Raw genomic sequence first — 144,179 nt, forward strand, 5'->3', positions numbered from 1 at the left:
CGCAGTGTGTCCACATTTTAACTCAAATTTTGCTGGTTTTCTCGGAATTTGTTATGGGACGGAATTCGACTCCGAACACAACCAACTGTGTGTTCAAAAATGGTTCAAATGGTTCTGAGCACTATGGGACGTAACATCTATGGTCATCAGTCCCCTAGCACTTAGAACTACTTAAACCTAAGTAACCTAAGGACATCACACAACACCCAGTCATCACGAGGCAGAGAAAATACCTGACCCCACCGGGAATCGAACCCGGGAACCCGGGCGCGGGAAGCGAGAACGCTACCGCACGGCCACGAGCTGCGGACCGACCTGTGTGTTCATCGAAATTATATAATTTCGGAAAGTATTCTACAATGGTTTTCGTAATACCACGAAAAGTAACAAATTTGTCTGTACTTCACCTTTTACCTCCAGTACATTTTTTATCAAACTAATCGAAAGGGGATACCTTACAAGAAATTTTCAGTAACAAAGTAGACAAAATAATACCACAACCTGTTTTCAAATCGCAATATCTCCCGTGCCTTTGCTTAAAGAACGGCGACATTAATCTGCAAGAAACAACAGCCTTAGATTTTATATGTAAACGAACATCGTTAATATTTGTCCTTAACCCCCCATAAACTCGCTCATTCTTCATGTTTGTCATCTCAGTAAGTTCAGCTTGAATTCAGGCATAAAATACTTTCAATGTTAGTTACTAAAAGACCACATGAATAGAAATATTTACTTAATGGATTTGTTGTGGAAAGGCAGAGGTGTTGCAGACGAGGTCGCATTTCTGAGAAAATGTTGATTGTCGTAAATACAGAACTCTCGTTTTAAGAAGCCTTATTCATTTAATATCTATATTAATGAACTGTGTCTTTAACATGAGAAACATTTTCTAAAGCTTTCGTTTCAGTGTCCCTAAAGTGGTCTGACTGCCATGCTGTGTACTTACAAACCAAGTAATAACACAACACCACTCAAAAAGTTCCCAGAACTTGTTGCCAGCGAGCAACAATAGAGTACAATGCCACTGTTCCTCGCGCAGAGGCTGACGGGTTGTGTAATGTGAATAAGTCCACTTTCTGGCACTGTTTATGACTGACTATGTAATTTATACGTATTATTATATGGCAAAGCGACGAACTCACGGATTTAATTATGTAACGCCAAAGATTTTACAACGCCTAATATGATGTGAATGCTTTTATGAACCCGATGATTGTCTATGATCGAAACCGGTTGTTAAATAAATTTTATCACTAGCTCATTGCGGCAATCATGACGATCTTCAGGACAAGTGAGTAGTTGACAGTATTCACACACTACTGGCCATTAAAATTGCTACACTACGAAGATGACGTGCTACAGACGCGAAATTTAACTGACAGGAAGAAGATGCTGTGATGTGCAAATGATTAGCTTCTCAGAGCATTCACACGAGGTTGGCGACACCTGCAACGTGCTGACATGAGGAAAGTTTCCAACCGATTTCTCATACACAAACAGCAGTGGACCAGCGTTGACTGGTGAAACGTTGTTGTGATACCTCGTGTAAGGAGGAGAAATGCGTACCATCATGTTTCCGACTTTGATAAAGGTCGGATTGTAGCCTATCGCGATTGCGGTTATATCGTATCGCGACATTGCTGCTCGAGTTGGTCGAGACCCAATGACTGTTAACAGAATATGGAATCGGGGGGTTCAGGAGGGTAATGCGGAACGCCGTGCTGGATCCTAACGGCCTCGTATCACCAGCAGTCGTGATGACAGGCATCTTATCCGCATGGCTGTAAGGGATCGTGCAGCCACGTCTCGATTCCTGAGTCAACAGATGGGGACGTTTGCAAGACAACAACCATCTGTACCAACAGTTCGACGACGTTTGCAGCAGCATGGACTATCAGCTCGGAGACCATGGCTGCGGTTACCCTTGACGCTGCATCACAGACCAAAATGTTTCAAATGGCTCTGAGCACTATGGGACTTAACTGCTGAGGTCATCACTCCCCTATAACTTAGAACTACTTAAACCTAACTAACCTAAGGACATCACACACATCCATGCCCGAGGCAGGATTCGAACCTGTGACCGTAGCAGTCGCGCGGTTCCAGACTGAGGCGCCTAGAACCGCTCGGTCACAACGGCCGGCAATCACAGACAGGGGTGCCTGCAATGGTGTACTCAACGACGAACCTGGGTGCACGAATGGCAAAACGTCATTTTTTCGGATGAATGCAGGTTCTGTTTACAGCATCATGATGGTCGCATCCGTGTTTGGCGACATCGCGGTGAACTCACATTGAAAGCGTGTATTCGTCATCGCCATACTTGCGTATCACCCGGCGTGATGGTATGGGGTGCCGTTGGTTACACGTTCCTGTCACCTCTTGTTCGCATTGACGGCACTTTGAACAGTGGACGTTACATTTCAAATGTGTTACGACCCGTGGCTCTACCTTTCATTCGATCCCTGCGAAAACCTACATTTCAGCAGAATAATGCACGAGTGCATGTTTCAGGTCCTGTACGGGCCTTTCTGGATACAGAAAATGTTCGACTGCTTCCCTGGCCAGCACATTCTCCAGATCTCTCACCAATTGAAAACACCTGGTCAATGGTGGTCGAGCAACGGGCTCGTCAAAATACGCCAGTCACTACTCTTGATGAACTGTGGTATCGTGTTGAAGCTGAATGGGCAGCTGTACCTGCACACGCCATCAGAGCTCTGTTTGACTCAATGCCCAGGCGTATCAACGCCGTTTTTACGGCCAGATGTGGTTGTTCTGGGTACTGATTTCTCGGGAGCTATGCACCCAAATTGCGTGAAAATTTAATGACATGCCAGTTCTAGCATAATATATTTGTTCAATGAATACCCGTTTATCATCTGCATTTCTTCTTGGTGTTGTAATTTTAATGTCCAGTTGTGTAATATGAATGAAACTCTCTGCTGCTGGGTTCTGGGACGTAATGGAATATATGGAAAGAAGCTAGCTGACTGACAAGCTATAGCAACATGCATAGAAGACAACGTGGCATAGTGTAGCTGACAGCTGTGACTCGGTTAAAGTCGATGATAATAATATCTCTTTGAAAGTAAAAACAAGCTGTGGTCGGTAAAGATGACTATTGGAATCTAGCATATATCGTTTGTAATATTCAAGAAGTAATGAAATAGTACACACATAGGACCTACGGTAACAACAGGAAAGTCTGTTAATTATTCTCAAACTAGCTAAGGACCCAGCGTTGCCCGGCGTTGCACGAGAGATATTCAGGAAGTAAGGTCCGATCGGTGAAAATCAAAAATGTTTTATTCGGAACAGTGTGTTACATCTTCCAGCTACTTCTCTACATAGTCACCGCTCCGACTTAGACATCTGTCCTGGCGTTGTTCCAACTTTCCAAAATCCGCATTATAAAAGGCAACCGCCTGTACTTTCCACGCCTTCTCTACCCAGGTCTGTAGTTCGTTGTCTGAGCCAGCGGGTCATGTGAGCAGAGACGAATATCAGACGGAGCCTAGTTCAGGCTGGATGGTGGTTGATCAAATATTTCTCATCGATAACGCTGAATGGGTATCCTTATTGCCCCTGCAGTGTGTGGCCGAGAATTTTCATGAATAAGGAAAAGCATGACTGGTACGCTATGTAAGGTTGCTTGAAATCAGGCGCAACCTCGCAGCAGACACCCGTGCTTGGCGGGGAACGCTATTTTCTAGGTCATCTTTACGTGCTCACTGTATGCTTGGAATTGACAAGAGCGACGTGAAGCCATCGGAAGACATACTAGAGACACTGTCCAACACATCTGCGCAGAGCTTCATCGGGTTTTCGTGACCTATCAGATATTACCCACCGAATAGTCCTTGTACTTATTATAATCTTCTAATAGTCTTTCTACTCCTTCCCGGTCTCTCTCCCTACCTCTTCCTCCCCCAGTCTCTGTCCATATCCTACTCTCCCCTCTCCCTTCTCTCCCCTCTCTTTGTCCATTCCCCCTTCCCCTTTCTCTGTCCATCTCTTCCACCTATCTGCACGCATCTCCCACTTCTCCCTCGTTATATCTCCATCTCCTCCTCTCCCTTCTCTCTACGCGTTATCACGCTAACTCCAATAGTTCAGTATTTCTTTCCACATTGGTACTAAAATGTGCTTCAAAGTTGGTTGAAATCGTTCAGGGAGTTTAGGATGAGTATTTTACCTGTGGCTTTGCCCACGTGCGCATATGTTAAATATATTTCGCATATATTTAACGTATGGCACACATTTTTGTACATGTCACCTAAATCTCTAGCGAAATTTGCCCTGCAGTTTCGTTTTGACACAGGTCAATTTTTATGAAGTCATGTTTCCTGAGCTGTGCGAGGGACAATAATATATTTTTGGAGATACATTCAATGATATATTTGGATTATGCATGTGTAACGTGTTGCGCGTGAGTGAGTGGCAGCGAAGTAATAAATTTCAACGTCTTGCCTGAGACGTTTCTCACACATCTTCTGAACTATGAGTCGCACAATGATACACTTTTTCTGGTAAATTCAGTGGTTTACGTGAATACTGTCGGCAAAATATGTCGCGAATCCATTTTGTGGTAAAGAAGTAATATATTAAAATGTCATGCTTCATGCGGCAGTCTCACTGCATGAAGAGCTAAAATGTAGCAAGATATAAACTTCCTCCTTTCATCATTTTGTGGGGGCCTTCAGCGAGAAAAAGTTTCGTAAAGGTTTGAAATTATGTATAAATTTGTTGCAAGTCTTCAAGTGCTTTCATTCTCAAACGCTGGATGACTAAAGGATGGATATTCGCGCATGGTGGGCTACAGTCCTTTTTCATCTCCAACCCTTTGATAGGTACGTGGTTCTTAAACCCACAGCAATGATTTCCAGGCAGTGAGTGACATGTGTACCAAGTCTGGTTGAAATCGGTCCATTGGTTTAGGAAGAGCCGTGGAACATACATACGCCAGCGGAAAAATGCTCCTACACTGTCTGCCATTATCACTGGCCCGCACCCACTTTCTCCTTCTCTTTATTCCTTCCCCCCTCCCCACCCCTCCTTTACTATTTTCCTACCACTATTCCGTCACTGTCAACTATTATATTCCACTGTCAATTTTCCGTCTCTTTGCCTCTGCCATTGTCTTTTTCTCTCTCATAAAAAAACCGAGAATATGCTCCCATGTCAAAATTTTTGGGAAAGCTTTTAGTGATGAGGCAGCTGGTACCCTACTTTTAAGTGGGGTACCGGCTTTAACTTTTAAATAAACACAGACATACTCGCATTTTTTCGTGCACTGTTAGGAGCAGTTTTTCGCTGGTTTCCTTCTATCCCCTGTTGCAGCAGGGTGTGTAACTCTTCCGGAAAGAATTACATTGGTCAGTAAAATTTAGACAGCTTACTTATTTGAAAGTGATATAACGCAGAACTAATTTTACATCTCACACCGGATTTTATGTGCAAAAAAAATTTTCATGTGCATCAGTACTACAACATGGGGTCCTCAGATGACATTTCACAGCATGTTTCTCCATCGTATGTCACTTTATGACTACGTTTTCGCCTCACGCTGGATTTTTTGTGCATATTTTATGTGTACAAGTAGGGTAGCTTTGAGCCTATGTATCTTGGAGACGGATAAATATATCAAGAAAACTTCCAAGGTTTCTCGAGATCTGTATCTTAGGAATATATCGTAAAAATGTCACCCATTTGCTGTATATAGCTGTTAGACTGGGCTTTGGTCCGCTGGTGACGGCGAAAACACAATATATAAATCTTTTTTGTGGGGTCTTCCGAGGGATCGCTCATGAACTGATGGCGCCTCTATAATTTACATCAAGTCCACCATAGACCACATCAAATGCAAAAAAGAACCAACCGGACTGCTCCATTCTCCTCAGCAGGAGGATGTGTGTGATGCTCGTACTTTGACACTGTACGGCAGGATAGTGACACTAAAACGATCGTTTGCTGGGGTATACAAATGGTCCCTATCGCAAGGGATATCCAGAACACTTGACCTACCTCTTTATCACCAATAGAACCCGAGGTATGAGCACTGGAAAGTCCCGTTTTTATGCACGGAACGTATTAGGTACGCATACTGCCACATGCTTACCGATTCATACATACATATGCAAGTATATATTTTGGTTACCAGGGAAATGTTAGGAATGAAGCACACTGACCCAATCGGTCGGATGGTAAAATTTCTAATTGGACATGGCCCTTACCCAAGGCGCTTACATCGTGTGCATCCCTGACTGAGAAAAGAACGCAGTTGCGTGGAAAATAGGTCCCCAAAACCCATAGTACTACACTGCACGTCATGTACACAGGCCAGACGGCTCCAAATGACGCAGACAACATCTATAACTCAAATACAGACCAAGAAGAATAGGAAGGGCTAAACAGAGTAGAGAACTTCATCTCAGAAACATTACAAGAACAGCAACCTAAAGAGAGACCTTACAGATCCACACACAGGCAAAACAGTAACTTCACAGTCCACAGGAGTAGCGGTAAAACCGACGAATAGACTGTAGACAGTGAAGAAAGGGATGAAACGATGCTCGAAGACCAGTGTATCGCGCCCGAGGTGTCTGAAAAAAAATTAACACCACTCATGAATCAGTTCTCAACATTTTGCATGACATTTTGAGCATGACAAAGGTCGCCGCTTGTTGCGTTCCGCAATTGCTCAAAAACGCCGTCGTACCAAGGCAGCAGCAGAAGTGTTGCAGGTGTGTCAGTCTAATAGACATGACTTTCTTGGTTGTCTAATCGCCATGGCAAAGAGCTTGGTGTATCATTATGACACTGAGGGACAGGAGCAAAGCATCATCAGGCAATGTGATGCTAAGTATTATTTTGGGATTTCGATGGTGTGGTGCTTACAAAGAGCAAATCGTCAGCGTCAGTTCAATTGTTTTACGTTGCAGGAAAACCAAGCCATTTAACTAGTGCTCTACTCCGTCCATGTTTTATGGCCCTCTCTAAGAGAAACGCGTATTGTTCCGAGCTCTTCTGCATATCTTCTGCGTAAGTTCAGTACCACTGCTGTTCTTTAGGATGTAGATTCATGGATTGGTTTTCTGCACTTTGGAAATAACTTTTCAAATTCTGTTTTGTGTTTTGAAACATATACTAACTCGCTTACATTAAATTTCTGTATGTGTGGCTCCACAATTTTCATGCGGTTGAATACTGTATCTAGGAGTCCATTACCGTAAACATCAATTGGTCTCATTTATACTGTATGATGTGTGGTTAGGTTTATTGTGCAACTGTTTGAAGGAAGATGTCTATCCATTTGTTTGACCACAAAGATTAAAGCCCATTCACATTTGAGCTTTCACTGTTCTGTTCAGACGTTTCACTATACTTGCCATCAGGTGGGTTAATGTCGAGTAGTGGTGTATTTCGTACCACTTCATCACAGTCTTGGAATATCTACTGCAAAACTCTCCACCATAATCTGCCTGAGGTTGTCAGTGTATCGATTTGTCCCCATCTGCAGCAATCGCTGAAACATTTGTGCAACATCTCCACCTGTTTTTGTTTTGCAGGTAATCCCCAGGTAAACATGTAGTATGTATCTTTGACTATTAAAATACATTTGAAACCATTACTCACAAAGGAACATTCCCTCATATCTACAAGATCCACTTGCCACAAGCTATCCAAACTGTTAATTATAACACGCCGATGAGGGTATGTTTTGTGTGCTGGTTGGAGTTCTCAAACTACTGTCTCCATGAAACTTCCTGGCAGATTAAAACTGTGTGCCCGACCGAGACTCGAACTCGGGACCTTTGCCTTTCGCGGGCAAGTGCTCTACCATCTGAGCTACCGAAGCACGACTCACGCCCGGTACTCACAGCTTTACTTCTGCCAGTACCTCGTCTCCTACCTTCCAAACTTTACAGAAGCTCTCCTGCGAACCTTGCAGAACTAGCACTCCTGAAAGAAAGGATATTGCGGAGACATGGCTTAGCCACAGCCTGGGGGATGTTTCCAGAATGAGATTTTCACTCTGCAGCGGAGTGTGCGCTGATATGAAACTTCCTGGCAGATTAAAACTGTGTGCCCGACCGAGACTCGAACTCGGGACCTTTGCCTTTCGCGGGCAAGTGCTCTACCATCTGAGCTACCGAAGCACGACTCACGCCCGGTACTCACAGCTTTACTTCTGCCAGTACCTCGTCTCCTACCTTCCAAACTTTACAGAAGCTCTCCTGCGAACCTTGCAGAACTAGCACTCCTGAAAGAAAGGATATTGCGGAGACATGGCTTAGCCACAGCCTGGGGGATGTTTCCAGAATGAGATTTTCACTCTGCAGCGGAGTGTGCGCTGATATGAAACTTCCTGGCAGATTAAAACTGTGTGCCCGACCGAGACTCGAACTCGGGACCTTTGCCTTTCGCGGGCAAGTGCTCTACCATCTGAGCTACCGAAGCACGACTCACGCCCGGTACTCACAGCTTTACTTCTGCCAGTACCTCGTCTTCTACCTTCCAAACTTTACAGAAGCTCTCCTGCGAACCTTGCAGAACTAGCACTCCTGAAAGAAAGGATATTGCGGAGACATAGCTTAGCCACAGCCTGGGGGATGTTTCCAGAATGAGATTTTCACTCTGCAGTGGAGTGTGCGCTGATATGAAACTTCCTGGCAGATTAAAACTGTGTGCCCGACCGAGACTCGAACTCGGGATCTTTGCCTTTCGCGGGCAAGTGCTCTACCATCTGAGCTACCGAAGCACTACTCACGCCCGGTACTCACAGCTTTACTTCTGCCAGTGCCTCGTCTCCTACCTTCCAAACTTTACAGAAGCTCTCCTGCGAACCTTGCAGAACTAGCACTCCTGTAAAGCTGTAAAGCTGTGAGTACCGGGCGTGAGTCGTGCTTCGGTAGCTCAGATGGTAGAGCACTTGCCCGCGAAAGGCAAAGGTCCCGAGTTCGAGTCTCGGTCGGGCACACAGTTTTAATCTGCCAGGAAGTTTCATATCAGCGCACACTCCGCTGCAGAGTGAAAATCTCATTCTGGATACTGTCTCCATGCTTATTCGACGATACCTCTCCAAACTCTGAAATTATTGAAACAACCTCATTTAAATGAACTGTATTTCTGGTGGCAGCTGATACTATACGCAGTTATAGTCAGTCTACTAACTCATTGGGATCGTAAAGTTGGGGATGTACAGAGGAAACTAGAGATATATTATTGGGCTCTTCTGAGAACGATCAACATGTTATATGCTAGGATTAATTTAATTAAAAATAAAGTAAACGATTTAATTGTATAGATTGAGGTAATTGAAACGAAGATGGACAAGAATGTACATGAGGTGTACCCTGCACAGAACTCTGGTTCGTATATAACAAGATACTGACGAAGCGTTAAGTCAATGAGGCACAGAAGACTGTTACAGACGAATTACGGCTGTTAAGGTTAGGAAATGTGGAGTGGGAGAAAAACTAAGGGAAACTTTCAAGTCAGTTACTGAATCTCTTCGGCAATTCTAGGCAAAATTACACAGTGGCGATGGTGCCATTGCCAATTTGTTTACCCATCACATCGATGCTAGGATAGACAGACTGTATGGCATCAGCATGGTAAAGCCACACATGCTGGGCATGTGCCCTGTAAGTTAACAGATGTCACAATACAGATCGGTGATACGGAATTTCAAACAACACCAGGTCCACTTAAACTTATTTTCCTAAGATTCTCAAGAACCATAACATCTAGAAATGTACAGTGAAATTACATTTGATGGAATTACGTAATAACACTAATGGGAGACGAAAAAGCCAAAGCAGTGCCAAATAAAAATCCGTTATAAAACCTAGAACCGCTCGGCCACTTCGGCCGGCACAACAGCGCTGATGGTGTTGATATTCAGCATAAAAGAATGAACAGTCACTCTCATTTCTACCTACATGGAACGGGAAGTTGGACATTAAGATCGAAAGCAATCATTCTACCAGCGCTCCGCACACAGCGATCGGGAAAAAACCCTTATCACTGGTACAATAGGAAGTACGGTGAGGCACATACTTTGCTTTGCGGAATACAGATGTAAGAGGGCGTACTGAGAAGTAACGTCTCCGAATTTTTCGTTCTGTTCTCAACATCAGTTGAGGTATGACATGTCATACATGTTACTCGGTCAACTTTCCCGCTTTGCTGACTCAAGTTGCAACCTTATGCTACTAGAGAGCTCCGAATTTTAGCGTGTAACTCGTCAGTGCGTAATGTAAGTGTGTGTTGGGTGAGAAACACCGTGCCGTAATTGAGTTTATAACTGCAGAGAGCTCCATGGACACTTGAAGTAGCGTCTCCTTCAACATAAGCGGTTCTAGGCGCTACAGTCTGGAACCGCGCGACTGCTACAGTCGCAAGTTCGAATCCTGCCTCGGGCATGGATGTGTGTGTGATGTCCTTAGGTTAGTTAAGTTTAAGTAGTTCTAAGTTTTAGGGGCCTTATGACCTCAGAAGTTAAGTCCCATAGTGCTCAGAGCCATTTTGAAACTTCTACATAACAATGCCAGACCACCTACGAGAGCTGCGAAAGCTGTAACAATCCGAGGCGTTGAGTTCACCGTCATCCTCGTACAGTCCCGACGTCCGTTCCCGGTAGCTGAGTGGTCAGCCCGAGATAAATTCAATCCTAAGGGCCCGGGTTCGATTCCCGGCGCAAGTCGCCGTAGAGGCGTCAAATCGGAAGAGTTTTATCCCGCGAACGGTCTACCCGTTGGGAGGCCGAAGTCACACATACAGTCCCGACCTGGGCTCATTCGATTTTCATGTGGTTCCAAAACTATCGAGAACTTCACTTTGACAGTGATGAAGCGGTGCAGGCGGAGGTGAGGTTGTGTCTCCGTCAACAAGGTCCAACATTCCATCGTGATGGCATCAACAATCTGGTCTCTCGATGGGAGAAGGTGACTATGTTGAGAAATAAATATGTAGGCATGATGAATAAAAATATAGAATCTTCATAAGATTGTTTTATTCGGAAATCCTTAAGAATTTTCAGATAAAATGTCTAGATCTTAGATGTAGAGATGGAGTCCTTTTGTAGACTACTCCAGTGTCCTGACCACTGAACATTGGCCGGAATGTTTTCCGAACGGTTTACCTTATTTAGGTGACTCCATGACTTCGAATGTGTTTCGGTGTTTTGCAGCAGGTAGGTGCCAGTGATACGAGCGAGACGTCGCGCCTGGAATATCCCGGCAGCACGGAGGCCGGCCGCGCGCCCACCGCAGTTCCGTCGCCGCGCGGACAAGAAATCTGAGTGCCGGCCGGCGGCGTCCCGGCGGTATTCCCAGGCCCGGGCGCGGCGCTGGCTCGCGCGGAATGCGGTCGCCCGCTCTCCGCGTAATGAAACGGTCGGGCGCCGGACTGTCCGCGTCACCTCAGATGTAATTAAGGCGGCCCGCGAAAATGTTGGCTTTATTTCCAGGACGCGGGCACTAAAAGAGGAGTGACGCGCGCCGCGGCGGTATCCCCGCGCGGTGGCTGCGGGGGTGGGGGCGGGGGTGGCTTCTGCCACGTCGCTGGCGCCTGCACCCCCTAAATTGTCTTCACGGGCCGCCGACGCTGGGGGCCGCGCAGGGAAAATCACCAGCTTTAGTTTCCTCGGTTCTGCTCTTCTCTCTCGGAAACACCTACCCCTCAAGAACTGTGTTTATTCCAGTTCTTGCAAATACCTCGTCGTCTGGCCTCCTAAATTCATCGTGATAAACGCGTTATTATCTTCGGATACACCTTATTCCAGATTATTATACCAGTTACAACATTCATAACAGCTGAGCGATGCAACCGTAAGAAATTAAACTACTGGCCATTAAAATTGCTACACCACGAAGATGATGTGCTACAGACGCGAAATGTAACCAACAGGAAGAAGATGCTGTGATATGCAAATAATTAGCTTTTTAGAGCATTCACACAACGTTGGCGCCGGTGGCGACACCTACAAAATGCTGACATGAGGAAAGTTTCCAACCGATTTCTCATACACAAACAGCAGTTGACCGGCGTTGCCTGGTGAAACGTTGCTGCGATGCCTCGTGTAAGGAGGAGAAATACGTACCATCACGTTTCCGACTTTGATAAGGGTCGGATTGTAGCCTATCGCGATTGCGGTTTATCGTATCGCAACATTACTGCTCGCGTTGGTCGAGATTCAATGACTTTTAGCAGAATATGAATCCGTGGGTTCAGGAGGGTAATACGGAACGCCGTGCTGGATCCCAACGGCCTCATATCACTAGCAGTCAAGATGACAGCATCTTATCCGCATGGCTGTAACGGATCGTGGAGCCACGTCTCCATCCCTGAGTCAACAGATAGGGACGTTTTCAAGACAACAACCATCTGCACGAACAGTTCGACGACGTTTAGAGCAGCATGGACTATCAGCTCGGAGACCATGGCTGCGGTTACCCTTGACGTTGCGTCACAGACAGGAGCGCCTGCGGTGGCGTACTCAACGACGAACCTGGGAGCACGAATGGCAAAACGTCATTTTCTCGGATGAATTCAGGTTCTGTTTGCAGCATCATGATGGTCGCATCCGTGTTTGGCGACATCGCGGTGAACTCATATTGGAAGCGTGTATTCGTCATCGCCATACTGGCGTATCAGCCGCCGTGATGGTGCCATTTGTTACTCGTCTCGGTCACCTCTTGTTTGCATTGACGGCACTTTGAACAGTGGACGTTACATTTCGGATGTGTTACGACCCGTGGCTCTGCCATTCATTCGATCCCTGCGAAAACCTACATTTCAGCAGGATAATGCACGACCGTATGTTGCAGGTCCTGTACGGGCCTTTCTGGATACAGAAAATGTTCGACTGCTGCCCTGGCCAGCACATTATCCAGATCCCTCACCAATTGAAAACATCTGGTCAATGGTGGCTGAGCAACTGGCTCGTCACGATACGCCAGTCACTACTCTTGATGAACTGTGGTGTCGTGTTGAAGCTGCGTGGGCAGCTGTACCTGTACACGCCATCCAAGCTCTGTTAAACTCAATGCCCAGTCGTATCAAGGCCGATATTACGGCCCGAGGTGGTTGTTCTGGGTACTGATTTCTCAGGATCTATGCACCCAAATTGCGTGAAAATGTAATCACATGTCAGTTCTAGTATAATATATTTGTCCAATGAATACCCGTTTATCATCTGCATTTCGTCTTGGTGCATCAATTGTAATGGCCAGTAGTGTATACCGGTTACAAAATTCATAACAGCTGCGCGATGCGGGCGTAAGAAATTATCTGAATTACAAAACGAGTAAGAATGATGTCCGGCGTATAACATTTAATTTTGACAGCACTAAAATAATTGAAGGTACTTTTGTACACAGTTTTTCAGGTTCGTGCGAACAACGTGCACTGCGCTTCTTCCTACGCAATGATATTGCCCACAACAATTCACAGTTCATAAAAACGTGTAACGAGATAGGTCGGCGCGAGCGAGCAAACCTGACTCTGACAGAACGATACCAAAATGCCTACAGATAGTCACAAATTCGTTATAAGCACAGCAATAAACAGTGTTTAGAGCAATTGGAGGTTCAAAACAGTGGCAGGCAGCCAGTTTCCAGTAACGTATCTCACGCATGACGTATACACTTTTCACTCGGCAAACGATGTCACTGAGGAGGTCCCGGGCATTGTTTGTAAACGCTTCTTCGCCTCAGGTTGTATGAAAATTGCATCCAACCAGAAATCTGTGAAATTTGCATCCAGTAATATTTGTAAGCTACGTGCTAGCTACGTCACAGCTTACCTGCACCATCGCTCAACAGCTATTATGGATTCACTTGGGTGCTGTGCTACCCTGTTCGCGCCGCGTCGACGTCATCGTGTGTATGGCTGACGTAAACAAAATAGCCTGCTGCCAGAAGAAGACCAAGAATGTCACCAATTCTGTAGATAAGCTTGTAAAATATTCCCCCTTACATAGGCATAAGGCACTGGGTCTACTTCTTTAACGTTTATATCATCCTTTTGCTTCATTTATGAAATATCGTTATGCATTGCAGACTTTGAGTTTGTCTCTCTTTTTTCTTTTCTTTTTTTTTTGTTACGTAAGATCATACATAATTTACGTAAGTTGTGATGAATACTCTGCTATTTTAAACTGTATCTTACTCAACACACAATTTTATAATACTCATGAATTTTCCACTTCGCAACAACGACAGTGATATGTAGAACTGTCCAGGAGTACTGGACCCACATAATTTTCACACCAATGCAAAGATGAGTGATGTGGATTTTAGTAGAAAACTGTTATCACGATGGAATACTCGAAACATCAAGCGAAACGTCAGATACCATGAAAGGCAAAGGTCTTTGCAGAATCTTATGCAAAGCAAGCAGGCTTACATAACACGACTGTTCCAAAATTCTTTTTGGACAGAGTTCTTTATAGCTCATAATATCTTAATGTTAAAATGGTTAATTAATTGGCACAAACCAAAACCATTTGGGTAGTTCTATAACATATATTTCTCTCCGAATGGACAAAATTTCTAACAAACAATTCACTTTAAGAAACCCCTTGTGTTGGACCAACTTCACTTTAAAATATCAGCATAGAGATCATAATTGTCCATTATAAACTACTCAGTTATTTGACATTGAGGCAATGTTCTGCTTTAAGCCGTTTTGTGATGACAGAAACAAAAGTGACGTTTTGTGATGACATGTTCGAGTGCCTACTAGGCACAAATTTTTATTTTAATAACAGTGTAGCTCACTGTATCGCCGTTGCTATCGACTCTTATATGGACCCTCAGATTGTAAGGGTTTTTGTTTGTTTTGGTTAATGGAGCTCAGTGTCGTTTAGACCGTTAGTAAGAGAGCACTTCGAATTCCTGCTGCTAATAAGTTAAGTACAGCATTCGTTTCTTGTATATTTTTACGAGCTTCAGACGGGAGCGACTGCAGTAATGGATAGGAACTGTGATTGCTGTGTACAGATGCGAGCTGAGTTGGCGACCCTTTGCTTACAGCTCCAGGCTGCGTTGGTTTCCGTCACACAGCTTGAGGCTGCTGCCTAGGGCAGTCACTGTGGGGGGTCGGACGCGGGGATGCGAGGGACGTCTCGAGCACGTCCCACGTGTCCCCTGTTCAGCCCACTTCTGTGGCCGCCCCAGGTACTGCCTGCACTGAGGTTGAGTCCTCACCCGTGGTCGAGTAGGAGATCATTCCAAAGTCTGGTAGGCAGCGAAAAACTTTTCGAGGGACCGAACGTACGGCCTCCCCGTTCGTTTGACGAACAGGTTTCGGGCGTTATCTGTGGCTGATGATGTCTCTGAGCCGTATGCAGCCGTCCACCCTGTTCCAGAGGAAGCTTCTTGGCCTGCAAGGTCTGCGCGTTCGCAGAGGATGGGTTTTCTGTTAGTTGGGAGCTCCAACGTTAGGCATGTAATAGGGCCCTTAGGAACATGGCTGCCAGGGGGGGGGAGGGGGGAGGGCGGAGGGAGAGGAAGCCAGTGTGAACTCCGTGTGCACACTGGGGGGAGTCATTCCGGATGTGGAAAGGCTGCTTCCGGATACCATGAAGAGTACAGGGTGCAGCCAACTGCAGGTGGTGGCTCATATCGGTACCAATGACGTATGTCGCTTTGGATCGGAGGTGATTCTCTCTGGTTTTGGGCGGCTAGCGGAAACGGTAAAGACTGCCTGTCTTGCTTGCGAGATTAAGGCGGAGCTCACCATCTGCATCGTCGATAGAACCGACTGTGGTCCTTTGGTGCAAAGCCGAGTTGGGGCGGGGGGGGGGGGGGGGGGGGGGGGTCTGGATCAGAGGCTCAGGTGCTTCTGTGACCGTGTAGGCTGCATATTCCTTTACTTGCGCCATCGGGTGGTGGGTTTCCGGGTTCCGCTTAATAGATCAGGAGTCCACTACACACAGGAAGCGGCCACACGGGTAGCGGGGGCTGTGTGGAAGGGACTGGGCGGTTTATTTAGGTTAGAGTGCCTCAGGGAATCACAGAAAGGGCGCCCGTCTAAAAGCGGGCAGGTAAAACACAGTAAGTTAGTTATAGAAACGATCGGCATCGTAGCTGTAAATTGTCGTAACTGTGTTGCGAAAGAACCAGAGCTTCAAGCCCTAATAGAAAGCACTGAAGCTCAAATAGTTGTAGGTACAGAGAGGTGGCTAAAGCCGGAAATAAGTTCAGCCGAAATTTTTTCTAACACTCTAACAGTGTTCAGAAAGGATAGATTAAACACAACTGGTGGTGGAGTATTTATTGCTGTCAAATGTAGTTTGCCTTGTAGTAAAATTGAAGTACGTAGTTCCTGCGAAATAGCATGGGTAGAGGTTATACTTGACAATCGCACTAAACTATTAATTGGGTCCTTTTACCGACCACCCGACTCAGAAGATATAGTTGCTGAACAGTTCAAAGAAAACTTGAGTCTCGTTTCAAATAGGTACCTCACTCATACAGTTATGGTCAGTGGTGACTTCCCGGCGGCTGGCATAAAACGTCATCAGAAATTGTACTGAATGCTTTCTCAGAAAATTATTTTGAACAATTAGTTCATGAGCCCATTCGAAGCGTAAATGGTTGCGAAAGCATACGTGACCTCTTAGCAACAAATAATCCTGGACAAATAGTGAGTATCGTGACGAATACAGAGATTAGTTGCTAGGCTGAATACCTTAACTCCTACAACCATAAAGAAGAAGCGCAAATTATATCTATTTAAAAAAGCTGATAAAAACGCTCTTAACGCCTTTTTAAGAGACAGTCTGCACTCATTCCGATCTGTAAGCGTAGAAAAGCTGTGGAATGATTTCAAAGAGATAGTATCGACAGCAATTGAGAGACATGTACCACATAAATTAATAAGTGATGGTACTGATCCCCCGTAGTACACAAAACGGGTCATATCACTGTTGCAGAAGCAGCGAAAAAAGCATGCCAAATTTAAAAGAACGCAAAATCCCTAAGATTGGCAAAGTTTTGCAGAAGTTCGAAATATAGCGCGTACTTCAATGAGAGATGCTTTCGGTAATTTCCACAACGAAACTCTGTCCCGAAATCTGGCAGAAAACAGAAAGAGATTCTGGTCGTACATAAAGCACGCCAGCGGTAAGACGCAATCAGTACCTTCACTGCGCGATAACAACGATGAAGTCACTGATGACAGTGCCACTAAAGCAGAGTTAGTAAACACGAGTTTCCGAAACTCCTTCACCAAAGAACACGAAGTAAATATTCCTGAATTCTAATCAAGAACAACTGCCAAGATGAGAAATATAGAAGTAAATACCCTCGGTGTCGCAAAGCAGCTTAAATTACTTAATAAAAGCAAGGCTTCCGGTCCAGATTGTATACCAGTCAGGTTCCTCTCAGATTATGCTGATACAAAAGCTCCATATTTAGCAATTATATACAACCGCTGGCTCACAGAAAGATCCGTACCTAAAGACTGGAAAATTACTCAGTTAACACCAATACCCAAAAAGGGAAGTAGGAGTAATCCTCTGAATTACAGGCCTACATCACTTACGTCCATTTGCAATGATGTCTTGGAACATATACTGTATTCGAACATTATGCAGTATCTCGAAGAAAACTATTTATTGACACGTTGTCAGCACGGATTCAAAAAATATCGTTTTTGATAAACACGACTAACTCTTTATACTCATGAAGTAATGAATGCTATCGACAGGGGATGTCAAATTGATCCCATATTTTTAGATTTCCAGAAAGCTTTCGACGCCGTTCCTCACAAGCGTCTTCCAACCAAACTGCGTGCCTATGGAACATCGCTTCAGTTGTGCGACTGGATTCGTGATTTAATGTCAGAAAGGTCACAGCTCGTAGTAATAGACGGAAAGTAATCGAGTAAAACAGAAATAATATCCGGCGTTCCCCAAGTAAGTGTTATAGGCCCTCTACTGCTCTTAATCTCTATTAACGACATAGGAGACAATCTGAGTAGCCGTCTTAGATTGTTTGCAGATGTTGCTGTCATTTACCGTCTTGTAAAGTCATCAGATGACCAAAACTAATTGCAAAATGATTTAGGTAAGATATGTGTATGGTGCGAAAAGTAGCAGTTGACCCTAAATAAATAAAAGTCTGAAGTTATTCACATGAATATTAAAAGAAATCCGTTAAATTTCGAATACGAGACAAGTCACACAAATCTGAAGGCTGTAAATTCAATTAAATACTTAGGTATTACAGATACCCTAAATTGGAACGATCACATAGATAATGTTGTGGGTACAGCCAACCAAAGACTGTTATTCATTGGCAGAACACTTAGAAGATGCCACAGGTCTAGTAAAGAGACTGATTACACCATGATTGTCCGGAGTATTGCTGTGCGGTGTGGGATCCGCATCAGATAGGACTGACGGATGACATCGAAAAAGTACAAAGAAGGGCAGCTCGTTTTGTGTTATCGCGAAGTAGGGAAGATAGTGCCACAGACATGATACGTAAATTGGAGTGGCAATAATTAAAACAATGGCGTTTTTCGTTGCGACGGGATCTTCTCATGAACTTTCAATCACCAGTTTTCTCCCTTCATTGCGAAAAGATTCTGTTGGTACCCACCTACATAAGGAGAATTGATCATCACGATAAAATAAGAGAAGTCAGTGCTCGCACAGAGAAATTTAAGTGCTCGTTTTTCCCGCGTGCCGTTCGAGAGTGGAACGGTAGAGAGGTAGCTTGAAGGTGGTTCATTGAATCCTCTGCCATGCACTTTATTGTGAATAGCAGAGTAATCAGGCAGATGTAGATGTAATTGAAAAGTAGATTCATTATGATCACTTTTGTTTTATGTGCAGTGGCTTTTATTCTGTTATCACAAGTTGTAAATGCTTCGCAGTACGGCAGAAAAATGCTGAACAAGTGAAAAAAATTACAAATTCAGGTTTCAGCCTCTGTTTGTCACTAATAGGTGACGTGCATACAAAATCTACACTTTCAGCAGCAAGTACACTGCGCTATTTGTTAGGCATTCCTGCAGTCAAATTTATAAAGTTAAATTTTGAAACTTCGATACCTCATTTCACGTAATTCATTGGCAAACCCAAGGAATCCACTGATTACCAGTCAAACAGGTACCAAGGCACATTTGGGAAACGGACTTAATTTCGGATAAAATATCGGGCATACGACTGTTGAGTGAATACAGTGTTGCTTCGCTTTAGTACGAGGGCGTGCTGAAAGGCAATGCCTCGGAATTTTTATATGAAAAATCTTACAGCTTTTTAAATAAAATGAACGTTATTAACAGTCTACACCTTTATTCTTTGTATTGATATACTTATTTCTCAACGTAGTCACTCTGACGACGAACACGTTTCTACCAGCGAGAGATCAGTTTGTTCAAATGGTTCAAATGGCTCTGAGCACTATGGGACTTAACTTCTGAGGTCATCAGTCCCCTAGAACTTAGAACTGCTTAAACCCAACTAACCTAAGGACATCACACACATCCATGCACGAGGCAGGATTCGAACCTGCGACCGTAGCTGTCGCGCGGTTCCAGACTGTAGCGCCTAGAACCGCTCGACCACACCGGCCGGCTTCAATTTGTTGATACTGTCATTGTAGAAAGTATGATCTTGTTGACGGATCCACAACGTCACCTCTACTTGCACCGCTTCATAGCTATCAAAGTGAAGTCCTCGAAGCTGTTCTTTAAGTTTTGGAAATAGACGAAAATCGATGGTATCAAGTCGGGACTGTGTGGAGGACGACAGATAACAAGTGAACCCAAGGCGTCAGATTGCTGCAGGCGTCGCTGCGCTCGTGTGTGGTCTGTCTGCGTCTTGCTGAAGGGGAGGCTGCTCCGTGTGTGGACGGACTCTTTGAATTCGAAACTTGATTGCGGCATTCTGTTCCTCACACACCGAGATAGTTACATCACACACATACATTTTATGCGCTAGAAGTCGACCTCTCTAGCGACAGAGCGCTGCGAATACATAGACATGAAGAATAAATATGTACACTCATGCTCATAAATTAAGGGTAATGCATATACATGGTGAAACAACGCTCTGGTGGGCGGTTTGCGGGTTTAAATCACCTCTGGGTATGACCAGGCGGTGCATTTGACCTGCGGTCGTCGCACGGTGGTGTTGGCAGCAGTCCACATACTCGGAGGTGTGTTGGTGCATGTCAGAGTACGGTGCAGCGAGTAACTGTGCAGACGTTTTCAGACGTGCTAATGGTGACTGTGTGTTGAAAATGGCTCAAAGAACATATATTGATGACGTTATAACGAGTAGAATACTAGGGTGACTGTAGGCTGGTCAAACACATCAGGTCGTAGCACGGGCCCTCCGAGTGCCACAAAGTGTGATCTCAAGATTATGGCAACTATTCCAGCAGACAGGAAACGTGTCCAGGCGCTACAGTACGGTACGTACACAGTTCACACCACTACAAGAAGACTGATATCTCACCATCAGTACCCGCAGAAGGCCACGGAATACTGTAGGTAGCCATGCTTGAGACCCTACCGCAGCCACTGGAACATTTGTCTCCAGACACACGGTCTACAGACGACTGAACAGACATGGTTTATTCGCCCAGAGACCTGCAAGGTGCATTCCACTGACCCCTGGTCACAGAAGAGCCCGTAAAGCTTGGTGTCAAGAACACAGTACATGGTCATTGGAACAGTGGTCCCAGGTTATGTTCACGGACGCGTCCAGGTATAGTCTGAACAGTGATTCTCGCCGGGTTTTCATCTGGAGTGAACCAGGAACCTGATACCAACCCCTTAATGTCCTTGAAAGGGACCTGTATGGAGGTCGTGGTTTGATGGTGTGGAGTGGGGTTATGATTGGTGAACGTACACCCTTGCATGTGCTTTACAGAGGAACTTTAACAGGTCAGGTGTATCGGGACGTCATTTTGCAACAGTATGTCCGCTTTTTCAGTGGTGCAGTGGGTCCCACCTTCCTCCTGATGGATGATAACGCACGGCCCCACCGAGCTGCCATCGTGGAGGAGCACCTTGAAATAGAAGATATCAGGCGAATGGAGTGGCCTGCCTGTTCTCCAGACGTAAACCCCATAGAGCACGTCTGGGATGCTCTCGGTAGACGTATCGCTGCACGTCTTCAAACCCCTAGGACACTTCAGGAGCTCCGACGCGCACTGGTGCAAGAATGGGAGACTATACCCCAGCCGCTGCTCGACCACATAATCCAGAATATCCCAACCCGTTGTGCGGACTGTGTACGTGTGCATGGTGATCATATCCCATATTGATGTCGGGATACATGCGCAGGAAACAGTGGCGTTTTGTAGCACATGTGTTTCGGGACGGTTTTCTCAACTTATCACCAACACCATGGATTTACAGATCTGTGTCGTGTGTGTTCCCTATGTCCCTATGCTGTTAGCGCCAGTTTTGTGTAGTGCCACGTTGTGTGCACCACATTCTGCAATTATCCTTAATTTATAAGCATGAGTGTAGAATGTTAATGACGTTTGTTTTATTTAAAAAGTCTTAAGAGTTTTCACATACAAAATTCGGAAGCATTACTTTTCAGCACCCCCTCGTGTCTGAGTTAAACAGTATGCTTCTAAAAGGTTATGATAAATAAATTTTAATGATTAATATGCCTTTAGTGTTTTGTGAGGCGGAGTTTATCTTCTAGACTGTGGTAAGTAATGAATGGGGACATTACGTGCTGCACGAGATTTTATAGTTAGGTGCAAGTCCTTGTGTGGTCACCGGAAAAAATGGCTAATTAGCGTTTCGTTCCGGCGATATTACTGTAAATTGTTTGCACACGGTGATTTCAAAGCTTGATATGATGCAAACGTATTGCACCACAAAGACGTATTCATACAAATTCACAGTTCTTTCTAGCACGGATGGGTAACATGAGATCTGCATTGGTCACTAAAGGCAAAGATTTTGGTCTGGAACAGAGTGCTAATGGGGCGCGAAGCTATATAACAGAATAAACTTCTATTATTCACAGTTTTAACATCACTCATGACATATCATCGTTGACGTCGTATTTCAAAATAGCCAACTGAAAACTGGTAAATAATTGGCTTTGTGGGTATAAAAACTGTTCTAATTTATTTAGAATTAACGTATTTGATTCAAACATCGATTCAAACGCCTAGCTTAACTAAAACTGCTGTAACTCTGTCTACTTTGGTGATGTTTGGTGCTTGCGAGTTTTGTTTGTCGTTTGAACAGAAAGGATGACACAAACAGATAGATATCACTTTTAGCGACAGGTTAAATAATTAATTTAGATTACACGATGTGTGACCGGCAGTACCATTGACGTATTATGATTCGATATTACATCCTATAGCGTATTATAGCTATTTTTTGCATGCACAGATTGTACAGAATTTGTCAGTGTTCCTCTAATGACTTATTCACTTTATTTTCCCTTCCAAATGGCTATTATCAATTCGTTTTATCTCTATTCGTGTGTACTGTAATGAGCAAAAAAAGAAAAAGAAAGTATAAATGCAACATTAGCTGTTAGTGACACAGTTTACTTCGATTCTCCTAGTACCAGTCACAACATACTCCTCGACGTACTCCTACTCCTGAAGGTTTATGTTTGGGTACGTACAGTAACATGTGGTAAGTGTAGTTAAAAGTGAACGAAAAACATACGATATTTACAGTACACGAAAAGTAATAAAAACAGACAATTTGGCAGCAATAAATGGTAACAATGATAAAAAGTAATAATGTTTACAGTGCCACTCTTGACGTTAGACTCTTTTTTTTTCACGCTGACGTTTGTTGTAATGAATATTGTCTATGTCGGGAGCAAATACAGAATAGTGTATCGAGAGCCTTTAAGATAAGAGAGGCAACGAACCATGAAGCAAGATCCGAGATTAAGATCCTATCGGCATCGAGGCCTCTGTGGATGAAGGATAAGCTGATACTGGATAACGTCGGCTGCAGCCTGTTCGAAGGAAAGGTACGGCATTCACCGAAAATCATTTATCAAAGCCACGGTAGACCACACGACGATGACCACTCCGAGATAGGATCCCCACTCCTCTTAAACACGGGTCCAAAGTCTTAACCGCTGAATCATCTCGGTCGATTAGTCGAATATGTTGCGTTACTCACAGCTGCGACGATTACAGACAAACGGTTATGGACCACAAAGAAAAAGTAGCAACCGAAAAACACTTGCTATACAGGTGTAAATTATTTGTAAATGTTCGAAACCTATGTAAAATAAAGATATTCGCACATTCACGAAGAGAACATTGGCATAATGATGGGCAATGCAAGCATCTACATCTACATCTACATACATACTCCGCAATCCACCATACGGTGCGTGACGGAGGGTACCTCGTACCACAACTAGCATCCCTCACTGTCTCACTCCCAAACAGAACGAGGGAAAAATGACTGCCTATATGCTTCTGTACGAGCCCTAACCTCTCTTATCTTATCTTTGTGATCTTTCCACGAAATGTAAGTTGACGGCAGTAAAATTTTACTGCAGTCAGCCTCAAATGCCGGTTCTCTAAATTTCCTTAGTAGATATTCACGAAAAGAACGCCTCCTTTCCTCTAGAGACTCCCACCCGAGTTCCTGAAGCATTGCCATAACACTCGCGTGATTATCAAACCTACCAGTAACAAATCTAGCAGCCTGCCTCTGAATTGCTGCTATGTCCACCCTCAATCCGAACTGATAGGGATCCCAAACGCTCGAGCAGTATTCAAGAATACGTCGTATTAGTGTTTTATAAGCGGTCTCCTTTACAGATGAACCACATCTTCCCAAAATTCTACCAATGAACCGAAGACGACTATCCGCCTTCACCACAACTGCCATTACATGCTTGTCCCACTTCATATCGCTCTGCAATGTTACGCCCAAATATTTAATCGACGTGACTGTGTCAAGCGCTACACTACTAATGGGGTATTCATACATTACAGGATTATTTTTCCTATTCATCTGCATTAATTTACATTTATCTATATTTAGAGTTAGCTGCCATTCTTTACACCAATCAAAAATCCTGTCCAAGTCATCTTGTATCCTCCTACAGTCACTCAACGACGACACCTTCCCGTACACCACAGCATTATCAGCAAACAGCCGCACATTGCTATCCACCCTATCCAAAAGATCATTTATGTAGATAGAAAACAACAGCGGACCTACCACACTTCCCTGGGGCACTCCAGATGACACCCTTACCTCCGATGAACACTCTCCATTGAGGACAACGACATCGACATCTTTGGGAATAGAAACTGAACAAGACTGATGAGAGAATCTGAATAAGACAAGCTCTTAAGAGTAATTTCTGACATATCTGATTTCTCATTAAGAGGTCTTTTGGAAGTTCCATCTCCACGACCTCTATTCGTCTAAATATTCAAGATATCGTGTGCATTGAGTTCAAATGTTTCAGTCACTTGAAATGCGGCTTCTGACTAAACAATCTTAATGATACTGTTATCAACGGTATATTAAATGCCATTTCTGCTTCCTTCGTTGTGAAGAAAGCACTGGAAGCGCATAGTATGCTGTGCGGGACGGAAATGTGGTCTTTGTACAAGAGGGACCCTCTGTCCGGGAAATGCATACACTACACTCGCCGCTATGTGACGTAAACGTTCGAGAACGAGGCCATCAATGAACCTTCTGATAGTGTTTGATACACTAATCAGCCATGAAATCCGTCAGGGCAATGTGAATTCACGGGCTGCGCTTAACACTGCCTTCATATTACATTAGCTGATCAAAAGTATCCAGACACCTCTGTGTTGTGCGGAACTGACCACTGAATGTCACGAAATGCGGACCCGCCAGTATGAAAGTCGGTGGGGAATATTGTGTTGTCGGTAGGGAACATATATATTGTTCATATGGCTCTGAGCACTATGGGACTTAACTTCTGAGGTCATCAATCCCCTAGAACTTAGAGCTACTTAAACCTAACTAACCTAAGGACATCACACACATCCTTGCCCGAGGCAGGATTCGAACCTGTAGCGCCTAGAACCGCTCGGCCACTCCGGCCGGCTGAGAACAAGTAGGCCTAACGGCGGAGCAGGTCGGTCAAGAGAGCTCAGTCACTTCGAACGTGGAGTAAGCTTTGGGTGTCACCTGGGTAATAAATCCACCAGAGACATTTTCACCCCTCGAAAGCTGCCCAAGTCAACTGTTGTTGATGTGACTGTAAAAATAAATAAATAAATAAATAAATAAAAACGGGAAGCAATAACAGCAGCTAAACCAAGGTCAGGAAGACCTCATGTACAGAGCGAAAGGGACTGACGAGCAATGCGGAGAATGAGTGTAAAAAATTCGCATGACATCAGCGAAAGAAATCACTCGTGAGTTGCATAGTGTAACATCAATTCAACTAGCACAATGACTGTGCTTAGAGAATTGAAAGATCCGGATCGAATGGTCGAGCAGCCCCTCATAATTCACAAATTGCTAGAGCCTACGCAGAGCAACGCTAGAAGTAATCTAAAGAACGACGTCACTGGACAGTGGGTGACTACAAAAGAGTGACTGGGAGTGATGAATCACGCGATACCTGTGGCAATTCGATGAAAGGACATATATAAGCAACGACGTGACTTACTTATGGCTAAGTTGATGGGAACGACAGACCGCATGCGGATGTTTGCATCCAATAAGAGAAGACTACGAGTGACTAGAAGGTGTGAGTTGAGTTTTTCCGAAATTTTGGCATTTACTTACAACAACGTAAGGTTTTTTGGTACTTGTTACATTTTTCGGTGTATACAGCAGTAACGTCCAACATTGATAAACCAATTGTAGGTATGGTAGACCTTTTGAATACTGTATCATTTTATCTGATTTTCTGTTTTGTATAAGGTTCCAAAATGGGTGCGGCCATCTACGCACCGTTCGAACTCTTGCCCTTAAAAGGTATGTTTTGGAATGCTTTGAACAAGAACGGTCCACCTGCTCTCTCCAAGTTGCTGGAGTGTTGGTTGCATCTCACACTTACGTTTCGAGAGTTGTCTATGAATAATCTGCAGAAAGTGTAGTCAGTAGTACTGCAGGACTAGCCAAGGCCAGTATGAAGGGCGTCTACGTTGATTTGAGTGCTATCCATGACGTGTACTACTGCCACCGGCCTGACGGCTTGCGCAGTACGCCTCTGCAGGTTTTGTTTTGAATGGTTGTGTGAGCTACGACTGAAGCCGTCCAATAAGAAAGCTAGGTCACAGTATTCATTTACACGTGACCTCGTGGCCAGCAATCAAGGGTACTTCTTTTCCTGCTGCTGTGACTGGACGGGCTGAGTTTCCACGTAGAATAGACTCTTTGTCTTGTGATAGTGAAATGGGCATATTAAACAGATTTCGTTCCGGATTATGTTGGACGGTTACTGGGTTTACACACGTGACTTTCAAGATTGTGGAGAAATAGGTTTCTGCCCGCAATACGTTTTGCAGTCGTATTTTGGGCGGGAATTTTAGGTCTTCTTTAGAACACGTAGTGATCAATGTCCATTTTTCATTGTCTCATCGAATATTTCAAGTGCCCTATCTCAATATTCTTCCACCAATGATATGAACTTCCTGGAATAAATAATAATACACTGTGATCTTCATTTGGGTTCATTGGCAAAGTAAAGGCACAGCCCAAAAAGTGAGTTATCCTGTACATGATTACGGATCATTGAATTTCGTTTGAGTATAGTTGGGATTTTTTGAATTAATTATCCTCGTTCACGGTCTTTTTTAATGTATGTTTCCACGTGCTCAACACCTCCATATGTTTTCACTCAAGAACAACGTTCTCGAAACATCCCCATCCATTTTGTGTACAAAGCTAGAGTGAAGTAACCTTCCTTAGGCAGTGATCACATACGTATTGAGCAAGAATTTCATATACAGGTAAGTCTGTATCACTGTGAAACTTGGAGACACATGTCAGTAGAGATAGACATCGACATTTCGGCTGCCACACAAGCTCAGGGTTTTCCAGACTATTAGGTAGCGTAGGGTGAGATGACAAAAACATTTGCGTTGCACAAATTGTATCCATAATATATGATGTATTAACGTATACGGTTAGTAGATGCATGAGTGGTACAGTGTGTATTCTAATTTCAGTTTTTCTTGGTTAAGCCGCCTTTTTACCGTTGCGCTTTGCGAAAGCTCTTGCCACTCCGAAACTTTAATCATCTCAGTCAGATTGCGGTTACTTGTACGTGGCTCAAATTTCATGTCAAGGGGTATTATTTCAGGACAATAAACTATAGCCACAATCTCTTTTGAACTCCCAGGTTAAAGTTAATTGCGGGAGCAATTTTCAGGTGCAGTTTGCACAATGGTATTCACAGCAGTGAATACTCCAGACACTATTACTGACTTCGGTGCTTTTTGGTAATCAATGCACGTTCACTCGAAATGCCATCGTGGAGTTACACAATACTAATTTTTAGGCAGACAAAAACCCACATGTCCAAGTGAAACATAGAGTCAGTATCGGCGTATGGCATGCGATAATTTATGATCGAATCATTGAACCTTATCTAACATCAACCAGACAGACTGGACCGATTTACCTCACTGCTCCTAGAGGTGTTCCTCCTCACCTATTGGATACGATGCCGCTATAGACTGAGCAGTTATTATGGCTGAGAAACGACGGGGCTGCAGTTGACTTCGATAAAAATGTTCTACATGACTTGAATGCCACAAGTTCCAAACAATTAACTGGTAGAGACTGGATCATTTCCATTGCTACAACGGTCACCAGATCTTTCACTTATTGACTGTTTTCTATGATGTACGCTAATTCTGTCACAAGAGCGGGGGACCTTAGTTCGCGAAACTACGCTACAACTCTATTATTGAGTGTAGAGTCTCACTTATTTCAGCATGTGGATTAGTCTCTGCACTGCCGATGTATAGTCTGCGATGAAGTCGAAGTTCAAAACTCTGAACCCACTTTGTAATGCACTGCACGTTGTGACGCTTTGATTGGGTTTCTTGACAAAATATGCCGTTCTCTAACATTGACACTCCCCTTCTCTCTGGTTCAAATGGCTCTGAGCGCTATGGGACCTAACTTCTGAGGTCACCAGTCCCCTAGAACTTAGAACTACTTAAACCTAACCAACCTAAGGACATTATACACATTCATGCCCGAGGCAGGATTCGAACCTGCGACCGCAGCGGTCGCGCGGTTCCTGACTGTAGCGCCTAGAACCGCTCAGTCACTCCGGCCGGCCCTTCTCCTTCTCCAACGTCCAAACAATGGATTCTCTTACATGTATCCCGTCATGAAGAATGACCAGTTTACAGTCGTGCTCCCCACATGCGCAGCTCGTGCGTATAGTAGTGAGTGATAGGTTGCGTAACCAGTTAGTTTACCAGATGCAACCTCAACATGGTTTGACATCACCGTCCTCAAACTCTGACGGCGCACAGCGCCCAAACTATGCAGATCCGAAAAAAATGTTCCCTCTTGTAAAAAGACACGTTTTCCGCCCTGCACAACACACTACGGGTTTTTTTTGTTTTGTGCTCACATTGTGTATCGTAGTAGATCAACGAAGATAATTCAGTTAACTCAAGATAAGAGACTGTATAAAATGTTTAGCTGGGCTGTAAAAAAGAGAAACCTATCTACAGTGACAATTTAGCTTCACTCTACAGTTTTCTGGTTCAACAGACAGATTGACTATGGCTTTAATGTGAATTCCAAAATTTTAACAATGCTAATTCCACGTATAAGTTGTTCTAGAACTACACAAAAGTCATACAGCATGCTAAGCAAGAAGTTCGTACTTCATCTTAGTCCTAAATGTGAGCATAAAAAAAGAAACCCCCAACGAGCACTATTATAGGTCGGGATAAGATAACGCATCATGTTGTCAACTAGAAAAATATAACTGATGATACTGACTGGCTAATATTCCATTTTATTTGAATTTGATCTAGGTCTCCTCAAGATTATGCACACAACGATCTTTAAAGGAAGGCTCCCATATTTACTTATTGGAACTTGGTGGCAAATTTCTCTAAAACGTTTACAGAATATATTTCCATACTCAGTTACTGAATAATAATACCTAAATCTAATCCTAATGCTCCAAAGTGTGAAATGCAAACACGCAACACGACGGAAGACAAACCAACAAACCACGCACCATTCTTTAAGGGAAGAAGGCATTTTGACGATATCTTTTTTGCACCTTGAACCTTAAACTGCATGTTTTGGTAACAAACAAGGAGAATTTCATAATGCATGGAATATGAATGAAAACATGATGAAATACAAAGTTGGAACAAGGTTACACACACACACACACACACACACACACACACACAGTTTAAACTTCAGTATCTCTTTACACCAGATATCTCTGACTGTGAACGAAACTTCGAGTTCCAAACCAAAATAAAACACATATGACACTACCTTCCTAAATTAATCGTTATGTGGCATTAAACATATACACATGGCTTGTATACTGGCGGTACTGATAAAATTTGTAATTGAAGGTACTTTGGTGATGACAAAAAGTTCGATTAATCTACCACAGTTTTGAAGGTACAAAGCATACTAAAATTAATTATTTTCACATCTAAATTACCTTTACCACTTAACGTACGTGTGACTCACTAATTGGAACTAGTGAAATAAACTGTAGGCTGGTTGATGAGCTTAGTTCGATCTTGACATCACGGTGGAGTTTTACCGGTCATGAAAACTAAACAGCCGATCACTCATCAGTTTTTTACCAATTGTTAAAACAAACACGTCTGTGACATGATGGATCGATCTTGGATTGTGACTTCATGCACTCAAGGTCGATGATCCCACATGTGAAATCATGATGATGTCATAGTTAAAGTGTATGTGGCCTGTGACAACATGGATAAGCCACTGCCTTGTAGAAATTACATTAAGAATCTCACTAACCACTTTTGCTTGTTAGAGCAAGTATATATGGGGTAATTTGTTACAAATTTGTTTAATGCTTGGGATAATATTTGAGATACAGCAGCTGACACGGATAGTCAGGTTGTGATACAAACACACTGTCCTGGTTCTGGTATTACACGTGGCAGAATTAGTTGCAATTTTACAGTAACATGGGTGTTATGGCAATTTGTTACAATTTTGATATAGTATGGAAATTGTTTTACAGCTTCATTGTAACATGGAGCACTTTGTAACACTTTTTTGCTGTATCTACTGCGATTTGTTATAATTCTATTGTAACACTGCAACAATTTGTTATAATATTGCTGTAACATGGGTGCATTTTTTTAACGTTTTCCTGTAACATGGGCTAATTTGTTACAGTTTTTCTGTAACATTAGTAAATTTGTTACAATTTGTTGCAATTTTGCCATAACATGGGAAAGTTCGACATAATATTGCTGTAACATGGGCATTTTGTTACAATGTTGTTGAGATGGAGGGCGATTTGTCACAATTTTGCTGTAACATGGTTCAGTTATGTATGATGTTACATGTGCAGTTTTTTACAATTTCTCTGTAGTATGGGGTGCAACGTTTTACAGTTTTCTTGTAAGATGGGGAAATTTATTATAATTAGACTATTTCAGTGGCAACATGTGGAAAAATTTGTTACAATGTGGCTGTAAAATGAGTTTGTATGGGGCACTTTGTTACATGTTTGCTCTGAAGCGAGGCAGTTTCTTACAATTTTACTGTCACATCATAATTTATGCTGCACTTTGATAGAATTCTGCTGTTGTGTAGTGCTGTATGGAGAGGCAAAGCGTCATCAAGTTTCCACTGTTTGACAGCACAAGTTAGCATTATCAGCTGACGATAACATGGGGGGACATTACAATTTGTGGCTGACTTTAATGCCTGTTTCATTGAAGCTACGATGGCTTTTTGACAAATTGAAGGTAGGAACAACATTGTATACTTTGGTACAAAGATCAAACTATTCACTTCGATAAGTGTACTTCAAGGTATAAGTTAGATCAGCAGAAGTGTCCATGTGTGTTTTATAATGTTATAGAAGCTCGTATTTAGAAAAAACTTAATACATGGTAGAATGACTAAACTAAGATCTTTGACTAACCTATAATTTATTTCAGTAGTTCCAATAAGTTAGCTAACCGTATTTTGATGAGTAATATAGATTATTTAGATGTGGAAATATTTAATTTGAGGGTCTGTCACACATGTATCTAATAATACTCCGCTAGCCACCAAGTGTTTAACACTAATCAAATTATAAGGTATCTGTATAGATTATGAAGGGTGTAGGGTCACAAATGAAAGGTATCTGTATAAATCATGAAGAATATCTGTAGAAATCATGAACCGTATCTATTAAATTTGCACGAACAATAAATGAATCTAATTTACCACATGGGGGCTAAACCTCTCTCATCGAATGGGAGGGTGCATTCTGTTTTCAGCTAGGCAGTCCATCAGTTCACAGGGAATGTACTTTAAAATTGAAATTTCACTTAAGAGGCAATTAAATAAACAGGTCTGCATGTGCTGCACGAGGTACAAATGCTGTAAACTGTACTCTCCGAAACACAGATTAGGATATGTGGGATAAAACATTTAACAGTGAAATTCAATTTAAACTAAATTTAAGATTTGTTTTACGAAATGAAGTTAGAAAAGCACTATACATTTACATAAAAACGTAATGGTTGCTGGTGCCTGCTTTAAATAACCACATGTGCCTGATGGGCCTGTAAATCATTAGAGTCTCATGAAATAGGACTCACTTAATAGTGAGGAGTCACACATGCACTCCAGATTCATATTAACACCACACAGTACATGGAGAAGGAACTACAGGAACTATCACATGCATCACAGACACATATAATCGGCGGAAGTTTGCTCCACCGGCCTAACACAATGTACAGAAAACTCAAACCGTCGAATTAAACGAGAATTATTATCAGAAATGCAGATTAGATCGGGGATGCCTGTAATACAGAGCAAACGTATGGAGGCAATCTAATTTAAGCACTACAAGTATAGAATAAGAACGGAAAACCGACGAACTGAAGGCGCATTCGTCTTTCAAACACGTGGTAGGCACAGAGCCATATCAAGAAAAAATACAAAAATTCCAAAAATTCTATTAATTCATGGAACTCCTTATATAGGTAAATTATTGCAGAATAATTGCAAGATGAAACAGATTCCGAGAGCTGAAGGTTGTCCAAAACAACGGTGAACATGTGGGATTCTGCAAACAAAGGCAAACATACTAACTGGTGGAAATTAAGGAATACAGCCGAAACTAACGAAACAGAAGAAGAAATAATATAAGAAACACAGACACACACATTCAAACTGGGAAACACGAATTCTAATTGAGACCAAGCAGGGTTCACACACCAAGCTCTCACATTTCTAAGTTCGGGTTGAACAAAGTAACTATTAGTAAAATCGAAAAATTACAGAAAAACCTTACCATTTCTCATTCTGAGTGAAATATTTTTGTGTGATTGCAAAGGTCTGAAGCTAGAAAAGAATGGAATAAAACTTCGACTAGGCTGAAGCCTACATAGACTCTGTTACCATTTTCTCCACTGAAAACGATCTGCCACGAGCAACCTCTCTCTTCAGAATCCCAGCACAATGACGTATCTAGGTCACATACACAGGTAAGAGAAGTTGTCAGAGAACACCCTTACCGCACCATCCCTACTTTTAGCAGACAAGAAGTTTACCCGCAACTAGATATTACGAAAACTCAATATACGTACCCTTTCACTCACACTGTCATTCTAAGATGGTAGGAATGAGAAATAAGGGTTGCAGTACAATACAAATATTTTGTAATTAATTGTGGGGAAGGTATAAAGCAAGCATAGACGCGTAATAAATCAGTAATTGGATACATAATAGACACATAATAAATATGAATTCAGCGAATGTCAGCAGTTGTGTGTGAGTGGAGCAAGCTCGGATATCAAGTATTTTTCCTCGCATTTTTATTGAATGCACTGGAAGTATAACGTGTTAAAGGACCTGTGAAATGACATTAAATTTTATTTAAACATTATGAAGGTGCTAATATGGATACCATTCAAAACTTTTCATCGTGGGGTGCATACCTTAACCTGTAAGTTGCGTGAGTTGTGCCAATATGCAAGTCATGCGAATTTTTTAACGTTAATTCTGATGGTAATGACATGACATGTGTTTTTTCTCCTGGAAGTATTACATATTTTGAGAAATAGCTTTATTTTTATGTCGAAACTGAATTTTCGTTCATGATCAGAGATCTCTCTATCTCTCTCTCTCTCTCTTTCTCTCTCACTCTCTCTCTCTCTCTCTCTCTCTCTCTCTCTGTGTGTGTGTGTGTGTGTGTGTGTGTGTGAAAATAAGAATGTGACACTTAACACACATATTACATTTTTATGTTGCTGACATATTTTTGCACAAAGTTTCGATGTGGAAATAACATTGTGACAAGCAACAGAACAAATTAGACTGGAAATATTTAATTTGAATTTCCATTGTGCCTTGCACTAACAAGTAACCCCTTGAGTGCGAGGGCCCCGAGTTCAATCTTTAGGCTAATTTGAAAGTGTTGTGTTAACAGTTATGACGAGAAAAATATTAGCTGCTAATGTCTCACCACGAGCATCAGGAAGACGACGGAGACTGAGTGTCTGGGACATGCAGAGATCAACCTTCTGTGGAATGTATCTATTATACTTCACAAAACGCTCATTGTCGGCATTCAAGAAATGTTCAAAACAAACCATTAACTTGCACCATGAACACCGAATGAAAACGGAGCTCCACAGTGATCACAAACGTTCGCACCATCAAGATCGAAGGCGAACTCCTTGGGAGATGTAAACAGTCCAGGACTATCAGCTAGTTATTCGCTCTTAAAGAATGCATACTGAATCATATTGATGTAACGCACGTGATTAGAACTGATGGAATGCGATGGCATGCAACCGAATGCGAAACAGTTTGTCGTGGAGCTTGTCGTGAAACTGGCTATCCTTTAAGGAATAGCTGCAAATAGTGCGATAATGCGTTTTGTAGGCACGGAAAAAGTAAACATCGAGAGGCTGTATTTATCCAGTGGTTCCAGTGGTATGAATTGCGATGTCACACATTTTTTAGGAGAAATGGTTTGATCTAAAGGAGTATGATTTTTATACACAGACCGGGAATCAAGCAAAAGCAACTATTTTGGCCAGTTATTACCCAAAAGCAGTGCTCGTACCATAGTTGTAGCTCTCTTGCTCCCATACCCCCATTCTTGCTAGCTGCAATGTAAACATTCCCTACTGTCCTTGTAAGGTCACACGTACGAAAAAGAATCGTAAGGGACAGAGCACCTTCAACTTCTCGCAGCACAATAAACAACTTTCCAGGTAATTTACCATCCGGATTTACTGTCAACTAATTGCATACGAATGCCTTAAGGCATTGATCTTAGTTTATCTTGATACAACTCACTTGGTATTTCTAATGTCCAGGGTTCCTTTCATATCCACTTCCTCTTCAAATCACGATTGGTCGTAGTTGAAAAGAGATTCCTTGCTGAACGATGCGGTAAGTCTCTTTATCTCATGTACAGATTTTCGAGCCGATTATGCAGTTTGCTGTGGCTCGTCAGGTTGACACTTTGTTTGAAATTTCGGTATCTTCCGTCTTCCAATTCTGTACCACTGTTTCAAGTTATGCAACCATTCATTGTTTCCCTTGAAATCACTGTAATCTACGCCGCGCTTAGTTTGATGTGCATAACGTAGTAACTCGCTATCATACATATCCTATAAATTTTTTGTAACAAGTGCAGCTTGTACTCCCTTGAAAATCCTTATTTTCTTATACACTACACGGTCATGTTCCTGCAGTCTTATTCTAAATCTGTGCATAACTGTTTTTTTACTGTGTTGTGGATGATCTTCCATGTACGTAATTATGTTTAGTGCCCGCACCTTGGATAAGGATTATCCTTAAGTATGTTTCATTGGAGATGGAATTTGTGCCTTCCTATCCGACAAGAATGATGAACTACGTTGTTAGACACCTGTTTCAATATCACTTTCACTTGTTACACACGTATAGTCGTCATTGTACTGATCTTTACATTGTCCACCCAGTCGAGCAAGTACGACACCACACATTCCACTGACTCATCTTGCTGAAACGCTTATATTACATCTGACACTTCTTTCTCACTGTGAAAAATTCCTTGGGTTCCTTTCTGACGAAATGTTACTATCGGCAAATGTTTGTTTAATTTATCGTTGCCATTACACTGCTTTGTATCAAAAACACTAGCACTGTAGCACTGTTACGAGTTACTCGTCGACTAAGCAGTTCAACTACGCTCTGTAAACTCATGCTGTGCTCACCATTGGATACCTCCAGTGCCACCCCCTGCTGCCATTTGTAGCCAATATCATCTTTACATGGTAGGCAATACGTCTGGCGTTGAATTCCATAAACATCATTGGTCTTTTGAGACCTCACACTCAAGGGGTTCCCTGTAAGTATGATACAGAGATGACAATATGGACGTTCACAAGTGCTGCTTAACATCTAAGCACATAGCATAAATGTTGTGTGCATGAGTGTGTGTGTGTGTGTGTGGAGTGAGGAGGGCAAGGAGAGAGAGCGAGAGAGAGAGAGAGAGAGAGAGAGAGAGATGAGTTCCACCAATTTACCCAATTCAGGTGAAGCTTGCAAGTACTGTAATAATGGCGACATTCGTTTTGAACATGACATCATTTTAACGCAGTTCAGGTTAAGGTTACGTTTTTCCGGTAGCCCATGAAAATACTGTAGTATTGGTTATATCTTTTTTTTAACATGCTGCCATTTTACCGGATTCGCGTAAGGCTTAGGTACATTTTTGAGGCTGTTTGCGGGCATGTGGGATGTGAGATGTACAGCATCTCATTTGTTAAATAGTGCAGAGGTGGAAATACTGCATTTTCACATATTTTTGCACATGGTGCAAAAAAATTTGTTGCTTTTGAACAGTGTGATTAACATTTCTTTTTAATACCCGTTAAAATACTAGCATGTGGTTGGCTCTTTCACTTTAATGATGGATAAAATACTATTCTGTGACTGGAGGAGAGCGTAGAGGACGGGAGGGAGAGAAGAGCGGAGGGGGTGGTGGGGAGAGGGGTGGGGGTCATGATGTGTCATGCCTTTGCATGTAGTCAACTCAGAGTTTTAGGAACCCTATTTCTTCCAAGGTTGGTAAAACTCGCTGTTTGGTCTCAATTTCCGGATATTTATTTATTCGTATAGTTTTCCATTGAAATTTCCCGTTACTGTAGAAGTCCGAGGGCAATTGCTACCTTCCTCTGCAACTACATTAACCGTTGCAGCTATACTTCGCAAAATAGTGGGTACTTATAGTACGACTATCATTTCCCTCTTTGTCTGTTTCATTCACGAATGGTGCATTTGGAACAACAATGGTAGGTTAACGGATTTCTCGAATATTCTCGTTATATTCATGTCGTTAGACACATATTGCTCCCCTCTTTTTGGAATATTCGTTCTCCTATTTTCAGAAGAAAACCTTGCCTAGATGCAAAAAGCCTCTTTTTTGTGTCACTGGTGTTGGTTGAGCTTACTAAATCCATTGTGACGAAACACGCCGCTCTTCGTAGCTCTTCTCTACTTCTTCTGCTAATCCAAACTGGTTAGCGCCCTAGTGTGACAAGCAGCACTCAAGCAGCGGTCCGACGACGATTTGGTAAGCTATTATTTTTTTCGCGATTGAATAATTGTTCCGTAAGATTCTTCCAATAAATCTGTCTGTCATCTGTCTCCCTAGCATTAATTTTATGTGGTCATTGCACTTTACATCGCTCTGCATATTTACGCCTATGTATTTTACGGTTATTACTGCTTCCAGTGATTACTTTTCAGTAATGTAATGGAACAGTAATTGATCTCTTCGCCTATGTATGGGCAACACATTACATTTATTTACCTTCAGTGGCAACTCCTAATCCGTGCTCCAACTCGTAGGCACTCTCTAGGTATTCCTGCAGTTCGCCACAATTTTCTAGCGTTGCAACCCACATACAGGCAAGAGCATCGTCAGCGAAGCTTCCGGTGTTGTTCAACAGGCCATTTTTACGTATAGAAAACTGTAACGGCCGTATGGGGTACGAAGTGTAGACATCTTCTAAGATGGTGCACGCTAGGTAACGCTCTGTTTATTCAAACCAGCAGCAAGTCTACACGCATGGCAGCCGAATCAAACGTGATCACGGCCATAAGAATCAGAATTACACAAAGTACAGCAAAAATAGTTCTTGTAATAACTCATTGACAAAGGAAATAGGACCATAAATCCGAACCCTGCAAGATTTTAGATCTAAGCCGAGACAAAGAAGAATAACTCATCAGAATTGCCAAAGAAAACAAGATGGACTTCATCACACTTCAGGAAACGCACATATTGGATGAGGAACAGACCTTCAAAGCAAAAGTTCCTGGATATAAAATCGTTGCAATCATAACCTCGAGAACTCACGGCTTCATAATGTACCTTTGCAACGGCATTAAACAAAATAAAGTTATTGAATGTCAGTGCTCTTCATAGAGGAGGAACTTCATGTAGTAATCAAATCCTTCAAGAGCAGGAGAGCTGCTGAACTGGATGGTATATTTCCCGAATTCGTTAAACAACTAAGAAGGACAGTACGACAATGACAGCTATAATTTTACAATGAAGTATTGGACAGCGGCGAAATCCCTCACAAACTTAAATTTGCAAAAACTACTGCTATATTCAAGCCAGGAAAACCTGAGGAAGAGCCAGAGAGCTATCGTCCAATCGCACTACCAAGCATTTGTTACAAGGTGCTGGAAGGATTCTGTAAAACAGAATACATCCAATAACTGATGCCACGTCCTTCCCACACAAGCAGGATTTCGTGAGCATCGAATCTGCTGCGGGCAAGTTCTCGTCCGAAATCCTGAGTGGCATTTATTAACCTCACAGCAGCGTTACAATACCGTGTAGGTGGATGGATTAATATATAAGCTAAATCAAAACCGTTCCAACCTCTAAAAATCACGGCACCTATGGAAAACATGTTTAAAAACCACTCTTTTAAAGTTAACTTTGGAGAAACCACAAGTAAATCCTATACCATAAATAATCGTCTCCTGCATGGCGCGTTTCTGGCCCCACTTTTATTTAACTTCAACGCCAGCAACACAGTCACCACACCATTCTGTAAAGTTTAGCTACGCCGACGACCTAGCGATTACAGCTCAGAGCGACACATTCGAAGAAGGCGAACAAACATTTACTAACGATCTAGAATTTCTCGAACAATATTAGAAAAAGTGATGACTTTGTCCGAACCCTAATATAATACATGTAAGTTCACTCAACCAGCCAACGGAATGGTAAACAGACAATTGAATGTAATCTTCCAAAAATTACGACATTGTCGACACCCAAAATATTTCGGTGTGTCTCTCGACAGATTTCTCACATTTAGGAAACACCTAGAGTTAACAGAACAAAAGCTAAAATCGAGAAATAACATATTAAGGGAATTGGAACTAGCTGGGAATCTAATTTCAACACTTTAAGACCTACAGCACAAGCACTTTTGTATCCTATCTTCTGTTTGGAGTAGAAGTAGCCATGGCAACAAAACAGATGTCCTTCTGAATGATGGGATGAGGATCGTGCGTGGAACTCTTGAATACACACCAACAACATAGCTGTCAGTACTCGCCAATATTGCCCCTTCAAATCTCCGACGGCAAGGGGCAGTAACACACGAATGGATGAAACTCAAAAAATCCAGAGACTTAGCTATTCATAAAACATTGAACAACTTACCATGCATTCGTTTAAAACCCAAAGAAACAATCAGGATAAACACTGGCCAACTCGCCTCAGAAAACTATAATTTACATTTACATCTACATCTAAATACATACTCTGCAAGCCACCGTATGGCACGTGGCGGAGGGTAACCTGTACTACTACTACTACTCATTTCCTCTCTTGTTCCGCTCACAAATAGTGCGACGGAAAAACAACTATCTACGAGGGTTGGAATTATTTATTCACTATCGATACAAAAGTGTTACATGTTTGCACCTGTTACTGTCCTTCAAAGTAGTCACTAGCGTTGTGTAGAACCCGTTGCCAGCGATGTGGAAGGCGTAGTATACCGTTAGCAGAGCCTGTTCTGCTGATGGTGCGAATGGAGCGGTCTAAAGTTATGGTGTACGACTGCGATGTTGTTATCCTAGTGCATTACGTTGCTCTACGGAAGAGCGTCAATACACAGTATTACTGTTCGTTTTTGGAGCACCATTTGCTACCAGCTTTGCGAAAGAAGCGGCGACACTTTCTGCGCAACCCACCCATCATTTTGCCCGACAATGCGCGGCCAAATACAGCGCAAGCTGTGGCTGCTCTGTTCGGTCGATGGGACTGGGAAGTACTGTACCATCCATCATACTCTCCAGACTTAAGGCCTTGTGACTTTGATTTGATTCCAAAGATGAAGGAACGACTTCGTGGCATTGGCTTCAGAACTGTTCCAGATATTCGACAGGAAGTAGACCGCTCCATTCGCACCTTCAACAGAACGGGCTCTGCTAACGGTATACTACGCCTTCCACATCACTGGCAGCGGGTTCTACACAACGCTGGTGACTACTCTGAAGGACACTAACAGGTGCAAACATGTAACTCTTTTGTATCGGTTGTGAATAAATAGTTGCCACTATTTAAGTTCCAACCCTCGTATACGCCTCCATACGAATCCTAATCCCTCTAAACTTATCTTCGTGGTTCATACCCGAAGCGTACGTTGGCGCCAGTAGAATCGTTTAATAGTCAGTCTCAATAGCAGTCTTCGATAAGGACGTCATCTTCCGTCCAGTGATTCCCATTTGAGGTCCCGAAGCATCTCAGTAATACTTGCTTGGCCCTCGAATCAGCCGGTAACAAATCTAGCAATTCGTCTCTGAATTATTTCTACATTCCTGGAAATGGAAAAAAGAACACATTGACACCGGTGTGTCAGACCCACCATACTTGCTCCGGACACTGCGAGAGGGCTGTACAAGCAATGATCACACGCACGGCACAGCGGACACACCAGGAACCGCGGTGTTGGCCGTCGAATGGCGCTAGCTGCGCAGCATTTGTGCACCGCCGCCGTCAGTGTCAGCCAGTTTGCCGTGGCATACGGAGCTCCATCGCAGTCTTTAACACTGGTAGCATGCCGCGACAGCGTGGACGTGAACCGTATGTGCAGTTGACGGACTTTGAGCGAGGGCGTATAGTGGGCATGCGGGAGGCCGGGTGGACGTACCGCCAAATTGCTCAACACGTGGGGCGTGAGGTCTCCACAGTACATCGATGTTGTCGCCAGTGGTCGGCGGAAGGTGCACGTGCCCGTCGACCTGGGACCGGACCGCAGCGACGCACGGATGCACGCCAAGACCGTAGGGTCCTACGCAGTGCCGTAGGGGACCGCACCGCCACTTCCCAGCAAATTAGGGACACTGTTGCTCCTGGGGTATCGGCGAGGACCATTCGCAACCGTCTCCATGAAGCTGGGCTACGGTCCCGCACACCGTTAGGCCGTCTTCCGCTCACGCCCCAACATCGTGCAGCCCGCCTCCAGTGGTGTCGCGACAGGCGTGAATGGAGGGACGAATGGAGACGTGTCGTCTTCAGCGATGAGAGTCGCTTCTGCCTTGGTGCCAATGATGGTCATATGCGTGTTTGGCGCCGTGCAGGTGAGCGCCACAATCAGGACTGCATACGACCGAGGCACACAGGGCCAACACCCGGCATCATGGTGTGGGGAGCGATCTCCTACACTGGCCGTACACCACTGGTGATCGTCGAGGGGACACTGAATAGTGCACGGTACATCCAAACCGTCATCGAACCCATCGTTCTACCATTCCTAGACCGGCAAGGGAACTTGCTGTTCCAACAGGACAATGCACATCCGCATGCATCCCGTGCCACCCAACGTGCTCTAGAAGGAGTAAGTCAACTACCCTGGCCAGCAAGATCTCCGGATCTGTCCCCCATTGTGCATGTTTGGGACTGGATGAAGCGTCGTCTCACGCGGTCTGCACGTCCAGCACGAACGCTGGTCCAACTGAGGCGCCAGGTGGAAATGGCATGGCAAGCCGTTCCACAGGACTACATCCAGCATCTCTACGATCGTCTCCATGGGAGAATAGCAGCCTGCATTGCTGCGAAAGGTGGATATACACTGTACTAGTGCCGACATTGTGCATGCTCTGTTGCCTGTGTCTATGTGCCTGTGGTTCTGTCAGTGTGATCATGTGATGTATCTGACCCCAGGAATGTGTCAATAAAGTTTCCCCTTCCTGGGACAATGAATTCACGGTGTTCTTATTTCAATTTCCAGGAGTGTATTTCTTCCTTTAAACCGACCTGATGCGGGTTACTCGAACAGTGCTCAACAATGTGTCACACTAGTGTCCTACATGCTGTCTACTTTTCCTAAAATACTCCCAATAAACAGAAGTCGACCATCCGCCTTCCCTACTGCAATCTTTAGATGCTAATTCCATTTCATATCGCTTTGCAACGTTAAGCCTAGATAATTAATCGACGTGATTGTGTCAAGCAGTACACTGATCAGCCAGAACGTTATAAGCACCGACCTACTGTCGATAGAAACCGTCGAGGCGACAGCAACATCACCTAGCGAGAACTGACTGTTAACAGACATGCGCACGGTGTATGTACGAGCTACCCGAAATTTATGGAAATTAGGTTACTTGTGCGTGTATATGAGGTGCCAGCTCGCTCCAGAGACCTACCAAGAACTTATTGCTTCCGTGGCACGACGCGTCGCAGCTGTTATCCGTGCCAAATGTGGACGTACAAGCTATTAGTCATTATTGGTCGTAATGCTCTAGTCTAGTTGATCAGTGTACACTACTGATGCTTAGGGGTTTATTTTTCCTACTCTTCTGCATAACTTACAGTTTTGTACATTTAGAGCAAGCTGCCATTCATGACACCAACTATAAATTTTGTCTAAGTCACCTTGCAACCTCCTGCAGTCACTCAACGACGACAGCTTCCCATAAATCACACCATTATCAACAAAAAGCCACAGACAGCCGCATACTCTGGCCGCCATATAGTTTATGCATATGAAAAATAATAGCAGTCCTATGACACTTCCTTCGAGCAATCCTGCAGGTACCCTCGTCTCTGATGAACACTAGTCGTCGAAGACAACGTGCACTCACATACCTGGGAACCTACTCTGTATGGCCGTACCTTCGTTAACTGTCAGCAGTATGGCATCGTCCCAAAAGCCTTACAGAAAGCTTCCAATATGGATTCCACTGTTGCCCTTCAATCATGGTTCGCAGGATCTCATGTGAGAAAATAGCAAGCTCAGTTTCACACTAGCGATGCTTTTTAAAACCATGCTGATTTGTGGACAGAATCTGTTCCCTCTCAAGGAAATTTTATATATTCGAACTCAGAATACGTTCAAGGATTCAGCAGCAATTTTGAGGGTCTGTTCTTTTATCTTTCTTATATACCGGAGTGACCTGTGCTTTTTTCCAGTCGCTTGAGACATTGCGCTGGGCGAGAGATTCGCGATAAATGAAAGCTAACTAAGGCGCCAATGTAGAGTACTCTGTGAAAAACCGAATTGGGATTACATCAGAACCTGGCGACGTATTTACTTTCCACTTTTTCAGTTGTTTCTCTACACCAAGTATGCTTATTACTATGTCCTCCATAGGGGAGTCTGGGAGATGGTCAAACGAGGATAAGTTTCTACCACTCTTCAGTGTGAACGATATCTTATATGCGAAGTTTAAAACTTCGACTACTCTTCTTCTGTCTTCTACTGCCATATCAGACAGATCAATGAATAACCGGCTAGCAGCCTTAGACCCACTTAGAAAGAGATGAATGAATAGATCATTGGACTTCCTTCCTTGGTAATAAGAGGTTAGGCAACATAGATCCGACCGTCCAATTCTCGGGTGCGAGCCAATCAAGAGAAATGTGGAGTTCCCTCAACCAAATCAGAACTGGCCACGCCGCGACCAAAGCACAGCTACACAAGTCGGGAATTGCGGATGAGACCAATGCGACGGCAGAACATCGAAACGAACACTGGAGCACATTTTGCATGACTGCCTAAAAATAAAATTGATGGGTACCTAGAAACACTTTGTAAACGTAAGAGCTGCACCAGTTAAATGGGTGGAGTCTTCGGATATCCAACTACGACGAAAATTGGGTCTCTACTTCTTTTATCTACTTCCGGTTAGCATCTTTCTTTATTGCCTGCCTGCTCGTACTTATTCATATCATTTTATCTTATATCATCTTAATTGTATGTACTTTTAAAATATAATTCTATACGCCATACACTAAATAAAATAAACGCCCCTATAATACTCTCTTGGGATACCACCGCAGCTAAGGTACATTGTCGATTCTGCCGCTTAAAGAACGACGTCTTGTGTTTGGTAGGGAGTCCTGAAATCAGTCACAATCCGTTACTCTGTAATCTCTCATCTGTTAACTGGTATCAGTTGATACACAATCCTTTCGATTTCTTGTCGTCGCGCCAATGCCGTCAAATCCGCTGTCGAGCTATCTGTCAAAAATGAATCAGAAGTACTTGCGAAGGTATTGTATGTAATTAGTTTCCACCTTCAACCACCCTCTTTTATTTACACATTATTTATATAGCTGAGTAAAATAGATATGGTTTGTACCCTAAGCTTTGCTATAATCTGAGTGTCTCCGCACACCTTAAGATATGATTTCTGATGACTCAGCTATTCCAACTAATGTAAAAGGAACTAAGGCACACTACTATATTCTAAAAGATATTATTATTTTAGAATAGCTGTTCTTTCTAGTACTTGGTTATCAAGCACATGTATACTTATACTTGAAAAAGATGACTCATTTTCACTGTACATCACTAAATTGCAATTCTCAGTGGCAACAGTTGTTTCCAGGGACTCCTTCCGTGAAAGACAACTCTAGAAATAAGCCATCAAGAATTTGTTGTTTGATTTTCTTGCGTTATTGTTGTCGTAATGAGACACACAACGCAAAAACCATTTACGGTGGGCTTATTACGCACGCTTATGTCAGATAACAAGATTGCCGTATGAAGCAGGAGACGTAAATCCTAGTATAATGAGAAGCTTTTGATAAAACACAACAATGCTCCTTAGAGTAAAAAGTGTCTGCGCCGTTCTCGCAGACGAGCACACGCTATTGTTCGTCAGTATGTGAAACGGTAGTGGTGTCTGCATGTTCAGCAACATCCGTCCTCTGACACAGGCGCTGGTGAGTAATCGCCCACACTGTCGGTGCCGTAAGCCTTACTAAATCTTGATTTACACGCAGAAGCGCAATTCGTATTGACTAACGAAAAGAAGAAAATGATTCATAAGCGAAATGCGAAAACGAAGAGCTGTGTAAAGCCGCCAGCACAGTTTTTGATGAGCGTTTACTAACGTATCCAACACGGAATGCATCCCGCCCTATCACATAGATTCAGCAAGCATCTTTCAACAACCCAAAGCAACCACCGGTTGCAGGTTCGAATCCTGCCTCCGGCATGGATGTGTGTGATGTTCTTAGGTTAGTTAGGTTTAAGTAGTTCTACGTCCTAGGGGACTGATGACCTCATATGTTAAGTCCCATAGTGTTCAGAGCCATTTCAACCATTTTTTGAACCCAAAACCACATCTTGATCGAGGAAGTTTCTGGTTAGTGATCATCCGACCCTGGCTTGATATCAAAGAGTTCATTTAGTTTTTAAATGAAAGTAATTCAACTTTCTGAATGTGAACATTTACGCCTAGCACAGAATTTAATTGAATTCCAGACGTTGAGGAATACAGATAAATGATACTCGAAGTATATAAAATGTGTCGTCACACAAGAATATTACAACCAAATGAAACACTCACAACAGAAATAGAAGACCGAATTTTTATTGCCCAGTCAGCCAGTTTTCCAGTCACAGCAGGCTAATCATCGGAGAACGAGTACCTACAGAAACTTTATACTGCATAACATGGCACATTGTTGTGGTTCTGGCGAAAGTAGGTGGATTTAGAAATTTCTACCGAATTATACAGCAATGTAAAATACAGCGTTGTTGTATTGTTACATGACATGTAATGAGGGAGGTTGTGAGCGTACTACCTCAAAGGGATCCACCATCTGCAGGGTCGAGAAACAACATTTAGATTCACGCGGTTCGAACAAAACTTCAACTTAAGTATTACGAGTAACAATATATAGAATACAGGGAGTGGACAGAACTGTGGAAACACCACATTATCGTGTCTAAATCGCTACAGGAAACCCGTTGTTATTTAAGATAACTTCCAGTCGTCTAGGAATGGAATCTTATACTATTCTTCCACGAAAATAACTTCAAGTTCAGACAACGATGATGGAGATGGATAGCGATCACGCACCCTTCTCTTCAGAGTAGACCACAAGGGCTGAATATTATTGAGATCTGGGGACTGTGGTGTCGAGGGGAAATGCGACAGTTCATCCTCGTGCCCACAAAAGCAGTCCTGGACGTAGCGAACTGTATTAACAGAAGCGCTGTCTGCCTGGAACATAGTATTGCGACTGGGGAAAAAAGATCGTACCGTGAGACGGTCGTGATCAGCCAAAGTGGTCACAAAATCCTTGGCAGTAATGTGGCCTTGCAGAGCAACCATTGTTGTTGTTTGTTGTTGTGGTTTTCAGTCCATAGACTGGTTTGATGCAGCTCTCCATGCTACTCTATCTTGTGCAAGCTACTTCATCTCCCAGTACCTACTGCAACCCACATCCTTCTGAATCTGCTTAGTGTATTCATCTCTTGGTCTCCCCTTTCGATTCTTACCCTCCACGCTGCCCTCCAATACTACATTGGTGATTCCTTGATGCCTCAGAACATGCCCTACCAACCGATCCCTTCTTCTAGTCAAGGTGTGCCACAAATTCCTCTTCTTCCGAATTCTATTCATTACCTCCTCATTAGTCATGTGTGCTACCCATCTAATCTTCGGCATTCTTCTGTAGCACCACATTTCGAAAGCTTCTATTCTCTTCTTGTCAAAACTATTTATCGTCCATGTTTCACTTCCATAGACGGCGACAGTCCGTACAAATACTCTCAGAAGAGACTTCCTGACACTTAAATCTAAACTCGACGTAAACAAATTTCTCTTCTCCATAAACTCTTTGTTTACCATTGCCAGTCTACATTTTATATCCTCTCTACTTCGACCACCATCAGTTCTTTTGATCCCCAAACACCAAAACTCATCTACTACTTTGAGTGTCTCACTTTCTAATCTAATTCCCTCAGCATCAAATCATTTAATTCGACTAAATTGAATTATCCTCGGTTTGCTTTTGTTGATGTTCATCTTATATGCTCCTTTCAAGACACTGTCCATTCCGTTCAACTGCTCTTCCAGGTCCATTGCTGCCTCAAACAGAATTACAACGTCATCGTCAAACCTCAAAGTTTTTATTTCTTCTTCATGGATTTTAATTCCTCCTCCGAATTTTTCTTTTGTTTCCTTTACTGCTTGCTCAATATACAGATTGAATAACATCGGGGAAAGGCTACAACCCTGTCTTACTCCCATCCCAAAGTTTGCTTCCCTTTCATGCCCCTCGACTCTTATAGCTGCCATCTGATTTCGGTACAAATTGTAAATAGTCATTCACTCCCTGTATTTTACCCCTGCCACCTTCATAACTTGGAAGAGAGTATTCCAGTCAGCATTGTCTAAGTCTACAAATGCTAGAAATGTAGGTTTGCCTTTCCTTAATCTATTTTCGAAGATAAGTCGTAGGGTCAGTATTGCCTCACGTGTTCCAATATTTCTACGGAATCCAAAGTGATCTTCCCCGAGGTCGGCCTCTACCAGTTTTTCCATTCGTCTGTAAAGAATTCGTGTTAGTATTTTGCAGCCGTGACTTATTAAACTGATAGTTCGGTAATTTTCTCATCTTTCAACACCTGCTTTCTTTGAGATTGGAATTATTATATTCTTCTGGAAGTCTGAGGTTATTTCGCCTGTGTCATACATCTTTCTCACCAGATTGTAGAGTTTTGTCAGAGCTGGCTCTCCCAAGGCTATCAGTAGTTCTAATGGAATGCTGTCTACTCCCGGGGCCTTGTTTCGACTCAGATCTTTCAGCGCTCTGACAAATTCTTCACGCAGTATCATATCTCCCATTTCATCTTCATCTACATGCTCTTCAATTTCCATAATATTGTCCTCAAATAAATCGCCCTTGTATAGACCCTCTAAGTACTCCTTCCATCTTTCTGCTTTCCCTTCTTTTCTTAGAACTGGCTGTCCATCTGAGCTCGTGATATTCATACAAGTGGTTCTCTTTTCTCCGAAGGTCTCTTTATTTTTCCTGTAGGCAGTATCAATCTTACCCTTAGTAATACACATTTGTCCTCTAGCCATCCCCGCTTAGCCATTTTGATCTTACTGTCGATCTCATTTTTGAGACTTTTATATTCCTTTTGGCTGCTCCATTTACTGAATTTTTATATTTACTCCTTTCATCAATGAAATTTAATATTTCTTCTGTTACCCAAGGCTTTGTACTAGCTCTCGCCTTTTTACCTACTTGATCCTCTGCTGCCTTTACTATTTCATCTCACAAAGTTATCCCATTCTTCATCTACTGTATTTATTTCCCCCATTCTTGTCAATCGTTCCCTAATGCTCTCCCTTAAACTCTCTAAAACCTCTGGTTCTGTCAGTTTATCTCCCATCTCCTTAAATTTCCACGTTGTTGCAGTTTCTTCAGTTTTAACCTACAGTGCATAACCAATAGATTGTGGTCAGAGTCCACATTTGTGCCTGGAAATGTCTCACATTTTAAAACCTGGTTCCTAAATCTCTGTCTTACCATTATATAATCTATCTGAAAGCTTCCAGTGCCTCCAGGCCTCTTCCATGTATACAACCTTCTTTCATGATTCTTGAACCAAGTTTTAGCTATGATTAAGTTATGCTCTGTGCAAAATTCTACCAGGCGGCTTCCTCTTTCATTCCTTACCCCCATTCCATATACACCTACTACGTTTCCTTCTCTTCCTTTCCCTACTATCGAATTCCAGTCACCCATTACTATTAAATTGTCGTCCCCCTTCACTATCTGAATAATTTCTTTTATCTCATCATACATTTCATCAATCTCTTCGTCCTCTGCGAAGCTAGTTGGCATATAAACTTGTACTACTGTGGTGGGTGTGGGCTTGGTGTCTATCTTGGCCACAATAATGCGTTCACTATGCTGTTTGTAGTAGCTTACCCGCACTCCTACTTTTTTATTCATTATTGAACCTACTCCTGCATTACCCCTATTTGATTTTGTATTTGAGCAACCATAAAACCATATTATTCCATGATATGGCTGTCCAAATGATCATCGTCACTCTTGGGACGTAGCCGAGCGGGAATAGCCGAGCGGTCTAAGGCGTTCCAGCCATGGGCTGGTCCCGGCGGAGGTTCGAGTCCTCCCTCGGGCATGAGTGTGTGTGTTTGTCTTTATTACAATTTAGGTTAAGTAGTGGGTAAGCTTAAGGACTGATGACCTTAGCAGTTAAGTCTCATAAGATTTCACAGACATTTCATTTGTCCTGGGACGTAAATTTGGTCAGAGGTTGGAAAAAGTGTGAAGCAAGACTCATCCGACCAAATTAATTCCTTCCATTCATCCATAGTCCTCGTTTTATGGCCTCCGCACCACATTTTCCTGTTATGGGTATTTGCATCACTGTTCAGTGACTCGAGAATTGCAGCTCGCCCTGAAATTCCCTGCTTATGGAGTTCCTTCGTTTTGTTTTGGTTCTGACCGGGTTTACGTAGTTGTATAGTGACTTTTGTAGCAGTCGTCCTCTTACTTTATGTCGCAATTCTCTTCAACAACCGTCTGTCATGATCATTCGACACACATTTTCTTCCGTGCTCTCGCTTAGCTTTTCCTATATGCTGTATAAATCTTCGATACGGTGTCTCCTGAAACATCAAACACTGCAGCTGCCTTGGTTACGTAAGCACACGAGTACCAACAATTTGCCCTCTTTCGAATTCATTTAGCTCCTACATAATGCTCTCACAACTACGCAGAACACTGTTCTGATAAAGAGTGGCACCGGCAACGCATTGAGGATATCGCACAGGTGCCGTGCGCAGTGAAATGCAACAGTGCATCGGTTAGGCTTGACTGGCGTCTGTACTTGTGTTCAAGCATTTCTCGCAGTTTTTACATATTTTCGCCCAACCCCTGTACTAAAGCTAGAGCTGAAAGCACTGATGAGCAAAAAAATTATGATCACCTCCTTAACACGGTGTTGGCCCACCTTTAAACGCAATACAGCAACAGTCTTATGACGTCGGAGATGTATTCCAGCAGGTTCATATCAGACAGTTTTAGTGGGCAAGAAATCATCGCGCGTTCACTATGCTGCTTCTCAAGTCCCTGTAATACGATTATTGCCTTGTGACACGGACCTGTACCCTGTTATTAAAAGTCACCGCCGTCCAGGAAGACACCAACCATGTAGGTATACAGGTGTTAACCAAAAATGTTAACGTAGTTCACACCTGTCATGGTACATTTGATTACTTTCACTAGTCCTCTGGGAGCGCAGGTGAATAGCATAATACTTCCTTTTGTTCTTAGACCGCCTTCATCTCCCTTCACCTATCGTGAGCAACATATCCATCCACAGTATTGCTGCTTCTAGCAAGTTCTCCTGCTGGCATCATGCCACACCTCGCCAGGCAGGAAGTTTGATGAAGTCCACACGCTACAGCTGCGGCAGCACTTGTGGATAAGCAGGTAACCGAAGCATACATAGACGGCATGCCTCCCATGATATCGAGCAAATGTACAAAGACGGTAGTGGCACTCGTCGAACAAACTGCTGGCTGTTCAATCTATAAATATATTAGGCCCACCGTAAAGGTCGCAGCCAGATCATGTCAAAAAGATAGTACCGGAAATCTCCACACCACAGTATTTTGCATCTTCTAGACTGTGCGCTGTGCCTTCTCGCAGGACTGTACCACCTTCAGGACTACTTGTTCTAGAAAGTTTAAGACGTTTGGGAACAGCACGTTTAGTGAAAATGTCAATGTCTTGCCGTCACCCTACATTTGCCATAAACAAGATACCTTAGCATCGGTTATTACCACCTGAAAGAAGTTGAAGATGATGATTTTAGGGTACAAAAGCAAAACATGTAGTACATTACACACTGACGAAAAAATCACAACACCAAAAATAATTAATGTGGAGTAATGAAGTTTTGGGAACATATTTTTTTGGATAACGTATTTAAGTGATTAACATCGCAAGATCATAGGTTAGTGTAAGCCACTACAAATGTGAAATACTGCTACATTAATAACTTGTGTACCATCAGAATGTTGAATGCAAGCATACAAACGTTCATTCATTACGTTCTACAGGTGCCGGATGTCAGTTTGTGGGATGAAGACTCATGCCTGTTGCACTTGGTCGATCAATACAGGGATGGCTAATCCTGATTGTGGATGACGCTATGGGTACGCGTATGGAGACAACCTCATGAATCCATGGATCCTGCATATCAGCAGGGGCTGTTCAAGCTGGTGCAGACACTGTAATGGTGTGCGCTTGTGCGGTTGGAGTGATATGGGACCCCTGATAAGTCTAGATGCGACTCTGACTGGTGACATGTAAGTAAGCATCCTGTCTGATCACGTGCATCCATTCATGTCCATTGTGCGTTCCGACGGACTTGGACAATTCCAGCAGGACAGTGCGACACCCCACACGTCCAGAATTGCTGCGTAGTGGCTCCAGAAACACTTTTCTGAGTTTAAATACTTCCGCTGGCCACCAAACTCCACAGACATAAACATTATTGAGCATATCTGGGATGCCTTGTAACGTGCTGTTCAGATCTCCTCCCCCTTGTACTCTTATGAATTTATGTACAACCCTGCAAGATGTATGGTGTCAATTCCCTCCAGCTCTACTTCAGACGTTAGTCGAGTCCATGCCATGTCGTGTTGTGGCACTTCTGCATGCTCGCGGGGGCCCTACACGATATTAGGCGGGTGTACCAGTTTCTTTGGCTCTTCAGTGTAGTTGCTGTATGCTGCAGAATATCCAAAACATCTGCTTACAGAGGAAAGATGGTTTCTTACAGCTCTTTGAGAGTCTTCAATAATTTACAATCAAATATTAATGCAAAACTGAATACACTGGTGATCCCAGAAAAATGAGACACATCCACTGATACAATAATAATTTCAATATTTTTAAAACAACAAAACTCAGTAACTTACAGTGACTAAATATTTGCACATAACAACTTTTGAACACTACATGCGATTTCAGCAGCCGATATCTCAGATGATAGCATTGCATGGTAGCTATCATTCCTGAAAGCCCCTCATATGTACCTGTATTAAATATTGACTTATGACGTTTTCTTTTTTATCACAGAAATATTTGACAGAACATCGAATTCCCCACAGTTGTACAGTAAATGAATATAACGTAAATACTTCGCATTTTGTCATACTAGCGGATTTACTTAATGAACAGCTAACCAACCTGCCAGTAACTTACAATCGATAATACAAAATCATGGTGATTTAAGAAATGGCTAATCACTTGTGTTAGCTGATACCATCTGTGTAAAAGAGTGCCAAAGAACTCTTCTGACATGTAAGCGTAAATAATTGTTTGAACAAGATTTAACGAAAATCTGTTGTCATTTGTTTTAAGTACACTTGTGTAAGAATGCTGCCTTATTTATTAATGAGTAAACCTTTATTTATATTCATTGTGCATGGTCTGCGTGCGACCAAATGTTTATAAGTTTTCTTTTGTGTAAGTATTGCTGGTACTATATTAGTTTAGTGTGAGAAAGTGGTCAAGTTGAATCAAATCATGTCTGTAGGACTTAAATATGATATGTTTTTGGTGGGAAGTGCCTTCAGCCAAAGTAAAAGCAGACAGTAGCGAAACAATGTGGGAGTCAAGTGAAGGCCGGAACTTTTTCAGAGAAGAGCTCAAGGGAGCGATTTTGGACACTTTACGTCGAGTGCTGAAAGAAGGCAGACCTGCCTATGATACCGCGCATGATTCAGCTGTACAGGTAATTGATTCTGGAACGGTGAATAGCCGCTACAATCCTCTAACTTTTAAAGCGACTTTATCTTTCGAAAGGTCTCTATGTGCTCCAGAGTAGGACTCGTAAGCTTTCACACTTGTATTATGGATCTGAAGATAGATGGAATATGTGTTACTATTCTTTGTAACACATGTGTCAATTTGTGAATCATCGTGTTGAGCTCTGAACTGTTTTGAGCTGGTGAATATTTCGTATATTGTGATGAACAAATGGATTTAGTTTTCGCGTATCCTTGAGAACTATTTAATTTTGAAATTTTGCTGTCATTCTCGTAACACTCTCAACGTAACTTTACTGCATTTGATAAGGGTACTTTCTGTTTGTATTTTAAATGAATATTATACGACTACTTCCGTTTATTTGAGATGCCCTTTCTTGAATAAACAGTTTTCATCATAATTCTCTGTCGACTACATCAATTACAGACGTTGGTATAGAGCCCCTATTATTCAATTATTCATTTAACTTTTATTTTATCTTTCTGTGTTTTTTATTAACTCGCAATTCTAGCCAATGCATGGACTACTTGCCTATAATCACAGCTACAGGCTATTATTTGCAGTGAATTAGGTGTGGTGCATGAAAGAAGACATGTGTGGTACAACCTTGTAACTACACTGAGTTACTCTTTTTAAACAGAGCCGTGCATTGCCCAAATTTCTAGCATATGAGTAACCACACGCAAAGATACAACTGATTTGTTTCTATGGGACGCTGTTTAGAAGAGCAAAAACTCAGCAGCAGTAACCGTTAGGTACGATGCCATTTGGTGTTTCCTCGCCTGAGATACGAATTTAATCCGTTTAGAATTACAACCGTAGTTCTAACATCTTAATATTTTGTGATACAGGTCCCAAATCTGTTGCATGATAGGCAGCTTGAGTGGGGGCACCACGCATACGATTTTGCAGCAGTCGTGGGCGTGAGGATCGGAAGAAAAAGTTTGGTATGGGAAAGTTAGCCGTGGGACTTCAAAAACGAAGCAGAAGGCTGCGTTGGGGCTTGCTGAGTTGTAGTCCGCAGTGGGGCCCTCGACGGCAGTTCAGTGTCAGTTGCGACCACGACAACGCGGGCCACCGGTGGCGACTTGGAGATCGTCGGCATCGCCAGCATCTACACTTCTGGCAGCACAACTACAGCACAGACAGCCAGCATTACCGACAAGTTAAGTACTTGTGCCTATAGCGTTAATATGTGGTAAACCCATAGGGTCATCGTAAGTGATGTAGGTGCCAATGATTAAGCAATCACCCAGCGGCTTGCTTTTCATGTATTGCCGAAATGGATGCTTCCCTTTAAATGCTACAAGCTGTTCATCTACAGTTACATCAAAGCCTGGATTGTATACAGAAGAAAACCGTGAAATGAACATTTCCCAAATGTCTCTAAATGCAGCTAATTTATCGGGACTCCTGCAATCTGTCCTTGTTTCCTTATTGCCAGATCTAAGAAAACATGTGACAGCTTGAAACCTTTTCAGGAGCATTGTTGCCCTAAAAACAGCCCTACCACTTTTCCTCAAGTCCTCCCTCCCTCATCTTTATGCTCCAGAAGACATAAGCAAACCAATGTAGGCCTCTAATTCTTCCCCTACACCTTAGGTACACTATTATGATAAAATAATCTTTATTTCACTTGTACACACACTTAGTCCTGTGTTAACTTCCCTACCACGATAGATATTATGTCTGGGCTAATTAGGAGCTTTAGGGCTTGTTTCATTGAACTAGGGGGCACCGCTTTAGGACCAAGTTTACCAGGAATTATACTATGAGATGGGGTTTGGCCCTTAGTTCGAGGCTCTTTGTACCAAACCATTCCATTTTTTCCATGAAATAATGTTTCGTAGTGTTGTCATTACTCACTATTACACAACCATCACTATGAAAGACCTCATCGTCATTATCTTCCTCTTCCAGGGAATGATGTATTGAGAAACAGAAGCTTCATCAAATGTAATGGCAAATACGAGGTCGGTAAAATAGACGCACCGAATCTCAGGTCCAGAGCTAGCTTAATAAACCAGCGTTAAAGAGGAGACGTTGTTTTAAACATTCTATGGGGTCGACAATTCGGCAAATAAGCCACAAAAGTGTTGGAGATGGAGATTATAAGAAATAATAATAAAATCGGGAATAATTTTAAGCAGTGCAGTCATCAATAGAGCACAAGGAATATTGTAAATGTGCAAAAAAGGTTAATAACGATAAAGGGCTCAAAAATTTATTTTGTGAATCGAAAATGAATGATATGAGTGTATCTTTGGTGGAAAATTCTGTGATCAGAAGAGAGGCTGAGTGGACTGATTTTGCTGGAGATGGAATGTATGACGAATTCTGATGAAGCACTAGGCAGTAGCAGCAATTATAGTAATGTAGACCCAAGTAATGTACATTACTTGGTGTCGGAGGAAGTAGATGAAGCTATATATAAAGGCAGAGAAGCTGTAGTATCGTCTGCTGGAGATGAATTTTGTGGTGTATCGACAGAAGTATGTGAAGATATTTGTGTTGGAGGAATAGCAATGTTCGCGTCAGCTAGTGACGCCTTTTATTATGTATCGTTGGATATGGTTGATTTATTGTTAAAAGGAGGTAAAGGTCATGTTTTAGTTGCCGAAGTTGCGAAGGTTGAAGCTACTGATCTTGACAGCATGAATTATCAGGGGTTGTCGAACGTCGAGTATAAAGTTTGATGCTACATTATGTTAAAGCAAGAAAGTGGCCGAGGCGTCTGAGAGTATAGAAAGTGTAACGGAGACAGAGATAGATTCTAGTTTGGCGCCAGTCGAGTGTACTGTGAAATGTAACGTGGAATGATTGAGTAGGGTAATTATAATATATCGGCTGAGGTTGATGGTGATACCTATAATGTATTCACTGATGTAATGGATAATTTAAGTAAAGAAGCTTATGAGTTATCGATGGATGTCGTTGGAGTTAATTGCGACAAAGTTTCTAGTGTTCTGCGGGAAATAAGTGGGGATTCGTTTAAGAGAGACGAAGTTTTAAGTTGTGAAAATGTTGCAGTTACTGATATCGTTAATTGAGAGGAATGGAACAGTATCTTTGATGCTTACGATGACGATGAAATGAAGGAGGCTGAGGACTGTTTAAGGCCAGTAGACGATTTGGAACGGCAACGAAGAAAGTGATTACTCTTAAAATGATTGGTATTGGTATGGTATGGAAACTTATTGAACTCGTTCCTATCTCACTGGTGGGCACAGGAGAAATTTAAAGTAGCAAAAGGTCTTGAAGGGAGGAAAGATGAAACTCGGGCGAAGGAAGTCTTTAATGAATTGTTAGATAGTGATAATGAAACTGAAGATTGGTCTGATGTTGTAATGTGTACAATAGATATGGAGGGTAAAGGTAGGGGTATTGAAAACAATCTTTTGAGGGAGCAGTGTCTAGACAATGGAGAAATCATCAACGAGCGACCTATATTAGAAACAGAAGTGGATAATGAAAAAATAAGTGCACATTTAAAGTCCGCTAGTAGTATATGTGCCGTATCAGAGCAATTTAAATTAGAAATAAGAATAAGAAATTTGTAATTTTTCCAGTCAACTTTCATAACATTAAGACGGCAGTCAGTGGGTTTAGCAAACCCACAAAATATGAAATGCATTATGAGTTCAAGTGTAGTGAATACTGTTTTAGGATGAGATGTTTTATAGTGAATGGTTAAGTTAAAAATGTCGTACTGTGTACGGACTTCCTGTGTAAATATAAAACATTTTGGAACTATGTTGAGAAATACCTCGAATTTTAAGTAGAAGGTAAGAAAAGAGAAGTAAAATTTTAAAAACTTGTTAACTGAAGACCAAAGAATTGCTCACACACTGGTTTCTGATGGTTGGAATAATTGTAATTATATGTATGACCGAATAAAAGAAATTACTGAAGCAGTCGAAGATATTTCGAAAGCGGGTGGAATTGTGTAATTTGTTGAATCGGTATTAGGACAAGCCCGGTAGGGTTGTGGACTTTGAATATTCAGTAAAGGTGAGGTCATACGTGCCTATCAGATCAAAGTCATATGTGATACCTATTGTTGATCAGGAGAAATTGCGGGTTAGATTAAAGCAGATTTTAGAATGGGATATTGTGGAACAATGTAAGAGTGATTCCTGCAATCAGATTTTAATTGTTAAAAAGGAGGACAAGTCGGTTACAATAATTTTAGACGCTCGCAAATTGTATAGGTTGTAGTAAGAGAACTAGAAGAGCCAGACAACATGGAAGAATTCTTACAGAATTTTTGCAATGTAAAACTGATGTGGAGTGTCGATTTGACCTCTGACTGTTGGTAAATTCAGTTGGCTGAACGGAGCAGGCGATACTCGGCTTTCCTATTCGAAGGGCGAAAGTGGTGTCATTTGGATTAACAGTACGTACTGCGGTTTTCGTGAGAGCGCTATGTCACATATTGGGAGATCGATGAATGAGTAAACTTGTTGTCTATGCGGATGACATTCTTGATTGCCTATGAATCTTGTTGCGAACAGTGCGAGTTGGAGGAAGAGATCTTGGCCTTAGTAAAGGGAGGAACGACCTTAAAACTCTCAAAGTTTTTAGGTCATAAGTTCTCATTCGAGGCATTTGGCAAGCAGTGAGAAACATAAAGTAATTTGAGAGTACAAGAGGCCAACTACGAAAAAATAACTAAAATCATATCTAGGTAACCCTGGGTAATGGGAAGATGAATACGCCAAAACTATGCAAACTACGCTGAAGAGCCAATGAAACTGGTACACATGTCTAATATCGAGCGAGCACTCAGAAGTGCCGCAACACGACAGGGCATTGAATCGAATGTCTCAAGTATTCCTGGAGGGAACTGACACCTTGAATCCTCCAAGACTGTCCGCAAATCCATAAGAGTGCGAGCGGGTGGAGAACTCTTCCGAACAGCACGTTACAAGGCATTCCAGATATACACAATAATGTTCATATCTGTGGAGTCTGGTGGCCAGCGGAAGCATTTAAACTCAGAAGAGTGTTTCTGGAGCCACTCCGTAGGAATTCTGGAGTGTGGGGTGTCGTATTGTGCTGCTGGAATTGCCCAAGTCCGTCAGAATGCACAATGGACATGAATGGATGCAGGTGATCAGATAGAACGATTACGTACGTGTCCCCTGTCATAGTCGTATCTAGACGTATCAGGGATTTCATATCACTACAACTGCACACACCCCACATTATTACAGAGTCTCGATCAGTTTGAACAGTCCCCTGTTGACACGCAGGATCCATGGATTCATGAGGTTGTCTCCTTACCCCCGTACACGTCCATCAGCTCGACACAATTTGAAAGGAGACTCGTCCGACCAAGCAATACGTTTCCAGTCATCAGCAGTATAATGTCGGTGTTGACCGGCCCAGGCGATGCGTAAAGCTTTGTGTCGTGCAGTCATCAGTATGAGTGGGTCTCCAGCTCTGATAGCCCACACTGGTGACGTGCCGTTGAATGGTTCGCACTAACAAGGGGAGGCCGCCAATTGTGAAATTCAGATTCGATTCATACTGCGCATAATAAAAACCCATGGCCAGAGGTGTAATGTGGCAAAGCACCAAGATGCACTTCTCAGCCGTTGTCGAGAAAATCGATAGTTAAAATAAACCGTTGCGTTGAAATGTCCTCTACGGTTAATAGTTTTATACAGCGTCGTGGCGCAGCGGTAAGCGCTCGGGTTTGTAATCGGAAGGTCGCCGGATCGAATCTCGCGCCATGCAACATTTTTTTTATTATTAGCTTTTTGTAATTCAAATATATATATATATATATATATATATATATATATATATATATAAACTATTAATGAATTGCTTATGCATTTTGGTGAAGGCGGATCTCTCTCCAATTGTACCGCCTCCACTTTTCCGTTTGTTTAACAGGGTGTACCAAAGCTCTCACGTCCGCACTGATTTTCAACGATGTTATAAGTTGCGCTAGGGACCGCATCTACCTTCTTTAGAAGTTAGCAGGCAACTACGCTTTTATGCGGCGGCTCGTTTCGGCCCACTCAACATCTGTCCTTCAAGTGTAACGAGCGAGTAACGGAGCTTATATTTCATACCTGCCACAGCAAATTTGTGTTCGTGGGGTCTCTACTCTAATTCGAACGTTTGACTTACGCTATACGTATTCGTTTCGGAATATCGTTTCTACGTCTTCCGTTAACTATACGTGGTTAACATTATGAAGACAATTAATAACATTTGTGAAATACAACTTTGTTTGCGGAAAACATAATGATGTTCGAAGTCGCCAGTTTTTCCACGACAAACGACCTTCAACAACTTATTATATGCATAATTGTTGCAACTGATTGCCGGGAATTATTTATATATATATATATATATATATATATATATATATATATATATATATATGTGTGTGTGTGTGTGTGTGTGTGTGTGTGTGTGTGTGTGTATAGACACATTTGAATAACAAAAAACAAATACTAAAAAAAAAATTGCATGGCGCGAGATTCGATCCGGCGACCTTCGGATTACGAACCCGAGCGCTTACCGCTGCGCTACGATGCTGTCGATAATTACTATTCGTTGAGAGTATTTCACCGCAACGGTTTATTTTAACTGTCGATTTTCTTGACAACGGCTGAGAAGTGCATCTTGGTGCTTTGCCACATTACACCTCTGGCCATGAGCTTTTATCATGCGCAGTATGAATTGAATCTGAATTTCACAATTGGCGGCCTCCCCTTGTAAGACACTTGTTGATGGCCCAGCATTGAAATCTGCAGCAGTTTGCGGAAGGGTTGCATTTCTGTCACGTTGAACGATTCTCTTCAGTCGCCGTTGGTCCCGTTCTTGCAGAATATTTTTCCGGCTGCAACGATGTCAGATTTCTTATGTTTTACCGGATTCCTGATATTCACAGTGCACTCGTCAAATGGTCGTACGGGAAATTCTCCACTTTATAGCTACCTCGGAGATGCTGTGTCCCATCGTTCGTGCGCCGATAGTAACACCACATTCAAACTCACTGAAATCTTGATAACCTGTCATTGTATCAGAAGTAACCGGTCTAACAACTGCGCCAGACAGTTTTTGTCTTACACAACGCCGTATTATGCCTGTTTACATATCTCTGTATTTGAATACGCATGCGTAAACCAGTTTCTTTGGCGCCTCAGTGTATTAAAGAAGAATTCGACATGGCTGCAGTAGTAATATGTTATATATCCCGACATGTCGCTCCGTTCTGTCTAGACACGGACAGTTCAGCTTATGGCATCGATTGTGTGGTGTTCCGGGAAAAGTTGGTTGGAGGACAAATAGAACACAGGAATGTAGCTTTTGGCACTCGTACGTTAAATAAACATGAGTGTGTTATAACATTTCTGAAAAAGAGTTATTCCCTGTTGTGCATGCATTCAAAAAGCTTCGACTGTACGTCGAGTGTCGCAAGGTGACCGTGCTAACCGATCGTGAAGCTCTTAGTTTTCTGCAGGATAGTAGGTTGCTAAACGAATGTCTTATGCGCTGGGCAATGTTTTTTCAGCTATTCAACTATAGCATAAGATATATAAAAGGAACCGAAAACTGCACAGCTGACGCTTTGTCACGGCTACCTGCTGGGAAAAAGGGCATTGGTGAGAAAGAAGTAATCATGCAATATCCAGGTTTGTGGGGCATTCGGATGTGATAATGGTCCGATGTTGGAATGCATGGGAACGTGAGGACATCCATACTCAACGTCAAGCATCCGTTCGAGCATGTCCAACCATCACTATGGAGGATCGCCGAATAGTACACAAGCGCATCATAATCCCTTCACGTCTACGTCTGCCATCCAACAATGGACTCCCTGCAACATTTTGTGTTATCTCGCGCCATTGGTTGGAGTTTAGCAACAGGCAGACTACAGAATTATCGTTCGATCCGTAGGCTTCTTTTGACACCACAACACAAAAGGCTGCTGATGAATGGTCGGCAAGTATGTTGGCGGTCTGTGGGGAGGTCCTATTCTTCACCTGTCTAGAATAGGCACAGCGGTGTCAGTAATGGCATCATAATATGGCGGAGGGGGGGGGGGGGGGTGTCATCAAGTATGAAGTTATATTATGGCTGTTAGTGATTAAGGGAACTCCGATGGTGCAATGGAACGTCAATAACATCCCACAGCGTCACATGTTACTACACATTCGACAGTATCGTGGTGCCATTTTTCAACAGGACATTGCTCGTCCACTCAGGGCACGTGTCTCTATGAACTATAGGCGTGATGTAGAGGTACTTCCAAGGCAAGCAGTATTCCCATATCTGTCCCCGATAGAACATCTGTGGGACCAACTTGGGCGTCAACTCTATCCCACTGCCGGAATCCAGGATATCAGTTACGCTAGTCGTGGGTCAGCAGGACTGAAGATAAGATACAACGGCTTTATGATACTGTTCCCAACCGACACACTGCATTCATCCAGGCCAGAGGGGTTGCATCGTCCAATTGAGAAGTGGACCCGTACTACCAAGTTCTTTGTACATTTGTCTCGATTTTACAATCATCGAAATAACATCACATACACTCTCAACCCGTGAAGTTTTATTTCGTTCCCTCCTCCCTTTCCAGCTGGTTCACTATTTTTGTCGAGCAGTGTATTAACTGCCGTCACTCATCCTCCATTTAGATACAAATACTGCAATTCCCTTTTGAGAATATTTCAAAATAAGCACAATGCTTTGGAGTTCGTCGCCATGCGGACGTGATGACCCAGACTGTCATTTTCGAGTATAAATCCTACACACAGGTGAAAATTTCTCAAAATGTGTACACATTCAATTGTCTGGTAGCGCACTTCCACTACCGAATTGAAACAGCACTCGTCTCAGAAATGTTCATAAATTAGTCCTGCAATATTAATTCCTTATTGCATTTTATCACGATATTTTGTAACATATTAACCGCTTCCTAGTAGTGTGAAAACTATAAATAGGTTCTCTGTCGTACTTACCTACGGAAAGAAGCTTTTCCTTCTTGGCCAAATTTCGATTTGTGTCCTTACCTGCAACAGTTTTTCATTGTTACTATTTCTGGTAAATGGTATTTAAATGCAGTATTTGCGTTTTGTACTTAGTGCAAATTGTTAACAATCAGTTACTTTTGAATACATTGTGGGAGCAAATAGTGATCAATGTTATTACTAATATTTACTATCAAAAACAGTCTTGATCACAAATTATTTATTCCAGTGACCAGTTTCGACCACAACTGTGTTCATCTTCAGACCAATGAGCAAGAACCTCCTTTTGGTGGTAAATCACTAGTAGTGATTTACCACCAAAATAATTTTACCACCAAAATAATTTGTGATCAAGACTGTTTTTGATAGTAAATATTAGTTAACAATCAGCATTATACTTAAGTTGCAGAGATTCCAGTTTGATTCTGGCAACATATGTTGTACACTATGTTAACTGCATAGATATTTCTACTTCGTGTGCAGACCAAAGATAATTACTGGAGTAAATAGATTTGAGACAAGATTCAGGAGGTCTGGATTATAAATACGAATACGATAAATATTACATGATTAAGGAGTGTCAGATTTCTCATTATAGAGGATCTATGTGTTGTTCATGGACGCTCATAAACGTTTTATATGGAGAAATACAGCACCTTGTTAGGCTGATACGTAAGTAACTTAGCTTGAAATTGTAGTGTCTCTGCATTGTTCATCTGCTCTTATCCAGCATTTGGTAAGGTATGCACGAATGTGTGTGGTCTATGTATTGAATATCCACAGAGTAAGTAACTAGTTCTCACTTCTGTGCTATCTCGAAGTTTCTTTTCCAGTGTTCGTTACCTTTAAAGATAATAAATACTCCTTATAAAAGAAAGCCCTGAGTTCATAAAAGAATATTCTGCTGGTTCAAGATTTTGAAGAATAGTATTTTACAACGAAAACGATTACCAAAAAGAATTTTTCGAAGTTTAAATTGAAATGTACGGCTAAAAAGAGAAAATACTTTTCTAAGAATTTGGTTAGCGAATATTGTGATGTTTTCATAGCTATTCAAAAGATATAAGATTTTTTTTTATTATGAACAGTTAGATTTTTCACCTACTGATGGTGGCTGTAACTCTAATGGAATGCCTCTCTTCTTTAAATGAGTATGATTTGGTCAACCAGATCTTTCTTCATGACAATTTGATTATTGTTGTAGAGATAACAAATTAGATATTGATGTTAAATATTGTGTTAAGGCAAACACGTTAATTTCGCGAGATAATGCCCTGTATGCTGTACTATTTGTATCGAAAGTCGTTCTTGGCTGTGTAGTGATAGTAGCACTAGCAGCAGCAGCAGAAGTGGTAGTAGTAGTAGTAGTAGCTTCATTCGTCTGTAAATTACTTTTACAATGATATTGGGCATGTAGTAGTATTAAAATTTAAGAACAAAAACAACACAATTCATATTAGATGCATTTACGTACTTTGACAAGGATGGGACAGGTAATCGGCTGCAGCCTTAAACTACAAGTAGAAACCACCTGAAGTAATTTAGGAGAAATCAAAGACACCAAAATCATGATGGTCACATGAAGACTGGAGCCTCCACCATTACGAATGCTACCTCATTCCGTTTGTCTCTAGCATACAACACTGTTTTGCAAGGAACTTTTTTAATAATATAAAAGCTAGTGCTACACTGTTAACTCATTTCTCACTTCCAGTCACTGCACGCACAATACGCTAATAGTTTCATAATATAACACTACACCAATTACCAGCTGACGTTAGGTCCATAGCGACGATGTTTGGTTTCCATTTTATGTACCACAACTTCTCTTTTGCTGGCCTGTAAAACCGACTTAGCATCCCTCCGTAATGAGTGAGATGTTGAGCTCAGAAAGGGATAAGTTGTTAACTTTATACACTGCATAGCTTCGAGAGTGAAGTTTTTCAGGAAAAAAAGATGAGAGAAAGAAATAACAAAGTATGAAAATATTATTTGAAATGTTAGATGTTCAATTTTCGTTATTATTATACTTTAGCTGTGGTACATTTTTATCAAACCCCTCCTCTGTGCTGTCTAAGTAATCCTTCGCTGTACAGAGTTTATTGCTTAACAGACACTTGTAAACTGCGTTTCAAACATGTTCGTATTGGCGACGTCTTTGATCTCTTTGTCAGTTTAGTGTGCAGTTTTATTGTGCTGTTTTTACTTTGCGTTTATTCTTTCTTGGTAAGTGTAATATCAGTCTGGGTCTTATTCCATGGTCATGACCAGAGTTATTTGTACCATAAGTATCTATGTTATTTTTGGTGTGCATAATTGACTGGTAAATTTACTGATATGCCGTTGTTACAATGCCCTATGTTTTGAACAGACCTTTGCAATGAGGACCATTACTATTTTTGGTTGTTATTCTTATGGGCTTCTTCTGTAGTATGGAAACTGTGTTCATATTTTGGGCACTTGTTCCCCAGAAACTAATTCCATAGATGAGAACTGAGTGTAAATATGTATACTATATAACTAAAAGAAACTGGCTGTTACACATTGATGACATACTATGCTGATGACATTCTGTTTGCAAGTATCCTTGTGTGTTCACACACCTTGAGCTGAGGGTCAAAGTTCATTACTAGAAATTTTGAGTTTGTAACCGAGTCTATACAGATGCTACCACCATTTAATTTAATATTGTTATTTTCTCTACTCATTACTGAAGTTCATGGCATTTGTTTTCTTTATGTTCGATGTCAGTTTACTGCACAATGAGAAATTGTAAACATCCTAAATATTTCATTTTCTTTCTCTGCGAACAGTACTGTTGCTTTCTCAGTGATTGTAACATAGCTGTCATTGGAAAAGAGAATTTTTCCTCTTGAGTGACACTACTGGGAAAGAAACTTATGTATAGTGAAGATAAATCTCACACAAGGAAACCTGAAGAATTTTTTGTTTGTATTTACCATAGCCTTTACCTCTCAATGAAGCGAAAATATGCCAGGAACGACAAGTGGTTCTGTTTCCGTATTAAGCTGTAAGTTCCCTTTCCCAGGCTGAATTTCTGGGGTGGGTTATAGGCACGCAAGTTGCCGAAGTGGCGTCAGATTGAAAGACTTGCGTAAGGCGACTGAACATCCCTCTTGAGGATGCACTCAACTGTATACATACATTTGTGGCTCAGATGTGCAAGTGCATTTCTGGGCTTGGATCGTTTGACCGATATGTTGTACCTCAATGATAGCAATGATGAAGAAAGGAGAAGAATCTTGCTGTTAGGAAGTAGTAAAGAAGTGTATGCTAGAAAACATCTCGTAGAACCTGTGCACAAAGTCGAACATGAGCACAAACGCAAGTGTTAACTTCTGCACATGGGAAACTAGAATTTCGTGTAGGGCTAAGGATACCTCTTACAATCGTCTCCAGCAGGTATCCTTTCTAAATTAAACGTGTGCTCTTGACAAAAAACTAGTAGTGGTGCTAAGTTGTAGGCAGAGTCAGAGTTCGGTGCGTCAGTGACGCGAATGAAATGCAAAATAACGTTTTCCGTTTATGTTCAGGACACGAGAAATGAGTGCTTAAAATGTTACACAGAAAGGTTTCTGTCTATATTCTGTGTCCATTCTAAAAAGACGAGAATGATATTCTGCAAATAAAACTTCCTGTTGTTAGGTCCAGTTACGCACCATGTAAGTTAGGTCCTTAACAGGGACGCGTTTGATAGTCGCCACCGAAGCTGAGTGGTCACTCTGTTCGAATTCATGTTAAATACGAGTAGCAACAGTTTTTCCCCCTCCACGTCGAAAGAGACACATACCACTCTGTTATGATGACGCACAGTTCATTTTCCACAGTAAATGTGCTAATTCTCAGACTGTAAGTTAACGAGAGTCACTATGGTGAACGATGAAAGAATTCACAACAGTCAAACATAAGGGCAAAGATTATAAAAAAAACTGTTTGTTCATTTCACACAACTGCAGCAGTACGGACACAAGTTTTCTAATGAAGTAACTCTTCTAGAGGGGTTCAGGATACCGAAAGGTGCACTTATGAGGAGAAATGGTCGTGAAAGATTTGAATATTACGAGAAATGACAGTTTGTTTAGTATATCTGACAGTTTATTTCAAAGTTTTACACTATAAGCATCTTTGCATGACTGAACACATGGGTGATATGTATTCTTTGGCTAACAGAGGTTATTACTGATTAGAGCTCGGACAAGTGAAAGAGTCGGAAGAAGTTGTCGGCCAGAGAGGGAGACTGTCGTGTTTTGGCAGACTGAGGATCTTGTGTGGCGGACGTACCGCACGGAGAATTGAGGTGCTTTCCGATGTGTAATTGAGGACAGAGGATGACTGAAGAGTATTGTACAACGACGCAGCTTATGTGGGAAAAAGATTATATCCATTGAGATTATTTTGTTGAAAGCGTTAGCCGAGTAATTATTGCAGTGAAAATATTTAATTGTGCCTAACAACATCTACATCTTGATTTCACGTTGAATTATAACTCATGTGTTCAGTAGTCTAATTAGCTTCTCCCCTCCACTGTTAGTTAAAGTATTCCATTAAGAAAAGCAGTGAATGAATCTTAGGTAATTTAAATATCGTGTGCAAAAGTAAATTTTATGTTGTGTGACAATGCTAAGGAAGGATTATACGAGTACGAATCATTTCTGTGCCATTAAAAGGATTCAATATAATTGCAGAATACTTCCCTTTTATCATTCATAAATATTTCATGGCGCTGATCACCGCTATTAAGTGAAACATAGATTTGGAAAATTGTACACCGTGATGTCTTGCAGTACAGCGTGGATAGAGAAACTTTTTTTAAAAATTGTTTGATTTACGAAAATAAAATAAGATAAGGCAGTTTTCCGCGCAGGTACATGCAGTTCAGCACTTCACATTCTTTTACTGTGCAGACATTGTAGAGCTGAGATATCAGTTGCAAGCTTAGAATGTATTGCAGAGCTTAAATGAACCTATTGAGAGAAAATTATGGACAATATTCTTTTCCAGAATTTCTAATAAATTCAGTGAATGCGTTTTACAACGGGGTCGTTTTTGAATAAGTGAAAGTTAGCCTTTGTGTGTGATCGTTTGATGAGAAAGTCATTCTGAGCATTACTAATAACCATTCTATATATTCATTCTCATTTACAGATATACAGCTGCAGTTTAGGTTAACTGATATTTCACACATCAAAAGGAATTTGCCCAGTTACGTTTGTATTCAAAAGCAAAACAGCAAAGGCAATTCTAGATCAGTCACTGTAACTTTGATTTGAAAGTACTTTCTTTTACATTACCAGCCAGATGTTTTGATACACACTGTTTTCATGTACTAAGTTTAAGTTTAAAAGTTTCAAATATCATAAGGTATACAAGACACACTAATCTTCTGCTCCAAGCATCAATGAGTTGAAGATATGATGAAGCACACACATTTCTTTTGCCTAATACTCCCACAAAGAAAAATTAATTTTCACTTTTATTAAATAGGTTTAATTACCTTCTTTTATATTTGCCTATCTCATACATCTACATGGGGTCGTAATGGTTACCATTGGACATCAAATAGTTAATTTTAAGGAATGGCAGGATGACTTTCCTGCTGCCAGCAAGTTATCTCCACTCCTGCAACCCAGCCACACTCTCACCCAAGGTGGGGTACTTCAACTATCCAACTATCTGCGTGTAATGTAATTCGTGTGAAAGAGTGCAGTCGTTTTCTAAACGTTTGCATATAGTGTAATTGAGGAGGGACTTGGGTACCACCCAGGTATTCACCTAGTGGGATGCAGAAAACCGCCTAAAAGCCAGATCCAGGCCGGCCAGCACACTGGCCCTCGTTATTAACCCGCCGAGCGGATTCAATCCAGGGCAAGCGCAGCTCCCCGTCCCAGAAGCGGCTCTTTGGGCGGGTAACTAAGTTTAATCATGCACAATTAAAATAAAAATAAAATGTCAGCGTGGGGATTGGAGCGCACGACATCCTCGTCGGCAAAAAAACACTTTACCCTCTGTGGCAGCTCTTTAGTTGGAAGAATAAGGTTCTTAAACTTGATGCCTGTTAACCTCGAGTTAAAAAAAATAAAAAACATATTTACGATGTAGTGACATAAGCCCCGTGTGGACACATGGGCAGTGCTTAACTTCCTCGTGGGATCAGATTATAATGTGGGGAACATAATTCTGCAGTAGTTTATCGCCCTCGACTTTTATCATTGGCAGCAGTCTGCTGTATTGACTGACAGTCTAGTGTGGCTAGTTACCACTATCATCACGTCATTCGTTCTACAGTATCCAACGAAAGCATACGATTCCTATTCAGATACTGGAACCACCTCGCTTTGAGTCCAGTCACTTTATTCAGGAGCTGCACCCCACCGTCAAGAGAACATTGCGGCCGGGTCATTGCTCTTGTGGCGGAAGGGAAGTTCGCAGCGTCGGCAGCTGCGGCACTGATCGTGGGCGCACTCTAGAAGACTTGTGGGGACTGGACGTTGGTGAGTAATAATACCAGTGCAGGATAATGAATTTGGATATCCGTCACTACAAAATCCTTTTTTTAAACCGAGTGCAGTGAAACATCCGCTCGGTTGAATTTGTTCGGTGCCCGCTTGGAGAAATGTGCACAGGATAGGAGGCTATCTTACTCCTTAGTATGACTTTAGGTGTTTTTTCCACGTCTGAATTGCTAGGAATGATACACAGCAGATTTTCATTCGTGGTTTTAGAGGGTTCGTGCTTCGTGCTAAGTCTCAATAAGACGAATATCCATCAATTAGAGTCACAATTACAAATGTCCCTTACTTTAATGATCAGAACTGTACCTTGTGTAACGTGAATGGCCCCTCTTAACATGACGGACAATTCAAATTTCCGCCACAGCCACATTTTATGTTATCAAATGTACAGTAATGAACAAAGCTGGCCGATTTATTTCGGGAGACGTCAAAAATTTCCAATTCCGATTACAAATAAAAAATTTCGAAATTCCTCTTTGACGTCCTACGGATGGATGAGTAACTATATCCATTTCCTTGTGGCTTAAATTGAAATAATTGATGCACCTGGGTAATAGAGGACTCAGATGATATTTTGAAAATCTCTCTGAGTCAGCCATCGAAGTTTTAGTTTTGTGAGTGACTTTTATTTATAGTTCTGTTTTTGTTTGAGCAAACCCATATCGGGACATTTGAAATCGGTCGACTCAACCCCAACCCCCTACTCCGCATGTCCTTCAAATTCATTTTGCGACTTTTAGCAGGGAGTCTACCTGAAGTCACGGATGTACAGAGATTGCTTTCCACAATCACATGTCAAGAGTGAAACGCACATCCCTTCTTTGCTGTGCAAAGTACCGTGCTTCATTTGATGGCAAAATGACTTGACCTACTCAAAAATTTGTGGTTCTGTTGTCAGCTACGTACTTCACTGTGCAAAGCACTGACTCAAGAGCAGTGTCGGCTGATTATTAGAAATATAATGCCACTACTAAAAATAATCCAACGCTAATTTTATAGTTTATGTGGAATTATGATAATGGAAATACTTTTAAATTTATTATCTTTCACCTTTTTATTTGCTGAATATCTGGCGCCAGCACGAGTCTCTCTTGGTAACCTGTTTGCTACATTCTCGAAAATTTTCAGCAGGTTGAGCACTGCAATTAATCGCAGTTCCTTCATTCCACAAACAGCATTACAACAGTAATTCTAGCGAGATACGCCCTGTGATTCGCTAATAAAATTTAGGTCGTCGAAATGGGGTCGTAGTGGAGCATCGATCGTATGAGGCACCAGCAGATCACAGACCTACCTTCTGCAGCATAATTACCTCGAGCGGACGTGTGACACATCTGTAAATAACATTGCACTTACGTTTGAAGTTGCAACACATTCGCAGTAGTGATGGGAAATGTAGAGTGCCAGGAATATTTAATCAAATCTGGTTACGTCAGTTCCCCGTGCACGGACAAAACTAGAAATGTCGATTTCATTAATGTAGTTTCTGCTACACTGCATAAATTTTCTACGTCGCTCACACTAGTGCTGCACTTCTGCCAGTTCCCTCTCTCTCATCCTCCCCCTCCGTTCCTCCCTCTATCTATGTATTTATCAGCCTATACATTTCTCCCTGAAAGCTTGTGCGCCGCTTATTCACACTGCTTGCTTGTGCGAGTGTGGACGTCAACGTGGGGAAAATGGAGAGAGAGAGAGAGAGAGAGAGAGAGAGAGGATAACTAGATGTTGGGAGGTCACGCACATAGATTGCACAGACGTCTGCGGATGATGTTAATTATCGTGTGTCCCACGCTTCGAATTCTACGATGCGCCCGCAGCTTTTCAATCGTTTATAAGCAGATGCGTGCTGCGGTAATGTGAAAACAATATTACTCGCCACTGCCACCGCAGCCTTCGGCGCAAACTTCTGAAGCGTAGTGTTTATTCAGGAGCTAGGGTCTAGTCGCGTGATTGGCATTGTCAAGGAATTCGACAAATTTGTTGCCTGTTAGGAAAAATACTGCAGCAGACTAAGTTGCACCTCACTTGCAATAATAGAGGGAGATATTACCACGTTTTCAAGCATAACAGGCGAATGACACGCGAATATCAAGCATAAAATACGTCCGTGGAATCATCAACACGGCTGACGTTATTGAATCACCAAAGTGGTGCAGTGATTAAGGCACTAGATTCACTTTCTGGAGGGACAGGGTTCACATCTTATGCTACAACCCAGATTTAGGTGTTCCATGTGTAGGGGATCGTGTCGTACCTATAGGATAGTGTACATAGAGAACATGACGTTTTTTCGTCGGTATTTCAGTTTAGTGAATGATTTTAAAACTGCAGGAAGGAATGCGCTCTACTGGTCCCCATGAGCAGTTTCCGCCATTTTCATAGTTTTTTTTTTTCGTTACACGAAGGGAAAAGTCACTACGCCAGGAAGGAGTTGTACGACCTAAACGAAAGTTGGCAAGGGTGTTTATAAATCTGAAAGACGATGTCTATTAAAATTTCATGTCAGTTGCATAATACACTACTGACCCTTAAAGTTGCTACACCGAGAAGAAATGCAGATGATAAACGGGTATTCATTGGACAAATATATTATACTAGAACTGACATATGATTACATTTTCACGCAATTTGGGTGCATAGATCCTGAGAAATCAGTACCCAGGACATCCACCTCTGGCAGTAATAACGGCCTTGATACGCCTGGGCATTGAGTCAAATAGAGCTTGGATGGCGTGTACAGGTACAGCTACCCATGCAGCTTCAGCACCATACCACAGTTCATCAAGAGTAGAGACTGGCGTATTGTGACGAGCCAGTTGCTCGGCCACCATTGACCAGACGTTTTCAATTGGTGAGAGATCTGGATAATGTGCTGGCCAGGGCAGCAGTCGAACATTTTCTGTATCCAGAAAGGCCCGTACAGGACCTGCAACATGCGGTCGTGCATTATCCTGCTGAAATGTAGGGTTTCGCAGTGATCGAATGAAGGGTAGAGCCATGGGTCGTAACACATCTGAAATGTAACGACCACTGTTCAAAGTGCCGTCAATGCGAACAAGAGGTGACCGAGACGTGTAACCAATGACACCCCATACCATCACGCCGGGTGATACGCCAGTATGACGAAGACGAAAACGCGCTTCCAATGTGCGTTCACCGCGATGTCACCAAACATGGATGCAACCATGATGATGCTGTAAACAGAACTTGGATTCATCCGAAAAAATGACGTTCTGCCATTCGTGCACCCAGGTCCGTCGTTGAGTACACCATCGCAGGCGCTCCTGTCTGTGATGCAGCGTCAAGGGTAACCGCAGCCATGGTCTCCGAGCTGATAGTCCATGCTGCTGCAAACGTCGTCGAACTGTTCGTGCAGATGGTTGTTGTCTTGCAAACGCCCCATCTGTTGACTCAGGGATCGAGACGTGGCTGCACGATCCGTTACAACCATGCGGATAAGATGCCTGTGACCCTGACTGTTAGTGATGGCCGTTTGGACCCAGCACGGCGTTCCGTATTACGCTCCTGAACCCACCGATTCCATATTATGCTAACAATCATTGTATCTCGAGCAACGCGAGCAGCAGTGTCGCGATACGATAAACCGCAATCGCGATGGGCTACAATCCGACCTTTATCAAAGTCGGAAACGTGATGGTACGCATTTCTCCTCCTTATACGACGCATCACAACAACGTTTCACCAGGCAACGCCGGTCAACTGCTGTTTGTGTATGAGAAATCGGTAGGAAATTTTCCTCATGTCAGCACGTTGTAGGTGTCGCCACCGGCTTCAACCTTGTGCGAATGGTCTGAAAAGCTAATCATTTGCATATCACAGCATCTTCTTCCTATCGGTTAAATTTCGCGTCTGTAGCACATCATCTTCGTAGTGTAGCAATTTTAATGGCCAGTAGTGTAGTTGCGCTAGTAGCACCACTGTTAGGACGCAAATCTGCTTTGCTTTAAATACAGGCTGTAACGGTCGTGAGTGTTTGGTATCTTTGAGACTGGCCGTGGTGAGTTCATGTAGGTGCCTTCAAGGCGACAAATACTCCATTATCAAGACCTCATTGGTTTTGAACGAGGTCTTACGAACCTGGACGCTTCTTCTGCGGTACTGCAGGAAGACTTGGCAGGTATATAGCCACTGTACATGACTCGTGGCAGCAGTGTTCACGAGATGTTTGGTCACAAGCACACCGGGCTCCGGACGGCCACGTGACACTACCTAGAGGCAAAAACCAAAGTGTTCGATGTATGGTTCTGGCACATCGTACTGCATCTGTAGCAGCAATTTGAAGCAGTTGGCACCACAGTGATACAACGACTGTTACAAATCGGTTACTTCAAGGACAGCTCCGAACCAGATGCCCGGCAGCGTACATTGCACTGACCCCATTTGCGACTTCAGTGGTGTCAAGAGAGAGCTCATTGGAAGGCAGGGTGAAGGTCTGTTGCGTTTTCTGATGAAGCTGGGTCTGCCTCGGTGCCAGTGATGACCGTGTGTTGGTTAGAAGTAGGCCGGTGGAGGGCCTGTAGCCAACCTGTCTGAGTGCTAGACACACTGGACCTGCACCTGGAGCTATGATCTGCGGTGCCATTTCGCATGAGAGCAGGAACACCCTTACTGCAAATTAGTACGTCAGTCTTGTGATTCGACCTGTTGTGCTGCCATTCATGAACAGCATTCCAGGGGGCCTTTTCCAACAGGAGAACACTCGTCCACGTACTGCTGTTGTAACCCAACATGCTCTACAGAGTGTCGACCTGCTCGGTCACCAGATCTGTCTCCAATTGGGCACATGTGGGACATCGTGGGGCGATAACTCCAACGTCATCCACAACCAGCATTAACCGTCCCTGTATTGACCGGCCAAGAGCAACAGGCATGTAACTCTGTCCCACAAACCGAAATCCGGCATCTCTACATCACTATCCATGCACATTTGCATGCTTGCAATCGACATTATGAAGGTCATACAGGTTATTAATGTACCAGAATTTCACATTTGCAATAGCCTATCTCACGCTTACAGTAACCTGTGATCCTGCAATGTTAATCACTTAAATACGTTACCTAGACAAATGTATCCCCGAAATTTCATTACTCTACATTAATTTATTTTTGCTGTTGCTATTCTTTTCTCTCAGCGTGTTAGACATGATTTGGCACTTTGTACAGCATTTGTAAATATTTCACGTTCTACGCATTTAAGTGGAGTGTTACATGTTTTAGAACATTTTATTAATTATTCAGGTACAGAATTTCTAAGCAAGTAAAGTGCTATTTGTTTTGAGAACTATTTTACAAAAAACGGATTGTTATGCCATACTTCGTTCATCGTGCACCGTCTTGTACCTTGAACCAGATGAATGTCTTTTTCCATGGGCCGGCCACGGTGGTCTCGCGGTTAAGGCGCTCAGTCCGGAACCGTGCGACTGCTACGGTCGCAGGTTCGAATCCTGCCTCGGGCATGGATGTGTGTGATGTCCTTAGGTTAGTTAGGTTTAAGTAGTTCTAAGTTCTAGGGGACTGATGACCACAGAAGTTAAGTCCCATAGTGCTCAGAGCCATTTGAACCATTTTTCCATGGAACATACAATACTTGCAAATGAGCTGAGTTTTTTTAATGTCTTAATAATTTTACCTGTCTTGGAAATGGAAATTGATTTTAATTTCCAGTGGCTTCTATTTCAAGAAATATTCTAGTTGTAATTACTTCTTCATAATACTTCTGCTTAATATGATTATACTTACTCGTTATTGCTGTATAGTAGTGTAATAATGTAACAGATAAGATGATTAAATAGAATATCGGCAGTACTTTCTCGATAGCAAAGCTTTTAAATTTCGGTAAAATATTTGTCCTTACGTGCATGTCTATATGTTTCCACATTTGAAAAATCCTAAATTTTCCAGAGAAATTACTGCAATTTCATAAAAACACTCCACCACATAAAAAGTGAATGGCATCATTTATAAAGAGAAGAAGAGAATCTATTAAACGTCTGTCACAGGGTTAACTATAGGGTTACGTCTGAAGTGTAGTACCACACTCGCCTCTACACCATATTGATTAAGCCGAATGAAAGGACGGTTTTGTTTCAAAAAGGTCACGATCGATTTCTTTCTCCTTTTTTACCTTTTTCGATTTTGTTCCTTTTCTGTGTAATCTCGTTCTCGACGCGAAGTCATATCCTAATTCCCATTCCTTGAAACTTGCACTCTGATCACACTCGTTGTTTGCAACGTCCTGGCAGATTTCTCGTTCGAGAGCCTGTTGTTCAGCGTCGAAAACCGACCCTTAGCTTCCACAGACAGGACTCTTACTACGTTATCTATACGAATACTCAAAGTGTTCATCTACTATTACCTCTCTGGATAGTTTTCAGACTTCATAGGTGCTCTCCTGAAGGCTTTGTTATTCTGGGAGAAAGGAATTGATGGTAAATTAAGGGCTGTTTAGAGAATGGGAGGAGGGGTCAAACAGTAGCAGTCTGAGGACATGGGTCGGACTCAGAGAGAGGTCTGGAGAGATTGCTCGTTAAGTGTACTGCCTGCAAAAAGGCAAAGGTCCAGGTTCGATTCCTTATGTAGCATAAAGTTTTAATCTATCGTGTAACTTCATACTGTATGCAGTCCACTTGAGAGTGTGGCTGGGCCTCTTAACAATGGCATACTAACAGTAACCAGGCTGATGCTATCCCTCAATACGTATACAGTGGTACAAGTTTTGTGTTTCACGAAATAAGTCAGCTGGTGTGTGTGGTAGGGGGAACACAGCTAACGTGATCGTTGCAAGCGTCCATCCTGCACTTCCATAAGTATGCCTCATTGACATATCTAAGTTCCACGATCAATGGCCGAAATATCTATAATATATGCATCGATGGCGAGCATCAAGCAATCGAACAGGTACAATATCCTCATCGTCATGGGATGGAAAGGAGGCAATGGTTGATTCGCAGGCAGCGAACGCGTGCTTCCGATTAGCAGTCAGCCAATCGGTACCCACGCTGATCTATGTTCAACACGGGTCTCGTACGTGATGCTGATTTCCTGATGATGCTTCTCCTGCACTGGTCGACAAAAATATGCCAACGCGTAGCACAAAATGAGAAGGCTCTTCAGCATGGGATGCGTATTAGACAGGACTGATAGAGCAAGTGGAGAAGCTCAAAAGAAGAGCAGAACGTTTCGTTACAGGTTCATTAAGTAAGGGCGAAAGCGTCAAGCAAATACTCAGCCAACTCCAGTGGCAGACACTGCAAGAGAGGCGTTCTACACCACGGTGTTGTTTACTATCAAAGTTCCGAAGCATACATTTTTGGAAGAATCAACCAATATATTGCTTCCTCCTAAGTATGTCGCTCGGAAAGACCGTGCAGGTATAACCAGAGAGATTCGAGTCCACACACAGACTTACTAGTAATGCTTCTACCCTCGAACCATTCGCGAGTGGAACAGGAAAAATGGAAGCGACACTGATAAAGAAAGTGCTCTCCTTCACACACCGTGAGGTAACTTGCGGAATATAGACGCAGGCGTAGGCTGACCTACGGCACTTAATCTTCGCTTATTATCAGAGTGAATTTGGCCCCATGAAAATTTATAGATTTTTCTAACAATCCTCTGGCATTACGAATGATCTGTATGAGGGTTTCAACAGTTTTTGTGTATTCAGTCGGGGCATAATTAAATCTTCTTCCGAGATTGCACCGACCATCTTGCAGCGATAGCGCATGTCAGTCGTGGAAATTCGTTCCAATTTGTTCCTTGTTCCTCCAAGATACAAAATTCACAAACGTCCTACGTCATTGAAGGCACACGAGTTGTAGATGGCAACTGACATCAATTTGAACAACGACCTAGCGGCGAAAGTTCGTCTATGCTTTCTTGTCTTTGTCATCATTGATGGATGGTCTCGAATTCCACAGTACGTCAGCTGGGAGTCACGGAGTACCCACTCAGAAGCCTGTGAAGTACTGTTGTACACAGTGTTGTAGCGTTTTCATCTGAAATATCTGAAAAAAGTGTTAATGGTGTCCAAACCCTAAGCCCGGCAACTGGTGCAACAGTCTTTTCTCCACGAAAAATAATAAAATCTTTATTAGTTAAGTATCAATAATTACAAGATTTTCAGATAGATGTAGTGCATTCCGATGACATCACGCTTCAGCTCTACTTTGAAGTTCAAGATGGTAAGTGAATATATAGCTGGTCCCTTTGTTTATCTCAAACCATATGGCCACTAAAGGACAAAACCCGCGAACTATAGTTCCAGTGTGTGTTTCTGCTACATAGCTGTCAAGTACCAGAACTTTTGTTTAGGCAGGTAGTGTACTAAGTGTCATAGCACTAAGGAATTTAGTGTTATCTCTGACTAAATCACAATAAGGTGTCTAGATGATATATAATGTTTCCCGGGAACCGTAAATAGCAAGAAAATGTAGTTTGTTGAAACACATGCATTAAAAATTTGCTCAGTGTCTAAAACATCCTCCTTAGAACTGGGACATTTGTTATACCGTAAAATAAGATTCTGTATTCCCTTGCCATAGAAGATAGCCGCGTTGGGAACTGTAGCCAACGGCTGACAGCGTCTGTAGCTTTCATCACTGCGAAAATGTATAGCGGGCAGGACTTTCGGAAACTTTAAGAGAAGATGAAAATCGATGGCATTAAAAGTACTAGCGTAGGATAGATGGCTAAACAGCTCTTTGCGAAACGTATGAAGAAAATGTGTTGTGCACTCAGCATATTTAGGTGAACATCGTGAATCAACACAAGCAGCGAATTTTATGCCGAACGGTCCACTACAGTTCCTAGCATCAATGCGGATGACAAGCTGGAGGAAAAGTAATACAAAGGCAACTTGCAGAATTATTTACAAAACACCTGAGAAGTAGATAAACTTCCCGAACAGGAACAAAGCTATACATCTATTTTACAAGAACAGCAACAGGCAGAAACAAAACAAAGAGAACCTGTAGACCCACTGGCCAGTGTTTTTAATGTAACGTCCAAGATAATAACTAAAATTATAACCAGCAGCATGAACTCTTAGTGACAACCTGGATCTATAGATGGAATTGGCACACTGGATTCAGTGGCGTGAGCGAAATTACAGGACGGAGCTGTGTTATAAATCACCACAGTCGCTGGAGCTCAAAGATTTTGAGAACATATTGACAGTCACAAAATCGATGCTAGTAGCACTTGAGAAACACGACATTGATTCAGCATCTATTATTATACTGAACAATCCACGCGTTCTTCATAGCTTCCACCGGACGTCATGAAGATAAAGAGAAATTCTTATTAATAAGGGAAGCTAAGCTATAAACTGTCGGTAGCGTGCGCTCTCTGACCAGTGACGTTAGTGTGGTGTTTCAGACACAAATATTCCAACCATGGGTGGGAGAGGCTCTGCGACCGTTTTGTAATAAAAATATACCTTCACGTTTTATCCAGGCCTAGAACTGTCTAAGCTCATGGTAAATAGGCATTTTTGCATTTTTTATTTTTATTTGTTAATTTTTACCTTTTTTCTTTTTAAAGTATTACTGCACCAATTGATGAAACTTTTTGTTTATTTCATGAATTTCAATTTATCACTGAATTTTTGTAAGAAGTCAAAGACTTTAACATCATCTTAAATTCCGCTAGACATGAAACATGATACAGGGTGGTCAGAAATAGTCCGAAAAGCTTGTATGGGTGTTGCGGAGGGGTGGGGGGGGGGGGGGAGGGGGGGGGGGAGCGGGGCAGCGTTGTGCTGAGAAATAGCTGTTAGTAAAAAAATTCGATACGTTGTGCCGTTTACGAGTTCTTTGGCATTGAAGTAATCCAATCAGATCGTTGCACGCGCAGATTCAAGCACTCGCACGCTCTCAAATGCCATAATGCACAGACATGTGTGGGTCCGTGACTTACTACCCGTTCAAATGCTCATTACCAGTTAAAATATGCCTTTTTCGGAAGAGACAAACTGAAGCCGGGTGATAAAAAGCTACGTTTGTTCGGTATGAGGAAACCAAACGAAGAACAGGTTTGGCTAACTTCAATGCGGAATAATTCGGAAACGGCGCAACGTATCGAATCTTTATGTTAACAGTTATTTCGCAGCGCAACCGTCCGTGCAACACCCTTACAAGCTTTTGCAGACTCTTTCTGAGCACCCTCTATATTCATATGTCTTTCAAACTTTTGTCAAATGGTTCAAATGGCTCTGAGCACTATGGGACTCAACTGCTGAGGTCATTAGTCCCCTAGAACTCAGAACTAGTTAAACCTAACTAACCTAAGGACATCACAAACATCCATGCCCGAGGCAGGATTCGAACCTGCGACCGTAGCGGTCTTGCGGTTCCAGACTGCAGCGCCTTTAACCGCACGGCCACTTCGGCCGGCAAACTTTTGTCAAGATATATTTATTTTTTTCTTCTGTTTTCAAGACGCAGGCTATTGGAATTTCTTTTTTCTTTCATTCTTTTTATATAGCATTTATTGCTTCCTCTTTCAGCTCATTTATCAGAAACTATACGATCGGATGGTCATGATCTATTTAGGAGTTTACTTTCCTGTGACTTTTTCGGCAGCATTGGTTGTCCAGTGCCGCTGGTTAAAGACATTCCACATTTCAATTGATATACAAGGATTTTCCGTCCACTGATTGACGATACAGTTAGCGAATTTCGTGGCCCAATCTTCGATTATTCCAATGGACGCTTCATCAACACTTTTTTGTTGGAAGATGTGACACTGCAGTACACATATGGAAAAACAATCTGACTCCTTCTCTATAAGTCGGCCGTTGTGGCCGAGCGGTTCTAGGCGCTTCAGTCCGGAACCACACGCCTGCTACGGTCGCAGGTTCGAATCCTGCCTCGGGCAAGGATGTGTGTGATGTCCTTAGGTTAGTTAGGTTTAAGTAGTTCTAAGTCTAGGGGACTGATGACCTCGGATGTTAAGTCCCATAGTGCTTAGAGCCATTTGAACCTTCTCTATCCCTGTATTCCTTCGTTAATGTCAGCTCTTGTATTTTCTTCCACAGATATTGGTAGAAGTGGCAACTGGAACCAGAAACGGTTGTCTCGGAGAAAACTGTTTTCATAGCGTTAACTGTAACTAAAGTCTACCGCAGCATTTCTCGGTGACCGTCCAGGCATGTTATTTTTCAGTCCAGAAGAAAAGTCTTTCCTATGTATTTTGACTTTTGTCTAGGAGCGAAGCAAATAAAACAGGAACTACATACGTCCCTTCTTTTGTGCTTCCACTATAAGGGTGTGTCTGAATTGTTCGAAGAATTGTAAAATGCCCCGTCCATAAAACCAGTTCCATTTTTATACAGGATTTTTTCTGCTTCTACACAACCGAACACCATGGTTCTTTTGTCAGGAACTGACACGTCGTCAGTCTTTAAAAAGCTGTTACCTTCAGTTAGTTTCAAAATGTTGCCGCTCAGTTGTATTTCGGAACTAGTGCCGGCATTCTAGGTCGTCCCAATAGCTTCTTTTCGTGCTTTACGCACTGAAGTCTTGGAGTTCTCATAATATGGCGTATTTGTGAGGAAATATTCAAATTCCTCTTTAAAAATTCGGAAAACAGGTACTGTATTTTCTTTGTGGGCTCTTTTCCTACAGTTCTGCATTCATTTCTTGATCTACACACCTGCTGCGTCAGGTGACCGAGATTGTTACTGTTCAGCCTTGATTCCGGCATTTGCAATTCTTAAACGGCCTCGGCACTTACTCTCTTCGGAATTCACGCGCAACCAGTTCGTATAGTCTTCACACATTCTGTGCACCCAGAAGCAGTGATCATCTTTGTTTAGGAGACACGACTTGCCTTTCGTTCATGTAATTATTTCCATTATTCAACTGTACAGATCTCAAGTGCGTTAGGCGTCCGAAGCTACCCTCAAAATTACTCTAGCCGACCTAGACGAACTCTCCATATCTCTAAACTGGGAAAAGGAACAACTAATCCGTGCTAATGGGGCGTACTTTGTGAGACACCATTCCAAGGCCGCGCCCATCGGCTAGTGCTGGTCGCCATTGTGAACGTCAGAGGCAGTTTTCCGATTTCCGGGGAACGCGGCTGTTCTCCAGCCTGGAGATATTGAGACGGCCTTCCCTTAATCCAGCTAAATGGCGCTGGTTTCGCCAGATGCTGCTGTTTTCATAGGTGAGTGATTCCTACAGTATGTCAGGTGTTTCCTAGTCCCCCCCCCGCCCCCCCTCACCCCCCCCCCTCCCCCGAAAAGAAATTTAACGTAGTGTTCCCAGGAAGCAGCGTCTTACGGCAGGCACTACGAGCGTTAGCAGGAAATGGTCAATTGAGGAGCCTACATTCTGCTCTGGAGACTGATTAGCCTCAACGTGTGCATGTTAAAACAATTTTCGATGCGATCTGGTATCTCGCAAAATCGATAGTCATCCGGCAGCCCTCACAGTGCTAGGGCACGAGTCGTGAGCCCTATGGGGTGAATATGGGGTTTAAAAATGTTATACTTACGTATTAGTAAGTGTGATCCTCAGTCACTAAAATTTTCCGGTTTCTGTGATAAAAGGAGCGATTTAATGAGCCAGTATTTGGAATCTAGACAGAAACATTCTTAAAAGAAGCCCCCAAGCACCTGCCCTCAAATCACAACCAAAAACACACAATAATATTGCAACTACAGTGAGCTGTAGGAACAGCCGAACGTTGAAACAAAAGAAATTGAAATTGGAGACCGCAACGAGATTCGAACTGACGCCCCCGAGCATTCACCAAAATTACTCTATGACGGAACTAATTACGCTACGCATGTATTTCGAATAGAACGAACTATTTATTACACAGTGTTTCTCAGAAAACATCAGAGCTCATTTTTCTCTGTAAGTTTATGAAAAACATTAAGAACGTTTTGTTTCTCGCCATTAACGGTGTTCCACGCGCATGTTTCACTGCTAAGCAGAAAGCGGTGTCATCCATTTTCACAATACGTATTAACAGTGAGACAATCAGAGCACAACTAGCGTTTACGGAGACTGCGACTGTACACGATTTGTGAAATAAAAATTACGTAGTTAAAGTATGATTAAGAAAACGTTAATGTCTGTTAATGCATCAAAATGTCTTAAAAGTTTCATTTATAGTGACATAGTAATAAGATATCTAATACATGAGCGGAACAACACCAGTGTACGAGGGTTACGGCTGCTGAGCAGTCATCGCTGTTGTACTTCTTTACATCAGGTTTATTCTTATGATCAACGAAGTATAGTAAATATGGGCTCTAAAATGCGTTTCTTAAACCTTTGACTACCAATTTACTTTCAGAACTATTAATGTATGATTATTTTAATTAATGTCTTAGTCAGAAGTAACAATATGAAAAGAATATTTCCCGCCGTTTCGTTTTCCGAGGGGGTTGGGGAAGGGAGACATACAGGATTATTCATAAGTACCTCCAGGGTTTCAGAAGACGATTACGCAAGAACTACAAGACATACTGTAAATAGACACACATTAGTGGGCAGAGCATCTCTTCAAGTTTGAAACTCACACTGCAGGTGCTCAATGTGGTTTCCTTGTGATGTGGCTTGCTTCAATTCGGGTGGGCAAATCGTTGACTCGATGTGTCTGGGAACAACACCACTGTACGAGAGTTACGGCTGCTGAGCAGCCATCGCTTTGTGATTCTGGTAACTGGGTTCCCTATGTGCAGGTGCGCACTAATTGCATGTGACAATACGGTGACGAGGGTTAACAATGCAACTTGATCACAGCACAACCTATAGGTGCAGTCTGTAATGATAAGAATTCTGCTAACCATTAATAGGTTTCACTTTAGCAATGAGACACTGGTACGTAGCTATAACAAGCAACAAATTGCAATTGGTTGTCCGATAACCTATCGTCGGACACACAGATCCCGTTGACAGTCAAATGATTAAGAGCTATGAGCATTTTTTCATCTTCGATGCTATGACGCAGATCCCTTCTACTGCAAGGACTTTACTTTCCATATTTTGGGAGGAGGTAGTATCGATCAAAGTAAGAAAAAAAATGCAGTAAACGTAGGGTCTTAAATGCATAACTCAAAGAGCTTTGAACACTTGTTCATCTTCGCTAGTGTGAAACCATTTCTTCTACTGAACAACTGCTCATAGCTCTTAATATCGACATTTTAGAGGCCACTTTTATTACAGATTTTTCTTGTTTTGGTACATACTACCTCTTTCCAAAATTTGGAATGCGATGTTCTTGCAGCAGAAGAGATCTTTTTCATAGTATCGAAGGTTAACAAGTGCTCATAGCTCTTAATGCATTTTAGAGCTCTTGTCTATTAGTCATTTTTTCATGTTTTGGTATAAAGAACCTGTCCCTAAGGCTTGTCGATGTTTTTTGGGACACCCTGTGTAATAAATTAAGGCCTTTTATTTTCTATTATTGATTAGTAGTGTTTGATTGTATTGTTTCATCTTTAAGTAAACTATACTACCAAGAGGCCAAAGTTATCGATAGGAAAGACAATATCAGCTAGCGTCCGATTACGGAGTAATTATGTAAGATGTCCCTGTAGATTGGATCTTAGAACCGGTATTTTCCACGTAAGTACTAGTGACCTTCCATCAGCTGCATTGCCAGATGCTAAATGGGCATTGATATATATACTAAGATAGTATCTGTTCTTTCGGACATGTCCGAAAGAACAGATACCATCTTAGTATATATATATAGTTAAGGCTCACCGGCCACTTGACCATCTTCTTCTTCTGTGCGAATACACAAACAGTGCCCGAACTCTTACGGGAATCGGGAACGCGCCGCGAGTAATGAGTATAATGGGCGGGGGCACTACGAACGTAGTGCGGGACAATACGTTGAGAATGTGGGTTTCGCGGGAGGCGTGCCAGACATAGATCCCTGCAGTGGCGCTATCCTCTGTGTCCTCGGTGGCTCAGATGGACGCACCTAGTTCATTATAGCCGGCACGGTAGCTCAGGGTGCTCGGTCACAGGGATAGCTACCCTCTGTAACAAAAAAACTGAGTAAACGGATCAACGAAGAACCTGAGCGGGTGTCATCGGACATCCGCCCCGACCAAATTCAGTGAACAATATAGAACAAAATGAGATCTAAAAAAAATGGACAGAGCGTCTGCCACGTAAGCAAGAGATCCCGGGTTCGAGTCCCGGTCGGGGCACACATTTTCATCTGTCCCCGTTGACGTATGTCAACGCCAGTAAGCAGCTAAGGGTGTTCATTTAATTGTAATTTCATTGGTATTAGCCGGCCGAAGTGGCCGTGCGGTGCTAGGCGCTGCAGTCTGGAGCTGAGCGACCGCTACGGTCTCAGGTTCGAATCCTGCCTCGGGCATGGATGTGTGTGATGTCCTTAGGTTAGTTAGGTTTAATTAGTTCTAAGTTATAGGCGACTGATGACCTCAGAAGTTAAGTCGCATAGTGCTCAGAGCCATTTTTTTCATTGGTATTGATTTTGCAGATAACACAAATACTATAATAAATAACAAGCAACTAGTATTTTCAGAAAGAGACACTAATGAATTAATCGAGGACATTATTGAACAGTAAACACTTACTTCATTATCATTAACATTGAAGTATTAATTATAACAAGATAAACATAAATTTTGATAAGCTTCTGGAAAAAGTCCTAGAATTGTCGGAGGAAAAAAGTTAAAACAACCTTGTCTCAATATAGAAAGTGCTTCATGCAGTACTGAGTTATGGCAATAAACAAAAGCAATATGTAAGAGATGTCCACAGCGAAACTACGTTTCTATACGTGCCTTACTGCAGATAACTTCTGATTCTATTATATGTTATTGCGTGTAACGCAAGTCTCGTAAAATTACCAAACTGCACAAATGGGCTCCTCCTCCTGATTTCCCTTTACTTGCCCAACAAGACGACACCGAGGCTCGGGAAGTGATGTTAGTGGACTCCCGCTTATTAGCCGACAAATCCCCTTTTACACAGGGAGTTAGCGAGCCGAAGGTTTCGCCTCTGCTAGGAGGCGCTCGCAGACAAAGTGGCCAAAGTTGGCCGCAGTCGTGAGGCCTCCCGGCGCGCTGGTTCATTACGCAGATCAAAGCGCCGCCAGCAGACCACGGTAAACACCACACCGCGCTCCACCACGCCACACCGCTGGCTCTATTCTTTCCTGCAGCCCACCTCCCCGAATTATCGTGTTCTTCTCTACCAGACAGACGTTCTCTCGTCTGTACCTCTCAAACGCTGCCTGTGCCAACTCTCGCGCTGTCAGGCATTTTGTTAGGTCATTGTTCTGTAAACAGCCACGATAAGAGATTACGAACTCTTTGTCTCTACAGTATTTAAATGACTTACTTAATATACAGATTGATTACAAGGTACTAGAGGGTTTAGCAGCCTTACACCTTCACCAGCACTGAATGAAGCATGATCCAACAACCATCTGAAAGATTTATTTCTTTTTTCGCTGTCTTTACTTCGGTAACCTGATTCCTAAAAAAATGGTTCAAATGGCTCTGAGCACTATGGGACTCAACTGCTGAGGTCATTAGTCCCCTAGAACTTAGAACTAGTTAAACCTAACTAACCTAAGGACATCACAAACATCCATGCCCGAGGCAGGATTCGAACCTGCGACCGTAGCGGTCTTGCGGTTCCAGACTGCAGCGCCTTTAACCGCACGGCCACTTCGGCCAGCACCTGATTCCTACAAACTACGCCAGGTCGTACATGCCGCAGATAAAGAAACCGATGATTTTCAGCAAAAACAGCAGCAGCTCCAACTGATAATTCCGATGTCAAATGAGCATTACGACGGGCGTATTTGCGTTACTTTACAACTTATTAAGTAATAAGTTTCCTTTCATTTACGTCTATGGTCACAATCTTTTTGTTTAACAGATTACCGGTTTCGGTCTTTAATGACCATCATCAGATCTGCAGCAAAAATGGGAAAAATATAAATACACTCCCATTTTTGCTGCAGATCTGATGATGGTCATTAAAGACCGAAACCGTTAATCTGTTAAAAATATAAATACACTCCCATTTTTGCTGCAGGTCTGATGATGGTCATTAAAGACCGAAACCGGTAATCTGTTAAACAAAAAGATTGTGACCATAGACTAAATTAAAGGAAACTTATTACATATACAGGTCACTGTGTTTTTTCGCGACGATGTCGCAGCTTGTGAAACTTATTAAGTAATGTCGCGATCTATTTTACCCTTGTAACTAATGGAAAATTAAATCTTTTATTTAGCTTAAACATTATATGGTATTATGGGTGAATCCTACAGTCCCGACCACCTCAGTTTTTCCACTTGTAAAATGTGAAATATTTAAAAATTTTGGAATTTAATACAATGATCTGGTACTTAAACTAATGTCTTATGGATGTACATGTATGATTCTCCCGAAATTCTCCAAACTGACGGGTCATGTAGAAGTAAAAACAGATGGTGTTTCAGTCTCTACAAAAATCATCTTCCAGTGCCAGCCAGTGTCTTTGTAGGAATATTTTTCAGGCTTTATTGATAGATAACATTACACAATTAAAGGAAACCATTAAACACATTATTATGTGAACAAAATTCACTAATTTCAAAAGCATTCTTCGCTTATTGCAATGATTACAGATAAAATACAATATACCTTCTTGGTCTACACAACCAACATGCGCCCACTCTTTACGTTACTCTGTAAATGTTCACCCAACCCAAATGCGAACCTCAAGATTTCTTTCCTACTGAGTTGCATGAACCTGTTGTCTAAGTCTTTCATGAAGAGAACTAACTGTGTTTCCATATCGTCGTTGAATGTCTTCTTAAACCCGCTTATCTGAGGCGTTATATCCACAGGGGCACCAATTCTAATTACTTTTGTTTGATCATGTCCTCGGGACATGAAAAGACTCTGCTGCCTACCTTGCTGTCACTTTTCCCAACATTACTTCCTTTATTGCCAACCTCATGTTCTCTTCAGTGCATTTACCTCTCATTTTCCTTTTTTCCCAGCCATTTCACTATGAAAAGTGAAAAGGAAGAGTTATTCTTACTTTTCCCAAATTCTGACTGACAAGCACTGGAAGACAATTGGTCAGCCGGCACTGTACGATGATCACGCAAGAAACACGACACCGATCGCATATTGTTTAATACACGAAATCTTGATAGTTTTATGGCTACGGTGTTTTTAAACAACACAGTTAAATAAATGTAGAAATAAGTTCAGTTACTCATCTTATAAACGCGTATCACAGTCTTAAAAATAACTTACTGCGCGCTCCTATCACACAAAAAAAAATCAAGCGCCCACAATTCACAAACACCTGAACGCAGGACAAAATGCCCGCCTTATCGAGAATGGGATCTTAGCGTCTTGCAGCTCACCGCTTGTGTGTGCTGCTACCTAGTACCAGAAACTAGAAATACCGATAGCCGGTGTTGCAAGATGGTCGGCGCTGTAGGATCTCCCCTATTTCATACTTTCGTTTGGGAGGAAATGTTACATAAAGCATTTCGGCAGCATTAATTCCATCTTAAATTAATGCTAAATTTAACGACACATTACTATGTAGTCACTAGCGAAATCAAGTATATTGGGCGTTACCTTCAGGCTATTCTCACTCTTCGCTTTGACTAGGAGATTTTTCAGTACCCGTCAGTGTTTGGCGCTGCAGTCCGCAGGCTTTCACAGTAAATGTGAACTGGTGGTGACCCTCAACTACACACCCTCCGACTCAGAGTTGCGATATTAAAAGCTTTGGCTGGTTTCGTCGTCTAGGGGCTGGGATATGTAGTTGCCGCATTACAGGCCAAATACTGATGAGTCTACAGTATACGATATGAATACACACATGAATCGAATGGTCGAAGGTTTCTATCACTCGGCAATTGCGAAGTAAGAATGTAACATATAAATTTATAAGTGAAAGATTGCAATTATATAAAATCTGCAGGAACTATCTTAACGATAGTAGAAGTAGTTTTGAGAATGCGGTATATTGCTGCCAAACATTTATTGGTGTCGATGGTCCAGCAATTAAATAAAATATAAGTTGAATAACAGGGAAACAATAGATTCCTACTACACGTAACAACACATTTCGCGAGATATTCACTTCTAAACGCACACTACGTCTTCACTGTAGAAGCCACGGAGATCTCACAAGTGCAAAAGTCAGCACTACGAAATATTTTGATCTGCCCTGACCACGCGCAAACCGCTCCACACTCTCCAAGTCTCTCGCACGACCGTCCGTCGCGCCTCCGCATCCAGACCTCCTTCTCCTGTGTCGTACTCCCCAGAACTGCCGCACTTCTCATAATTACCTCGTGTCCTCCCCGGAGACGATCGCTGTGATTGGCTAGAGCGCTCCCGCCCTGTCTTCAAGCCAACGCCCACTCACAAACATAATGAAACGTACGAAATACTGGAGTTGCATTTAAATAACTTGAAATTAAATAAATATTCCTACGGCTGGACCATAAACACGCTCTAACACACATTATTAGATACATAAACGAAATAAATAAACATATATCAAAGGAATAGAACAAAAGGTAGGCCAGTAGCCTAATGTCTCTGTGCTTTCTAAAATACAGTAAACATTTAACCAATTTCTTCATGAATAGCATACATCGGATATAAACAAAGACATAGATGAGTAAATATATTTATAAGCATGCTGTTACCGTTTTTTCTTGTAACTGTGGAGTACTTAACGGCCTGACGCTATCAATAGTAATCGGCCACTTTGACCTCCAAAAACTCATGTACTATTCAAGTTAAATGCCTGTAATTTATACGAATTTAGGTTTACACTAATAGATTTCTAAAGACACTTCGATCGACGAAATCGGATGAAGCGTTTAGATTTTGGAAATTCTTTGTTTGATGTTACTTGTATAATTTACCGCCAGATACTAAACTTTAAACTAATAATGATATTGAAAATCTGATTACACCATCAGAATCGTCGTGTAAACAATTGTAATGTACATGTTTCTATTTAAGGTATCATGAATACCCTGGTTACTATAAATTTCTATATGAACTGTGAAATGTCTGCCATTAAGGTTTCACAAAGTCCGCCATCTTTGGCACTCCCGGCACAAAGCACCGTCCTCGCCACAGCGTCATTATGGAATTCCCAGCCACGCGGCTGGACCCCCCCTGCTTCGGCCAGCGTCTGGCACCACGTGGTCGGCCTGCCGAGCGGCCCGTTCCGCCACTGCTTCCTCCGAACTTAGAATATTTTCAGGGCGCGACGACTCGCCCGTTACGTCACAAGTCTTGCTTCAAATTTTGCTGTAACTACCACTTCTAGAGTGGAATCCGACGAGGAGAAGCTGCGGCATTCAGTGATTAACATTCATATGTGGACCACAGCGCAGGTATAGTTGCAGCTCTTTGTTTGGACGTTTATTTGTTGGGACACCTATCATATGTGGTTAGCACACTGGACTCGTATTCGGGAGGACGACGGTTCAATCCCGCGTCCGGCCATCCTGATTTAGGTTTTCCGTGATTTCTCTAGATCACTTCAGGCAAATGCCGGGAAGGTTCCTTCGAAAGGGCACGGCCGATTTCCTTCCCCATCCTTCCCTAATCCGAGCTTGTGCTCCGTCTCTAATGATCTCGTTGTCGACGGGACGTTAAACACTAATCTCCTCCTCCTCCTCCACCTATCATATCACACGTTCTCTTCGGCGTAGAATGACATCCATGTTTTAGCCTCTGATGAAGTCCTTTATCTTTTCCTCAATTACACTGTGATCTCCGAATGAGAGAAAGCCGCAGTTTTTACATTGAAATTAACTAAGTCGATGTGAACTTACAGGTTGTAATACTGTCGCCAAGTCCTTCCAAGTAGATCTCGTATTATTGTTTCGAAGCCTGTGATACTGTCTAACTCTGGCAATGTCGTTGGAACCGGAGGGAATTAAAATTGATCCAATATTCTGGTTTCGACCTTAGCTTGAGATTTTTAGCCGACTGCCAGAAATAATAGTACCTTTCTGAATACCAGATCACCCAAACGTCCTTTAACATTTGAAAATGTACAAACTCACGGAATAATGTAGGTAGAATGGTAAAACTTCACACACGGCCTGAAGTGAGGCGGGGTTTTATTGAAACCAAAAACGAATGGAAAAACCGGCCAACATATGGCGCTGGACAACAAAACGTCAGTGACACCGCATGAGGATGCGAGGTACGCCGATATGCTACGAATCGCATCATCCCTAGCCTGGTGGATAAACACCTGCTGGAAAGTAAGAGTTTTATGCAGGCCTGCGCTGAACGGCATATTGCTACACGCGTGAAGGGTCTCTTGTCTTGATTGAGTATCACGCACTGAGCCGCCATTTCGTCGTGCTTGTTCTGTCAGATTCCCAGATGTCAATCCGTGTGATTATTGATTGTAGGGCTACCTGAAGTCGCGAGTCTACCGCGATCGTCCAGTCCCATTAGGGACGCTGAAAGACAACATCTGACGGCAGTTTCTCGCCACACGCAGCACCTGACCAGTACAGCTGGGTAGATCATTCATATATTTTGGCGACGAATAAACGGTTTACTCATCTAAATAGAAGAAAATTTATCTTTCACCATTCTACGTGGGATGCCTTGATGGGGATATTTAACGTCGGTAAAGTCTTATGGAGAATGTCAAGAAGCACTACGCACATTTGAACGCACAGATACGTACTGTAAAATGTTGGATACGTCTGTTTAACGTACAAACTTACAATTTATTTTGTTCATCGTCTAAACATCGAAAAAATAGTGTGAAAACTATTATTTACTGCTAATGTTAACTCCATTATTTTTGGGGGTCATCGACTTTTGTCACCCGATAATAACCACTTTTCCTCCAACGAGTTACGTATGTGAGAAACGTCAGGTTGCGGCTGCGTTCTGAGTCCGCCTCAACCTGTGTCTCTGTGTAACTGACGAAGTACGGCGAGATTATATCAACGCCAGTGGGATTATGCCTATGAGAAAGCTGTGTTTTATAAACCATCGTTCGGAATGCGAGACAGCTGTGCCTGTGTTATTCCGAATAGGATACGAAGTTCCTTCGGACATGTATACAGACACTGTGGCGACTACGGCACACAAATGTGTTCGCAGTTGCGAATATGGACTACCATCAGCTGTATAAGGGGATGACGGCAGTGAAATTTGTGTTGGAGCGGGACTCGAACCCGGATTTCCCACTTGTCGCCTGCGGTCGTCTTAACGGTTTTTTTTTCATTTTGTTCGTTTTATCCGTTCGGAGCGGACGTCGCAAGACACTCGTTTCAGTTCGTCGTTGATCCATTAACTCCGTTTTTTTTTTTTTTTTTTTTTTCTTTTTTTTTTTCTTTTTTTTTTTTTTTTTTTTATTACAGAGGGCAGCTAATTCCCTGACCGAACACGCTGAGTTAGCCTGCCGGGGACCGTTCGGCTCTCCGAATATGACTCATGGCCACATCCAAACTTCGATATCTTGTCATCCATATGTATTCGCAATTGGGAATATATTTTATCTCTTTGATAACGGCTGTAGTCGCCGCAGTGCCTGTTCCTCTGCACATAGATGGATGTCAGAACGAACTTCGCAACTTAATTCGGTAGAACACAGGTACTGCGGTATCGTACTTACTCGCCGACACCGGGCAAGCGCCTTTCAAGTAAAATTAGAATTGTATTAATACCTTCAGCTGCTTACGGGCGTTCATATATATCAACGGTGACAGGTGAAAATGTGTGCCCCAACCGGGACTCCAACCCAGGATCTCCTGCTTACATGGCAGACTCTCTATCCATCTGAGGCACCGAGGGCACAGAGGATAGTGCGACTGCGCACGCCTCCTGCGAGACCCACATTCTCACCTTGTGCGTCCACACACTACATTCGTAGTGTCCCAACCCAACAGACTCATGACTCGTGGAAGACATTCTCACCAAGTCCCTTAAGAGTTCGGGGAATATGTGTGCATCCGCACAGAAGAAAAAGGTCATGGCCGGTGTTACCAGAACTATACAGGGTGTTACAAAAAGGTACGGCCAAACTTTCAGGAAACATTCCTCACACACAAATAAAGAAAAGATGTTATGTGGACATATGTCCGGAAACGCTTAATTTCCATGTTACAGCTCGTTTTAGTTTCGTCAGTATGTACTGTACTTCTTCGATTAACCGCCAGTTGGCCCAACTGAAGGAAGGTAATGTTGACTTCGGTGCTTGTGTTGACATGCGACTCATTGTTCTACAGTACTAGGCTAAAGCACATCAGTACGTAGCATCAACAGGTTAGTGTTCCTCACGAACGTTGTTTTGCAGTCAGTGCAATGTTTACAAATGCGGAGTTGGCAGATGCCCATTTGATGTATGGATTAGCACGGGCAATAGCCGTGGCGCGGTACGTTTGTATCGAGACAGATTTCCAGAACGAAGGTGTCCCGACAGGACGACGTTCGAAACAACTGATCGGCGTCTTACGGAGCACGGAACATTCCAGCCTATGACTCGCGACTGGGGAAGACCTAGAACAACGAGAACACCTGCAACGGACGAGGCAATTCTTCGTGCAGTTGACGATAAACCTAATGTCAGCGTCAGAGAAGTTGCTGCTGTACAAGATAACGTTGACCACGTCACCGTATGGAGAGTGCTACGGGAGAACCAGTTGTTTCCGTACCATGTACAGCGTGTGCAGGCACTATCAGCAGCTGATTGGCCTCCACGGGTACACTTCTGAGAATGGTTCATCCAACAATGTGTCAATCCTCATTTCAGTGAAAATGCTCTCTTTACGGATGAGGCTTCATTCCAACGGGATCAAATTGTAAATTTTCACAATCAACATGTGTGGGCTGACGAGAATCCGCACGCAATTGTGCAATCACGTCATCAACACAGATTTTCTGTGAACGTTTGGGCACGCATTGTTGGTGATGTATTGATTGGGCCCCATGTTCTTCCACCTACGTTCAATGGAGCACGTTATCATGATTTCATACGGGATACACTACCTGTGCTGCTAGAACATGTGCCTTTACAAGTACGACGCAACATGTGGTTCACGCACGATGGAGCTCCTGCACATTTCAGTCGAAGAGTTCCTACGCTTCTCAACAACAGATTCGGTGACCGATGAATTGGTAGAGGCGGACCAATTCCATGGCCTCCACGCTCTTCTGACCTCAACCCTCTTGACTTTCATTTATGGGGGCATTTGAAAGCTCTTGTCTACGCAACCCCGGTACCAAATGTAGAGACTCTTCGTGCTCGCATTGTGGACGACGGTGGTACAATACGCCATTCTCCAGGGCTGCATCAGCGCATCAGGAATTCCATGCGACGGAGGGTGGATGCATGTATCCTCGCTAATGGAGGACATTTTGAACATTTCCTGTAACAAAGTGTTTGAAGTCACGCTGGTACGTTCTGTTGCTGTGTGTTTCCATTCCATGATTAATGCGATTTGAAGAGGAGTAATAAAATGAGCTCTAACATGGAAAGTAAGCGTTTCCGGACACATGCCCACATAACATATTTTCTTTCTTTGTGTGTGAGGAATGTTTCCTGAAAGTTTGGCGTACCTTTTTGTAACACCCTATATACTTATATGGATATGGTGTCTGTTCATGTACGAAAGAACAGGCACCATATCCATATATGTTCAAGTAAAATGTCTCCCCTGTACGGGAACATGCATAATGGATGTAAGAGTACAGGTTGTGCACATGGTTGACGACGTATGGAAGTTACGAGTCTGGACGTGAGTCGTGCTCGAATAGCCAGATGAGAAGGCGACCGCTAATGATAAATGGGAAAGCCGGGTTCGAGGCCTGGTATGGCATAAAGTTTCACTGTCGTCATTCCATTACACAGCTCATCGTAGTCCATATTCGCAATTACGAATACATGGCCTTCTGAATGCGGATATGTTTACTTACAGTTAAGTTTTACCCCGGCCAGGGTATGGCAGTGTCAGTTTTCGTAGATATTAATGACGGAGTACGTATTAAACACAACAACGAGCCGTGTTGTTCCACGCGCTATAATCCGTTTTTAGTGACCTCTTTATTGAAACTACTGCAGTACATATATTTTAGCAAGATATTATGTGTTACAAAGAAGAATTCGATGTTGGAAGGCGTATACGGAGCACCGGAATTGCTATGTTGCCATGGTGACCAGTGCCTACTGACGATGCGAACTCGAGCGCTGCCTGGAGACCGGAGCCGCTGTGATCTCGCGCAGTGAGCTACTTTGAGCAGCTAATCACCCTAACTAGGTGGGTTTAGCGTCCCGAGCATCGGCAAGGGGCTTACGTGCCGGTGCTCGGCGGCCTGGCCGCAGCGCGCGCTCCGTACGTACATCCGAGGCGCGGCGCCACAGGTGGCCGCGGCTCGCGGCGGCCGTCAAAGGCGCTGGCTGCGCGGCGTCGCCCTAATGACGGCCGGCAGACGTTCCCCCCACACTCGCAACTTTGTCAGGAACGTAAGCACTGAATGCCATTTGCAATTTATAGGTCAGTGTCGGGGCAAGCTACTGCTTAACATATCCACACTGTCAAGATCAAAGGCGTCAGGTCTACACTACTGGCCACTAAAATTGCTACACCGAGAAGAAATGCAGAAGATAAACGGTTATTCACTGGACAAATATATTATACTAGAACTGACATGTGATTACATTTTCACGAAATTTGGGTACATAGATCCTGAGAAATCAGTACCCAGAACAACCACCTCTGGCCGTAATAACGGCCTTGATACGCCTGGGCATTGAGTCAAACAGGGCTCGGATGGCGTGTACAGGTACAACTGCCTATGCAGCTTCAACACGATACCATGGTTCATCAAGAGTAGCGACTGGCGTATTGTGACGAGCCAGTTGCTCGGCCACCATTGAGCAGACGATTTCAATTGGTGAGAGATCTGGAGAATGTGCTGGCCATGGCAGCAGTCCAACATTTTCTGTATCCAGAAATGCCCGTACAGGACCTGCAACATGCGGTCTTGCATTATCCTGCTGAAGCGTAGGGTTTTGCAGGGATCGAATGAAGGGCCACGGGTCGTAACACATCTGAAATGTAACGTCCACTGTTCAAAGTGCCGTCAATGCGAACAAGAGGTGACCGAGACGTGTAATCAATGGCACCCCATACCATCACGCCGGGTGATATGCCAGTATGGCAATGACGAATATACGCTTCCATTGTGCGTTCACCGCGATGTCGCCAGACACGGATGCGACCATCATTCAGCTGTAAACAGAATCTGGATTTATCCGAAAAAATGACGTTTTGCCATTCGTGCACCCATGTTCGTTGTTGAGTACACCATCGCAGGCGCTCCTGTCTGTGATGCAGCATCTAGGGTAACCGCAGCCATGGTCTCCGAGCTGATAGTCCATGCTGCTGCAAACGTCGTCGAACTGTTCGTACAGATAGTTGTTCTCTTGCAAACGTCCCCATCTGTTGACTCTGGGATCGAGACGTGGCTGCACGATCCGTTACAGCCATGCGGCTAAGATGCCTGTCATCTCGACTGCTAGTGATACGAGGCCGTTGGGATCCAGCACGGCGTTCCCTATTACCCTCCTGAACTCACCCATTCCATATTCTGCCAACAGTCATTGGATCTCGACCAACGCGAGCAGCAATGTGGCGATGCGATAAACCGCAATCGCGATAGGCTACAATCCGACCTTTATCAAAGCCGGAAATGTGATGGTACGCATTTCTCCCCCTTACACGAGGCATCACAACAACGTTTCACCAGGCAACGCCGGTCAACCGCTGTTTGTGTATGAGAAATCGGTTGGAAACTTTCCTCGTGTCAGCACGATGTAGGTGTCGCCACCGGCTCCAACCTTGTGTGAATGTTCTGAAAAGCTAATCATTTGTATATCGCTGCTTCTTCTTCCTGTCGGCTAAATTTCGCGTCTGTAGCACGTCATCTTCGTGATGTAGCAATTTTAATGGCGAGTAGTGTAATTCAAGCTGGCACCGACATAAGAGTTAATTCGTTGTCATCTACCAACTGACACTACTTCGCTGAGACAGTAAAGTACGTTGTAGGCATAAAACGAAATGACATTGTTCATAAAATGACACTTCACAACTGGGAAGCTCGTGATAGCGTGCGTACCTAATACGTTCCAAACCGCCGCGCATAAAAACGGGATTTTTCTGGTGCTCATACCCTGTGTTCTGTTGGCGATAAGAAGGTAGAGTCAAGTGTTTTCCATAGCCCTTGGGCAATAGACCATTTGTATACCCAACGGAAGAACTGTCTTAGCGTCACTTTCCTACAGTACCGGGTCAAAGTATGAATGTTACACACTTCCTCCTGTTTAGATGGCGAATGGAATAAATAGGTTCGTCCTTTTAACATTTTATGTGGTCTACGGTGGGCCTCAGAGAACTGATGGAGGCACCTTTAGTTCGTGGGCGGATTCTCGGGAAACCCGCCAAAAAAAGGTCGGTTTTTAAACAATATTTTTGTCGTCACCAGTGGGAGAAAACCCAGCCGAGGATTGCGAGACGGCTTTGAACAGCAAATGGCTCTAATTTTCACTATGTATTCCTAAGACCCCGATCTCGAACAAAAACCTTGAAAATTTTCTCCATGTCTTTATCTGTTTCAGAGATAAAGAGGTTCTGAGTTCTACTTGTACGCGTAAAATGTGCACGTAAAATTCCGTGTAAGCGAAAACGTAGTTTATAAAGTTATGTAGCACAGAGAAATATGCTGCAAAGTGTTTCTGTTATTTATTGCACATAAAATCCGGTCTGCACTGTAAAATTAGGCCGGCCGGTGTGGCCGAGCGGTTCTAGGCGCTACAGTCTGGAACCGCGCCACCGCTACGGTCGCAGGTTCGAATCGTGCCTCGGGCATGGATGTGTGTGATGTCCTTAGGTTAGTTAGGTTTAAGTAGTTCTAAGTTCTAGGGGACTGATGACCTGAGAAGCTAAGTCCCATAGTGCTCAGAGCCATTTGAACCATTTGTAAAATTAGTTTTGAGTTATTTAAGTTTCACATAAGTAAACTCTCAGAATCTTACTGACCAATACGTTTCTATTCATGTAAGTTGGATGCCCTGCTGCAGCTGGGAAAAATAGTGAATCAGAGAAAGAAAACTGCTGCTGCATGCCAAGACTTTTGGCAAAACTTTTAAAAGAGCTGACAAAGTTTCAATGAGATAGCTCGTACTCCACTTTTCACTTACTTTTTAAATAAAGAGGTATATAGTCGCAGTTTTGTGATCCAATAGGAGCAGTTTTCCGCTGCTTTTATTTTGATTGTTACTTATTTACTGTTAGTACTGTTAGTAAGCGACCCCTTAAAATAGGGCCAGCCATGGCATGCCAAACTTCACACGGGCCAAGTATGCGGGCTGCGGGTGGGCCTCGGCTCGGCGTGTCTCCGTTCTGCTCGTGTAACCTCGGAAGTACTCAGTATAGCGCGACGGTTCACGTAGTATTGCGGCGTGTAATATTTCTATTGCCACAATTCTCTTCACATCGGCAAAATCGTGGTCTCAGCGCTGTTTACCCTTCGCTATTTGTTCACAGAATGAAAGATGTTCACAGGTACACTGGATGTTTATTCAGAAACAAGCTGTCTCGTCACAAGCCTTTAGGAATGACAGAAGTAAGTGATAAGAATTCCCAACACGTTTTTTCCATTCGCTCAATTTGCAGGCATATAGCACATGAAGAAATTGGTGGTATGGATAGTAGAATTTCTGAAGTTGCTCGCATTATTCCACTGTCTGTTTTCGATGGAACTGAATGCAAGTTTCAATGTTACTGCAAAGTACGGTAGTTAGCTCAGGGGTCATGACTGGAACGATTTATCAATGAATTTATGAAGAAAAAATGGATGCACTAACGGAAACTGAGAAATGACGCGTCACACTCTTACTTTAACAACATTGTCAGTCAGATTAACATTCATATTTTAAGTCATGTCTAGATGTTCCCAATTACTACATTTGATACGTGTGATTTATGACTTTTTTACATGAGGAAATTGTGGACAGAAAGTTCTTATAGCTGCATGTGTAACCTGTGGAGAACGAGGGGTCATAGTGGAGGCGACGGCGGACATACAGAGAGATGAACTGGGAGTCACAAATGCTGTGTCCAGCAATCAGGCTGTGAGAGTTATTCTGGGAGGTAGTGGTCTGTAGATTACACCTGCAGAGGGACATCAAGCTGTAGCATTCTCCTTCTGCTAGGCATCGAACAGGATGGCGCTGGTTCACAACACATTTTACCTGGGCCAGGCAGCAGACTGTTGCAAAGGCAGCCAGTTGGCGGAAAGTGGGTGGAGGAAGCCATTTAAGAAAGACTGCTGTAAACTGATCCTTTGTGCAAACGTTGGGACGGTCATAATACTCCATTCTTTTTCTAGGTGTTAGAAACTAGAACAATATGGACAGAGAGGATGCTGCACGTGTTTAGTGGAAGCAAGACTGTAACCTCCCTGATACCAGGTTCTTTTAGCGAGTGGCAAATACATATATATCATGGGCACGACTGTCTGAGAAGCTTAACAGCCTTCTTTCAGAAATTGGAAATGGTTGGCCCAGAAAGATTAGATCCCTCCGTAAATGAGGAACTGTGGTCTTGTCTAGGTAGATGTGTTTTTACCAAAACTTAGCTATGCTTACTATGAGAACATCGGCTCCCTAGTCTAAAATCTTCTTTTTCTCAGACGAGAGAGAGATGGAGATGATGGTTGAATCCTGTCAGGACATGTATATTGGAGTTTTGCTGTCCAAGCGCGGGAGCCCCTGTGCTGTGTCTGGATTGGCTTCCAGGCCAACAGGACAGTCAAACGGGAGATTCAATGAGTAGAGGATAGTTTGACTGCTTCGTACAATTTGGGAGCTGTATCGTTTTTGCTAACTCGCCTTCCGTACGTATGCTTGATGAAAAGTATTGGTGATTCTTTGTGGGATTTGTCTTCTAGTCTTCCTCTCATGAAGAAGTTTAGGTCTTTCCCTAGTGCCTGAAACTTGGGTGCTGTATCTTGTATTGGACTAAGAACCAGTAGCAGTTTCCAAATGTACCAGCAGGGGAGCTGCATATCATCTGGGACACATCCTGTATCGGGAAGATGAACTTATTCATCCTGAGTCAACCATATGACGTTTGACAATTTCAGTATACACCGTCGTACCTGTGAGTCAAATTGGTCTGGCAAGGCCAGCGAACGGGTGCACCTCGCACTGAAATCTGCCGTGATTTCAGGGCTCTGATAGGGAAGTTTCCAATGCTCTTTATAATCAGAACGCCAGACCGTGTAGATCACAAATTATCGTAGACGCGTCAGAACATTACAGCTGCCGCAGGCACCGCTCCTCTCACACAAGGGGCCGTTTTCTTCTGCCGCTTGAATCAGGGTGTAACGGTAAAATACCATTGCGCTGGCGTAGGTTTGTTAAATGATATTCACAGCTCACTGTTCTCAGGTGAACCATAGTTTGTGGTGTACCTGGTCGTAGTTGGTTCCATTTGAACAGAGTTGGGCCTCACTGCGGGTTTATGGAAATAGAGTCAGATTGCGTTGTAAAAGGGATTAATTCAGGTGAGAATTTTTATAGCTTCCACCCCAATGCATGCTTTTCCAATCAAACACCATTCCGTTTGTGGTTTTGTGTTTGTCATTTTTCTACGTCTACATCTACGTGATTACTTTGCTATTCACAATAAAGTGCCTGGCAGAGAGTTCAATAAACTACCTACAAGCTGTCTCTCTACCGTTCCACTCTCGAACGGCACGCGGGAAAAACGAGCACTTAAATTTTTCTGTGCGAGCCCTGATTTCTCTTATTTTATCGGATGATCATTTCTCCCTATGTAGGTGGGTGCCAATAGAATGTTTTCGCAAACGGATGAGAAAACTGGTGATTGAAATTTAATGAGAAGATCCCGACGCAACGAAAAACGCCTTTATTTTAATGATTGCCATTCCAATTTACGTATCATGTCTGTGGCACTATCTCCCCTACTTTGCGATGATACAAAACGAGCTGCCCTTCATTGTACTTTCTCGATGTCATCCGTCAGTCCCACCTGATGCGGATCCCACACCGCAGAGCAATACTCCAGAATAGAGCGGACAAGCGTGGTGTAAGCAGTCTCTTTAGTAGACCTGTTGCACCTTCTAAGTGTTCTGCCAATGAATCGCAGTCTTTGGTTTGCTCTACCCACAATGTTATCCGCGTGATCGTTCCAATTAAGGTTATTTGTAATTGTAATCCCTATGTATTTAGTTGAATTTACAGCCTTCAGATTTGTGTGACTTATCGCGTAATCGAAATTTAGCTGATTTCTTTTAGTACTCATGTGAATAACTTCACACTTTTCCTTATTCACTTTTATGTAAGATTTATCAGCTAGTTGTAGTTACCAAAGGATTAATAAAACTTGTCATTACTTTGTAAACTTAAATACGCCACTGTTCTCATTCCTGCTCCCTCAACTATTCACACTTTTTTTATTGTGGCGGTACATGGGTACCCCGGAAATTTAAGCTTCAGTCCTATTAAATTAATTAATTAGATTATTAATTTCAGTTGTGACTACAAGTATACGCAAGAAAAGGGAAAAGTGCCTAGCCGAGCGGTCTGAGGCGCTGCAGTCGTGGACTGTGCGGCTGCTCCCGGCGGAGGTTCGAGTCCTCCCTAGGACATGGTTGTGTGTGTTTGTCCTTAGGATAATTTAGGTTCAGTAGTGTGTAAGCTTAGGGACTGATGACCTTAGCAGTTAAGTGCCATGAGTGAATTCGCTAATTCATACATAGACATTAAGGGTGTAGCTCAAGATTTGAAGGTGTTGAGAAGATAATACATTTCTGTATGTAAAAATAATATTTAACATCACTGAGACATATTTTTACGATTAAAGGAAGCAACGGCTTGCATTTGGCCTCCGTGGGCCAGGAACTCGAATCATGGCACTTTTATGATGTAGTTAGTGGGTTATCTTGCTGAGCAGGTGCGTGTTTTTCTTTCTTTCCAAAATGGGGACTATGGTGCACTGAGAACATTCAGACTCGGGTTTGGCGCTATGCGTTGAATCTGAGCAGTTTGTTGTATATTGTAGCCATTTTATTTCAGTGTATGTATTCTTTCTGTCATTTATATTTTTTGTTTGTTTATAATTGTGTCTTGTCAGTAACTTCTGCGTCACTTCTTGTCTGATGGTGCGTCGTTGCTAACAGCGTTGTGCAAGCTTTTGCGGAACAAATTTGATTATGAAGATGTGTACGACATTTTAGAGCAGGTTTTCTCCATGGGCTGAGGCATAAATGTGTGCATTATTTAAAAGATCAGAGTAGACTTGTGGCGTGTGATGCTTTAGAATCGGAAGCTTGCTGGAATAGAAAGCGATTTGAATGCTTATGAGAAGCAAAGCACGTTTGTATAGTGAGAAAGGCTGCACACTAATGTCGTTCAAAATGGAACACCAGCCAGCCTTTGATACAGAACAAGATAGAACGGAGGAAGAAGTTAGTTTAAATCAATCTGCAGACAGCCACAAATGTCAAATGCAGAATACTCCTATGATAAGAGATCAGTTCACTCGGGAAATAAAAGTCAAAACGATGTCGATACGGCAGGCCGTGTAGGTTCTGTAAATAAGAAAAGAGGTACAGTCAGGTAAAGTAAAAGTCCTATTTAGCGGGCAAGATCTCATAGAGCAGTTGAGTCGCGTGCGTCTACTCCAGGGTATGTTAGTGGATGTATGCAATCGGAATCGATCATCCAATTTATGCAAGAGGCAGAGAAGAGACGACAGAAGGAGAAAAAGCAGAGGAAGAAAAGTGAAGAAAAGAGTCGGCAGGAAGAAGACGAAAGACAGGAGATTCTCATAAATGAAATTAGGGAAAGTCAGATGCGACTAGACAAGGTGCCGTTCGATCAGAGTTATCGCAGTGGAGCGGTGTGTTCTCGTTGGTGGTTATCGAGTGTGGTTAGACCTATGGATAATCGCCTATGGATATGGATAGTACCTGCAGAGGACCTTCAAGCAGTATAATTCTCCTCCTTCTGCTAGGCATCAAACAGGAGAGCGCTGGTTAACAAAACATTTTACCTTGCCCAGGTGGCAGACGGTTGCAAAGGCAGCCAGTTGGCAGAAAGTGGGTGGAGGAAGACATTTAAGAAAGACTGCTGTAAACTGATACTTTGTGCAAATTTCATGTTAGATGTTGGAACTATATGGATAGTGAGGCTGGTGCACAAATTTAGTGGAGGCAATACTATAACCCCCCTGATACCAGGAAGTCGACACAGGTTATTTTAGAGAGTGGCAAATACATATATTTTAAGGGCACGACACTATGATAAGCTTAACAGCCTTCTTTCAGATATTGGGAATGGTTGGCCAAGAAAGATTAGCTCTCCCCATAAATGAGGGACTATACACCTGTCTAGATAGATGTTTTTTTTACCAAAACACGGCCATGCTTACTGTGAGAACGACGCCTCCATAATCTAAAATTTCTTTTTTTCAGACAAGGAGAGATTTTGAGGTGCTTATTGGCTCGTCTCAGGATACATAAAATGGAGGCTTGCTCACCCAGAGTGGGAAACTCCGCGCTGTTTCTGGATTGGCTACCAGCCAATAGGACAGTCAAGAGGGGAGATTCAATGAGTAGAGGATAGTTTGATTGGTTTGTACCATGTGGGGGCAGTTTCGTGTTTGCTAATTCGTCTTCCGTACCAATGCTTGATGAAAACGCCACCATGTTTAATAATACTTTTCGTACAGCCACAGGACGTCGTATTACGACTCAAACTGTGCGCAATAGGCTGCATGATGCGCAACATCAGTCCTGACGTCCATGGCGAGGTCCATCTTTGATACTACGACACCATGCAGCGAGGTACAGGTGGTCCCAACAACATGCCGAATGGACCGCTCAGAATTGGCATCACGTTCTCTTCACCGATGAGTGTCGCATATGCCTTCAACTAGACAATCGCCGGAGACGTGTTTGGAGGCAACCTGGTCAAATTGAACGCCTTAGACATACTGTCCAGCGAGTGCAGCAAGGTGGAAGTTCCCTAATGTTTTGGGGTGGCATTATGTGGGGCCGACGTATGCCGCTGGTGGTCACGGAAGGCGCCTTAATCGCTGTACGATACGTGAATGCCATCCTCCGACCGATAGTGCAAACATACCGGCAGCATATTGGCGAGGCATTCGTCTTCATGGACGGCAATTCGCGCCCCCATCATGCACGTCTTGTGAATGACTTCCTTCAGGATCACGACATGAATCGACTAGAGTGGCCAGCATGTTCTCCAAACATGAACCCTATCGAACATGCCTGGGATGGATTGAAAAGGGCTCTTTAAGGACGACGTGACGCACCAACCACTCTGAGAGATCTACGCCGAATCGCCGTTGAGGAGTGGGACAATCTGGACCAACAGTGCCGTGATGAACTTGTGGAAAGTATGCCACGACGAATACAGGCATGCATCAATGCAAGAGGACGTGGTACTGTGTATTAAACGTACCGGTGTGTACAGCAATCTGGGCCACCACCTCTGAAGGCCTCGCTGTATGGTGGTACAACATGCAATGTGTGGTTTTCATGAGCAGTAAAAAAGGGTGGGAATGATGTTTATGTTGATCTCTATTCCAGTTTTCTGTACAGGTTCCGTAACTGTCGGAACCGAGGCGATGCAAATCTTTTTTTGACGTGTGTATAACTTGTCATAGTTTTGTAAACTTAAATACGCCGCTATTCACATTCCTACTCTCTCAACTGTTCACTGTATGTTTTATTGTGGTGGTACATGGATACACCAGCAATTTAAGGTTCAATCTTATCAAATTAATTAATTTCATTATTAATTTGAGTTGTGAAAGTGACCACAGGCATACGTAACAAAAGTGTCACGAGTAAATTCGCTAATTCATACATAAAATTATGAATGTAGCTCACGATCTGAGGGTTGTTTAGAAGATAATACATTTCTTTATGTAAAAATGATGATATTCAGCACCACTCAGACAAATATTTACGATTAAAACAAGCAACGGCTTGCAAAATTAAAACACTGATACGTGAGACACAACTTCTTTCTGATTTGATGAGCATGCATTTAAAAAGAAAATTTCGTTTTAGAAGCGAAATATTCTGACAAATACGGTCCTGTTCCCTAAGTTCGCTGCCGTTAAAGAAAATGGGAGCTTCGAAGAACTCGTTGTGGCCCTGACAGAGTTGGAGGGACAGTTTCGTTTGAGGACACTGTCAATGTTACATCTGTTTGCGAGACCGTTTGCTGTTTCAGTTGAAAGTAATCCTGTGTATGTGCAGATGTAACTGATTAATCTGCAAGGTAATTCCCATTTTAATGACAAAGCCTTGTACTTTAAAACTGTCAGGTAGAGTTTCCACGCCTCCATAATGAGGTGGAAAAAGCGCTACAGTATTCCGATCGACATATTTGAGTGAAAGACCTATTTTCGATTATGAAACTGAATAAGTCACGATTATGTGGCAACTTGAGTGCGAAAATCAGTGAAACTGTCTTCGTCTGCCCTTACGCTGAAATTTTGTACCAGATATGTGTTATGTCTTCAGCGCGCCAAAAATAATTCAATAATACTGAAAATTTGTTTTCTCTCTGATGTATGTTGTTGATTAGTGTGGGCTATATAAACAAGTCGTATGCAGTACGATTACATTTTCATTTAAGTGCGGCGCGTTCGCGGTTTCCTCCTCTCCCCCCTGCAAGCGCTCAGATAGCGTGCCGTGGCAGTGGGGGAAATATGTGGTGCGGCTGAGTGCTATGACAGTCGTGCCAAGGCACTGCTCCGAGCTGAAATCTTTGCCAGCCCTGCCTTAAAACGACTGGATGCGATGTTTCAAATTACTATTAAATAAATTAGTAGAATTTGTTCTATAATACGTACTTCACTCTACAACTCCAATACTTCACTTACCTTGAAATTTCTTTTGGTGTCTACAAGAATAAGACAATGACATTTCTCAGAAGAAACTGTCTTCTCTCAAAGTGCCAACATGAGTTAAGAAAGCATCATTCTAGCCTTCCTTTCCAATACACAATTCCTCTCAAATAGTGAAAGAAAGCGCGCGGTTAGACAGATTCTAGTTTTTGTTTATAAATAAATGTAAAAAATAACGCACTAATACTGAGAGTGGTTCTCGGATCAGCACGTGTGCATACCGTCCGATAGGTGGTCTTCTTCGGAGCATCATGTTCCCAAAATAATTTCTGATGAGCTTGGCAATTGACTAAGTAGTGTTGCTAAAGTTTTTCTACGTAACGTGGTGGTGGGAACTGGCAGGAATTCATCTATCTATTTAATTAGGAGCGCAGCCTCTTTAAAGTGCGTCTACTGCTCTTTCCTAACATTGTAAACAATACTCAAAAATCATTTTCACTAAACCAGATAATTTCTATGTCGAAAACACACATGCGTCTGTAGGTTGCGGTTTTAGATACACCTAAATTCACCTCTTCCTTCATAGATCTTCTTTTTATTGTTCATATACAGGGTGATTAGTAAAATCGACAAACTGCAGGGCGGACTCCTGACCGGAAAAAGAGGAAAAAAGGTCCTATGAATACGTGTCTGGAAATGCATCGTTGTCATGGTAGATGGCGCTGGCGGATGACAGTTCCTCTGACCACGTTCCGTGTGTTACTTGTGTGTTGCAGGTTGTGTGACTAACGCAGCGTACTGTAAACAGCAGAATGGTCCAGTATTCATGTTGGGAACAAGCCGAGATGGTGTTTGTGTACGGCCAAGCAGACGGAAACGGTCGAAGGGCATCGCGGCTATACCAAAACAAGTAGCCTCACAGACGCGAACCACATAATATTTCAAGCCCTTTTTGAGCGTTCGTGTGATCATGGATCCTTTCAGACAAGCGAACGTGCAGGGTGGCGGCGAGCTGTACGTACACCAGGTTTGGAGACCAGGTTCTACAGGATACTGAGACGAACCCTAGTATAAGCTCATGGCAACTGGCCCGCCAACATGGTGTAAGTACGATTATGTGTATCTTGCATGACAAACGCTACTATCCCTATCATCTGCAGTCCCACAGAGGCCACTTTCAGCATCTGTTGTGACGTGGGTGCGATGCAACTCTGTACTGTGTTCCAAGACGATTTGTTGTCATTGCACGCACACTGTCCATTTCTGGACAAATGTTCATAGTCTCTTTCTTCCTCCATTTCCAGTCACACATCCATACCTGTAGTTTGTCGGTTTTATTAATGTTCGCCCTCTACATTCATATTAAATTAGGTCGATTTCAGAAACACATCATCCGAAACGTAACAGATTGAGAAACTTTCTTCGTGCTCACGTTACAAGCAGTTTACATCCAGTAAAGAAAGTGGTACATCAACATGCTGGATTTCACACGCAAACGGTGTAGATTCCTGCTGTCATGGGGACCAAAATTTCTGGGCGAGCAGCGCACATTATCAGTGACAAGATGCTAATTTGATTCTCCTCTTGATTTTCAACACTTAATCACTGCACGTTTTCTACCAAATGAGATGAAAGAATAAAAGTAAGCTGGGCGATCGTAACATCTCAACGACCTTGACGCTAATGTTACCTCCTCACCCTGGTCACCCTACAACAAGATGATAACTCTCGAGCACACTCGGCCTGTACACATATATCTTCGACAGCAGAAACTTCAGTTAGTCACGTGTTCGACGCCAGCTACCAATCTCTATCCCATAGAGTGAGCATGCTTGTTGAGTTCTCAGGAGACGTATTGCTGCTAGCTGTACTCCGTCCCAGGCCACAATCACGCTGAAAGCAGTTTTGCAGAATGTGTCGTATTATCTTTCAATGAGGCTAATAAACATCATAATTAACAGCGTAACATTTCGTTATATTTGCTGTACATGGTGTCCCAGAAATGTTGCGACAAACTTCGAGGGTTGGTTGAAGGTGTCATGAGGAATAAATCGAGGATAGGACCCCGTGTCCGGAAACGTCATCCAACAACTTTACAAAGCGTCAGAGTTACAGTCGCCGGCACCTCCCACTGGGCAACCTCTTCTGCACCAAACACGACTTTATATGCTGATGTACCGTAGGCGGAAGTCTCGCACTGTTGTCTGTCATTCAGTGAACGTGAGTCAATGCCACGATCACCGGTGGAGAAGATTGAGCTACCTGCTGCGTAGAAAGCCGTTATCTCCTGTGACTGCGATGCTGTGTTGCCTTGGGGGATGACGGTTTCAAATACGGGCTCCCATCTGCTGTTTACTTTTCTCCAGTACACCGAAAAACACTGGAGATTGTAAAGACTTCTTGGAGAAAAATAAACTACAGATGTAAATCTGTATCCATCCAAAACAGTCAACTATCAGGCAACAGAGCATGGCATTAGTAGGAAACAAGGTATTTCTAAGCAGCAGGTAGCTCAACCGTTTCCACTACTGATCGTGGTAATCAGTCACGATCACTGAATAACAAACAATAGTGCGAGATGTTCCGCTTACGGCCCGTCAGCGCACAAAGACACGTTTGCTGCCGAAGGGATGGCTTAGTGGCAGGTGCCAGCACCTACAACCGCCCAAAATGTGTCGCAAACTTTCTGGCATACAGTGAATAGTCACTGTAAGTACTGGCACTATTATTGTTGTGTACTACAGACAGTTTTATTTTTACATTTCGAACAGGTGCAAACTGCAGCCTAAATACTTATTCAGGATAGTGTCTGTTGCCAGTTTGATTCAGGATAGTGTCAGTTCCAATTCGACATATAAATCTTTGAGCTATAGTTATGCCTTTGACTTTTCCTTCATTTATGGAAATCAGTGTACATGAATTTTCAAGACTCCGCTATTAACTGATTTATTAAACTTTGCCAAACAGGACTTTCAAGTTCTATGTTGGATCGATCCAGGAACTACGCTTAACAAACTTTTTGGCTTTTTTGCGTGAGTGAACCCTTGTGATTTGTATATGTACAGGAGGTATACTGCTCTATTAACTGTCTTCTGAAACTAGAATGATGTCTAATTTCTCTACGATTTGGGGCAGATCATCTCAGCATCAGGTCTTCAGGTGGAGTATCTGTGTTATGAGTGGTTCAGAAATAATTTTGAATTTGTCAGTTCTAGAGCATCTGCTTTGTTGTCCAGAGAGGAGTGTTAAAACTGAAGCAATGTAAGGAAGAGTGCACAAGTCGAAGAGACAGTAGGCAAATTGAGGGTACGTTATAGCCGCCTCTCTGATTTTCCGTACAATGGCAGAATAGTTGCGTGTAAGATGTACAATCAGAATGAAAAGGCAAATTTCACAAAACTTTCGCGTACAAATGATCATCAACAGATCCAAATGAAGTGAACTCTCTTTTGACAGTCCTTGCTGATCAGCCTCATCATAGCTGAGAATTAGAGGTACTAATTATTATTTACAAGGGAAAATCGTCCTTAATATTTTTTGTGGGGCGTGGAATGAAGGAAGAAAGAGACTAATTTGGAGTTCCGTCGACGACGATGTCAGTGGAGACGGAGCAAAGTTGGCACTGGGGAACGCTGGAGTATGAAGTCGGCTGCATGCTTTTCGAAGGAATCGAACTGCCATTTTCGTTAAGCGTTTCAGTGGAACCATGGAAGTCCTAAATCTAAACGGTTGGACGGGAATTTGAACCGCCTTCCACCGGAATGAGACTCCAGTTGGTATGGGGAGATGACGATGTCATGTTAGAAAGTGTTGCTGTGCGTTCAGTCCAGTTCAAGTTCTTTGCTGAGAAAGAGAAAATTACTCGCGTACAGTTTAAGTTAGACTGGATTAAATTCTGGAATTGACCGGTTGTATAATCTGGGTCTGCGTCTCCGTAAAGAAGTGCCCGACTACAAATCCAAAGGTCTTGGGTTCACTCCCAGGTCAATCCTAAGGTTTTTGTCTGTCACTTATCACTTCTATCACCTCTCACGATGTCTGTTCATCTGAAAATGTCTAGTTACACCGTGGTTCAGAATTCGCGCTAAACTGTACGTCTGTCCGCTTACCTAGCTGTGGGATCGGTATGGCAGATTGCTAGCCGAAGGTCTCCGGGTTCGATTCCCAGCCAGGTCGGAGATTTTCTCCACTCGGCGACTGGGCATTGTGTTGTTTTTACCTTTGTCCCGTCATAACTGACACGAAAGTCGCCTGCATAGTGTTACACGGCAAGTCTAAGCCTATGTAACTTCATACCAGGATAGCGCTTGACCCTAAAGAATATTCTGAATTTTCGAAACACACTGTCGTATCATTTTACCACTCTTGAGATGGTTGTATGGACACGTCCCAGAAAAAAAAGCTGTAGGTCCCCCTATAGCTGGCTCGGTAAGTCAGTTGAAATGTCAGAGGAAGGGAACGGCATACTAACTCCGACAGGACCACGCCTGGTAAAGCACTGTGATGTTTAAAACAGTCTTTGGACTGATGATAGCTTTACTTTTTTATGCATCTTATGAGCGATGAAAACAGAGAGACTTGCTGAATGCAACTTCCTGCTGGATTAAAACTTGTGCCCGACCAAGACTCGAACTCGGGACCTTTGCCTTTCTCAGGCAAGTACTCTACCTACTGAGCTACTCCCAGTATGATGTGTAGCTGTGAGGACGGATAGTGACTCGTGCTTGGGTAGCTGAGTCGGGAGAACACTTGCCCACATGAAGGTCTTGAACTAGAGTATCGCTCCGTCACACAGTTTTTATCTGCTAGGAAGTTTCATATCAGTGCATACCCTGCTGCAGAGTGAAAACGTCATTCTACGGTTTTAGAATGATTGGGTTTATGACCTACTGCAATAACAAAAATTAATTAGGGTAGATTTACCAGATACCTAGGTACGTTTAAAAATAATTTTTCTTTCTTTCGGAAATACGAATATGCGGCTGATGTGGCTGCTGCCCTACGGTTGAAGTGCTTACGGGGCTTTCACACGTTATTTACTGCAACCAATTACCGCTATTAGGCGCACGCGAGGCCCTCCCGCCGGCGGAACGATGCGACGCTCGAGAAAATGAGATGCGCCGGCGAATGGCGAGCGGCGGCTGGCGCCCCCATTTCCCCGCCGCTCCTAGCCGGCTGCAAAGTGCCGGCCAGACAGCCACGCACATCTCTTGATCGCCCGGCCGCCTCTTTGTGGCGATGAGTTCGGACCGCCGCTAAGGAACTCGCCCGGTTTAAATCAAGGCGCAAATTTATTCCCCAGTTTACGGCCAGCTTTGAAAAATTTATTAGCTCGATAAAAATCTAGCAGTGGCCGGACCACTTAGGCGTGGAAACATTTTACTACAACCTCTAAACGTTCTGTACGGGCCACGGCAGGGCCATGTAATCTACCCGTTCGGCGGAGCGATTTAGTGCTCTGTTGCATAAAACGTCTTTCCGATGAAAATTGATCCGGAACAAATCTGGGGAAATTTCCATTGCTGATGCTCTTGTACGCTCTGAATGGCGTACAGTTTTTATGGTATTGCCCCAATTTTACCGACCTTCTTTTCATCAAAAACTGGATTAAATATTTTATTCTATTTTAACCGTGAAACGGTATTGCCCCAATTTTACCGACCTTCTTTTCATCAAAAGCTGGATTAAATATTTTATTCTGTTTTAACCGTGAAACTCGATAGTGGCTGTACTTAAAATGTAGTGAAGCGATAGATTTCCTGCATCACTCTAAGGTGCAATTCATCTTTTGTGGAAGTCTTTTCGTAATAAACCGCGTAATTCGATGATTAACTGACGTTTTAGACTCGCGGCTTGCCTTGACAGTGAATTTTATATTAAAGAGTTACTAATAACAAAGAGTATCCGGCCACAGGTTGCTCATACCGTTTTCGATGTACGAAGCATCTCAGAGACTGACACTTAAAGATAGCGTCAGATTAGTGAAAATGTAACACTGTGTGCAGAAATTTCTCACTGATACAGGAAGCAAAATATTCTCTGATGAAGCAAGGCAGCCCTGTTTCGATGGCTGTCACGTTGTAATGGCACTGCCCTTTCTGATAAAATCATTACTGGCGACAAAATTCTTACGTTGAGTAAGGTGGCGCAGTACTTTGGTACACTGGAGTTGCGTTCAGGAAGTCGACGGTTCAAATTCCCCTCCAGCCATGCAGATTTCGGATTCCCATGAGTACCCTTGCCAACTCCAGCAAGTGAAAGAGATACGTTACCCTGGGTTCTAGGGCTAGTACAGGACAGTCAATGAAGGAGAGTCAAACCTGCCACAGGCCGGCCGCGGTGGCCGAGCGGTTCTAGGTGCTTCAGTCCGGAACCGCGCGACTGCTACGGCCGCAGGTACGAATCCTGCCTCGGGCATGGATGTGTGTGAAGTCCTTAGGTTAGTTAGGTTTAAGTAGTTCTAAGTTCTAGGGGACTGATGACCTCAGATGTTAAGTCCCATAGTGCTTAGAGCCATTTGAACCATTTTTAAAACCTTCCAAAACTCGCAGCCTTTTTTGAATATCATAGCGCTTCCATTAAGTAAGCATAGTCCTATTCGAGGTGCAATGCTGTTGACTCCTTCTGATCCCTGAACTAATTTCCCTAACCAGGGGTCCTGCCGTTCAATTCCGAACCCCCTTGTACGGACGTGTAGTCGTGGAATCCTGGAACTGCAGAAGGGGGCAAAATTTAGTGCTCACTTTTCGATATCTGCAGACCCACATGTACATTCACATATGCATTCCACAAGCCAGCGCGTGGTGCGTGGCGGTGGATACACAGTGCACCAGCCTCGTTTTCTGCCCTTCCCATTCCATCCACAGACTCAGCGCTGAAAGAAAGACTGCCGGTATCCCTCAACATGGGTTCGAATTTCTCGCGAATTTTTACCGACGAGGTCGTATGCGAGATGTTTGTTGTCGGAAGTAGTACTTTCGTGACTGATTTTGGAACGTGAGCTTCTGAAATTTTGTACGATGCACATCATCTCTCTTGTAACGTTTCCGATTGCCGTTTGTTGAACATTTTTGTGACACTCTCACGCTGATTGAACAAACTCGTGACAAGTTCTGCAACTTCCTTTGAATTTAGACATGTATTGATATTGTATGTTAACCGGGGGCATAGAAAGTACAGAGAAGCTCCGCCGCAGCCGCAGTGGTCCACAACCCCACGACGACTACCGCAATCCACTTCACCCCTCCGCCGCCCCACACCGAACCCAGGGTTATTGTGCGGTTCGGCCCCCGGTGGACCCCCCAAGGAACGTCTCCCACCAGACGAGTGTAACCCCTATGTTTGCGTGATAGAGAAATGGTGGTGTACGCGTACGTGGAGAAATTGTTTGCGTAGCAATCGCCGGCATAGTGTAGCTGATGCGGAATAAGGGGAACCAGCCCGCATTCGTCGTGGCAGATGGAAAACCGCCTAAAAACCATCCACAGACTGGTCGGCTCACCGGACCTCGACACAAATCCGCAGGGCGGATTCGTGCCGGGCACAAGGCGCTCTTTCCAGCTCGGAAAGCCGTGCGTCAGACCGCACGGCCAACCGGTTCAAATGGTTCAAATGGCTCTGAGCACTATGCGACTTAACTTCTGAGGTCATCAGTCACCTAGAACTTAGAACTAATTAAACCTAACTAACCTAAGTACATCACACACATCCATGCCCGAAGCAGGATTCGAACCTGCGACCGTAGCGGTCGCTCGGCTCCAGAATGTAGCGCCCAGAACCGCACGGCCACTCCGGCCGGCTACGACCAACCGGGAGGGCCAATTTAGACATGAGTCGAATAGTCATCAGTTGGCGCTGAACAAGGCAGAGTTATTGAGGAACGTGAGTGTTTAGGCAAGGGATATTTTCTGCACCTGCGCTAATATGGACATTGTCACGGCTGCGGAAGATGACAGACCGTAACTACAAAGTGTTGGCGGGTACGTGGTTTCATGCATGCGGGGTATCCCACTTCAAGTAACCCCATGTCCAAGAGCAGAACCAATAAATGTAAGAAGCAATACGGTTGCGTTTCTCGTAACTTTGGTCGTTTCGAAGTTATGAATTATTGAAAACATAACACAAAACTGACCCTGACTCTCCTTTAATAGCACTGTCGCCCAGGGTAACGTATCTTGTTTTATTATTTACAACGCAGGTACTTACAGTACAGTACTTAAGTACTTCTAAACGATATGATGTGTACAATAGAGTCGATCCTGGACTACTCTCACATAGACCTTCAACAGGAGACTGTTAACCAATTGGGCGATATGCATTTTGCTTGTGTTCCGTTTGTTTACTGTGAACCCCGGAGCATGGACGAGATACATTTCCCTGGGCGCTAGTGCTAGTACAGGAGAGTCAGTCAGTTTCGTGTTACGTTTCCAGTAACGTCATTTTTAAGTAAGTGGAAGTACACTGTGATATTTTTTGAACAGGTCTTGAGGACAGGAAATAGATTATCGCATAAAAATATAGTGTGCTACTTAAAAAACACAAACTGCTGCTCATATCCTCGCAACGGTCAAAGTTACAAGAAAGGAAACCATGATGGTTAACATCTCCTGGAAGCTAAATAACATTTGCTTGATTTTTTTTTTTTTTCTATTTTGCAATTCCAGTAAGTGGTCGAGATACGCCACCCCGAAAATCTTCAATGTCTGTTAGTACAGGAAAGTAAATGTAAATATTATGCTACGTTTTTAATAATGTATTGGTTACATGAATGGTATAGCGTGATGCGTGTGTGAACAGATCTTGAGGAGAGGAAGTGGTCAGGTCGTTTGAAATAACTGCAGTGAAAGTAATTTTTTTTAGTTACTGAGACCTTCACAGCTATGTAAAGAGTTATATTCAGATTGAACTGTTTTCCACAAACTGGAATTCGTCAGGTTTTACTATGAAGTATTAACTGAATAATCGGCGGCACTAAATGTTGATTCTCTGAGCAATAGCGTGATTCTTCCACACCCCAACAAATCCTTACTTTTCGACGTCCCTTTGCCCTGCAAACTGGAAAGTAGTTTGAGTTGAGGTTAGAGGCGGATAACCAGGACGGATAACCGCTAATGGATCGGAAGTGCTGTTTGTAATCAGTTCAAAAATGCAGTCGATTTTCAATAAACGGTTGTATTACCTTATTTATTTTGTCCCTTGGGGATACATAAAACAGTATCCGTTGAACGAGATGCTGTAGCATCTCATAGATCGGACTAAGACAACGTGATTGAACACTCCGGATATTGCTCCTTCAGCAGAGGTGAGTATTGCAGGACTGTAACCTCCGACGCACGCTCCGATCGTGATTCCTTATTGATGCACTCTTCCTCATCGTCGTAATCAAACTGTAAACTCAGTGGGAAGACGAGTGGTTGCAGATAGTAAACAACAAACTGCGGTCAATCGAAACGATCACCAATCTCTAGCGAAGCTCGTGTAAGACATATCTATAAAAGAAAGTGAAGCCCACCATGTTACGAGTAGGACACTGTTCTTCGACACAGTTTCCTCCTCCAGTGGAAACCTCCAGCATTATCTGAAACTTGTGGAATACCAGTTTCGGTGTAATATGTTCTAATTACATATGTTGACATAAGGGAAACCCAGAGCTTAAATGGAGAACCAGTCACCATCCCGGCTGACAACGGCAACTATGTAACACACTTTTCGGTACTTAGTGAAATGCAGGGCCTCCTATCCAAAATGTTGAGAGAAGAAGTAAATAAGCTCCGAGTAGATGGCTCGGTTTCTGTTTTTTTTTTTTTTTTTTTTTTTTTTTTTTTAATAATCCTTCCACATACGGAGGCGGACAAAGGTATTCAGACACAGGCCACATGCCTATCTCACGGTCAATTATGACTGATGCGTACACGGAATGTGTATCTGCGTATGTGCCATAATACAGGGAATATTTCGAAAGACGTCGACTATGCGAATGTCACCGTCCCGCCTACCAGGAACGATTAGTTCTGTGTTTCACGTGGGACAAAAGCAATCAAATACCGCTGCTTGACAAGGTAATCGCAGTCTGAACCCGCAAATCGGCGGCAGCAAGCAGTAAGTGTGCGCAAGGCAGCTGCCTGGTACAACAGGAAAGTGCAGGTCTCGTCAAAAAAGACCAACTTAGCGCTATGCCCCGTATATGTAGGGAAACGAATGTGGAAGAGCGAAGGCTTATTGTAAGGCTGCAATATGAGGGAAAAATCATATGCAGAAACAGGCAAGGTCGTCAATCGAAGCCGAAAAACTATATTTAGTATCGTCCAGAAATGGAAAGAAGAAAGAACTCTTGTCAGTCGTCCAAGACAGGGCGTCCTCAGAAATTCACGAACACAGGCAAGAGGAAGAGAGTTGGAATCGTGAAAAACGACCTGCGGAGAACGGCCCCTGCTATAGAGGCAGAATTGGCCGGAGGCGTTGTTATCGAAGTTAGTGTTAGAACAGTGCGCAGATGCCTGAACAGTGCTGGGTACAATTCCAGAGCGCCTAGATGCAAGCCGGCCGGTGTGGCCGAGCGGTTCTAGGCGCTTCAGTCTGGAACCGCGCGATCCCTACGGTCGCAGGTTCGAATCCTGCCTCGAGCATGGATGTGTGTGATGTCCTTAGGTTAGTTAGGTTTAAGTAGTTCTAAGTTCTAGGGGACTGATGATCTCAGATACTACGTCCCATAGTGCTCAGAGCCATTTTTTGCCAAGACGCAAACCGTTGTCAGTAAGCGTAACTCAGAAAAGCGTATGGTTTTTGCAGAAGAATTTGTCGGGAAGGATGCGATCCTTTGGGACAAGCTTCTATAGAGTGATGAATGCAACTTTACTTTGATCCACGTGGATGGACGTAGTTTAGTGTAATGTCAAGCAAACACAGAGTGGGAGCCCAAAAACATGCAAGCAGGCAACAAACATGGAGGCGACAGTGTGATGATGTGGGGATGCATGTCTTCCAAAAGTGTTGGCGAGCCTGTCTTTATTGAAGGCACCATGGACAAAGTTGTCCATCTCGATATACCCAAACAAAATCTGACGAAAGGTGCTGCGAAGTTGGATCTTGGAGGTGACTTTTATTTCCAAGAAGACAATGATCCTAAGCGTACTGCGGAAATTGTCAAACTGTGGATCCTGTACAGCGCGCCTCGTCGCCTCATTACCACACCGCAGTCTACGGACCTCAGTCCCACTGAAAACATCTGGAATGATCTGAAAACGAGACTACACAAACGGCATGTGAGCATTTTGGTACATTTGCATGCATTGATAGAAGAAGAATGGGTGAATATCGGTTCGGATATAACGAAAAAGGTTGTTTACTCCATGTCACAAAGACTGAGCGCTGTAATACAGAGAAAGGTATGCATTACGAAATACTGACTGCTGAGTGTCCGAATATTTTTGCCCATTGTATATTTAGGTTTTCTTTCTTTTTTTACATAAGGCGCGTTTTGTTGGTTTCTGTTCTGCATATGTTCAGATTGACATATGCATTATAGGTTTGTAAAGAATAAAATATATGTTTTGAGTTAAAAAAAACATTTAAGGTTTACTCCTTTGATTGCTCCCAGCGTCTGAATACTTTCGTCCGCCTCTGTATGACAAGCTGTGTGTCATAAGCACGCTGTGACATATAGGTGTACCTCAGGTGTTCCAGTTTTGTGTCAGCTTATCGAATGCTCTGCAAGTTTTCTGATGTGTGAATGTGAGAGTGCATTGCTCTTTGTTTCCGGTCTGAACAATGGGCCTCGTTTGTAGCGCGACATCGTGCTGTGAGAGTTGTACAGTAGCCGGCCGTTGTGGCCGAGCGGTTCTATGCGCTTCAGTCCGGAACCACGCTGCTGCTACAGTCGCAGGTTCGAATCCTGCCTCGGGCACGGATGTGTTTCATGTCCTTAGGTTGGTTAGGTTTAAGTAGTTCTAAGTTATAGGGGACTGATGACCTCAGATGTTAAGTCCCATAGTACTCAGAGCCATTTGAAGTTGTACAGTAGGATGCGTGAGAGGGAAACGTTGTGTAACAGGCCGTACTGGTCTGGCACGTTTATTGAGTAGCATCTTACATATACGGCTGTCTGCGTGGTAGCAGCATACGATTGTAGAAGACGTAACAACAGTCATTATATTTGTTGTGGGAAACCAATAAATAAACGTAGCCTTCGTTCCGCATTGTTCGACTTATGTGTTAACCTGCGATCGTCACAGACCTTTCTTGAATCTGACAACACAGAGTCTACATGAGAATTGTGTGTGATCACTCGCTATGCCACCCACACGTGAATAGGAGGACCAAAAATCATATCGAGCGAGAGGATTATTGCGGAAGAGCTTACAGCATGGCGACGGATTCCGGACGCTGAACGACGTGCAGGCTATGATGCGGCCTGTGCAGATCACAGCAGCTATACGGTGAGCCTGTTCGTGTAATTTGTAGCAGTAATAAACTTTTAAGTGAAAATTAGTCATACAGTAAGAACAGATTGTGAATTTTAAATTTTATTAAAGGTAGTTACGAAGTATTTTAACTGTGTTGGACTTAAGTGAATCAGATACAGTGGCTAGTGGTACAGAAAACAGCGATTCTGAATTTTTAGGAAAAGTAATTAATTATTATGTGCCAGAAGAGAGTACACAAATTACAGAAACAGTCAAATTAGTAAAAATGGTAATGTGAATTTGGCCACAGCCGTGCTGGTTACGTAACCTGAAACTCTACAAGAAGAATTATTATAAGAGACACAGTTTTAGGCGTTGCCTGAATTCCTTGAAAGGTTAAATAATGAAACTGACGCAGGGAATAAAATAATACAGAGAGTATAGATGAATTAAGAGAAACAAAAACTGAACTTCTGATTTATCTTCACAAAAGCAAGATGCCCTCGAGGCCGAATTTCGGAGTAAAAGCAATAATCCTGAATGTGAAATTACCGCAGTAAAAACTCAAGTGTGTTAATGTCAAATCTGCAACTGAAACTTCTGATTTGATCAGACGCAAGAATCAGGGAATTGCTACCGTAAGGCAAAAGTGCACTGGCAATGCGTATGTTGGAATTAAAAATTTTCGTGTTGTATAAGCTGATAATACGGAATTTGAAACAAAATATAATGACATTAGTGAAGTGGTACGCAACTGAGTCGACAATACATCAAAATTTGATCACTAAATTTTGAAGAATAAGATTTATTCAGTATTCAGCGAACGGAGTAGCGAACTTATTGGTACCACAGCTGGACTTATTGTGGACTGCAGTTCAAATTTGAAGAGATTCCAGGAATTCAAACAATTTCGAAATACTTTCCATAACATGTCAAGAACGACAGAAAACTGACACAGGTGTTACATACAGGGTGTTTCAAAAATGACCGGTATATTTGAAACGGCAATAAAAACTGAACGAGCAGCGATAGAAATACACCGTTTGTTGCAATATGCTTGGGACAACAGTACATTTTCAGGCAGACAAACTTTCGAAATTACAGTAGTTACAATTTTCAACAACAGATGGCGCTGCGGTCTGGGAAACTCTATAGTACGATATTTTCCACATATCCACCATGCGTAGCAATAATATGGCGTAGTCTCTGAATGAAATTACCCGAAACCTTTGACAACGTGTCTGGCGGAATGGCTTCACATGCAGATGAGCAGTACTGCTTCAGCTGTTCAATTGTTTCTGGATTCTGGCGGTACACCTGGTCTTTCAAGTGTCCCCACAGAAAGAAGTCACAGGGGTTCATGTCTGGCGAATAGGGAGGCCAATCCACGCCGCCTCCTGTATGTTTCGGATAGCCCAAAGCAATCACACGATCATCGAAATATTCATTCAGGAAATTAAAGACGTCGGCCGTGCGATGTGGCCGGGCACCATCTTGCATAAACCACGAGGTGTTCGCAGTGTCGTCTAAGCCAGTTTGTACCACCACAAATTCACGAAGAATGTCCAGATAGCGTGATGCAGTAATCGTTTCGGATCTGAAAAATGGGCCAATGATTCCTTTGGAAGAAATGGCGGCCCAGACCAGTACTTTTTGAGGATGCAGGGACGATGGGACTGCAACATGGGGCTTTTCGGTTCCCCATATGCGCCAGTTCTGTTTATTGACGAAGCCATCCAGGTAAAAATAAGCTTCGTCAGTAAACCAAATGCTGCCCACATGCATATCGCCGTCATCAATCCTGTGCACTATATCGTTAGCGAATGTCTCTCGTGCAGCAATGGTAGCAGCGCTGAGGGGTTGCCGCGCTTGAATTTTGTATGGATAGAGGTGTAAACTCTGGCGCATGAGACGATACGTGGACGTTGGCGTCATTTGGACCGCAGCTGCAACATGGCGAACGGAAACCCGAGGCCGCTGTTGGATCACCTGCTGCACTAGCTGCGCGTTGCCCTCTGTGCTTGCCGTACACGGTCGCCCTACCTTTCCAGCACGTTCATCCGTCACGTTCCCAGTCCGTTGAAATTTTTCAAACAGATCCTTTATTGTATCGCTTTTCGGTCCTTTGGTTACATTAAACCTCCGTTGAAAACTTCGTCTTGTTGCAACAACACTGTGTTCTAGGCGGTGGAATTCCAACACCAGAAAAATCCTCTGTTCTAAGGAATAAACCATGTTGTCTACAGCACACTTGCACGTTGTGAACAGCACACGCTTACAGCAGAAAGACGACGTACAGAATGGCGCACCCACAGACTGCGTTGTCTTCTGTATCTTTCACATCACTTGCAGCGCCATCTGTTGTTGAAAATTGTAACTACTGTAATTTCGAAAGTTTGTCTGCCTGAAAATGTACTGTTGTCCCAAGCATATTGCAACAAACGGTGTATTTCTATCGCTGCTCGTTTAGTTTTTATTGCCGTTTCAAACATACCGGTCATTTTTGAAACACCTTGTATCTAAAAGATGAGGATCTCGTGTGAGGCAGTAAAGCACTGGAAAAATGTGAAGCTCTTAAAGATTTTGAAATCATTCAAGAATACTTACAAAAACATTGGATTAAAAACGCATATGTAGATGGTCCAGTAAAAGATCGCCAGTTAATTGAAATTTTAACTAAAGGCTCTCTTTTGCGGTGCGAGAATAATTGGTTTTGTCTTTGCACCATGAAATTCAAGAAATATGTGTACTGTCTACAACAGATAGATCGGAACCCCACTCATGAAGGAAATATACTTGATATAGTAGCAACAAATAAAGCTGACCTATTTGAGGATGCCCACATCGGAACTGGTATCACTGATCATGATGCGGTTGTGATGACAGTGATTACCAAATTACAAAAGGCAACTAGAAAAAGCATAATGATATATGTAGCTGACCGTGCTCTAGACAGATATGGACCCAGTGTAACAGTTCCCAACGGGAGCGACCCTACACGGTATACAATCAGTCTAAAGAAACGTCAAAAGAAACCGGAATTGCTGTATAATAGCTGTAAAAACAAAGCATAGGACTGTCAGTAGAGAGATACTGAATTAAATGCGGTTGACTGTCAAAGAGAGCAACGCGTGGATGCCTTCACTGATCACCTTAGCAGAATATAGTTAAATGAGGTTTCACAAAACTTAAAGAAATTCTGGTTGTATGTAAAGGCTGTTAGTGGCACCAAAGTTAGTGTCCCGTTCCTAGCGTATGAGGGAAGAATTGAAATTGTGGGTAGCAAAACAAAAGCTTAAATGCTTAACTCCATTTTCAAAACGTTCTTTTACAAAGGAAAACCCAGGGGAATTGCCCCATGTTCATCCTCGTACCACTGAGAAGCTGAATAAAATCAGTATTAGTGTCGGCAGTGTTGAGAAACACCTGAAATCGTTAAAATTGAACAAAGCTCTAGGTCCCAATGAAACCTATCATATTCTACTTTGAATTTGCGGTTGATTTAGCGCCTCTTATAACTATAATCTATCGTAGATCCCTTGAACAAGAAAAAACGTGCCCAGTAGGTGAAAGAACGCAAGGGAACGCCCGTCTACAAGAAGGGAAGTAGAAGTGATCCGCAAAACTACCGTCCAGTATCTACGACATCCATTTTTTGAAGGATGTTGGAACATGTTCTGAGCTCAAACATAATGAAGTAAATTGAACAAAATGACCTCCTCAATGGGAGCCAGCATGAATCCAGAAAACATCGTTATGTGAAACCTAACTCACATTTTTCTCGCATTACATACTGAAAGCTTCGGATCAAGGCAGTCAAGCAGATGCAGTATTTTTTTGACTTCCGAAAAGCATTTGACTCAGTACCACACCTTCGCTTATTGTCAAAAGTTCGATCGTATGAGGTATCAAGTAAAATTTGCGAATGGATTGAAGAGCTTTTGATAGGGAAGACACAGCATGTTATCTTGGATGGAAAGTCATCGTCAGATGTAGAAGTAACTTCGTGTGTGCCCCAGGAAAGCGTGTTGAGACCCTTGCTGTTCAAGTCGTAAATTAATGACCTTGTGAACAATATTATTAATAACTTCAAGCTTCTGCAAATGAGGCAGTTGTCTATAATGAAATACAATTTGAAAGAAGCTACATAAACATTCAGTCAGATCTTGATAAGATTTCAAAGTCATGCAAAGACTGGCAACTTGCTTTAAATGTTCGGAAATATAAAATTATGTATTTCGCAAAACGAAAATACCGTAGTGTCCTGTGACTATAATATTAATGAGTAACAATTGGAAGCGGTCAACTCATACAGGTACCTGGGTGTAATACTCTGCAGGGACGTGAACTGGAATGATCGCTTAGGCTCAGTTGTGGGTAAAGCGAGTGGTAGACTTCGGTTTATTGGCAGAAATCTGGGAAACTACAATAAGTCTACAAAAAAGATTGCTTACAAACCACTCGTACGACCCATTCTAGAATACTGCTGAAGTGTGGGACCCTTACCAAATACAACTAATAAGGGATGTTGAACGTGTAGAGAGATGGACAGCACGAATGGACACAGGTTTGTTTGACCTGTGGGAGAATATTACGGTGATGCTGGAGAAACTGAACTAACGGACTCTTGAAGATAGATTTAAACTATCCCCAGAAAGTCTGCTAACAGAGTTTCAAGAACTGGCTTTAAAGTGTGACACTAGGAATATACCTCAATCCCCTACGTATCTCTCACATATGGTTTGTGAGGACAAGATTAGAATAATTACAGTATGCACAGAAGCATTCAGACAATCAGGCTTCCAGCGCTCCATACGTGAGCGGAACGATAAGAAATCCTAATAACTGATATAATGAGACATACAAATGGTTCAAATGGCTCTGAGCACTATGGAACTTAACATCTGAGGTCATCAGTCCCACGGAACTTAGAACTACTTAAACCTAACTAACCTAAGGAAATCAGATACATCCATGCCCGAGGCAAGATTCGAACCTGCGACCGTAGCGGTCGCGCGGTTCCAGACTCAAGCGCCTAGAACCGCTCGGCCACACCGGCCGGCCAATGAGACATACCCTCTGTTATGCACTGCGCGGTAGTGTGCTGAGTGTGGATATGGATCTAGATGTAGACTTTAAATCGCATGGACAATATTTTTCTAGTAAAGATACAATATAATGGACGGAATTCTGATAGCACAAATCTTGTAAATTTTTCACTACATGAAGATAAGTCTCACAGAAATTATGGACCTCAGAATCGCTTTGATAGAAGGGAACATGAACTGCCCGGACACATGGACTATAGACAGGCTAGGGAATACTGTAAGTGGCATGAAGAGGATTATCTGCTGCAGAATGATAGAGAAACTCAATACGTATCACTGGATTGAGAATATGAATGACGAACACATTCTAGACCGAAATTCACAGTTAAACTAATTCAAATTTCGGATGGGACTCAGTCCGAAAGTATAATTGCAGTTAACAAGTTAGCATTTGCCGTTAATAATATTCAGTGTGATTTGGATTTTGACATAAAATATGACTTAACGCGAGAGTGGAAAGTGATTACTGAATAGGTGTTGATGCTGGTTAATGAAAATGATGTTTGCGGTATTATTGTCGACGGGCTTCTGTACAGCGTTGATCATGTCGGTGCACTATCGAATACATTGTGTACGGAGTTAAGTGCGATTGGGCACATCACCAACTTTCCTTTGAATAGTGTTACGTATTACCAGTGCTGTGGGAATTATAAGTAAGGCAAATAAGAATCGGATATTATTGAAGTTTTACATTGATGGCGAAGTACACGAGCAAAATTTCCTGGTGGTTCAATCATTACCTGTTGGGTCTATTTTAGAGACAGGCTGAATGATGGCGGAAAAATGTAAAATGAATTTTTATGAGTGCAAATTCTATATCTAGAATGGTTATGAGGAAAGGGAAGTTTCATTTAGAGGATGCATCAATAATTAAGGCTTGAGCAGTGGGTGCCCCAATTTACAATATAGTAGTCATGTACAAGGAATGCATTGCAACTCAGATAAATGTTATTGATTATGTTAGGGAAGAAGAAGGCATCCCAAATGCAGAAAATGCAGAAACTGTTCTTTGTCAGACTACTAAGAAAATTTAAAAGATGCCTGATTTGTCAGGAGATATGAAGAATTAAATGAAATGCTTCATCAATATCTTAAGGTATTCCCTAAGAGGCTATGATTAGTTAAAGGTTGTAAATGTAAACTGAAAGTAAAAGAAGATGAGGCATCCTACAGCAAAAGTTATCCAATGTAATCTGCAATGCGTGAAGCCGGAGATCTTGAAATTCAACGAATGCTATGACCGATTATTAAGAGGTCAGGTAATCACTACACTAATTCAATGCATGTGGCTAATAAACAAGACAGATCTGTCAGGCTGAAGTTACATACAAGAGCGGTCAACAGAATTATTTCACTGCAAGGCGACCAAACAGAAATTTTAGAGGAGCAGTTGAAACCTTTTGACTCCATCGCAATAGGTCTTAAAGGTCTGATGGTACCGACTGTCATGTCATCGTCAGCCTATAGGTGTCACTAGATGCGGATAAGGAGGGGCATGTGGTCAGCACACCGCTCTCCCAGCTGTTGTCAGTTTTAGTGACCAGAGTTAGCCAAGCCTGACAGCGCTTTACATTGGTGATCTGATAGGAACCGGTGTCACCACTGCTGAAACCCTTTAAAGTCGCTAAATATCTTACCAGCTTTGATCTCACGAGCAGTTTTCGCCAAATTAAGTCATATGAATACACCAGGAAATACATCGCTTTTTGGTATAATGGAAGGAGTTATCAGTTTGAATAAATACCATGTGTGACTGAACGTGTCTGCAGTTGCTTTCATGTATACTCTGGATGAAGTTTTAGGAGATAAATTTCGCAGGCCACTGAAATTTTTTTTTTAAATCTGTTTTTACTTTGATAGCTCATCTTTATAGATTTTTATGAGCTGAATCCAAATCTAGCCTTAGTTTTTTGTATCACACACAGTTTTCGAGCAATATACTTTTTATGATATAGTATAAAAATCCTATGCTATATGGCAAATGGGGAAATTAATGAAACGCTTTCTTACAACATAATTATGGCTTGTATTTACAGTAAGCTACTTAAAACAATGATATGTGTTAGCAGAGGTTTCACATGCCAGCTGGAATTGGTTTGTATTTTCTTTCTCTTTTTTCTTTGAAGCTTCTTTTTGTATTTTCTTTCTCTTTTTTCTTTGAAGCTTCTTGTGTAGCTTTTTCTACGCTGAGTCGCTTGGTGAACTTCTCGGTGAAGTGACCAACAGTAGTCCCCCATCATGTTGGTGTTCCAGTGACCCTGGTAGCGGTTTTCCATCACTTTAATGTCCTGGTGGAAACGCTCTCCTTGTTCCTCACTCGCATCTCCCATATTGTCCGGGAAGTAATCAAGTTGACTGTTCAAAAAAAAAATGGTTCATATGGCTCTGAGCACTATGGGACATAACGTCTGAGGTCATCAGTCCCCTAGAACTTAGAAGTACTTCAACGTAACTAACCCAAGGACATCACACACATCCATGCCCGAGGCAGGATTCGAACCTGCTCCCGTAGCGGTCGCGCGGTTCCAGACTGTAGCGTCTAGAACCGCTCGGCCACTCTGGCCGGCGACTGTTCAAAAAGTGAACTTCCAGGCTCATTAAACATCCTAAAGTTTTAAACTTATTTTACATTGTAGCTGTAATAGAAACTTATTCTGGGTCTTTTTCATGTCCTAAGAACTTTGTAATGCCTTGCTTGAATGATACCCATGCTTCTCTCTCATTTAAGGTTATTGTGGATTCAAAGTTAACATCAAACATCAATTTCCTAATGTCAGATCCGAAAAGACGCCTTCTTTTAGTTTAGCTTCTGAAAGGTATGTAAACGTTTGGCAAAGATACTTACAACATGATCCATCTTTTTAAGGCAAGGCCTTTACAAATTGTTTCATTAGGCCTAACGTTATATGTAGAGGTGGTAGGAGTACGTTTTTTGGATCCACAAGGTTTTTGCGTAGAATGTTCTTCTCACCAGGTTTTAAAGACTCCCTCACAGGCCAGTTCTTTCTGCACCAGTGTTGATTCCTAGCCCTACTGTTCCTTTCACAAAAAAATATGGAAATTTATTAAAGCCACCTTGATGACCAAATAGCATGCATGTACTTTTAGATCGATACATATCATCCAACCATGAGTAGAATAGCCTATTTTATTTAGCACTGTTTCTAGGTTTTCATAGCTTTCTTTCACATGGACACGAACTCCAAAAGTTACAGATGAAAACATGTTACCATTGTGTAATAAACAGCCTCCAATCTTCCTTTTTCTATTCAGTACCAAACTCATTCATCAGACTGGAAATGTCTGAGCAGAACACTAAATCACCTTCTTGTTGAAAAAACTTGGAAAATTGCTGCTCTCTCTTTCTGTACATGTATATGCTCATTCCAACTGCCAATAACTTCTTTTCTTTTATTCTAGAGCCAAGCAATTCAGCTTTTTCTTTCGTTAAGCCCCAGATCCCTAACCAGATCGTTAACCTCAGTCTCAGTAAACAATCTGGGCTCTACATTGTCTGCATTACAATGCAATTCCTCATCATCTGGTTTATGTAAATCAGATTTTACATCAGAAAATGCTTCTGTTGAAATAGAATTTAAATTATCTGGTGGTTCAGGAACTGCCAAATCTACACCATGCTACACCATACTACAATACTTGAGTATACTTTTATGATTCGCTACCCACATTTAACAGTAGCACAATGAAGATTAGGTTTTTCACTATCTATAATATGTTACTATTATGTTCTATAAGAAATATGCTACAACATTTTTCACTGTTTTTAGTCTCATACTTAAATGCACTAATCACTTAAAATAATTTCGTATTTTGTCATGCTTCAAAGTTATTCTGGCAGTAATGTTTGAGGATGCACATATTAAGTTGCATTCAGCCCTTATGACACTAAATAGTTACATTTACACATAATTATGATAAATGTAACACACTTTTGCTGTTTATTTATTATTCACATTACTTTTCCATGCTATATCACATATGCTGTTGTCCATATTTTGCTAATCGCTCTGAAAATCATTTTCAACATGCTGACACTAGTTTTTCATTTGAGAGATTGTAGATAAGTTTCTTTTTAGGGTGCATATTTACATAATATTTATTTATATTTTTGTAGGATATTTCTTATATTTTGTTCATTTGACTGTAATGGCCTCTTTTTATTTTACTGTGTTTTTGTATTAGTGGCTCTATTTTCCATCATCTACATATTGAAAGATTTTTTTATTTCTGAGGATACGCAAGATATATGTGCATCTCAGGGTTTCCAGTTTTGTATCAGTTCATTGAATGCTGAGCGAGTTTTCTAGTGTGAATGTCAGAATACATTTCTCCTTGTTTCTGGTCTCAACAAGGGGTCCTTATTTAGTATACGCCAGCATGCTGTGCGTATTTTACTGTAGCATGAGTGGGAGGGAATTGCTGTCTGGGTGTGTCTAGCAAGCCTCCTTGATCTGGTACATTTATTGAGTAGTTTGTTTTGTATCTTACATATAGGGCTGTCTGCATAATACTCAGACATGTAGAAGAGTTAATAGTTGTCACGATTGATGTTGTGTGGAACTGATAAATAGACATAGTTTTTATTTGGTGGTATACCGGTATGTGTTAATTTGCAGCTGAACTGCCATAAACATTTCTTGTACCTAGCAATACAAGATCCTACCAATGAAGTTTGTGAGCTTCCTTTACAGTTCACATGTCAGAAGGAGGGCCAAAAATCATGCCCAGCAAGATGTCATTGTGAGAGGAGTGTGCAGTGTTTTTCTAAAGAAATAATGGATTTTAATTTAAACTCAATGAATCTGAACGCACTGTGGTTTCACAGAAAGTCATTGAATTCTTTTAGCAATGCATAAACTTAACTCCAAATTACTTACATGACAGACTGATTCTCTCAACATCAAAGTACTACAATTCACAGTTGTGTCAAGGTATACTTTAATTATGTACAACCTTTTACTTTTAGACAATGGGCAAAAGGATCAATGGCTGAGTATATATACTTATTCCTGCCATTTTAATATCTTTTTCCTCTTATGTTACAGCACATATGTTTTTGATAAAAATGAATGATTTTAGTAGACAAGAACTTTCATTATGAGTGGTATCTGAAAGTCTTTCATTGCTTGCACCTTAATCAAAGTATTACATAATCTTGTTTTGTTTTATCTGCATTGTTACAATTTTTTTAGTGTTTCCATTTTAACTAACAGTGATCTCTTTGTAGATCAAAAACGACGTTTCACAAACCACGCAGCTTCATCATATTGAACACAACTAAATAATGGCTTTAATAAAACTGCCCAAAAACGCATGTCCTCAAAATGGGCACTTTGAATATCCCATAAATTCTGTTATTGTTCTAAAATTTAATAGTTATTCATACAGTAACAACTATTTTGCTATTTTGTGTATTCAGTTTAGCATAAAAGAATGTTATCTTATTAATAATTCATCACAGTGTTTCGTATAAGCTTCTGTAAACAGCACCTACAGCTAATACAATAGTATTGCATTAAAAGCAGAAATTCATCTTCCACTGACATATGATTTATAAAAAAACATTACAAAAGGAAAGAACATTACACAACATTAGTAATCTAATGAAACAAAAAGTTTGCTGTTATTAGACACAATTTATTATTTTCCACAGCATGTTTCAGAGGTTTAAAACCCCATCAGCAGCTGGATTTATACAGATTAATGCAGCATGCAGGTGCTGTATTATGACATTGGAGTAACATGTGACACTGTGTACCAGAAGAAGAGAAAAACAAAACACTCTTGCAGTCCACAGATCATAGCCCTGTGGCTCTCTTAGATTGAAAGAATGAATAAAAATAAAATGTTAAAGTAAAAATACCTCCAGTGCTCATACACTCTTTTTCCTGGCATGTTATATTAAATACACCATCGTACTTTGTAAATACTGAAGGGAGTAAAGATGGTGTCTACATGGTAAGATCACATAAGGAAACAAAAAAAATTTCAAAGCATTGTTGGCATGTTTAGTTGCACAGATGAACAGACATATATGTGTAAATGTTTCAGTGGCCCACATTCTTTCCTGTCAAGTTTACATAATGTTTGCATAATCAGAGTGGCATGTTAGAAACATTAAGCGTAAATATCTGATGAAAAAATTAATATGTGTGTGTGTGTGTGTGTGTGTGTGTGTGTGTGTGTGTGTGTGTGTGTGTGTTTATGTGCGTGCGTGTGTGTGTGTGTGTGTGTGTGTGTGTGTGTGTGTGTGTGTGTGTGTGTGTGTGTGTGTGTATGTGTGTGTGAGGACAGGGTTGAGAGATAGAGGGTAGGAGCAGGTGGGTTTTTAAGATCACATCCATTACATGCTAGATCTAAATAATGATTGAAGTAACATGTGGATTATGATTTAACTGATATATGTAGATTTAACAATATAAAAAGGTATACACATTCTCATTTGTTTACATATTCTCACCACCCATTAACCATGGATATTGCCATTGGTGGGGAGGCTTCCGTGCCTCAGCTATGCAGGTAGCCGTACCGTAGGTGCAACCACAATGGAGTGGTATCTGTTGATATGCTAGATAAAAGTGTAGGTCCTGAAGAGGGGCAGCAGCCTTATCAGTAGATGCTGAGGCAACAGTCTGGATGATTGACTGATCTGGCCTTGAAACATCAACCAAAACGAGCTTGCTCTGCTGGTACTGTGAACAGCTGAAAGCAAGGGGAAACTACAGCCATAATTTTTCCTGAGAGCATGCAGCTCTACTGTATGGTTAAATGATGATGACATACTCTTGGGTAAAATCTTCTGTAGGTAAAACAGTGCTCCATTCGGATCTCCGGGTGGAGACTACTCAGGAGGACATCATTATCATGAGAAACAAAACTGGCGTTCTGTGGATCCCTTAATGAGGTAGGCAGGTTAGAGAATTTTGAAAGGGAAATGAATAGATTAAAGGTAGATATAGTGGGGATTAGTTAAGTTTGGTGGCAGGAGGCACAGGACTTCTGGTCAGGTGAATAAAGGGTTATAAATAAAAAATCAAATAGGGGTAATGCAGGAGTAGGTTTAATAATGAATAAAAAATAGCAGCACAGATAAGCTACTGTGAACGGCATAGTGAACGCATTATTGTAGCCAAGATAGACCCGAAGCCCACACCCACAGTAGTACAAGTCTGCAAGCCATCTAGCTCTGTAGATGAGAAGATAGAGGAAATGTATGATGAGATGAAAGAAATTATTCAGATAGTTAAGGGAGACAAAAATGTAATAGTCATGGGGAACTGGAATTCATTAGTAGGAAAAGGAAGAGAAGAAAAAGTGAATATGGACTGGCAGAAAGGAATGGAAGAGGAAGCCGCTTCATAGAATTTTGCACAGAGCACAATTTAATCATACCTAACTCTTGGTTTAAGAATCGTGAAAGAAGGTTGTATATGTGGAAGAGGCCTGGAGACACTGGAAAATTTCAGATAGATTATATAATGGTAAGACATAAATTTAGGAACCAGGTTTTAAATTGTTAGACATTTCCAGGGGCAGATGCGGACTCTGACCACAATTTACTGGTTTTGAACTGTAGGTTAAAACTGAAGAAACTGCAAAAAGGTAGGGATTTAAGGAGGTGGGACTTGGACAAACTGAAACAACCAGAGTTTCTAGAGAGTTTCAGAGGGAGCGTTAGGGAACGTCTGGCGAGAACAGGGGAAAGGAATACAGTAAACAAAGAATGGGTAGCTTTGAGGGATGAAATAGTGGAGATAGCAGAGCATCAAGTAGGAAAAAATACAACGGCTACTAGAAATTTTTGGGTAACACAAGAGATGCTGAATTTAATCGATGAAAGGAAAAAATATAAAAATGCAGTAAATGAAGCAGGCGAAAGGGAATTCAACTGACTAAAAAATAAGATCGACAGAAAGTGAAAAGAGGATGTATAGGCATATATCACTAGGGGTAAGATAGATGCTGCCTACAGGAAAATTAAGCAGACATTGGAGAAAAGAGAACCATCTGCACGAACATCAACAACTCAGGTGGAAAACCAGTCCTAAGCAAAGAAGGGAAAGCAGAAAGGTCGAAGGAATATATAGAGAATCTAGACTAGGGACGTGTGCTTCAGGGTAGTTTTACAGAAATGGAAAAGGATGTAGATGGAAATGAGAAGGGAGATATAATACTGTGTGAAGAATTTGACAAGGCACTGAAAGGCTTAAGTCAAAAAAAGGCCCTGGGAGTCGACAACATTTCATTAGAGCTCCTGATAGCCTTGGGAGAGCCAGACATTACAAAACTCTTCCATCTGATGAATATGCTGTATAAAACAAGCGAAATATCCTCAGACTTAAAGAAGAATATAATAATTCCAGTTCCAAAGAAAGAAGGTATTTCTCCAAACTATCAGTTTAATAAGACATGGCTGAAAATACTAACACGAATACTTTACAGAAGAATGCAAAAATCGGTAGAAGCCGACCTTGGGTAAGATCAGTTTCGATACCAGAGAAACGTAGGACCTGCAAGGCAATGCTGACCCTACGACTTCTCATAGAAGGTAGGTTAAGGAAAGACAAACCAATGTTTATAGCATTTGTAGACATAGAGAAATCTTTTCTCAGTTTTGACTGGCATAATCCCTTTCAAATTCTAAATGTGGTAGGAGTAAAACACAGGAACCGAAAGACTATTTACAGTTTGTACAGGAACGAGATGGGAGTCATAAGAGTCAAGGGGCATGAAAGGGAAGCAGTGGTTGAGAAGGGAGTGGGACAAGGTTGCAGCCTATCCACAATGTTGTTCAATCAGTATGCAGAGGAAGCAGTAAAGGAAACAAAATAAAAATTTGTAGTAGGAATTAAAGTCCAGGGAGAAGAAATAAAAACTTTGAGGTCTGCTGATGACATTGTAATTCTGTCAGAGAAAGCAAAGGACTTGGAAGGTACCTGAAAAGAATCAACAAAAGCAAAACAATTATAATACAATGCAGTATAATTAAGTAAGATGATGCGCAGGGAATTAGGTTAGGAAATGAGACATTTAAAGTAATATATGAGTTTTGCTCTCTGGGAGGCAAAATAACTGATGATGGTCGAAGTAGGATGGACATAAAATGCAGATTGACAATGGCAACAAAAGCGTTTCTGAAGAAGAGAAATTTGTTAACATTGACTATCGATTTAAGTGTCAGGAAGTCCTTTTTGAAAGAATTTGTATGGAGTGTAGCCATGTATGGAAGTGAAACATGGATAATAAATAGTGTAGACAAGAAGTGAAAATAAGCTACAGAAGAATTCTGAAGATTAGATGGGTAAAAAATGTAACTAGTGAGAATTGGGGAGAAGAGAAATTTGTGGTACAACCTGGCTAGAAGAAGGGATCAGTTGGTAGGACACATTCTGAGACATCAAGGGACCACCAGTTTACTACTTAAGAGGGGGGGGGTCTAAATTGGAGAAGGAGACCAAGAGATGAACACATTAGGAAATTCAGAAGGAAGTACGTTGTGAAAGTTACTTGGAGATGAAGAGACTTGCAGAGGTTAGAGTAGCATGGAGAGCTGCATCAAACCAGTCTTTGGACTGAAGACCACCACAACAACATATTCTGAAACTGACAAGAGGAACAAAGTAGTCTGGTGTGGATTGTTGTATTTTTATTTTTATTTATTTTTTATTATTTTTTGAGGCAAGTCAATTGTTAATTTAGAAATTAACATGGAAACATGCAAATAACTAACTTGCTAAATATGAAGGGGAAGAGGGAGCCAATCAGTGTGTGTGTGGGGGGGGGGGGGGAGGGGGGGCTCTCAGTATATTTAGATAAGCAGCTGCTAAAACACATATGATACTGTTCCAGATTTTGTCAGTTTTGTCGTTTAGACAGAGTCAGGTTATTTTCTTTGGTGTATTTATATTTGAAATGTCTCAATGATGTCTAGTTGTTTGCTGTTATGTTGGATACATGTAATGTTGCTGCTTGTACTGTTAAGATAGTTTCCAGTTAATACAAGTAGATGGCTGCTGTTGATATGCAGTACTTTTTATTCGTTAATGTTGTCATGTGTTCCTTGAATGTGGTCTCAGATTATTTACGTGTGTGACGTATGTAGAAAGAGTCACAGACCAAATGTTCAGTTTTGTGTACACCTATATAGTGAAAGAGGCTTCTTGTGTTGTTGGTGTGAGATATTTTCTGCTCAACCTTGTTTGTGTTGAAAGATATGAATATTCCTTTGTGTTTACAGACCTTGACAGTCTGAGATGAAACATTACACATGAGTCTATGTTACATTGTGTCTACTGTGGAGCTGCTATAGTCATTTGCAAAGGTCATTTGTTTTATTACTTTCATTTCTGTTTATTTAACTTCAGAGAATTGTAGCTGGACTGCTCTGTTGCCAACATAATGAAATGCTGCCCTTTTGTGGGCTGTGGACTACAAGAGACATTTTGAATGTGCAGGATGTAATGGCAGCTTCCAAAAATTTAAAATTAGTATACATTATTTATTATTCTGATGATCAGATGTAGGAAGTTTATGCTGTTATCTACTTGGTGCTTATCTGAGAGCATTATATTTTCATGGAAGCACGTAAACAAATGGTTTAACTCACAGATCTCATCTTTCATGACATTGACTTAGTATAATCTATAAATGGTTTTAAGGGTACAGTTCTATGAGTTCGGAATGTGTCAACTGTACATGCTGAGTTGTCATCGAGTTTTTCTGAGGTGCTTTTGTAATCGAAAAAAGTCTATCTTAACTGTCATAGAAGATTAACTTTAAATGTGAACAATTTTGGATACTGTCACTGATATCAAATGAAATAATAAGTTTACTGGTGACAGTAACAATTTATTTATTCCCACAACACGTTTCAGAGGATTAAATTTTTATCATCAGGTGGATGTATGTGGATGAATACGACATGTAACCTGTGCAGTGTTTGGTAGATGTCAAGAACGACAAAACACTCTTTTAGTACATTGCTCTTAAATATGTGGAGGTCTTAGACTGAAAGAATGACTAAAAGTATAAACAGAATGACCCCCAATTGTCACAGGTTCCATTTCCTGTTGTGCTACATCATATATGTTAGCACACTTTGTAAATTCTAAAGGAACCAAAGATGGCATCTAGAAGCTAATGAGTGCAAAGAGCATGTAGCATAACAAAACATTGTTTTGGAGCGAGTCTCAAAGCATTGTGGAGAGCTGTAATTCCATAGATGAAGTGAAATATATACCTCTAGTGGTTACAGATTCTGTTCAGTCAAATATATACAGCTGAATACTTTGTATATATGTAAGTAACCATGACGAAATGTTACAAACATTAAGCATAAATATCATTCCAAAAAAATTATGTTACTAGCAGTAGCAGAATTTATATATAACAATTTACTTATAATTAATACGTTACAGTGGTAATTCCTGCTCATTACTTAAGAAACAAGAAACGTTCTTACAAGAAACCCCCAAGAATGTACCTTCAGATCACAACCAAAAACACACAATAATATTGCATCTGCAGTGAGCTGTAGGAACAGTCCAATGTTGAAACACAACAAAAAGCTCTTTAAAATCCAAATGAAGCATACTCATTCAGTTATAACACAACACTTACAAACACAACAGTTTACCACATGTACGAAAAAATAAAAATTACAGATGGTGTCACTCTAGCTCATTTGACATACAAAACTTATATTTTTCTGTAGAAATTCATCCTGCACTAGATATTATCAATGCAAATGTTCAGTACCATAAAAAATAACTTCTACACACATTACTGAGCTAATGCACCTAAAAGAATTCACACTCTAGCACAACTACCTCAAATTCAACAATAAACTTTGCAAGCAAACAAATGATCTGGCAGTGGGTTCAAAGGTGTCTAGACTGCTAGCTGACATACTTATAACCAACTTGGAAGATAAGATTCTGAGTTTCTACAAACATACATTCGAAAAATTCTTTACTATTGCTGATGTATATATTATGATATTTTAATGAGTGGCACATAAGATGACATTAGTGAATTAAATCAGTTGTTCAACTGGTTTCATTAAAATATAAAGCCCAAGGTTGAGCAGCAAGTAGATGACAGCATGAGATTTCTCCACCTGACCATTAAAGTTATGAATAAAAGACACCAATTTGAAATTCATCAGAAAACCACCACAATACAAATTACCAACGATAACACCTCTTGTCATCCCACTACCCCCAAAATGGCACCATTCTGGTGTATGGACAAAACAACAGTCCAACTACCACTCTCTGCAGATAAATGCAACTCCACATTAGATACACTGAAACAGACTTCCATATCTGGCTAATGTTTCATATCAGATTGCCAATGTCTTTAAACAAAAGGTGTAAAAATGTTTTTCAACACTGACGATAAAATTTGGTGGAAATTACGTCATATCATCAATGCATGAAACCCGCTATACCAAACAGGGTAGACAGAATTGCGTGTATGTGTCAGATATAAATCATTTGAGATCAGACTCAAGGAACACCTGGTAGCATTAAGAAATGTAAAATAGCACACATCAGCAGCACCCAGCCACCTGCACTAAATAAACACCAAATTAATAAAACAAGCATCAGCAAGCTACATATCCAACCAAAAATCAGAAAACTAGACATACTTGAAATACTCCAAATATATAAACACCAAAGCAAACAACCTGTATCCACACTAAGTAACATAACTGACAACATTTGCAACAATGTCATCTCTGCTTTCTTTTCATATTTACCAAGAATTATTTTGTTATTTGTATATTTCCTTGATAGTTTCTAAATAAACAGTTGAATGTCTTGACACACAGAACCCAACAGATCCCCCCACATACCAACATTTTTTACCCACTGTCAACTTAAGAGAATATATATCTCTTTATATTGTTTGTATACATCAACATATATCATTGAAATCATAATCCATGTGAAGTGGCTGGAAGCAAAGTCAGCACTCTCCAATTTCTTTTGAAAAGTGACTTTATGGCAGAAATGGAATCTCTTTGATGTTTTATAGCAACATTCATCACTTCACAGAAGCAAAAGCAGCTGTTTATATCCCTGCTGAAAACTGGGGGTTAGAAGCAAAGGTTCAAATCTTAATGATCATCTGTCACAGTCTGAGAAGCAAAACCTCCAATATTCACAATGGTCAAGCAGCGATTGCATTTTGTCATTGTCATTGCTAACCAACATTTTTAGCTTATTTAACTACAGTAAGACCTTTCATTGTTGTGCATTGGGTTAATGGTGGTTCCATTGAGATATTTACAATATTATAGGTTATTAAATTATAAGATACACTGTAAAATGAATAACTCAAAGAAAAATCTGAAGCAGGAAGGATCCTGAAACTTCTGAATACTTGGCATTTTCGGTTTTCTCCCTGCAAGAGATACATACTCAAGAGCTCTTCTGGCAACATGTGCAGTATACCTGTAAGAGGTGAGAAAATCTACGTGACTGACATAGGCTCCTTTAAATATGTGATGAAAAAATGACACAAATGTTATCCAAACCCTTTCAAAATGTATTCAACCATTCCGACAAACCTTGTGAGTCCTAAGAAATCGTGTGATGTCAAATGCTTGTATGAAATTAATTTTAGTGAGAACTGGCATCAGAATGAAAAGCTGCAGTTTTAATAGCCTCTAATTCACAATGCCCATCCATCAAATATTCCTAACACTACAGACAATAATGACTGTGAACTAATGAACGAGTCTCCAGCATTGAGTTTGTAGAAAATGTATATATTCTGATCTGTTTTAAGTTCAACCAATGAAAAATAAAACTTAAACCCTTGGCATTATGCTTATTGTTAACATAATAATAATAATAATAAACTGTGTTATCCATATTTAATTTCAAGCCTTCAAACAGACTTTCAGAGCTCGCCTTAAACCTGCCTGAGGTACAAACTTAGCGAAATCGAGATGAGAAGCTAAACAGTAATACCAAATTAAAAGCGTTATAATCTGTTTCTACAGCTACTTCAACATAAAAACTACTATATTAAACTGTTTTCTAATATAAACACATATACGCACAGCATCATCATTCATATTTTCGTTTCATGAACACCCACACAGTTTTTTGCATCTACTGCAAAATTTTCCGAAGTGGAGATTACTAACTTTGCTTATAGGCACTTGACATACTATTTCAGTCATTACCTATAAGTAGCTTGTAATCGATTGCTCTTAAAAGTAGATTGTTATCTTACAGTCAAAAGTGTGCACCCCTTCTCCCACTTCCTCCTCTATCTCTCAATCACACCCTCCCATCACCACCACCCCCCATCCCACATACACCCATTTCACAATAATATTGTCACAATAAGGGTCACTGCTGGAAATATAATTATTTATGTGATATTTACACTTAATCTAATTTGTCATAAATAGAAAAAGGGTTAATTTATGTAAACTAGACAGGAAAGTTGCATGTTACTAAGATGTTCACAATTACATTTTTGTTCATCGATGCAACCTAAGTCTCCATATTGCTTTGAGTCCTGTTACTAAATATTTTGTTATATAATATGTTATTGCATCCACTAGATTCTAGGTGCCACCTTTGCTCCCTTCAATTTTTACAAACTGTTGTGGTGTGAGTGATGTAACAGAACAGAAGAGAATCAATGTAGAAATTTTTACTATTTCATTCATATTTTCGCCACATTCTTGCAGTCTAAAACCCCTACAGCATCATGATCTATGATCTGAAAAATGTTTTGTTTTTCTTTTCTTCTGCTGTACAACGCCACTGCTTACCCCAAAGTTATAACGCAGCACATACATATTCCACTAATCTACATAAATACTTTAAATCATGTACATCTAAACATCATGGAAAAAATAAATTGTAAGTGTTAACAGGTTATCTTGTTTCATTCAACTTCAGTAAGAATGACAATAAAGCCTAACTAAAAATGTTCGCATTTATATGTTAGTAACATAATTATCAGGCTGCCTATTATGCGTGGCATGATTATTGAATTTCATTTATTTTTTTAATTCCATTGGAATCTTAAAGTCCCCATTATTTCACTAATTTTAGTATAGTATTTCTGTATCTTTAAATTTAAGAATCTGGCCATTTGTCTGGTTGTTCTAATCCATGTCGATCATTGGCTCTCTCTGACAAAAGTTACTTCCTTTTGATGTAATCATAGATACTTACTATGAATATCTACTGATTACTTTTCAGAAATTAACTCAGCTTAAAACAGGTCTTTTAACTTTATATATAAATATATTCCAAATTTCTAGAGCAGAGAAAGGTGAATTGGTAATGTAAATGAGCAGTTTTACTGTAAATGTAAATTCCATTTTACTGTTGTTTTTTTCTGTGGTTTCTAATATATCTTCATGGTGATATTAAACAGATTGTTATCTGCAAGCTACAATTTTCATTGAGAATTCGGATTGTCAGAGGTTTCAAATGAAATTTCATACAGATAACGGAAGAATTTTTTAATAATCCTGTAAATATCTGAGAACAGGTATTCTTACTTTTGCTGTTGCATTTCGCAAATAATGTTGTGCAATCAAAATTTTAAATTGAATTTTTGAATGTTTCTGAGTGATTATACAGACTCATCCAGACCATTGGACACTACACTATTTCTTAAAAAGAAAGGACTAAGGACGGGTTCATATTTTAATCTGACAGTCCATGTGTTCTTAGAAAACAGTGCCAGCATCAATTTTTTGCTTACCATAGACCTCTAATGCTTCAAAAATTACGTCATGTGCATCCATAATGGGTTCTACATGATCATGATGATCTTAATGTGGAAACATTGCTGATATGACAGCACTGGAAAACTGTGTTATGTAGTAGGTCTGGTATGAAGATGACAAAGTTTGTTTCAAAGTGGAATTATGAGCTAACACGGGACCTAATACAGTAGTGTAGTTTGGAAATTGTAATCATTTACACTCACATCAGAAGTTGTTCTGTCAAGAAAACAACTTTATTTCATATTATGCACAACGACATTGTGGACAACTATTTAAAAAGAAACTTGAATCATTCAATAGTAAGCTGGAAAGGCATACACAGTTCAGTTAACAGAAAATGTCCAGGAAATACTATATACAGTTAAAACAACAAAAAGCGCACATTTAACAACATACTTTTTTCGAAGATTCAGCCATCAGATTCAAATGACAAAGTTCTGAACGATCACACGTTTACACAAATATTCCTCCTTACCTTATCCTGTAACTATTTCTGTGGAAGTTGCATAGTGGTCTACACTAACGACGAACTAGGATGACAGCTAACACACAAAACAATAAACTGCGGTCTATAAAAGAAACATGGCAAAACCAATGACAATGGTGCAAGATTCATCAATTTTTGTCCCTTAGAAAGCAAAATTAGCAGCAGTATAGATTCCAGTAGGAACTGACTCTATGAAATAATGAAAATGGTCTCTCAAGATGGGTGGACAAGGAACTAAAGCTGAACAGAAAATCTGCAATAGGAGCAGAATGTCGCCCTGACCATAATCTAAGTAGGATGTATTTGAAAGTACAGTGGAAAGCAAAGGTGCAAACAGAGATATGTCAAATTCAAAGGGATAAGTTAGGAGACCATTAGGTATAAAACACACTTAATATCAACTTGACAAATCGTTCTGATACCAGAACCAATTACAATGTGGAATTTAAACAAAATCCACAGAGTAATAAATGATGGTATTATAGATACCATCCAGCATATTATCCCAAAACAAGTGAACCAGAGACAAACAAAGTTCAGAAACAAATATGAAACAGCTGCCCTAGAAACACAAAAGCTAAAGTGAGCTAAGATGGAGCATACAGAGACGCTAAAACTGTTTGCAGCGTTATTTGTCAAAGAGCTTGAACCACTTCAAGAAGAGTAACGAGGTGCTGTAGTAAAAGATGTAAAAACGACATTCATAGTAACTGAACAAAAATTATGTAAAGAAAAATTAAATTGTTGAAAGACAGTCCAAGGCACTAACACTCATTTACAAAGAAAGAGAGTGAGAAAGTAATGGCTAATGAAGAAGAGGTAGCAAGAAGGTAAGCCAGATATCTTGAAAATCTAATCTTTTATGTCCTGGTCTTAATGGAATTAGAAAACTCATAAAACAGCTAAAAATGACAAAATTGCTCGAATAGATGGATTGTCATTCAAACTGCTGAAGATCACAAGAGTGTACTTGCTTCAAAAATCAATGTAGTGGTGCACTAGATTGTAAAGAACAGACATTGCTGGAACAGTAGGAGGTGTCTCTAATCTGTCCTACAGAAAAAGGTAAAATGGTTTGTAAAAGCTTCTGAGGTATAGCAGTTTTAATCAAATGCTATCGAGTCTTCTCTAAATACCTATTAGTTTGTATACAATACTTAACATAATGTATTACCCTGAGTTGTGCTACATGCAACTTACAGTAGCAATAAGCACGGCTGACTGGCATGCTGCGAGTTGCCAGTTCAATTCTGACAACCAGCAATTATTTATTTAGTATTTTTCGTTTCTGGAAGGGTATCGAAATTTCTTATGTTTTTAATATTTACATATTACAGAATATTCGATGTTTATATAAATAGCAGCAGTCTCCATTCAGTAATAGTTCTTTTCTGTCTCTGCTATGGTGTTCCTAATACACTTACTTTCAGTACTGTGTGTTGTACTTCAGTCATGACCATGCTTTCACAATCGGACTTAATTATGATTACAGTATGGCAGTATAATTGAAGAGTGCCAAACGGATTTTCAATACATACCAAACACCAACTGCCATGAAACAGCTCCTTGGAATAAAAAAATACACGAATGCAACCTTGAAATAATTATCTTTTATGCTAACTTAGAGCAGCCATATTCTAGTGTGAACAGCCCTACTTTAATCAATGACTTAACTGTTTCTTGCATTTCAAAGGAACTCGTTAATTTAATAGCTTTATGTGTCTCAAATATGCTGTCTCTAACGACCTCACTGTCGACAGGGCATTAAACTACACTCTTCCTTTTCTTTCAAATATAGACTCTAAGATTAACATAAGAAATAAAGTTCCTACAGGCTTCTAAAATACGACCAACTTCAGAGAGGAGAATTGTTTTTAAACCGACAATCGAGTAATTCATAAGCGAAATTTATAAGTAAAACTATACTGATATCAGTTTGAGTCAAAAAGCATTTCACATTTAGCCTATGCTGATAATACTATGTTAATATCGTAAACAGTAACTGAACTGAAAAATATTATAAAAAATCAATGACTTGGAGATAAAAGTCAATACTTCAAAAAGAGTGTGCATTGTGATAGGAACACAAGAACAGGTAATACAAAGTCTACAAGCCGATGGTAACAAATACAAGTGGGTCAATGGCTTCAAACACCAGATAATCCTGCTCAGTAAAGCAACATCAAGTGAAGAAACGACTGAAACCAGAATCCAGGCCTTTGAAACAACGATTGAAGCCAGATTCGACGCCTCTAGTAGATACTTTTCTATGTTCAATACAAAGTATTGAGTTCTCAGAGAGTGTCACAGGACCTCAGGTAAGACTGTGTAAGACCACAATACTCGCTCATACTTTTTTTGGATGTCGCCTTGGGCCGCAAGAAAGCGACAACCGAAAAAATTTCTCACTTTTGAAAGAAAGTAAGATCCACAGAATCATAGAATCCGAGGGAAAAAGAGTTGTGCACAAAGCAAAGCTAGAAGATGTACAGCAGCAGCCTAACATTGTATGTACGGTTAAGATCAAGATGCTAGAACTGGCTAGACATGAAGCTAGAATGAAAAACGAACAATGGAAAAACTTTCGTATGCATCTGGAATCACATGCTAGAAGACCTGTGGGAAGACATGGAGAAACAGAGCAAAAGAAAACGTGCCTCCGTTGATATTCAGGGCCAACTGTAAGAGGTTTGCAAAAATCAGAATAGAATGAGGAGCCTTAGCCATAAAGACGCGTGGTGAACGGCACATGATCACGTAGAGGACAAAGAACTGGGTGCATACAAAGTTTGCTGCAAAATTTGTTCAGCCTATTAAATACGTAGGCCACTCGGAAATAAGTTTTAAAAAAAATGCCTTGAAGAACATCTCGATGCATTTAGTTCAGAGTCATCCACTTGAGGTCCATGTGTCATAATAAACAGATAAGCTTTCTTATGCTCTATACCAGGGTAAAGAGCAAATCGACCGATTTATTAGAACAGCAGAAGATTTATTTGCACGAATGATGCACATCAGTTCATTTCTTTATCATTTTAGACAAAGTACACGAATTATAGTTAGATACATACACGCTCTATGCTCTGACATAAACAGGAATTTATATGCCCTAAAATAAAACAATTTAGTATCTACTGCAACTCTTACACATTCAACATAGTAAACAGTTTCTCGATAAAATCTCCGTACACTTTATTTTTCGTACTGCCTCGAAGTAAACGTAGCTCTGTTCATAGAGTCATACTGGAACTGTCGTGTGACTTCGATAAAGTGCTGTTTGTTTACGCTCTACGTAAAGACCGAAACGTAATTATTGCAAGGATTTGACGCGCCTTCGCCTCTGACTGCAGCTGGAATTTATGTATTCGATCATATGAATTACCACAGTCATTACTATTTGGAATGAACAAGCAATGAGTTTCAGACTCATGCTTAAGCAGCATCGTTTGTTCTCTGATCAAATAAATTTTCGAATCCAGTTCTTCTTATACCTTTAGACCGTGTCATTTACGGTATATAGCGTCCTTCGTCCTGCATGAGGAGGCTGTGCCTCGAGAAGGCAAAATAACAGTACTTTTTCGTACAGTTGCGCATTCCCACCAACTATTATCTCATTACTGTCAATTACTATACATTCTTCTCTTCTTGCAGAACATTTGAAATTTTCCAACCACTTTGTGAAATAATAATCCGTGTCCTGTTCTATAAGCTATGCCTGTAGCAAATCACACTGACTTAAGAATTTTTATTCATTGACTCGTCCATAGAACGAAGTATATGAAATGAAAGTTAACGTTCCAACAAAGCATCGCTGAAAGACTAACTGCAGTTATGGCCACCACACCGTATAGTTAGGGCTTTGCTGAACTTCCAAATGGACGTTTTTCCCCTTTCAGATGCTGCTGCATTGATTCATTTTAAAAGCCGGAGTACTGTTTACTGCCCAATTAAAATCCTTCCCGAAGACAAATTTATTTCGGTAGTAAAACCTGTCATGAGCAGGTCAGGGAATGAATATCGCCTATTTTAAACTGCCTGCGTTAGTTCTACGTAATGAAGCATCTCGTTAAGCCATTGTTTGTTCTGGAAGAGTCATACAGATGTCCAGTTCGTAGAAACGGCTTTAAATCCATGACATGTGAACCTCCTATACTGCATTCATTTTAGAGAAATGTTATATCGCTAGATATTATATGTATAATCAGCGATCTTGTCTGGAAGAAAGCTGAAGACTACTGAAATAATACACCTTCCATCACGTTCATCAATTACTTCTACATGAAAACAAAAAAAAAACAAAACAAAAAATCTTTTGCGTGAGATGATAGAGGGATGCAGCAGAATAATTTTTTATGGCGTAAGCTGTTCTACAATTCCAAGAGCTTAGTACAGAGTACAGAACTGAGCAATTTTTTTTAAAGCAGTATGGGTTACAGCCAATGCCCAGCGGTAGATGGCATTATTATGGGCACCGTAAGACGAGACTGGAAGATTTGTACGCCAATTTTGTGCTGCACAATACCTTAAGAAAAAACTCTCTACCTCTTTAAAAACAAATCTTATACTACGGGGTGATTCAAAAAGAATACCACAACTTTAGGAATTTAATACTCTGCAACGACAAAAGTCAGAGCTAAGCACTATCTGTCGGCGAATTAAGGGAGCTATAAAGTTTCATTTAGTTGTACATTTGTTCCCCATTTCAGCCAATAAAGTTTTTGGTCCCTTTTTCTTCGAAGGTGCTACTGTAACTGGACTACAGTATCTGGAGATGTTAGAGAATTGGCTGTTCCCTCAGCTCGAACAAGAAGCACAACAATTCATATTTCAGCAGGATGGAGCGCCACCACATTGGCACTTATCTGTCCGTAACTACCTGAACGTCAACTACCCGAGGCGATGGATCGGCCACCAGGCAGCCCGTGACAGAGCACTTCATCGCTGGCCTCCAAGAAGCCCTGATCTTACCCCCTGCGATTTTTTCTTATGGGGGTATGTTAAGGATATGGTGTTTCGGCCACCTGTCCCAGCCACCATTGATGGTTTGAAACGAGAAATAACAGCAGCTATCCAAACTGTTACGCCTGATATGCTACAGAGAGTGTGGAACGAGTTGGAGTATCGGGTTGATATTGCTCGTGTGTCTGGAGGGGGCCATATTGAACATCTCTGAACTTGTTTTTGAGTGAAAAAAAAACCTTTTTAAATACTGTTTGTAATGATGTATAACAGATGGTTATATTACGTTTCTTTCATTAAATACACATTTTTAAAGTTGTGGTATTCTTTTTGAATCACCCTGTATACCACTATCGCATTTTACCGTTTAGCAACGTCGGCCGAATGGGAACTTATCAAGGGATTGGCGCTAACGATGTCAGTCTATAAAGGACTGGAATGCACGTGACACAGAATGACACAATAATTTGTATTATTATTACACAATGGTGTTTACATGTCAATGGCACGTTAGATAGATACGCCTTATTCGGCGAATATTTACTATTTGCACGATATACGAGAGAATAGTCAGAGCATGTGCTTCGATAAGTGACGAAGTGATAAGAAATATCACTCAATCCATGACAAGAAGATTGCAGCTCTGCATTGATGTCAATGGTCATCACTTCGAACACCTTCTGTAAATGGACGTTCAAGCCACCTTTGTGACCTTCATTGACCTTCGAAGACCTTACTGTTACACATGATTGGATTGATCTCCATCGTCACTATCAGGAAATAAGTACCAAACTATATCATCCCATCTAAAAAAACAAAGTTGACCTTCATATCTCTGATGCTATCCCACCTAGCAACCAAAAAGCAACGTCATATTATGCCCCCCGTTGTCCCATGCAACTTTCGTTCCACAAACTTTTCAGCTCCTGTCGTATTTTCGGAGCTATTCTTGGCGCAATAGTTAGTGACTCACCCTGTATAAAATACTTACAGTTTTACACATATATCACTAAACCGTTATCAAATTTAACATTTGTAAATAATATTTTGTTATTGAAAGGTGCATGCATATAGTATCCAGTCCCCAACAGTCCAAAGAATGTGCCTGGATCTCACGGAAGAGACTGAAAGTTTTTCAGGTTACGGTAAACATCCAAATTTCGGTTTAAATTGTAGCTTGAACCGAAAAAGAAAAATAAGCATATTGACAATTTCGAGGGTACTGTCTTAAAAAGATAATACTGGTCATAATAGCAATTCTGTGACGTTTCATTTTATGTATTATTAGGACAGTTGTGTAATGAAAACTCCCTGCATGTACCTTCGCTTAACAAAATATTCTTTACAGATGTTATATTTTGATAACTGTTTTATGTGATACATGTCAAACTTGTTATTAACTAAAATTGTTAAGTATTGTGTATAATTTACTACAATTTTGATAGACACTTTTTGCTTGAAACTTGTGCTGTAAGTTGTACAGCAGGTACTGCAATATGATGTGGTCATTAATATTAACACTAATCATGTATACCTGTCATGTAAAGTGACTCGTTCCGCATCATTTCGATAAAAGAATCGTTCAAATGATCTATGGAACATGTAACTATATTACTAACTATGGTTTCCAAAAG

This window comes from Schistocerca americana, chromosome 1 (genome assembly GCF_021461395.2).
Source record: "Schistocerca americana isolate TAMUIC-IGC-003095 chromosome 1, iqSchAmer2.1, whole genome shotgun sequence".
In the NCBI taxonomy this organism is placed as follows: domain Eukaryota; kingdom Metazoa; phylum Arthropoda; class Insecta; order Orthoptera; family Acrididae; genus Schistocerca; species Schistocerca americana.